The 121,783-nt window shown below is 45.7% G+C and overlaps 2 protein-coding genes and 2 long non-coding RNA genes across 6 annotated transcripts; 3 read left to right on the top strand and 1 right to left on the bottom strand.

Annotated features, from left to right (window-relative positions):
- Positions 1-529: 529 nt before the first annotated feature.
- LOC148054678 (protein mono-ADP-ribosyltransferase PARP12-like) lies at positions 530-10,430 on the top strand. 3 transcript variants are annotated; one of them, XM_087764255.1, is made up of 9 exons: positions 538-649; positions 727-841; positions 3,704-3,839; positions 4,317-4,437; positions 5,477-5,567; positions 6,765-6,840; positions 7,602-7,732; positions 9,530-9,681; positions 10,099-10,430. In XM_087764255.1, exons 1-9 carry the CDS (start codon positions 610-612, stop codon positions 10,377-10,379), a joined length of 1,143 nt encoding a protein of 380 aa, XP_087620381.1. In that variant the 5' UTR covers positions 538-609; the 3' UTR covers positions 10,380-10,430. The 3 variants fall into 3 exon arrangements, with proteins under 3 accessions (XP_087620379.1, XP_087620381.1, XP_087620380.1); XM_087764254.1 differs by adding an exon at positions 2,266-2,308 and having other exon boundaries at positions 541-841; XM_087764253.1 differs by lacking the exons at positions 9,530-9,681; positions 10,099-10,430 and adding an exon at positions 2,266-2,308 and having other exon boundaries at positions 530-841; positions 7,602-8,816.
- Positions 10,431-21,613: 11,183 nt separating this feature from the next.
- On the top strand, positions 21,614-24,756 carry LOC148054677 (uncharacterized). The gene is made up of 3 exons (XR_015706242.1): positions 21,614-22,433; positions 23,567-23,684; positions 24,684-24,756. It is a non-coding gene; the product is annotated as an uncharacterized LOC148054677 (long non-coding RNA).
- Positions 24,757-47,289: 22,533 nt separating this feature from the next.
- On the top strand, positions 47,290-85,812 carry LOC148054676 (uncharacterized). The gene is made up of 3 exons (XR_015706422.1): positions 47,290-47,600; positions 52,980-56,582; positions 84,749-85,812. It is a non-coding gene; the product is annotated as an uncharacterized LOC148054676 (long non-coding RNA).
- On the bottom strand, positions 64,844-100,440 carry AKR1D1 (aldo-keto reductase family 1 member D1). The gene is made up of 9 exons (XM_087765208.1): positions 100,195-100,440; positions 83,602-83,769; positions 78,988-79,104; positions 74,413-74,490; positions 72,041-72,163; positions 70,183-70,292; positions 69,539-69,704; positions 68,676-68,758; positions 64,844-65,010 (listed from the first exon to the last, which is right to left on the bottom strand). Exons 1-9 carry the CDS (start codon positions 100,285-100,287, stop codon positions 64,968-64,970), a joined length of 981 nt encoding a protein of 326 aa, XP_087621334.1. The 5' UTR covers positions 100,288-100,440; the 3' UTR covers positions 64,844-64,967.
- Between the last annotated feature and the right edge of the window lie 21,343 nt (positions 100,441-121,783).

The following is a 121,783-nucleotide window of genomic DNA, read 5'->3' as shown; positions in this document are numbered from 1 at the left end:
GGAAGCCTCTTAACCCTTCTCTGATTTTCACCAGGAAAAACAGAGTGGAGGCTCAGACTCCAAGGTAAAGGAACAGCAATACTCTGGATAGCAGAGAGCTCTGCGTGGGCTGCCTGAGCCTGCCCCACAGGGCTCTCTGCTTGGTTTGCACTGGTTTGGGTCGCTCCGTGCAGTGCTGCGTACTGCAACCCCCCCGAATGATGCGACAACGAACACGGAGCGCGTGTTGAGAGATGCACCCGCTTTCTGCATTGAGATTTGGGGTTCGCTTTGCAAGGCAACGCCAGCTTTTGGCTTTCAAAGAACATGTTCAGCAGAAGCTGCTCCCAGCAGGAATCTTGAAAGGAGAAGGTCCTGAATATCCCCGGCACTGGAAGGATGGGAGGAACTGGGGCAAGGTAAGCGCTGGTGCGCAACGACAGGAACTAGGCGATAGGGATAAACTATGCCGGTTTGTAGGGATGTTGATTTTACTGATGCATCTGCCAAAAACATCAGCTGTGCCTGGCCGCTCTGCTCGTGCCTGGCAGATGCGCGTGCGTATGGCGCAATAACCAGAAGGAAATGATACTCGGCTCCGTTTTTTAAGTGGCTAGCGGAAAGGCATCCATGACATCCCGCGGAGGGAGACTCCGAGGGAGACAGCGAGGTACAGGCGTGCAGTTGGGAGTTCACGATGAGCTGTCACAGGCCAGTTGGGTTTTATTTCTGACGGTATTATTGCAGCCAGGGGACCGTCCCCATGGGAAGCAAGGGTTCAGAGGGCAAGTCCGACTGGCGAGCACATGGTTGATGCCCTCAGCTCCCAGAGGTGGTGGCTGGGCAGCCCGACGGCAGCACTGTGAGTAGGGGAGCCAGGGAGGCGGCGTGTGCCGGGCTCTGACAGCTTTCCTGGGGTGCCGCTGAGCTGGGAAGGAGGGAGACGGAGGAAGCCGGGGATTTCATGGTTTGTGGGCTTGGTTTTAAGGTCTGCTGGAAGGATAACTGCTTGCAGTTAGTCATAAAGGAAACTGTGTTTATATCTTCATTAATTCGCCCTTTTTTCCAGATGAGGAGGAAGGGTGTAAGAGAAAAGGTGGCATAAGGTTGCTTTTTTTATTTATAAAATTTCCTCCGTATAAAGCTGTTCCTGTGAAGGTAGATATAAAAAGCAAATTTACAGGGTATCTCTTAGTTGCACAAGACTAGATAGCGAAATCTTCAGCAAAAGGTGAAGGACACTACCTGTCTTGCCAGTGAAATATTTCTGTCTGCTTTATTAAGTGTTTCACCTCTGTTTCTTTCTAGTGGGGGTTAGTTGGCGAGTGGAAAACCCCGGCAGGGAGCAGAAATGCTGGCAAGTGAAAGTGAAAGTAGGGCATAACCGGACATTTTGGAAAAGCTGAGGGGGTTAGGGCAGACTGGGAGCCCTGGGTCTCAGCAGGGAAGCTGGCAGGGGTGGGGGGAGCAATGGAGAAAAGCTGCCTGGAAACATCATCCCACCCCACTCCCCTGCTTTTCTTTCCATTACCCCTCCACCCCCTCAAATCCCACACCCAGTATCCACAAACTTCAAATACTTCTGCCGCGGCGGCAGCAGCAGCAGCACACTTCTGTGCAGAGAGGAGAGAAGGAGCAGCCACGTCCAAAAAAAGCTCCTGGGAGTGCTGGATCTCGTGAATCTCCTGCAGTGGGATTTGCGAGAAAATGAATTGGGAGCGTTTTTCTAGGAACAGGCCTGGCTGGTGTTACTGCGTACAAAGAGCAACCGTGGTCTGAAGACAGCAGTGGAACAAGCTAAGGCTGCAAGGGAGACTCGGGTCCTTCCTTGTTCTTTGTTCTGGCAGTCCAGGGGCTGCCAAGCCTTTGTGCGTGGACCTTTGTACTGCAACCAGCTCTATAAGGGAGCTCCTCCTATAATGGTTTCCTCTGATTAGCCTGCTCTGAATGCTCGTGATCCCTGCCAAAGCATGAAGGGCATCAGAGCTGGGTAAATGATCATTTCCAGTTTCTGTTTGAATACTGTGTTCAAATTCTTCAAGCAGCTCTGAGTAGCTCAGCCACAGACCCTTGCAAACACCACGGTGGGCAGGTCTCAGCTGTGTGTATGTGCTCCACAATAGGGTAATGTTGTAGGAGCAGCAAAGTGATGAGATCCATAGAAAAATGTTGTCTGGGTCCAAACCTGGGACATTCAAAGGAGGCTGAAGCACAGCAGCAAGCAAAGTAAAATCCTCTGAATTTGAATTATTGGTGGCTACCTGTTTCAGCTTCTTCTCTTTGTAGGTGCTGTGTCTCTGGGGTAGAGCACAGACCAGAGATTTTGCTGGTAAGTAATTTCCCACACCCCTCCTGGAATTTGACCTTGGCTTGCTGCCAGATGCCCACCCAGCCGCTCTCTTACTCCCCCTCCACAGCAGGACAGGGGAGAAAATAAGATGGAAAAGTTCACAGGTTGAGATAAAGACAGAGAGATCACTTACCAATTACTCTCATGGGCGAAACAGGCTTGACTTGGGGAAGGTTAATTTATTGCCAGTTAAAATAGATTTGGATGGTGAGAAACAAAAATTAGAACAACACCTTCCCCCTATCCCCCCTTCTTCCCAGGCTCAACTTGACTCCTTCATTCCTGACTCTTACCTCCCTGCCCCGGCCCCAAGCAACGCAGGGGAGGATGGGGAATGGGCGTTCACCTCAGTCCATAGGAGCTGCCCTCTGCCACTCCATTGTCCTAAAAAATTTCACACGCTCCAGCATGGCTCCTTCCCATGGGCTGCAGTCCTTTAGGATAAGCCTGCTCTGGCATGTGCTCCTCTCCATGGACTGCAGCTTCCTTCAGGGCATGTCCACATGCTGCAGCATGGGGTCCTCCATGGGCTGCAGTGTGGATATCTGCTCCACCATAGCCCTCCACAGGTTGCAGGGGGACAATCTTCTTCACTATGGTCTTCTCTATGGGCTGCAGGGGAATCTCTGCTCCAGTGCCTGGAGCACCTCCTCCTCCTCCTTCTTCACTGACCTGGGTGTCTGCAGGGCTGTTTCTCTCACATTTTTCCTCACTTCTCACTGCTGGGAAGCTTTCTCAGAGGTGCCACCAGCTTGGCTGATGGGCTCAGCTGTGTCCTGCAGTGGACCTGTTGAGCTGCCTGTGTCTGGCACGGGGGACCCCCTGGTCTCTTCTCATAGAGGCCATCCCTGCAGCCCCCCGCTGTCAGCACCTGGGCACCTACACCCAGTTCAGTACCTGTGACCGTACAGTACCTGATAGAGCACACCAGCTTTGCTTTCCTGAACGCTAAAGGAGGGGTGATGCTATCAGTGCCTTCTGAAGGCATTCTGACTTCTGCAGCTGATCACACACTGCCTAGAAGCCAAATCTTACTCCTGTTAGCCAGGTGGCACCACTGGCCTTCACGTAACGAGCTGAGTTTATTGTGTCAAGTTGTATTTTCTTCTCATATGTATTTTAGAAATATATATTTTAGAGAAAAACAGTGTCCTGGGTCCAAGACACAGATGTCAGGGTCATTCCTGTGATGCTCACCATGTCCCATAAACATACAAACATCAGTTCCTCGGTTCTGGGTCAAACCTGCACTTCCCAGCTGGAGGGGTCTCCTCTGAGAACTGATTAGACTTCTGATCAGACCAGGGATGTCATGTAATTTGACAGCTTTGGAAAACACGCATACTTTAATCTGTATTTCTTTTCTGATGTTAGGGCCAAGGAAGCAGCCAGGCGTCGGTCAGCTCTTCTGCATCTGTGGTGTCTTCTGACTCATCTGTCTGCTCCCGAAATGGAGTACACCTGGTATTGGCTCGATGATTCTGGGCAGTGGATTGAGTATGGGGAAGAGGTGAGATCCATCCACTGTTGATGCCAAAAGCTCTTGTTAAGCCATCTTTAGAGAGTTATTTAGGGCACTCTGTTCTGCAGCTGGTGTGTTTCACATGTGCCACTGGTGCCCTTGCAGTGCTGCTCTGATGCTCTGGGGATTTGTCTTCTTAATTGTCCCTCAAAGCAGTACTTCTACTCTGTGGAAGCTTTCAAAGGACTGGCTTTGAAAGCAGGTACATTTTCCAGAGATGACAGATGTCTTTTGGCTGAAGCTGACCACACAGGCTGAAGGCTGCTTTGTTGCTGTTGTTACAAGCAACTGTTCCCCGTGCAGTACTCCTCTGTCGCTGAAGAAAAAAATGCTTGAAGCCTTAGAGACTTAGTTCAAAATGGCACCCTGTGATAGGGGCCTGGCGAAACACTGGTATTTCCCCACAGTGTCACCTAAACCAGAGACTGGTTTCTAACAGGTATAATTTCCCTGTTCTTTCTATAGCATCCGTATCACTGCTCTGCCACGGTAACATCTGCAGATCTGGAGAAGAAATTTCTAGCTGACCACGAAGGCATTGTGTTATTCAGGGCTGGTTCTCAGAAGTATGAGTTAAACTTTGCAGGTGAAATATCTCTTTGTCTTAAGTTCATTACACAGTGTTGATGGCTCTAAGGTAGCCTTCTTCATGCAGAGTTGTCACCCTATGTCTGGATTTCTTTGAACAGGTCTTTTTCCTCCTGTAAGTTTTCTCCAAGGAGAACTTGAGCAGTATGCACATTTCTCTGCAGTTTTGAGATGCCCCGCTCAAGCTTCTAGGCTTGTGCATCTGTAGTCAAAAAAAGCATCTCTGACAATATTGTATATTCAGAAGAAGAGCTAAGAGTAAACACTTCATGGCATCTGGCTTATGCATTTGGGTTTATACAGCTACAGAGGAGAAATCAGAAAGGAAAAAAAATAAGCACTGAAGAGTCAAATGGTGAAGAATTGAGCCCATGGTAGACATCTTGCAAGCTAGTTATGGGGGGAGAAAGCACACAGTGCAGCAAAGGAAAATTTAGAGAGCATGGGAAAATGAGAAAAGCTTTTCTGTTTCTAATTTATTTACCCATCTTAAAATTCCTATTAGCTTTCCAAACTTTAAATCTGTTTCCTGGCATGAATAAAGAGAGTGGTGTTTAAAGGAGGAAACAATGGATAATTAGCCATGTCACACAGCATGTGCCCTGTGATATTGTTACAGGACCAAGAAGAGCGGGCAGACTTTCCTCTTAGCACCACGTAACAATCCTGCACTGCCAGGAAAGCTAGATTTATGGCCTCCATCGTACTGAAAACTCTTCCCTGCTGTAGGCCTGACATCAGATGTGGTTTTCTCTGGCCGACAGCCTGGATGTGAATGCATGTGCAGGTGTAGTTGGTGGTTGGTTGCCTTTGAGCTTCACAACCTATGCTGGCAGGTGGTTGACCTTGCTGATCTCCAAGCAGAAGCAGCACAAGTGGGGATGGTTTTGAAATATGGAGAGAGGTGGGTGTGGTAGAGAGAGCACCACCATGTGGTATTCAGGGCTACCTGCTCTTTTATTTTTTCTAAACACGTAAGAGTGTGTCCCTGGGCACTAAATTCTCTAATTATTGAGTCACTGTGTTTTTCTTTCAAGACATGGTCCAAACAAATTTGATCTATAAAACGCAAAGAAAAGTTGTCCGACTGCCAAAACATCTGTTCTCTCAAGGTGGACAAGACAGAAGGTAATACACTTTCTGCTAAGAAGTTCTTCCTACGTGTCTAGAATTCAATTTTAGATTTCTTAAATTCATTTTTAGATACCTTTTGCTGACTGGTTTAATGGCAAATTTTGTGGTGACAGCATTTGTAAATTATGCAGCACTTCTGTGAAGCGCGCTGGAGGGATGTTTGGTGGCGGTCTCTGGCAGCTGTGAGAGACCCCTAGAGCAGATTTGTTCTCTCTGTGAGAGCAAGGCCACGTAGGGCTGACACAACTGTGCCAGGAATTTTTATTCCTTGATTTAGGCCCCAAAAATACTAAATAAACCGTGCACAGAGTAGGAGCAAGGGACTGCCAGTCCCAAGAACTGTGGAGCAGATAGATGCCATCCCTTGGAAAGCTGAGGATAAAATAAAACACAGAAGCAAATCCCTCTAAATGAAGTGAACTGGATGCACTTATTTGGGATACCCTATCTTACGGCTTTTTCAAAGAAAGTTCAGCTTGACAGAATTTGAGCATGTCTGCTGTAAAAGTTAGTTGTGCTACTGCTTTGTTTTAAAAACAGCCTTCAGAAACTCACCAGCAGATAGTGCATTTGAAGCCAAGGGTTCAATTTAAGGGTTGGTTCAACCAAGGGTGAGTTCATTCAAAAAGAAAACAAACTGTACCTCCTGAATGGATGCTCATGCTCCTGTTGCCTGGGTTAAAACATGCATGCCAGGAGGGCATTAGTGCTGGAAGCTGTTAAGCACTGACTGGTGCAGCAGTGCCTGCAGGGCACAACTGTCCACCCACAGCCTCCTGACAGGCTTGGTCCTGGGGACAGGTAGGGGCAGGCCACCTGTCTGTCCAGCGATTTATAGATGAGTAGCCCCATGGAGGGAGAGGGCTCACGCTCCAGTTTCCTAGAGGTTCAAGCAGCACTTGTGGAGGGCTAGCTGGGAGCAGTTGTATAAACCACCCGGCTAGGAGCATGTTACTTCTCATTTGAAGCTCTCCTGCCAACGTCTTGACCTGCCAAGAGATGCATTAGTGCCACTAGGATGTGTGTGGAAATCTAAACTGGAGAAAGGGATAATGGTTATGTGGAAAGTAAAACAAAAATAAAAATCCAGGGATACCCAAAGGCTGCCGTAGAGCCAGCAGCTGGATCCTCCGGAAGGGGGATTTGGTTAGGAGCATCATGGACTGACTTGCTCCTTTTTCTTTTCTGCAGCCAAAACATGATTCTGTCACATTTTGTCTGTCCTCCACAATGGGACCAATCTGCACTGCCTGATATCGGGTTCAAGGTAGGTCATTCCAGCTCTCCAATGGGTAGGGCCAACTCTGTCCTATACTGATTTTTCTGAGAACATGACCCAAGGCAGTTGAGATGTTCCCAGCTTTTAAACATGTCTTATAAAATAAACAACTGTGAGGTGAAACAAGACTGACAGTTTCACATTCACCTGTGTCTCCTGGGAGGCTCTCTGAGATCCCCTACATATACCATGCAGGATAAGAAAGGCCCCTTTGGCCTTACTGGTCTGACCTCTCCCTTGCACTCTCCCAAGGCACCTGATCCTCTGATAAACTGGATGAATTGCATCTTAAGAAAGAGTGTTAAGTTGTAGTATTTTCTCTGTCAATTTGAGGCAAAATGTTATTTGCCATGGTAAAACTAGGGCTTAGCCCTGTAGGGAAGGAGCTAGAAGGAGCTAGGTTGTCAAATTAAGGTGAAACTGATATTCACTCTTCTCCAGCCTGAATACTGCCGTGCATTTCATCTTTAGGTTACTCTGAAGTAAAAATAGTCTAGATGCAGAGGTGTGTCCACCGAAGCAAGCTTGCGTGGGATTGCATTCATTTCCCTCAGTAATTGCCTGGACTTTCAGCATGGGGAGTGGGGGTGAAGGTGGGGAGAGGATGGTTAACTGGAAAGACAGGAGAAGCTTGTGATTTTAATGGCAGGGCTTTTCCTCTGAAGTGTGGAGGCTGATGAGTCCTTTGGAAGGACTGGGAGTTGTTACTATCAGTAATACCTTATTTTCGGTGTGTTTAAAATTTTCAGTTGGTACAGCTCAGTTACGCTTCCCAAGAATATGGAAAAATTAAGAGCCTGTTTGAGAAGACAATGAAAGATTACTGCATCCTCCAACTACAGAGGATCCAGAACCCAACACTTTGGCAAGTTTTTCAGTGGTTTGTATCTATTTTATTTCATTATCCTGCTGGTAGCAGAAGACTGGTATTTCCTGATCCATTGTCCTCCACAGTCTGCATTAGGAATTGCCAAATCCAGCAGCCCAGCAGAGGTGAGACTGCCACGTACCTGTGTGCCCAGGTCCAGCTGGTAGCGAGGTTCAGCGGTGTTCCCAGTAGGTGCACATGCACAAACACACGCATAGACACAGAATGTATGAATGTGCACGCATCTGACCACAAAAAAACAACACAGACAGCACAACACTCATGCAATCATAAACAGCACCAACGGCCTCATCCTGTTCCCTTCCTCTGGCTGATCGGGATGAAAGCCTGTTACTGGTACGTACAGGTACGGGTCCCTCCAGGAGCTGGTCTTAGACACTCAGCCTACCCATATGCTGGCCCCTGGGTCCTCTTGCATTCTGCATAGACACACACACATGCAAATGGGTCTCTGTAGACTTCATGGTGTCTCCAGCAATTGGCCTGGACCTCCTGGTCCCACTGGTAAGCAAGTTCAGACCTTCTGGTCTCTCCAGCGTCTGGCCCAGACTTATGACTTCCGAAACCTGGTTCGCAGGCCAGCTACCCTCCTCACTGGCTGTCCAGCTTGATATTGGCTAGTGATCACACACTGACACGCACACCTTTGCTTGCTGCAGTTGCTGGTGCTGTGGACATGCGGCTCCTGTGACCCAAGGTCCCACTCCAGTTGCTGCACCCAGACCTCCATACACACACATGCACGCAGACTGGAGACTCCATCACTCGGGTAAGAGTTAGAAATGGAGTTTAATGAGAAGATAGGGCAGACTGCACTGATCAGGCACAGGGCATGGCCAGACAAGCCTACTGATCAGACAGTTGCCTGATAATATGCAACCAGCCCTTTTTACCCCCTTATCCATCCATTTTCCCATGTGTGTTCCTCCTTAGATCATCTTGATCCCTCCCTCCTTCCACCTACAGTTCTTCTATCTCGTAAGTCTTGTGCAATCCCCAAATGCTTTTCCCATCTGTCCCATAACAAGTCCCATACTCTCACAGGCAGTACCCTCCTTAGGTCCGTAAGCTGCTCTGCACCCTTCCCATTGCTCACAGTGCTGAGTGTCCTCCTGGTCCCTGGGGCTGAGGTTCCCTTGGGGCAGCCCTGGGAAGAGCTGGGGCTGGGGCTCCTCTTTCTGTAATTGGGTTATTGGGGTTGTCTCTGCGCTCTTTTGTGTGCATAGAAATGAGCCTTTTATTGCATAACCTAGCAGGTTGTGTGTGGGGTTCTTGCTAGTGTTATTCAAAAAGAAAGTTCTTCTCCTTCACCAAGACTGAGCTGTAGTATCTCAAATTTGTTCTTTTTGTTTTGGTCTCTTCCACATAGGAGTTAAAAAAGATGGGACTTTTTATGTGATAAAGATAGGGGTAGAGATTATACAGTCTTCACTGTGGCTTCATACAGATCAGTTTTATAACCATATTTACGCATTCAGGATTTATATAACCTGGGAACTGACCAATTCCCTGTCAAGAGATGTTTGTCTCCCTACTCTATAATGTGGTATGAAGTTGTGGGTGACACAGTCCATAGCGATGCTGAGAACTTTTTGTTTTGCTGGAAAGAGCCAACTGTGCAGCAGGGTACCAACAGAAGTGCAAAGCAGGCAGTAACCCCACTGAGAGTGGTTTGTGTCACTGTTCCTCCATGACCCAAAAGTAGGAGGAGTTGAGTTGGGAAATTGTCCTCGTTTGAACCAGGGCAACATGTCATTCAGTTTTGTTTGGCTTTTTTTTTGTCCCTAGGCAAAAGGAGCAGATGAAGAAGCTCAATAAATCGAAATGGGTGGATGAGCGGCTCCTGTTCCATGGGACGAGCCTGTCCCACGTCTCTGCCATCTGTGAGCAGAACTTCGACTGGAGGATCTGTGGGACTCATGGGACAATGTATGGAAAAGGTACAAGTGCAGAAGTGTGCATTCAGGGGCCACAGCAGCACAGGCTGCAGACCCTGGCCAGGCTGGTGGGTGGGTGCAAGGTGACTGTCCCTGACCCCTGCACCCCTGCCATTAGGGCACTCTCACCTGTGTGCATCTGCATCACTGTAGGCAGCATCAGCAGCAATCCCCTTTCAGGAGGGGCTAAAAACACCCCTCTGCCTCAGGTACCTGCTGTTCAGCAAAGCTCTTGGACATGTGGGATTGGGAGGTGATGGCAAAATGTGGCTAGAGTTTGTCAATGCTTTAAAATAAGCTGACGTGGAAACACCCGGCAAGGATGTGTATAGAGCTACCTGGGGCTGCCAAAGTGCCGATAGTGGATGTTTGTTCCTCAGTTGATGTATTATCTTACCTGTGGCTTTTTCTGGTCCCTAGGAAGCTACTTTGCCAGAGATGCCAGCTATTCTCATGAGTACTGTTCCTCTCACAATGGTCGCTACAGCATGTTTGTAGCTCACGTTCTTGTTGGAGACTTTGTTCATGGAAACCCCGAATACCTTCGCCCTCCACCCAGAGCCAGCAATTCAAACAGACTTTATGACAGCTGCGTGGATGACCCGACAGACCCTTCCATCTTTGTCATCTTTGAGAAGCACCAGATTTACCCTGCCTATATCTTGGAGTACAGCAGCGAGGCCAGATGTATGATCCTGTAATGAATGGTGGAATCTCCTTTGAATTTACACTGAATAAATTACACTTTAGTACATCTTTTTTTAATGTTTGTTGAATTTTAGTACCAGCTTTAGAACATTTTGTAATGCAGTGAACCAATATCAATCCTCCGAAGGATTTTGGGGCATAGTTTTTTGGTAGGGGTTATTTTTTTGCCAGCTGAAAGTGCTAAACTTTAACCTCCACCTTATCTCTAGCCTGGGATGGGGGCGTACCTGCCTTGCGTACCCTGATGCAGTGGCATCTGCTGCTGAAAGCGGCACTGCTGAGTATACAGTTAACTTGATCCACTGATATAGTCATTTAGGGATTATTCCTGCCTGGGATAGTGCTGATGTGCCAAAGGGAGACAAGGTGGGGAATGCAGAAGGAGGAAAAGTGAAAGTACATACATCATGGTGCACATGAGAGGAATCATGGCCTGTCCTTCCAGTAAATGGCAGGAAGCTCCTGTATCCTGGAGGCTTTGTAATTAATGGTGGCAATGAACTTTGCTTTGTTTCCTGCTCGCACTGCTGACAGCTCTGTTGTTCTATGTCAAGTCTGCCTGTCCCCGTGACACCCTGTCCTTGCTCTGTCCCCACTGGGTTTAGGTCGAGAGAATCAGGGATATTACAGCTGCTGAAGTTAGACCCCACCACGCCATGACACTAACAGCGAGGAAGTCCGTGCTGAGCTGAATAAATATAATAAATAATTATATAAATAATTATAAAATTATTTATAAATTAAAAAAAATAATAAAATAATAATATAATTTAAAAAATAAATAAAAAACAGCACACGGCAGCGTCGCACCGGGGCTGCAGAGCCAGTGCTTCCAGCAGTGAGCGGTGAGGCAAAGGGCCTTTGTGAGGGGTGGCCCCTGGCACGGCCAGCCCCCTTCCCACCCTGCAGACTGAAGTTGGTGGTGGCTATTTTGAATTGCCCTGCTGCTGCCTGGCACTTCTCCAGGCGACTTAGAGGCGCCCTAGAGGTGCGTGCTCCGACTGGGATGGACAGGGGAAGCTTGGATGATGGACATAGTACTTGAAACTTGGTGGATGGTGGGATAACATTCAGGATGAAACAAAAATTAATAGTTTATTTTGAAACGGTCTTTCTGTATAAGCTGTTGTAATTCAGCAAAAAGGAGTCACAAGTGGCACAGTTGTCCGTGCCATGAGCAGGAGGAACCAAGAGTATGGATGTGTGTAGGATCTCATCAGCTTTCCTAAAGCCTGCTATCTTCAGGCACAATCAATGTCCTTAGAAAATGTCAGAAATGCAGATGACTGCTATGAGTCCCTGAGCTGCCGTATTTAGTGCGCTTTCATGCCTCATCTCTTCTTGCAGGAAGCTGGAGCCTAAAGGTTGCTCTTTTGCAAATTGGTGATCTCATCTTGTCAGCCACAGGTGAGCAGAGATCTGTCGGTGCAGTTAGGAAGTAACGGTGAAGTCATTTAAATGGACTTTTTCCTAAATATATAATATTTTTTAAATAAAAGAAACAAAAAACAAATGGCAGCAAGTTATCTGCCACACACCTTTTTCAATAAGGAAAGTGGTGTACAACAGTTAATTGCTTTGCTCTGCTATCAATACCACTGCATTGGAAAACTGCAGTGATTTTGGAGAGCTGTTTGCCTAGGATTCGTCAGCTCTCATAGATCTGCATCCTGTGCTTTGCATAAACACAAAGCTGGGCATTACTTCTACGAGTAATAACAGGAATTCTGGTTTAAGCTGTTGATTTTATAAATAAATGGGATTATATAGAGATCTTTTTCAATTTGTGGACTTGCTGCCTGGCTATGGCACCCAGTGGGTGCTGTGCACGGGCAGCCTGCACCCTGCAATCACCCTCCCCTTGCTGCCTCCAAGCTGCGGGCCCATGAGGATGGGAACGGACAGAATAACAGCCATTGCCTGCTATGAACCTGCCTTGGTCCTTACAACATTGCGTAAATTTGCTCCAGGGCTTCACCAGCTTGTGGGGCGGGGGTTGCATGTGCGGCCTTTGGGCAGGACAGGGGCTGGGAGATGGAGGGTTTGGGAAAAGTTTTGCTTAGAGAAAATGCTCTGTGGAATGATGCCTTTCTACAAACCATCTTCCCTCGTTCTTCCCCGCCATGACAGAAGAAACGATCCAGCATGTGGGAGAAAGCTGTTTCCAGCAAAGTAGGCTTCGGGGTGTGATTGCCAGCCTCCTCAGGGGCAGCAGAAGGTAAGTGAGAACCTGCTGAGGGGCAAGCTGGTCATTGAAAAAGGGACTTTTTTTGGTCTGAAAAAGAGGAAACAAGGCAGAGAGGACAGATGCAAACATGCGGAGTTTGGAAGAAAAGGAGATTTTTCCAATAAGTAAAAACTATTTCTGGCTGCAGAGATAGTTCATACAACCTTCAGCAATTAGGGGCCTGGTATTATATTGAGAAGATCAGGCAGGGGGCTGGTGTGCGCAGCTGCGACGGTGCGCTGTGGTGTGGGACGGCTGAGGTGTAGCTGCTGTTGGCTTCGTAGGTGTGGGGGTACCAGATCTGAAGCCAAAGCACTCCTTGTGGAGCCCGCGCTATTTCAGGGTCAGTCTCTGCAACTCTCAGTTTGTGTCACTGCCAAAAGGAGCAGTCCCACCTCCAGGTGTGTGTCGCTGCTGTTTTCCCTATGCCAGCACCAGTGACGGGACTGGGGTGGGGAGGATCAGATGCAGAGCATTCACCTACTTGAAAAGTGACGTAGCCAAAACCCAAACCTAAAATATGGTGTTCAGCAAGAACAGTACCCTGTTCTGCTTGTGCCAACACTGATAAAGGGGGGGGCGGGAGGGGGGGGGGCTGCAGTATAGATTTTGATTGGCATAAGATGATACTGAGCCTCTAGCCCAAGCAGGGCTTTGAATGGTAAAAGATTTGGCAGTATTTTTGGTCAGTGAGGCGCTGAGAGCAGAAACCACTAGTAGAAGTGAAAAGCAACTTAATCTGTGAATACTTCTTCATGGGAGTTTTGTTCGGTATTACAAATGTGCTAAAATGTCTTCCAGACCTGAACCTCCTGCTACCTCTGGAGTACCTGGGTGCCTCCAAAGTACTGAGCACAAAGCATTCCTCAGCACCCTTTTAGAGGAGAAATGCTTGCAAACCGGCAACAACACGTCCAATTGTTAGCAGGCACTAAGCGTGGATCTGATCTTTCACTTATTTTCTTTTCCCTGAAAAAAGTGTTTGAAGAGGTCCCTACCCTGTTGAGAAAGGGTTAAATGACTTCTGACTCAGAGGCATGGGACTGACAGTTTCAGAGTCGCAGAGATGGTGGTGGAAAAGCTCTGACCTAAGGAAGGCTATGAGTAGCCAAACTGATTTCTGTGGCGTTTGCTGCCTTCCCTGCCAGCCAGGCTGGTGCCAGGCACGCAGGTGTCGGGGTGGGCTTGTCCTGGAGCCTCCATGGTTCACTGAGCTCCTCCTGCCCACGGGCAGGGAGTAAGGCTGCCCTCAACATGAGATTAAATGATCAGTTGGTATCTTGACTAATTATTTCTCCACCTTTTGAATATGTTTCCTGTTAGGTGGGTGTGCAGGAATACTTCATCCGCGCCGGCACGGGGAGGTTTTCTGGGAGCGTGGCAGCTGCAGGAGACCAGAGGGAGAGGGCTCTGCTGAGAGGCCAGCTGCCTCTGCAGGAGTCCCCAGATGCAAAACTGTTAGCTCAAGTGATCTTTGCAATGTAATGCATTTCTAATTGGTTTTCTTGTGGTGCTCTTAGGACTTCACAGTGTCCCTGGTTTTAATGTTGTTGGTTACATATTCATGGACCTGTTCCAGGCTTTTTATTGAAAAAACACCTCAGCAAGTTTTCAGGCTTTCTTTTAATTTACTGGTGCCAAATTTGACTTTTCAGCATTTTTAAGAATCCTTTTTAGCAATTTTGACAGAATTTATTACAGGATGATTAAACTGTAGAAACTTAATGCTTGATTGAACATGCTGAATGGCATGTTATTTTCCAAAACATTTAAACTCCTAAAAATCAGCCTGAGCCCCATAACCTGGCACTGCCACTGTATAGGTGCCAGGTGAAGAAAACACAGATATTGTTCTTGGCATGACATGGTCAAGAACTGCATTATTTAACAAGACTGGTTTTGGGTCGAGGGAATAAAGATCCTGAATCAATGTGTAGCTGTGGTAATGATGGGGGGCTGAGGGCTTGGGGGGAGGGCAGGAGTCCTCAGCTAGGGGCTGCAGGAGACAGGTCTGTAGGAATCAGACTTTCACTGCTCAGCGAACAACTTTTTCTAATTGTTCCTGTTCTTTTGCAGTCCTGTTTCTTTTGATGAAGCCTATTGTCTGGCATGTTGAGTCCTGGACACTATTTCCCAAAACAACTCAAACCGTCTTTCCAAGATTAGTTTTACATCTAGCCTACAAATAGGAGCAATAGGAAAGGCTGAGCTGGTTGTTATCCATCTGTTCTTAATAAGCTTAGAATTTCCTTCCAGATGCTTTGCTGCAATGTCAGAGGACCCATTAATCGGTGTGCCAGTGCTCAACCTGTAAATTCTGGGGGAGTGTCTACACATGATATCCCCACCACTGGAGGAAGCTGTGTCTTTATCCATTCCCAAAGAGAAGCTTTATTTCACTGTGTGTTCTCTGAATCATTTTTCTTGGGCTGTATCTTCAGCTTTGGTCTCCTTATTTTTTTTTTTTTTTCCAGAATGGTTTTCCCTTTACTAAGTCCAAAGGAGATGTTAGAAGTCGCATCGGTCTCTGCTTTCTTTAACACCTTGTACACTACACTCTTTCATTCTTGCTTCTTGGAGACTCTTTCTGACGGCATTTTGCAGATGGTCCCTTGCATCTTCCAGTTTGTTTTCCTTTTGAAAGTTCCTGCAGGTTTATGATTTTTTTACCTATACTCTGCAACATCCGCCTGAAGCTGTGATCTGTTCTTCTGTTCTGAAGGCCAGCTGGCCTTCATTTTGCCTCTCAGCTCGAGCAGGTTCTTCTAAGAGTCTTCTCCACATCCTTTTTCCTCTTGGTTCGTCATACAATCTGACCCTTATTAATGATTAAACAACCTTTCCCTTCACAGAACTCACTTGACTGAAAGTCCTCACATCCATCATCATGTCTTAAAAAATGCCTCCCTTTTTTGGATTTTTTTTTGACTGAGCATCTCAAATTCCTTACTAACAGAATGGCCTCTTTACATTTCTTTAGTGTAGTCTGAGATGTGATTAGTTTCAGTGCATGAAACTGTAGGCTACTAACCAAACCTAAACTTTGTGACAGCGCTATCAAAAATACATTTTTCCCACCAGGACCTCCTCCAGCTGCTGCTATTTCTGTATAGTCTGAGTAACTCCATGATGTGTCCTGCTCACCAGCTTTTCTTTTCCTTCCCAGATCAAGATTTGGATTTGTTTTCTTTTTTTCCCCTCTCAACTTCTAGTTCTACTTGCTCCTGTTAACATGTGGTGTCTAGGCAGTTTCCTGAATCTGAAACGTAACTAACAGGACTCGAAAGGAAAGCAAAAGCTTCATTACGTAGCAGCTGGGAAGGCCATTTGCAGGACTCCTCTCTGTTTAAATGCTGTCCATGGAGATAAGGCTGAACAGAATCCTCTAACGACTCTGAGTTCGGGAGGGTTGTGAAAGCTGTTGCTCACCACAGGAAGCAGCCCACTGCAGTGGGCAGCGTGAGGGACATGGGCTTGGGAGCCAGGAGATCTGTGCCCACATCTGCTGAGGTTTTATTGGGGAACCCAGGGAAATTCAGACGTATTGACTTCTACAGGTGAAACATCAATAACGACCAAATAATACTATTGCTACCTAACCGGGGTCAGGCATCTGCTCAGTGCATGTACCATGGGCTGGCACACTCAGAGGGCAGAAAATGGCACATCTGGGTTCAAGCACAGGCAAAAAAGAAAAACAAAATTCTTCTAAGACTTGTTCTCTTCCCTGAGGATTTGGAAACCAGACAATTTTCTGGGCTGTGAAATGATGACAACAGTCCAGGAATTCCTGCTGAGTTTGGGTTTCCCTTTCAAGACTACTGTTAAGCAACCTGCCAGAAGCTGATCATTTTCCTTTCCTTTCCTTTCCTTTCCTTTCCTTTCCTTTCCTTTCCTTTCCTTTCCTTTCCTTTCCTTTCCTCTCCTCTCCTCTCCTCTCCTCTCCTCTCCTCTCCTCTCCTCTCCTCTCCTCTCCTCTCCTCTCCTCTCCTCTCCTCTCCTCTCCTCTCCTCTCCTCTCCTCTCCTCTCCTCTCCTCTCCTCTCCTCTCCTCTCCTCTCCTCTCCTCTTTTTTCTTTTTCCCCCCCTTTCATCTTTTTTGAGACAGTTCTGCACTTTTGATCATTCCTGATGCTCACTCATTTGGCGGCATGGAACCCCACTGGTACTACCTGGACGATTCCCTGCAGTGGATCGAGTACGGGAAGCAAGTAAACTCCACTGCACCCCTGACACCCAGCTCCAAGTCCCAGTCACTCATGGAGAAGTCCTGCTTTGAATGTCCGGGTTTTTGCGAGGACTGCCTGTCAGGTGGCACACAGGCTTTCTGCATAGTCCCGTAGTGCTGGCCAGCCCTTGGAGTGTCACTGATACTCTCAGGGGAGCTTCTGAATGCCACCTCGAAGCACAGCAGTAGTCTGTCCTAGGAGCAGCTAAAATCTTTGTCAAGGCTGTTTTTTTGCCTGTACACATGCACACACATATATTACATACCCATTATCCAAATTTTGGGGGAGGGCAGGGAATATCATGACCCACTGAAAAGCTGAAAAAGTTGTATTCAGAAAGCTGCTTCTCTAAAGTACAGTGCAGCACTACTTTGACTATTAACTACTTTGGTTTTGATGTTATGCTAAACCTTTACACAGATCCTATAAAGAGCATAAAAAGCCAGTTGCCTATAACAGACACCATCACTACCTTCGTTTCTGTAGCCTTCAACCTAGTCTGCAGCCTTGGTGACACCTGCCCAGGTGGAGAAGGTGTTCCAGGCAGATCAGGAAGGCACTCTGAAATTTTGAGTTCATTCTCAGAAATATGAGATAAACTTGAAAGGAAGAATACTTACTTGTTTAGAATTTATTTAATACATGTGATGTGCTGCTAACTCTGTAGGGCAGCTTCTCTCCTGAATATGCCTCAGGTAGCCCCATGACCAGCAGAAGTGTCTGTCCTAGCCAGGGGGAACATACATCTTTAAAAGCACTTGCTAGAAGATTAATTGTGTAAATTGGAGAAGTAGAGGAGATGCTGTTTGTGTCTGACAGAGCATGAAATTGGGAAATATATAAAATTTCCCATTCTTTTGTCTGATTTTGTGATTTAATTGCTGGAGCTATTGGAGACCCATGCTGTTAAAGGATTAAAAAAATAGTCATGGTATTAAACACACACAAAAAAAAGTATTAGGAGGATGGTTTGAGACTAACACGTAGGTCGTGGTGCATGTGGCACCACGAGCAATGGAGGAGTTGTGAAAGAGGAAGCACTAAGGAGGAGACCTGGATTTGCTGAGGCTGTGTAGGAGGAGAGCTGCGTGAGAGACAGCCTGTGGGTCTCCATCACCCTAGGGTGGCTGCTTGACTGTGGGGCTGTTTGCTGAGAAGGACATTGTTTGGGTGACTGATATTTGTGAGCAAAAAGGATGGGGTGATATTCAAAGAAGAAAAAGAGAAGACCTAAATCATGTATAGGTACTATATGAAGTGCCCACATCCATTTTTGAGGGGTGGGCTTGTGATAGCTCGAAACTGGCGATGTGATGGGATCAAAAGAGGAGCCTTCCAGGTGGACAAGAGGACACATGTCTGCACTGCTCATGCTGCCAGTTCAGGCAGGAGCTGCACTAGACAAAATGACCTCACGCTGTGGGAATAACACAGAGAAGGCATTGCATGGCTATGTTAGCAGTTTTTCATATGCCCTTCTATATGAGTGGCTGAACGGGGACATGCCAAAGCGTGCTAGCCTGGCTCCTGCCTTCAGCAGCGGCAGGCACTGGATCCCTGGCAAAGAGGAGGAGAAGCAGCAGATAGTGATACATCCCTCACTGCCAGCGACGTGCAACTCAAGGACTTCCTAAGCCTGAGGTAACATATTTGTATTTAATGGCCCTCATTGGATTTCTCTTCTTCTGTGGATTTGTTCAGTCTTTCTTGAACTGCTGCAGACTTCTGGCATCTGCATTGTGTTGCAGCAGTGGGATCTGCGGTAGAGCTATGCATTTCTCGAATAGCTGCTCTATTTCTGCCTGCCTTTATGGTTTTTTTTCAAGACATGGTTCAGAGAATCTGAGCATGCAGATGACAAGAAAAATCTGCCGTTGGCCAAACGATGAGTCTGGTGGAGGCAGGAGCCAGCTGGAGGAGAGGTGTGGGGTGCTCAGTTCACATGTGCCATGTCGCTAGCTGGCAGTACCCATCCAGCTTTCCAGGTCTGCTGGGGAGACGACTGTGGGGGCTGGAGAAGTGAGGCCCCCAGGACCATCCTTGCTGCCCCAGTGTTGAACAGCATTGGTCTGTCAGGTGGGGGCAGCAGGTCTGGCCTGGCTTCCAGCCCTGTGGGAGAACTTGATGGCCACCGCAGGCCCTGGACACAGCACTGGGATTGCCCCTGGTGTGCTGTGCACTAGCAGCAGGCAGGGGATTGCGGGGTGCTGAGGCATGTGTTGCACCTTATCTTGGCCACTCCATCTGTCACGAGGTGACAGGACTCAGATGTCCAGCCACACGTCACGCTGTTTGCCATCTCTCCCCTCCTTCATCGTCAGTACCGTGAAGAACAACACCGCTTTCTGGGCCTCTTAAGGTAAGGGGTGGCAAAACTGGAGGTGTCCTCTCACACACGACCTGCCCGGACTGGTGGTGGGAAGGCACTGCAATAGCTGCACTGGCAGGAGGAGGTGGACATAGAGAATGGAAGGGGTTAAAATGGCGTTATTGATTTCCACAGCTACCAGGCACTGATTTGCTTTTTCCTTCCAGCTCCACGTCTTTCCTCTCGGTGTGTCACATGCCCGTGCTTGCCCGTGGTCAGTAGGGTAAACCACTGGTACTGGCTGGATGACTCCAACCAGTGGCAGGGATACGGAGAGGCAGTAAGCACCTCTCCCCTCCCTGCCCGTGTGCCGACCGCCCCTCAGGGGCTGCCTTTTCTTTTGCCCTTCACAAGCAGTGCCTTTTACACACCTCTCAGGTTTTGCCTCAGTGGATCCCCATGGTGCACGTGCATTTTGATGTATTCAGCAGTCTCTCATAACTTTACTTATAATACTCAGGACCCTGTGAGGTTGAGGTCTGAAAGCTGTTTATTTTCTTGGCCAAACCAGAGCCTTCAAAATTGCTTTAATCTAAACAATTTTTATGCTGTGTGTGCATCTGTGAGGAGAGTGCTCTTTTCTTTTGGAAATCCTAATAACTCACTGCAGAAGACAGTGCCAGAAAGCTATCCCACGCACTGACAAGGAACAATAGCAAAACATGACCTTTTCAAGAGCCGTGGTGATGTTCTCCAATCCTACATGGAAGGGCTGAGGAGAAGGCAGTGAGCACCACAGCCTGCAGAGATGGACAGGGCTCTGGGGATATGCTACCCTGCCAGACCTCGTCCGTGCATGTGGTGATGAGGGAGCAGTGGCTGGGAGCAAGTGGGGGCAGAGTCCAGCAAACAGCTTCTGGTGGGAGGTGGGGTAGGGCTGGGGTGGGCCTCTGCACCGGGAAACTCCAAGTCGTGGGAGTCCAGGCTGCTATTGGATGTCTCTTTTGCCTCTTCTCTGTCAGACTAAACAAGCCCAGTTCTCTCAAACTCTCCTCATAAGTCACTTGCCCTGGCCAGTAATAATCTTGGCAGCTCTCTGCAGCACCCCCTCCAATTTCTCCTCTTAAATTACGGAGGTCCAAAACTGTGCCCATCATTCCAGGTGTGGCCTCACTGGGGCTGAGTAAAGGAAGATACTAATTTCGTTTAATTTGCTGTCCTAATGGCACCCATTATGCAGTTTTGCTGTATTCCTGATGCAAATACACTGACTCCTGCTCAGCCTTGTGTCCACAACAACCCCTAGGCCTTTTTCAGCATCTTCCATGGACATTAGTTGAATTCTGCCTGCTGTGGTCATGCCAAAGCTCAATTATTTGATAGCCACCTTTTGGTCCTTTTCAGCTTTTGAGCAGAGTTTTTCATGGCAGCAAAGTCCTTCATAAAACCTGCCAATAGGAAAAGTTTATGCTGAAATGTAAGGTCACTGAATGGGAGGCATCTGATGGGCTGTGGGGACTGGATCTGGTGGCTTTCTCCCCCTGTTACACGGAAACCTGGGGATGATCCAATGGTCAGAGCATCCATGCAGGGTGTGGGCTTGGTTCCTGAACTTGGTTCTTTTGAACTTAGCACCTGCTAGCTTTACTTAATAAAAGTGACGCAGATATTCTCCCAGTGCTTTCTTGGTATTAGCAAATACAATGCTGCTCTCCAGGCCCTTTAAGCCAAAACTTCCTTCTGATGGATATTCCTCCTCCTTTTTCTAGTGTCCCAGCCACTGTGCTGCCACTGTAACCTCTACACAGGTGGAGAAGGCATTTCAGGCTGACCAGAAAGGCACTCTCTAGTTTCAAGCAGGTCCTTGGCAGTATGAGATCAACTTCAAAGGTGAAATATCTGTTTGCTTGATGTCTAATGCAGGTGGGATGCGACTGGCACTGCAATGAAGTGTGTCCTGGGAGAAGGCTTGCAGGCAGGGGCACAAGAGGGGTGGGAAGCATTTTGTGGACCGTAAGCAGTTAGCGCTGTAGCAGCATGAAGGAGAGGATGGGAAGAAGGGGATTCCCCCACTGGGCAGGCTCAAGGACATGTGCAGATGTTGGTGCAAGGAAGGGTACAGCCCCAGCCTATGCAGAGCGAGCGGGACGGGGTGGGAGCTGAGGGTGGATTTGGGAGCCCCTGTGCATGACTGCACCGTGTGATGGGGTGCAGGACCCATGCTGTGCCAGGCTTCTTGATCTTTTAGTCAGGATAACTCCAAGAAAAAAAGTGCTCCTTGAAACGGAGCAGAACCAGGTGACAGTCTGTTCTTCAGCTGTCAGATAAGTTGTCAGACGTGTGCAGAGTCGTTGCAATTGACAGTGACAATGAAAATGGCACAGAATAAAGGGTGGGTGGAATTAGGAGTCCCCCAAAAAGAAGGTTATCCAAACTTTCATGCTTTGCTGCCCGTGCCAGGTGGAGGAGGTGTTGAAGGCACGCTGCAAGACCGCTCCTTTTCTCGCAGCTGAGATACCCCGACGCCAAAATCGGTGCTTCTCATTCCGCCTGCCTTCACGTCTTCTTTCGAGCCGTGCTCCGGAGGAACCTGCGGAGGCAGGCGAGGAGGCAGGGCTGCCGGTGGCCGGCGGCGGGCTGCGCCGGGCTGCCGCAGCCTTCTGCTGCCGGGTCCCTAGGTGGCGGTGCCCGCCCGGCTCCGGGGCCCTGCCGGGAGCCCCCGCTGGCCGGGCAGCCCGGCAAGAGCCAGCCTGGCTCCGGACCCCCGCTGCGGGGGGCTGCTCTAGGGGAGGGCGGTGTAGGGGCATGCAAGGTTGGGGTATGGTGAGAGGACGGTGGGAGAGCTGAGGGTGGTCGTGATGAGGTGCGGGGCTGAGGGAGAGCTGGGCGGTATCGCACAGGTCCAGCCTTAGCCGTCAGCAGCCCGTAGGATCTGCTGGGTCCTGTTCTTCATCAGCATCTGCACCACAACCAGGTCTGTCGTCGTCGTCGCGCCCCTGCAAAGTCACGGTTTAATCGCAGCTGCTGACCACTAAGTGCAGATCAGTGCAGATTTTGACCCACAGGAGGAAGAGCTGTAAGAGACTGGGAGTGCAGAGCACACTGAAGGGCTGCAGACACTGCAAATGCTTTCGGGACTGCCAGAAACTGACCTGCCTTTTTTTTTGCCCATGGTCATCTTTCTGCACTATCTGCCAACAACTGACACCCGCTCCGTGGGCAGGGTGGAAAGCTGCTGGTAATGGCTGGATGGGCACAACCATTGGGTTGAATATGGGAAGCAGGTGAGCATCTCCGTTTCGTGCCCAGCACCCTGTGCCACTCACTCCCTTCCTGCTGGCTCCTTCCCCCATAGTGTAGGAAAGGCCGGAGCATGCCAGGACAAGAGGCGCATCTAGCTCTGGAGACCATCTCCATCGCTGGATGACAGAGATGCCCAAAGGAAATTATACAAGGCAAGCATGTAGCGATACTTTCCCAAAATGCTCTCCCTGCCTCCAGCAGTTTTTGGCTTGGGGATCTCCTGCATCAGAGTTGGTATCCGTATCTGTAATAATCCTGGATATGTTCTTCTTTCAGTAATTATTCCATCACTTTTTAAATCTGTAGAAACTTTTAGCATCCACAACATCCTGTGGCAAGCTGAACTGAATGTTGCTTGAAGTAGGCTCCCCTTTTCCTTGCCTTGAACTTAGCACCTGCTAGCTTTACTTAATAAAAGTGACGCAGATATTCTCCCAGTGCTTTCTTGATCACCTCACACATTTCTGTCATTTTTGCTGATTTTCCTCAATGCTCCCAGGAAATCCGGCCCTGAAAACAGACTGTTTTTACAGGTGCCTGGGGAATTTGTTGAAAACTCATTTTAATTTGAAAGTTCTGTGTATGTGAGAAGGGTTCACTTTCTGCATACTTCTCCTGAAAAACAAATCCCTGAAAACTACCTGCTTTTCCCATCAAAGCCCCTGGGAGGCATCCCCATCTACAAGCTCTCTTGGAAATAACTGCAGAGCCTGGACTCGCAGCTTCTTCTTCCAGGGAGCCTCTATTCCTTCCCCTCAGGGCAGTCAGAGGAGGGTGAAGCGCTGCGGGGAGCGAGGTGAGTGGCACCACGCCAGGGCGGTGAAGGGAGGCGACAGGCACAGGTGATCAGGCTGCACTGCAGCCACCAGTGGTCCTCAGTGGGGGACACAGACAGAAGAGATGGACAGGAGAAAGCCCCTCCGATCTGCAGTGGTGCAGGGACTGGCAAAGACAGCAGAGAGACCCTGCTGTAGCTCAGAGATGAGTCCATGACCTGACTGGTTTAAGTCACTGGCTTTTCCCCATGACTTGTATAGGCGCTAAATCCAACCCTGCAAAGCATGCGACACCACTGTGGCCCAAAGCCCATTGCTAACGTTCCTCTCCTTTGTAGCAGCCACAACAAGGTGCTGGCCCTACAACTTCTGCAGATGTGGAGCCATGGTTTCAAACTCATCAGTGTACTTTTGAATTTCAAGTTGGTTCACAGAAATATGAGATAGATTTCAAAGGTAAAAGATCTGCGTGCTTACCTCTTGCCACACTTACAGGGGAACTAACTGTCATGCAGCTTCTTTTCCAAAATGTCATTGAAAATCCTTTTCTACTTGGATGAGAGAGCAATGAGGGAACATTTCATGGAGCACAAGCAGCTTTTCTTAGCACAGTGAGAAGGGGAAGGCGAAGGAAGGGAAACATAAAATAGGGAAAATGGAAGCGGTTTTTGCAGACTAATCGAAACTGGGGGTGGCTCTGGTCTGAACAGAGAGACATTTTAGAGTAGTGTCTCTGTCTCCTTGATGTTACACCATGCTGAGCTAAGGCTGTAAATATGGGAACCTTTTTTATGTATCTACAATTGGGAAATCAAGGGCTGAAATAAGGATGCAGTATGTTGAAGGGAATGATGGTGACTAATTCATCCCAGATATGTTGTCCCTCTTGTGCATACACAGCGCAGGTGGTTGTTGCATGCATGTAATCTGACTTCCTATATGAATACAGTTTACCATGGTGCACAGTGAGCGTGACATGCTGGTGACTCTGCTTTTCCTTGGGTGTGAATGTGCCATACAGCTAGGGCTTTTCCAAGCAGAACCTCCCCCCTGCCAAACTGCTGTGGCCGTTGCCTTGGGGGAGAGGAATAGGGAAGAAGAAAGGTCAGGGCACCACAGCTTAAGCTAATTGTGAGCTGTATTTGAGTTTCTATGGTGTATATGCATTCTGTGCAGAATCTATGTGAAGGGAAGAAAACATGAAATTGGGTAATGGTGATAATCAGCTCTTCAGTCAGCGGCTACAGCATGAAACATCTGGACAGATCCCTTCTTACTGACAGCAAAATGCCTGAAGCAGAAATGGCAGGGAGCAGAGGAGGGGCTGGGGGCAGGAGAAGCATGAGCGAGGCTAATCCCACTGTGTTGCACAATGACATTTGCTCTCCTGGGCAGCACTCCCAGATGGCAAAAACCTCCATTCTCATTTGTGGTGCATTTGTCTTCTCTTTCAAGAAATGGTCCAGAGAAATCTGAATCCTCAGACTGTGATAAAAATCTGCAGAAGTCCTAGAGCTGCAACGAGTGGCAGTAGGAAACAGGACAAGGAAAGGTATGGGATGTTATGCTCATTATTTTCCTGCCTGTGGAAAATAATGCCTGTTTATTGAGTCCTCTCCTGCTTCAGGATGACTCATTTATCTGCTGATGTAGACTTCGTGCAGGTAGGCTGGGCGGTGGGTTTGACAGCGTTGGCAGGCTGTCATTGTGACAGGCATGCTGCAAGGGGGGTGCACCGAGAAGAAATCCCAGTGGCCTGGAGACTGCCAGGGCAGTTTCCCACTTTCTGCTGATGAGAGGTTACCTGGTTGGGGGTGTTCAAATAAATCTGACAGAGAGAGAAAAACTCTACCATAATGGAGTTTCTAGGGTGGTGTTTTATATTCTTCGATCAAGGCTGATACTGGTGACAATGTGAAACAGTAGATCCAACTCAGGCGTGCATAGCCATATAGCCAGGGGAAAACATACTTTTGGTTTGCCACACAGCCTGCTAGTGAGCTGAAAAGCTCAGGGAATAAGGCTGACATCCTGATTTGTGGATGCTGTAGTCTGGAGCAGAAGGAAGAGTGGGACTGGAAGAGCGCAGACCTCAATTAGGGGAAATTTGCGCAGTGTTGTTGGAATAGCGCTGGGCAGAGTCTTGTAACAGGCAGGGGAAATAAGAGAAAAGGCAACAAAATGAATGTTCTGGTTGGAGCAAAAGGCAGATGTTGATAATCTGATGTGGTTTTGGTGAGCTTTTCCTTCTCTGATTCCTCTCCCAATTGCCCTTCCTAATTGCCATGCAATTCAGGAAAAGGATAGTTTTAATAATTTCTTAGGGTCTCAACAGGCATTGTGTGAACTTTCTGTGCCACTGCATTTTTTTTTCGTAGCTTACTGCCGGAAGAGGCCAATATGGCCTGGTGGTGGTAAGGAGAGGTAATGCAGGGATCGTGCTTGAAGAGCTGTTCGTACTTTCTTTAGACAGGACTAGGTCATGCTGTTATTAGGCATGCTTATAAGCATGTAGCCAAGCAAGGAAAGAAAAGGTAACGCTTTGCTGAAAGCATTGTGTGATGCATCTTGCTGCAGAGCATCACTATAACATACTTTCTCTACTTGTAGCTTGCATTAGTAAGAGAGAAGAGTTTATACAGAATATAAAGACAGAAGGTTTTTTGAGGCAGTCCCTGAAACATGACCAGGAGACTGTCTCGTGGAAATCCCTTGAGTTTGTTCATCTTGGTCAAACTTGGTTTAAACAGGCAATCGGATGCTGTTCACATGCGTCATGTTTCCTTCAGACTGGGACCATTCAGCACTGCCTGAAATAGGATACGAGGTGTATAACTGCTCACATCTGCTCACTACTTTGGGAAAAGTTATCATCTGTAATGACTTGTATTGAGCAAATCTAAAATACATGCCTGAGTCCAGGAACTGGTTTTGTTAGTTTTCATCTTGCAAATGTGTCGCTCCAAAATGTACAGCTACAAGAGGGACAGGGACGGCTGTGAGAAGAGCTTTGCAGGGGACACAAGACTGTCCATTCACACCATGGCATTGTACATCTAAATGGCCAGTGCACAGAAATGTTGGTTTATCCATTGTGCTTTTGGTTTGCCCTAGATGACAGCTGCTGATCTGGAGGTTGAGGCCCAGTGCTCCCTATTCACAGGACAGTTTCTCCTTTAAAACTCAGTCACACTCCAGAATTTCAAATCAAAGCCTGCGCATTAGGGGGACCATCAGCTCATTTAGTATTGCTATAACGAGTTTTAGGTCTTGTGTGGTTTTGAAAAATCAGGCAGCATGATTATAAATAAAGCTGCTTTGATGACTCACTACAGTAACATCAGGGCCTGTCTATAAAGATGAGTTAGTGCGCAAGAAAGATAAGCATACATTTCATATAGAACAACTATTTCACCTTCTCTTTTCCAGCTGGACACCTATTCTGAACCCCTCGGTGTCTTTGCATAGCTTCACTTTAGCTTGCTTAGGACTGTAGATGCGCTCTGGGCAGAAGAAATGTGCTCCACAGAGAGCAATGGCTCCTTTGTATTGCGGACAAGCTCTCGGAGTAGGCGTTTAGAGCACACTAGGAGCAGAGTGAGAGTGAGGAAAGGACCATGAATAAGTGAGAGAGGGCTCTGAAAACTCCCAGGCCACGATCGCACCCGCAGTGAGTGGTGGCTAGGTCCTTTGGGAGGGACCAGGGAGGTGTAACCGAAAGTGCTGTAACACGTTGGTCTGTGTTGTGTTAACTTTTTTCCAGCTAGTAGAAGTCAGCCGCGATGACAGCAAATACAGGGAAATCGAGAACCTATTTCAACAGACAATGAAGGATTACAGCATCCGCAGGCTCCAGAGGACTTGGAGCCTAACACTTTGGCAGCATTTCCAGTTGTTTGTATCCGCTTTACTTCATTCCCCCTGTGGCAGCGGAGCCATTCAGATAATGGCTGGGGGCCCATCCCGTCCTCTGAGCGTGTGGGTGGTTCCCCCTTGGCAAAAGGCAAACCACCTCCCTCTCTGCGCAGCCCCGTATCCCAGCCCTCGTGGGCTCAGGCACATTCCTCGGGAGCAGACTGCTCTGATTCTCTGATTTATGGTGGAAAAATAACCAACTCCAAAAAATGGGAGGTGGGATGACAAAAAGGTTGGGGCCCTGTGGAATTAGACCTGGGGTTTATATGAAATTTATGTTTTGATTAGGAAAACCCAGCAACTTAAAAGATTTTTATTATAAAGATGGCTTTTATAAACCTGGGGTTTAGATTTGGGGTACATACAAATCTTGTTTTGTAAGCCTGGCTTTATAGAAGCCATTTTAAAACGATCAGATTCTATGACCTTTTTTAGGAAAAAAACCAACAAACCCAGGCATTATAAGTTCGAGTTGTACATACCCTCCCTGTTGGTAGAACAACATGATTTGGGGAAATGTTTTCTTTACTGTTTGGCTTCTCACAACTACAATGTTATTCAAAATGGAGAAGGCCAGAATTTTATTTTTTCATGAAATCTGAGAGTTTGATTAACCACAGCCAGAGGAGTGGGTGGACTGTTTCCCCAGGATATGGGAGACCTACATTTAATCCTATACTTGAACTGAACCTAAGGCTCCCTGTTTTGGGTGCCTGCCCCATCATTTCACAAAAGGAGCACGGGATAGGGTCACTTGGGCTCAAGTGTATTAACCAGAGATGCCAGTCTGGGTCTGAAGTTTTCCAAGGTGAAAACAGCAACAAAACTGAATGTTCCTGCAAAAAAAGTGGTTCCAGTCAGGATGAGCATTTTCCACAAACTCAGCAAAAACTTTTAGTCAAAACTCTGGTGAAGTGGTCTCTTTGTTTTGTAGGTGTAATGTGTGGTTTCACACATTTCCTTGTGTCAAAGTTGGCTGTGACTGAAGAGAGCATGAGAAATTAGTAGACAGGTTTGATTTCAAGGCCAGTGAGGGGATGGATATAACTGGTTAAATGAATTTTACTCCTGTGATAGAGGAACTGAAAATGTTTCAATACATCTAAACAAGTGACTACTTCAGTTCTCTGAGAAGAGATATTCTGAATTTGTAGAAAATGTGGTCTGCTTACTGGAGAGTGTTTTATCAGAAAAATTGAGGTTTGAGACCAAAACTTAAAGTGTTAATGCTATTGAGAATTAGAGTTCAGGGCTGCAGAGGGAGCACTAGGAGAGAGCACTGTTTGGCCTGTGATCTATTGTCTTTATCCCTGCATGAGGTGTGAGTAGCAGCTATTTGCTATATATCAGAAATTCAGTTTTCTTGTTTTGGTTCTCTTCTCCCTCATCAAGACAATCTTGTATTTCTGAAATAGCTCCTGTTATACTGGTGAAGTTTCTTTTAAAAATACCTGAAGCACAGTGGGATTTTTTGCATTTGTTATGATACAGGGATTCCTCTTAGCTCTAGCTCAAACTTCCTTTGTTTCTTCTGCTGGTTTTGCAGGGAAGAAGGTCTAGGACATTGTCCTTAGGATGGAGGCCAGGGAATGAAAAAGCATGACTGGGGAAGACCACCTGACACACATTAGTTATCATGGCCTTCCTTGTACTGATATGAACAGAAAAGAAGAAAACTCTTTTTGAAGGCCAGCTAAGGATCAAGCCACCCCTTCAGCCATGCCATCAATTCCAGCCATCTAGCTCAGTATTTCAGTGTCAGGCCATAGTCTGCTGAGATCGGATATAACACCACAAAAGGAAGAGGTTGTTTTTCTTTTTCCCCAGCCACATACCCTCTTTTTCTGTTAAGGGATTTTTGCAAAGGCAATGCTGAACGGCGAGTAGCTGTGGGCACTGGCGTAACTGCCTTCTCATGGCATGCAGGAAACCACCACCAGCCAGTTTGATTTCAGGTGGAAGGCTTTGTCTTGACAAGTGAGAGAGGGGAAGGCTTGTGTCAAGGAAAAAGGGTCTTAGCTCAGCATCTGTGCCTCTTCTGATTTCAAACACCACTGCCTCTGGTTTGGTCAGGCACACAGATTTACTGAGGAGACCAAGGCAATGCTCCAATGTGTGCAGTGTGCGTGTGTTTCGTCACGCATTGGGATACGGGTTGTACAGCTACACCATTTTTTTGTTCCATCTTCCGTATTATTTTGGATCTGGCTGGGACTTGGGTGGAGTTGGCTACCAAAGTGTCAATAGCAGATGTTTGTTACTTCGATTTTCTTTTACCCATGGCTTTTTCTGGTCCCTAGGAAGGTACTTTGCCAGAGATGCCAGTTATTCTCATCAATGCTGTCCATCCATCATAGACCACCACAGCGTGTTTGTAGCTCAAGTTGTTGTTGGAGACTCTGTTTGGGGAAACCAAGTCTACCTTCTCCTTCCAACCAGACCTGGGATTTCAAACAGACTTTTGGACAGCTGTGTAGATAATCGAAAAAATCCTTCCATCTTTGTCATCTTTGAGAAGCACCAGATTTACTCAGCCTATATCTTGGAGTATACACATTCACCCTGATAAGGATGATGTCAGAGGTAACAATATCTTGTTTGAAAATAACACTTTAAGGTTTGACTTTTTTTGACCTCTGTGTTGCATTTAAGAACCTCATATCTAACATTCAGCTATACTGCAGCTCTGTTTCAGTTACAGGAGTGAAACTACAAGTATGGTAACTTATGGAATGGCTGGGTCCTCTGTAAGAGTTGTTTTCCTTCTAAACAGACTGGTGGCAGTTAAATCATAATAAATAATATAACCATGACAATGTGATGATGATTTGGATGCATGTGCAATGTAGATTTAAATGTGCATTATGATTAATTTATAGAACTAATTGCTTCCATGTAAAATATAGTACATAAGTAGATGTTGTTTAGGACATACTTGGGGAAATGAGTACAGAAAATGGGGAAAATGGAGTATAAAAGGCATGTTTGAGGGGTGATTCTTTGGAGTTGTTTTTCCACGGAGTGAAGATCATCAGCATCTTGTCAGTGTAAGAAAAGTAGACAATGGGCTCTGAGCTGTTTTTGTCCTGTGGTTTGGCTGCTTTGAGTTTTGTGGCAAGAAAAGGCTTTTAGATCATATCCTAAAGGACTGTTACATCATGTTCCCTAATTTCTCTGCTGGTCCCATTTGGTTATCTTGCAATAAGAGTCAGAAGGGCTCCAATTCAGATGGAAAAAAAAATATTCCTGGATAACAAAGAAGCAAATGACTCATTGGTCTTTCTCAGTCTGCCTTGACCATTGATCGTGTGCTGAAGCCGGAGCAGACAATACAGTGGACAGCTAGTGAAGGGACCCGCCTTCACATAACCCCTCTGAGAGAACGGGTAGATGCCACAGGCTATACTGCAGTCCAGTCATACCACAAATCAAAACAACAATTTTGTAGCAGTAGTTTCCTGCTCCTCTAGAAAGAGCTAAGTTGTTAGTTATTTTGAGCCGTCTGCACCCTCCCGGACTGCAGGCTGGGCTGGGATCTCACTTTAAGGGAATTACACAACCTCCTTCCCAAACCTTGAAGGGTGAGTGTGAAACATTCCTTGGATTCACACCGGGATATGGTAGTGGATTTCCACCAGTTGTTGCCACACAGGTGCGCAGCAGCCTGCTGTGCGCCCGGCCCTCCCCTGCTGAGGGCAGCTCCGGCACCTTTGGATGTTAAACTGGAGCTGGGGGGGGGAGTGGAGTGGTGGTGTTATTGCAGGCAATTGTTGCTCAGATTTTGCTCTTGGTGAGGGAAGAGCAAGCTCTCCTGTGCTTGTCTGAGGATCAGTCTTGTGCATGGAGCAGCTGGAAGCAGCTCCATTGCGCTCTGCCCTGGTGCCAGCCCTTACACTCAGCCATCCTCCATAAGCGGCCCTGGCCTCTGCAGGACTAGGATTGCTTCAGCAGGCCCATAAAAGGGCTGAGGGTGCAGGGCACCATGGCTGCTCTGAATGATCGCCTCTTCCTTGGGGATGCTGTCTTCTACCATTGCCCAGGGCTGAGTTTGGGGTCATAACATTGGAAACACCTGAGTGCTGGTGGCCGTGTCCTGGGTGGCCACTGGGAAGCATGGTGATGAGTCCTGCAGCCTCTGCCAGCGGGAAACCCTGGGGATGTAGGAAACTGATGCTATAAAACATCCCGGGAGCCCCATAACTAATGCTGGGGATGCAGTTTTCTTTGTTCCCTGATCGCATCACTATCAGCACTTCTTACCCTATTCTTCTATGTTAAGTCTCTCTGTCCCACTGGTGACACCCTGTCCTCGCCCTGTTCCCACTGGATGACTCCCTGCTCCAGAGCAGAGCTTCCCTGGGTTTAGGTCAAGAGAATCAGGGATATTGCAGCTGCTGAAGTTAGATCCCCGCTGCACCATGACATTAACAGCGAGTAAGTTCACGGTGAGCTGAATAACGGCACACGGCAGCATCCCACCAGGGCTGCAGAGCCAGTGCTTCCAGCAGTGAGCTTTGTGAGGGGTGGCCACTGGCAGAGCCACCCCCCTTCCCACCGTGCAGACTGAAGTTGGTGGTGGCTATTTTGAATTGCCCTGCTGCTGCCTGGCACTTCTCCAGGCGATTGAGAAGCACCCCAATGGTGTGTGCTCCGACTGAGATGGACAGGGGATTGTTCTGCCATCTCAACTTTCAGATCGTGTCTGTAGGAAATCCCCTAAGTAAATTGGCCCCCGGAATGAACTGCTGCATTTGGTTTATTTCCACCTTCTTATTCTTCTGTGGAGAGCTGGGGGATTTGACCAGAAACAGAAGGCTTTTCTTAAGCAAACTAGTGAGCTCATCAGGAGCTTTGTGGACTGAGTGGATGTGGATCTCGTTAACCATGGCTAAGCACAGGGCTTTTGATGAAAGCAGGTGGTAAAAGATGCACTGGAAGGGGTGATATTTACTAGACAACACTTCCAGTTGGTGATAAGACTCTTCTTTTAAGTCTCTCTCTCCAATAATCAGCATACCAAATCCAAGTCTGTTCTGGCTCCTCCAAACCACCAGTCCTGCTAGGTGGTGTTGGGGTTTGCTGGGATGTAGGTGCTTTTCATCGCAGGTTTATCGAATCTCATATTCCTACCCCTGAAGTGTTCCTGTCTGTTTGGATAGTGAAACCTGGCTGAATGAATTCCACTGGTAAGACTGAGAGATACATTTCACCTCTGCATAACTATCCGAGGACCCCATTTTACTGAATCGCTGCTTTCTGATTTGGGGCTGGAGGTGCAGATGTGTCAGTGTCTGAGATGGACTCTTGCCATTACTGGGTACGAATATTTCCTCCACAATGCAGAATACCCCCTAAAGGTTTCAAATGAACTGCCTCCCATGACTGATCGCACACATACATGGGAGTCTGCCGCTATGCTTTTTATGGAAGGCACGTTTCAGATTCCCAGTTTAACAAAAACACCCTGCATCGGCAGGCTTGTAACGGAGCAAATGCTGTTAGTTAAATCACATACAGGCAAACAGCTCATTTCCTTCCTGCTCTGTTGTTAAACCTTGGAACTCAAAACCCAGCCATCTCATTTCATGGTTTTTTGAGGGTGAGGAGGGAGATGACTATACTTTAGTCTCACAAAATGCTATTGCTTAGAGTATTTTGTGTTTTCGAATACTCAAAGACTTCTTTGCTAACAAAGTGCTGGAGAACTGAATGTAATATCTTGCTGTTCATTGTGCATCTTCCTCTGCTCTCTGGCAAGCTTTCACATGAGGGGTGCCACAACATTAGAGCACACTGTCTTCGTGTGGTCAAGTCCCAAAGAGAAAGGACCCCAGAGCACTATTATAAATTTACTCTTATATTTTGATTCAATTATTGCATGATAAAGGGAAACAGTGACTTCTGTCCATTGAGGTGCAGGAGGAAATGAAGGAGGTGGACTTTTACCAGTACTGGGGAATACCTACTGGCCATAGCTGGCACAGCCGGCCGCAGTTTATTGACTGGGAAAGGACTTGGTGCCTGCCAAGTAGAGAAGCTATTGTCTAGCCACCTGGAAACCCCCATATGCTTAAACTGATTACTTTTTTACCCACCCCACAAATATACTCACTGTGTCCCTACACATAGGGAGATGAGTGTGATAAATGTAGCTATTTTCACTGCATGGGATTTATAACACTCATGGGAAATAATGGCTTTTGGTTCCTGCAGGCCTAGATAAGGTTCGTAGGAAATGCTCCAGTTGTTTTGTATTGGTAATGGTAGGGTGTTCTGTTAGTAGGAAGCGATGGCTAATCTGAACCAGAAGATGGTTGCAGAACGGTTGCTGGCAGTCACGTCGTTCTTTCGTACATCAGTGTCTGGTCTCTCTGCTTGGACCAAGCTTTCCTATTTCTGCATTAAATCTTGGGATGAGGCTGTCCAAGGGGTTTCTTGCACAAAACGCTACCCAGTGAGGCTTCTAACACAATCATATAGCAAATAGTAACTGTAATATATTTTTCCTCAGAAATCAGCTATTCCAGTGTGATAGGAGGATTTTCTGTGCAAGTGAAAAGTGTTTGAAGGAAATGCTGTTGAGAGGCATGTTAAGAGCTGGCTACTACATCAATATGGAGGACAGGATGATAGCTTTTCCCTGGAAAAGGACCAGGTCTTTGTGGGGGTAACTCACAGATGTCACATGGAAAGGGGGACAGGAGTATTTAAGGAAGGATGAATCTGAGAGTTTGTTTGGGGTTTGAGTTAGAAACCTGAGGAGGAACTGAGCCTGAGGGCATGGCTGAGACTGCAGGTCTGGCCAGGTACTCATCCAGAAAGCCAAACCGTAGTAAAAGGCAGGGAATATCCCTTGGGGCCGCAGAGTGCTCACGGCAGGAAATGCAGCTGAGGTTTTTCCCCAAATCAGGGACTCACAGAACGAACTTCTTGACCATGCCCTTTCCCCTGGCTTCACAGGGTTGCGTTACTTTCTGCAGAGCGGTGCATCTCCTGTAGGTGGAATGCCAGTCTGCCCATCTGCAGGCATTTGATGGCTTGAAAATGAAGGAAAGATTGCTTCACAGCTGAGTACTAAGCACTGGTTCTGGTTTTAAAACTGTTTTGGGGACAGTAGGAAGCTTAATTACCATTACATCCCTTCATTCATTGCCATTTGTGTCCTGTCTTTGGCCTCAAAACTGCAGAAGTCAGTGCCTACCCACAGCTGTAGGCACCCACTGCCTTCCAGTCAGGTCACACACCCAGCAGCTCAGATATTACCCCTGTCTCCTCAAATACTGCTGGCGATGGCTACAAAACCCAATGCTTTCAGCCTACTTCAGTCCATGGGAAGAATCTTCCCAGGTCCACAGACCCTCATGGGCCCCTGTGAATTGAAAGAGCTCTAACTGACTTTTGCAAGCTGGTACACAAAGTGTTAACCTCTAATGTAGACAACTGCCAGATCATTTAGAACCTTCAAAACCAATGCCCACTCACAAAATCACAGGTAGAAAATCTATTGACATGATGACCGGGAAAGACCTCTGTTGATACCTAAACACCATCTCATGAGTCTACTCAGCCCCAGCAACAGAAATGTGGTACATTCAAATCCTTAGGTGAGAAAATGTGACTCAGGAACAGTTGGTTGGCAGCGAAAATTAAAGGCTGCCTACACACCATGGCCAAACCCCAGTGAAGAGGAAGCCTTGTCTGCTCCTGAACCTGAGGATTCCTTTTCTGTTGCCACCCATAGAGCCAGAGCTGGGATTGTGCCACAAAGGTCATAGCATTGTGTCACTTCCCTGGCACCGAGTATAGCTTGGGCGTTCAAAAAATAGCTTAAAATGATTAAAATTCCCTTTGAAACCCTTCTGAAAAAAATAAAAATACTTGAGGCACCAAAAAGCAAGGCAGAAAGAGAAAGAAAACCAGTGGTCCTCCCATGGATTTCAGATTTCACTTTTCATTCTTCAAATCATCTTCATTTCTTTTTGTATAACACACCTCAACCCCAAAGCCAGGCAAACAACAATTCTCCAGTCATCTACTATAGCCAGGTGGCAGCCAGAGCAAGGTCAAGGTAATTTAATATTATCCTTTTCTAGTTTCATTATGATTCATTATCAAATACTCTGTTGCTTAAAACAGAATTACAGCTCCAGTCAATCTTTTTCTCTCAGAGGGAGTTAACTGTTCAGAGTGAAATTAAGCTCCACCAGTTGAGTTTTGTACTTTACATTACAAGACAACTCAAATCCATGAACATTATTCAGGAAGGAGCAACACTAAAACCCCTCTGCCTTCTCAAAACTGCCAGTGGGTTAGAAAGACTCAGTTTGTCTGGGTTTGCCACAGAAAGCTGACTCAGGTGAAACTGTTAAAGGTCAAACACTTTGTCAGGACGCCGTCTGCATGAACAGTACCAATTAGACGTGCTATCTTGTGTGCATTACTCAAGTTCTCATTTGCCACTATTAAAATGTATTTTAATATTATTTTAATGTAATTTAATTTTATTTTAAATGTATTTTAATGTATTTTTACACATTAAAATGTGTTGAGATGGCCATCACTGATACCACCAGTGTGGAACCTTCTTTGAAGAAAAAGGCTGGCTCTGTAAAATTGAAATTTACAGCAGCAAATTTTAGATTTTCAACCCACCCCACCTCCCCAGTTTTCAGGAAATCAGAAATCAAGTTTTTTAAAGCCTAAATGGAATAGAAAAAAAAGTTTTCTGCTTTTATGCCTTGGATCTTAGTATTTACATCTGGTCTCCTTCAAAGGTTCTCGGAGACAACAGCTACCTGAATGTGAGCTGGACTCTGAGGACCGAGGTACATCAAACACATTCATTAATATGCCATTGTGGCTGTTTTGTACAAATTGGCTTTGCCATCAGGTGACTGTTTCTCAAGTGGACATATTATAATATGAAGACAAAACACCACCTGTTTCCCAGGAGGTGCAGAAACTATAAAGGCAAGCACCTAAGATAAGTTAAGCAAAACAATCTAAATGTCAAAATTTAGACTCTGGAAAACGAATCTCCTTCTAACATACCAGACTCCTTCAAGACTTCAGACTTCTTCAGTCTTTGAACTGTACCCCTCAGTCTCTACTGTTGTTCAGATCGGTTCATTGTTCAGAAATCCTTAATTATACCCTGGAGCAGAGGCTGGGATTCAATTGACTATGAAGGAGTGCAAGGTCTATATAAATCTCAAATGCCTTTAATATACCTGGCATCTAATCATGCTTAGTTTTCTAACATGCATTTCTTACATACATTTAATTTTCTTTCTTCTCCTATTGGTTCCAGTAAACCTCTTTGTCCTTATTGTGAAGTTCCTCTGTACCTTGTTTCTTTCTTGTATAGGTTACAAATGTGTCTTCTTTACACAACTTTTACTACATCATCGTTGTTATCAGAAGGAAAGGGAAGGATATTTAAACGCATACTAAAAAAAACAAAACTTTTTTTTTCAAACAGCATTTGAACATATTACAAAAATACTGCAATTTATTAAATTAATTATGAATTAATTCTAAACAAATTTTATTTGAATAAATTCTGAAGTTACTTTAGTTTCATAGTAGCATACATAAGCATGTGAAATTTTTTAATCCTGACTGGATAAAATACCTTTTATCTGAAGAAATCGATCATTTGATCTTCTTTTTTCCCATTTTTGTAAACAAGCATTTAACAACATGCAGACCTTAATAAATGCCATATGCAAACATCTGTCCTTAAATAGCAGCAATTCCATCTGTCAATAAAATTGTTTTTGTTCCCCCACATTGGGCCTTGAGTTCACAACGCACAGGCTGGTCGAGCAGATGACAGCACACAGAAAGACTCCCGTTTATTGAGACTGGGGATTAACGTCTGGTTTTCTGCTCCTGCTACAAACTGAGCCCTAATAATAGCAGAGGGGGGGTGTGTGTGTGCTCAAAACACAGAAACAACACAATGTCCTATCTTCAGCAGAGCAGGTCTTTTCATTTATTTTTTTTTTAAATAGTATTTTCAAATACTCAATTCCTTTTAGGAGGATATCTGTTGTTTGTGTTATTAATTGCTCTTATCTTGCAAAGTTGAGTGAGAACAAGTCCTGTGGCTTAGGTCACACTCAGCTGGATCTTGTTTACTAATCTTCCTGGCAAACAAATTAGAGAGTGCCCCCTTACTGAATGAATTAATGAGGATTCCCAGTTCACTATACATTTATTGAGCTAATGGCTATGTTTGCTTTGGGTTTCTTAATGTGGGCAAGGCTCCCACAAGTGATACTGCTGATCTAAATTCTTCTGTGTGCTATTGAAATGATGCTCTGGCCACTTCACTTACCATTTTTTTCAGCTGCTTAGCAACAGTGACAGTAGTCCATCAGATAGTTGGTATCTCCAAAGGGTATTGAAAACTCAGTAGTTCATGCTTGATGGCCATACCAGACACACTTTAGTACTGGGGCTTCTAGTCGCAATGTCCTTTAAAAATAAACAAGAGATGATCTTCGTGTTTCAAAAAGTCTAAACTGTAGTGCACCTAGGGTATCTTCGAGGGGCGTGTTTTGGATTTTAGCATCTCAGCACAGCACTGTTCCTTTTCTTTTAGCTCCTCTCTCATCCCTCAATCAGACACTTTCTTACTTCTCTCCCTTCCTCCCTCCCACTCACCATGGTTTTACCATGGTTTTAATTTCTCTATTTCCTGACCACCACAAATATTAATTTTACTAGGTTAATTCTAAAATTGTTTATCCAATGGTAGGCACTCCTTTTCCTGAACAGCTTTAAGCAAAGTTGTGTAGAGATATGCACACATATGGTGTGAACATGAGTACATATTAACGCAAACTTTTATTTTATCCAAATGAAATCTGAGCAGTTTCGATTTGCAGTTTCATTAGTGAAAAATGCATTTACTGATACAGTGTTAAGATTTTACATTTCTGTGTGAATGAACCTGAGAGTACACGAGAACTTAGGATAAATCTTGAGATAAGGGGATAAGACAAAACACAGGGGGGAACTTATTTCCTTTAAAACCTAGAAGGGATGAATGAATACCTAAGATGAGTAAGGGGACTGTGACATTTACCTAGCCTGGTTTTGGAAACAGAAAGTTTCTGCTTAGATCTTGGGATCGTCAAAAGCATATTTTCAACCCAATGTCCTCCCTTTGCTCCTTCATCTTTCCCAGACAATTGTGGGAGAAGAAATGTGCATTTGTAACCGTGGAGCAGCTCTCACAACGCAGCCCCGTCACTCCAGCTGATTTTCTCAGTCACAGGCTGAGCCTGATCCATTGCTCTCTTTCACAGTGAAGCAGGAGCTCTGTTTGCTGCCATCCCCATCCATAGCAGTCTGGTGGGAGCAACAGGTTTCTGGAGAAAAGTCAGTGGTGCAAGCAAGGCTGTCCAGGTGAAACCAAGGCTGCCCACCTGCGAGGGTGTGAAGCCACGTGGCAGATGGACCTTGCCTCTCCTGCCTGCCAGGGACAGCGAATGCAACGGCTCCATTCTCTTGGCCAGACTTTATTCTGGAAAATAAACAAAAAAGACTGAGCCACTATCAAACAACCCTCTGCCTTGCTTTAGGCACATTTAAAAGGAAAGCCCCTAGCTGCAAGGGTCAGTTGTACCTTAGCCCCTAGCCAGATCCCTCTCATAGGAAACGTACCCCAAGTGCTTTCTGCTGGGCCATGGTGCTGTTCTCACTGCCTGCAGGAAAGCTATTTTAATGAAATAGCTGAGGAGGGCTGGTCGTTCCCATACACTGTTGTATGGTCCATACCCCTGGTACACATATCAACAGACAGAAATCACCCCCACGGTCCTCCTTCTGTGCAAGTCTCCTGCTCCTCCCCAGGCTCTCTGCAGCCATGGGTTTGCATCCTGGAAGCAGAAGAGAATACACCAAGGGGTTGTCCTGCTGCAGTGTCTGTCACTGAAAAAGAAGACGACGACAAACCAGACAACAAAAATTGCAAAATAGCCTTGCTCTGAAATCAGGCAAACTGCCAGAGAGCTCTTATGCAAAAAAAAAAAGCTCGAGATCCAGCTCTCCCATGTAAACAGCTTCCTTTCAAAGTCAGACTCCAGTGCATACAGGCACACATGCATATACACACTGCTCTTCTTCATCAGGCTTTAGAAATCAAATGCATGCCACCCATTTGGTGTTAGCATCGTCATTGTCATGGTCTCTGGCAGTACCACCAAATAGTGCAAGCCTGAAATTTGGCACTGTGGGAGATCTGTTTAGTTTGGGTCATTAACTCATCTTTCCAGATTCTGTCCTCCCATGTGGGAGGAAAGGAAATGCTATCAGAAGGTGGTGCCTGCTGGAGCACAGAGTGCCCTCTGGCCAGCAGGACCTCATCTCCACCAAACGTCCCCACACCCTCAGAACAGAAAACTCAATGTTCTGTATTCTTATGGCTTGGAGCAAGCAAATATTTCATCACAAGCTGTACATTTCTAAACTGATCTGTCTTGCACAACATCACTATGCGTTCAGAGAGTTCACTCTAATTACCACTTTATAACATTTTGCATCTGCTTCTGTTAAGGCACTGAAGTTGCTAGTATGTTTTCTTGAGTTGTTTTATTTTTAAACAAATTGTTTCAGTGTCTGGCTGTCAACAGCTGCACTCTTCATTTTACACGTTTTATATACACTCGTTTTCTGCAGTGTGTCCTGATACTGCAGCTCAGCTTCAAACCTGAACTCACAGAAATCCTTCAACAGGCTGTCAATTAGGCTTGCAGGTCATCCACAGTTTCAGGTTTTTCCCCAGACTCATGGAATTTGTTCTTGCATAACAAATAATACAATTTAAGCCCTCACAAAAGCATGGCAACTGATAGGGGATCTCCTACCAGGTTTTCTCAAGTGTGCCCAAGAGCTCTCCAGCCTCAGCCAGAAACGGGCTGGTACATGTGGGTGAGATGTTTGACTCCTCAGAGTTAGCTGGTATCATCCACTCCATCATTCACCCCGGCAGCAGCAGAGCCTGCCAGCTCTGGGTGATGCTCCAGATAACCTTGTTAACATCTAACCTCAGCCAGTGCTAGGCTTGGTATTATCAGTAGGTCAAAGTAGGGAACATAAACAATGAGGTGGATTGGGGTTAAAAATCACCAGACAGTGACTGAAGTGCAGGGTTCGATATTTGATCACTTCGGTTCTTCACACAGTGTGAAAACCTGAACAAGTTTATTGTAGATTCCATGCCATTTGGAGTAAAATAATGAAAGACCAAAGAAAACACAGAATAAAAGTATGGTACTTTAAAAAATCGTATTCTTGTAAGTTTATTTTTATAATTCCAAATTAGATGCATTTTCTATGAAATGTTTCAATCATTTTAAAAAATAACAGTGTCAGTATCCAATGAACAAACTGTTGTCTAATATATCTGAACAAACTGTTGTCTAATATATCTCTGTGGCAAGATCTATTGAAAACAGTCTACTGCAAAGTTTCTGACGCTAATGTTCATAGATAGTTTTCTGGTTTGTTTCTTTCTGTGGTTCATCAGCTCATTTTCTTAAGTGTGAATTTGTTATTTCTGGTGTTTTTTTTTTTCTCTCTAAGTTGCACCAATAATAATTTAAGATGGTCCTACACCATGTTGTACATTGCCACAAACCTGGGCTGGCTGGCATCCATTAAGAATGATGAGCAGTGACCCGGCTATTAAATGGATGAGGATGCTTGTATGCTCCGTCATTCTTCTGTTGGTGCTTAACAACATTCAAGACAGTAATTAAGTAATTAGATATCTATCGATATTTGCTTCGTTCAATGTTCCTGAAAAAATACATGGGCAGTATCAGTTTGGACAAAACTCAGAGATCTAAATACCTCAGGTGGAAAAGTTGAATTTTGTGTATATGAAACACTGAAGTTCTCTCACGTTGCTATGTGTGACAGGGTTACTGTTGACAATAACAGCAGTTGTTTGTCAGCAGCCAGCACCGTTACAATGCTCTAAGCAGTAAGGCATAAGCAAACCACTAGTAACATAGGCTGTATTTAATAGTTTTCAGTTCCAAGCAGGACACAGGCACCTCAATTTTAAGATTTGGATGTGATAAAGTATGATTTTAAGACTGGAAAATAACAAAGGCATATGTTGTCACATATAGGTGGGATTCCATGTTTTTCATGACTACGCGGGTGACAAAGCGTGCCCTGTCCCCGACAGGCGTTGTGTCAGGAAGGCTGCGACAGTGCGTGTCTCTGGGGCAGTGAGGGTTAAGCCCTGTAGGCTGCCACTCTGAACAAACGCTCAATTCATGTGTTTTCTTCCTTGAAGGGAGTGAGAGAAAGAAACATAAGTAAAATATAGCAAAAGCTGTTGTGAAACAAGCCCGTTGCTGTTCTCTGAAAAACAAATATGTGAGGATTCATTTTTAGAGGCGTGCTGAAGCAGCAGGGGAACCAGAGGGTGGCCGCAGCCACTCTTCCTCCAGGGGCTGTCACTGCACTGCGAACGCCAAGGACTAAAATCAGCCGGCTTCTTAGAAGAGGACGTGGTGTTGACCGTGTGCCACAAAAAATGTCTGCTGTACAAAACCACAAGCTATTTCCCACTCCAAAGCAAAATCTTTAATAGTAGCTGTTCTTGCAGTAATTGGAAAAGTTATTCTGATTCCCTTTTTTTCTGGAAAAAATATCCCCAGTTGCGACTTATGCTCTTGAAGAGCAGTTTGAAAATCAGTCCAGTTGATCTAGAAAAACTCAAATTCCACTGGAATAAAACTTCTTTATCGATTGCTCAGCTGGGGTCCGAATAACACAGTCTGTTACTGAGTGCTGATTAGTGAAAAATCAAATGAATTCAATTGTTCTCATTTATTGCACTCAGAGATGTTATTGGTGGCTTCTATTCAAAAGGTCTCTCCCTCACAAATGATACCAAGTGAAACACTCAGTCCTGTTAAGGTTGACATGAGGAACATTATAAACTGGTGTGACTAGACAAGAAGCACAGTAAACTATTATATCTGTAGTCACTGTGAATTAAACTATGGGTAGCTCTTAGAAGACTTTGCTTAGAAGACTGCCTACGTACAGCAACAGATTCACTGTCATCTGAAGTCTTACGTAGTCATGCACAGCAGTGGAAAAATAGGTGTGTCTATTAGATAGTCCTGACAAATTATCAGTATTATCAGTAAGCTGTGGTAGCACCTCCACAATCCTCTGGTAAGGTGAGGTCTCGGTTGCACCAGGTCCAAGAGGCATGTAGAGTAAGAGATGTTTTTGGTTGAAACCTTACAGTCTAAAGGAGCATCCCCGTACAACTCTACAGCAGAATGATGTCACTGCTGCAGTGCAACATGTAGGATAGCATTTGGCCAAATCATCCAGTGTCTTTGCACTCCCACTTTCGTGCGTGGTAGGAATGTGAAGTTGGATGTTGGCACTTCCTTTGCCAAGGCGCCAGGGACCACGCCGGAGGGCGGGAAGGATGGGGAGCATTGGCCCAATGTCAGCGCTCGCTGGAGTTTGGACACTGCAGAAGAACCCCAAACCTTAAAGTCTAGGGAGGTGAGTCTTCACAGGCTGCAAAGGTGGCAGGTGAACAAGACAGAAGGTGTAACACAGCAGCCATAGTGTTTTCTGGCAGTATCTGCTGTGAACCTGATAGAAGACAGTCAAGGCTTGATTTGCACTAATGCTCACTCCAGATGTGCACTCACCTTGGAGAAGCTGGGTATATGGACACAAACCGAAGCTACGGGAGTTACACTGACTTGGGGATGACTGTTGTGCAAAGAGGACTCCTTCCTGCTAGCATATCTAGGCTTGCGGGGTCTTGGGGGTGTCTGCAATCTCAGACAGGTGGCTGTCTGCGAAAATGAACATTAATTTCATGGCCAACTGAAAGGTCAATTTTCAGCTGACAGTTTAAAAATAAAAAAGCAAATGCATCTATAGAAAATAACTGATAATATGTTTCTATGGTTCATAGCAGCGCTGACAAATTTTACTGCAATGAGTTTATTGATTTTGGCAGCACTCCTTGACCATCAAGAAAGTAGTTATTACAGAAATTGTTGTCGTTCATTTATTAAGGGGTGATTATTTAATATTTGGGCATTCAGTAATTAAAATACTGAGAAAGCATGGGACTGCACTTCTTGCAACTGGAGGAATGGTATGGGATTGCAGTGTATTGCTCATACCTGCCTACACAGTTTTAATGCATGCATCTTAGCATACAACTCCAGCAGTTTCTTGCAACTGAAGTCAAATGAAGTCAAGAAGCAACAATTACAAATTTCAAATAGCCGTAGGTAAGATCACAAAAAATAATTTGGAACATACAGAGTTGTGGACTTTATGTTTTCTTATATATGCATATGCATGTATACATATATATATGTATGTATCATTGAAAGCTACTAAATGAAATCACACTTCATTAAGCTAAATTCTGTAAGAACACGGAGGAATATGTGTCTTCATATTTTGCAAAAATGTATTTGTGAGACTGCTACATCACAACTTTTAAAATGATTTTTATTCTGAAAGTGCCAAAACCCGTTACCTTTAAATGAGACTTTTCAAAACAGGACTCAACCTTTTCAATCCAATTGCAACATGTTTTACTTGAATACACACACTGAAACATAAAATGATGACAATAATTATTCCTGGAAGGTATTAAAAAGTTGATCCATACGCATAAATTGAATTGGCAAAGGTGCATTACAAGCAAATAGACGCAGTATAAACACTTCATACTCCTCTAGCATCTACTGCCAAGGTCCTCTAATCATATTAAATCAGTTCAGACTGTTGCTGTGAGACAGCATGCCTGTACTCGATTACATACACACAAAAATCAGAAGATTAAAGAAATTGTTGAGAGTACAAAAGTGATTTCTTGAAAAAGTTAGCAAGGGAAGGCCAGAAGTGAAGGTAGTGGAGTCCCAAGGACTGGCTGTTCAAATGCCTGAGTAACCCGGAGAAACCATAGGAGCAGTCAGCTGCCAAGAAGTCTAAAGGCATTTCAACAGCACATTTGTGAAGTGTAATTTTGCAAAGACTTATAAACTGACCAAATTGGGCAGGTTTTCCTGGGATTAGCAAAAGACACGGCCTTGCCATGAAAACTGCTGCTCTGCCAGACTTGGTGTTCTGCTACAAAGCATAGTTTTCCTCATGGAATAAATGTTACAATGTTCCTTGGATATTAATGTTGTTAAATAACAACAATAACCACACGGAAGCAGCTCTCCAACATGGAAAATTTCAATATTTACAAAGAGCAAAGCTAGCTGTGGTGAAAAATCAAGGTGTTAGAATAGGAGGGATGAGGCAACCCAGCAGTAGTCAGTGTTATGTCCTCCACCCACCGCGTGAACATACAAGTGTGTATGTTTTGTTGCTATGCCAGCTACAAGTCAGCACTGAAAACTCACTGCCCATCTACAACTATGTTCTTCAAGTAAATAATGGCAGCTGAAAAAACGAATGGAAAGGTGTATCAGAGCAGAAGTTTCTTGGTTAATACTTCACCGAAAAAGCAGTCAGATATTGTCACCAACAAAAAAGAAGTCTTTCTTTTTTCTTACCCTCCCCATCATCTCTTCCTCTGTAACAAGCAATGAGCACTGCTGCTCTGGTCCCATGCCAGTCTCGGGCTGCTGAACTGTGTGAGCAGGACCTCAGCATGATATGGGGCTCATGTGAAAGTTTACCTGTGGTCATGACAGTGCGAGCTGGGGAAGCCTGCCAGAAATGTGGGGACATACATGTTTGCCCAGGTTGCTCCACCTTTTATTCTCTCCGGGGTTCAGTTCCCAGCCCATAAAGTGGGGTCACTGCTTTGACCCAGATGAATGCTGTGGGACTAAATGCATTCAAGACTGGGAGATACATCCATCTTGCAGTAATGAGGAACCACCAAAACCAGTGAGAATCGCCTGGACTGTCAAAGCCTCCTTGCCTCTGTAAAAGTGACTGTGGCAGATAAAGAATGCTGACCTTGTTGCAGGACTGAAGGACTTGATCAGAAAAGAAGGACACGTGACACATGTTGGATTTAAATAACATGGTCAGTCTGTGAACAAGGTAAATGACCTAATACAACTTTTTACCTTCGGTCTGTATGAGGTTTACCTAGGGTGCATTCAGCTGCTGGCAGCATATGTAGGATGCATTGTGAAGTTCCTGAGCTGGGGAAAAGGCTCTATTTCGTCCAATGTCTTTGGAGTCATTCTCTCTAGGACATCCTCCACAAATCATGTCCAGAGTGCCAACTGCATGAAGAAGAAACAGGACCCTTGGAAACCATATGCAGATGGACTGAACCAACAAGGAAAAAGGGGAGAGAAAGGACAGACAGCCTAGGTAGGTGGTGGAGCATGTGCTCTACAAATCCAGACTGCGTTAAGCTAAAGCAAACAAAGCAAGCTGGGGAAAGTTACAATGGTTCAGACTTTCTAAATACAACATTTTTTGTTTTATTTTGAAACAATTTTCCCTTAAGGAATGTCCTTTCATTTTAATTTGCAGAAGGCTGACAACTCATCCTATTAAAATTTTTTCCTTTTGCTGGAAAGATTTTTTTTTTTTTGGCTAATCCAAAACAAGATTTTTCCCTCTCACATTCATCAACCACCTTTCAGTATAACTCCCTCACCATTTCAAGGCATGACCCAGCCCAGTACCTGATGTCCAATGGAGAGATTTTCCCATAATTGTTCTCTTATTATTTTTGCTAGGTGACCTGATCTGGTCTGGTAATTTGTGTGCTTTGGGAACATAGCTTTCTTAAGTGCCCAGATGACATGAAATGGAAATGGTGTCTAACTCAAGCCACTCAGCTCCAAAACATGGTGCTGGAGATGGGCAAGTCATGGACACCCATCCCCCTTTGCTAGCAAGCTGCAGATGTTTAGTTCAAAACTCTTGGTAGAACATGTACTCCAAGCAGCTCAAAAAGCTTCCCAAGGGCCTCAAGACAACCTGTCAAAATAGTACGGTTTCTTCATCCTGTGGTTGGATGGCCTTCTGTGGTCCTGTCCAGATTCTTTTCCATATTTTTTCTATAGATCACAAAACATGTTAGCTGTTTCTTCCTCCCCTACCGTGATTTATCTACAGAAATCACTTCTGAAACGATTTTCAATCATTTCCTCTGAAACAGAATTCCCTGATTGTTGTACAAGGCACTCTCAGCCTCTAACTGGCGTCAAAAAAGAGCAGCTGGAACATCATCTATCTAAGAACTCATCCACAGGCACAAGAAACCCTCAGAAATTACAGGGACCCTGGGCATCTCCTGAAACTACGGCTTTCAAAGAGTTTAGCTGGATCATTACTTCAGACCTCATCTTTCTAACCACTTCAAACTAGTCTGGGGGCCACCTTACTCATTTCTAGGAGCACGCTTGTCCCACCAATGCTTAAACGTATCTCACTATCCACACACAGATTCTCCAAGACCTTGCATTGATTAGCAATTCTCATAAAGGTGGAAACTCTCTGTGATGTCTGATCCAGGAGTCTCTGCTTGCTAACAGGCATAAGGTTGATGCACAGGGACCCATGAGTGCCAATGACGCAGAAGCAGCTTCAAGAGGACATAGACATCCACGTGGCGGTGGAGGTCGGTGCAGGCAGGGCACTGACATCAGCTGCATCCCTGAGAGCCTTGCAGGAGCATTAGTGTGTGGCTCTTCTGACACCGGTAAAATGAATCACTGGTAAAGTTTGAGATCCATTTGTGTATATAGCTGGGAACAGGAAGAGGAGCTAGTAAATAAGAGTGAATGTGTTATGGCTAGCTGTCTTTTGTTCCATTTGATCACTTGAACAGATAGATGACTGCTTACTTTAGGCTATAGGCATGTTTGATATACATAAGGATTCATGGACTTTCAGTTATGCTTTTTTTTTAACTTGCTAGAATTATACTGACTATTAATTAAAATTCCGGGACTCTGCTTGATGCGGAATTAAGATAGTACTAAGTATGAAGGTGCTGGGTAAATGCGCTGCTCTCTACACTGTGCTAATATAATGCTTCCTTATAACAACACAAACTCACAGAAGAGAAATGTGGATAAATGAAGTGATAAACAGAATGGTAAATCTAAGTATAAGCACATACATAAAGAAATTTTATAACTGTAGTAAGATAAGGGCTGGTGACCAGAAGATCACGCGCTGTACGGAAAGAGTGAAAGGTCGACCCTCCTTTGTCCCCGCCCCTTATAACATGACACGCCTACTGCTGGGAGTATAAAGGTAAACTACTGCGCAATAAACGGGGGAGTTGAACACCCACACTGCGTGTGCTGACTGTTCCTTCCCCAGCCCGGGTCGGCTGGAGATCTGTCGGTATAACCTTGATATGTAACGAACGCTACATAGTGGTGACCCCGACGTGATCGGCTGCAGGTAGCAGCGATGGAGCTCGCAGAACTCGTAAAGGTACTAAAGTCGGTAGCGACGGAGGTGGGCGAGGATGGGGCGATAAGGAAAAGGCCCACGGGCAACCGCATCCAATGGATGCTACGCCGGGGAGTGCTCGGCGCTCCCACAGAAGTTTTTGGACACCCCAAATTGGGGGAAAATATGCAACGAGCTGACAGAAGTGATCATAAGCAATGTTGGAGGAGCCAGTGACCGGCTTCGCGCCTGGGGAACAGTAGAAAGGGTGCTCAAGAAGGGGTTTGCGGCAAAGCGGTGCTGGCTTGCCGCACGTAGCGCGCTGATGGGGCATGAAGTTCCTAGGAACGAAAAGCCAACGGGTTTAGTCTCGGAGGGGACACAGCTGGGAGGGAGCACAGCCAGGGGGGGCTGACCCAGACTGGCCAAAGGGCTATGCCATACCATATGATGTCATGCTCAGCATATAAAGCTGGGGGAAGAAAAAGGAAGGGGGGGACGTTTGGAGTGATGGCGTTTGTCTTCCCAAGTAACCGTTACGCGTGATGGAGCCCTGCTTTCCTGAGGATGGCTGAACACCTGCTTGCCGATGGGAAGTAGTGAATGAATTCCTTGCTTTGCTTTGCTTGCGCGCGCGGCTTCTGCTTTACCCATTAAACTGTCTTTATCTCAACCCATGAGTTTTCTCACTTTTACTCTTCCGATTCTCTCCCCCATCCCACCGGGGGGGAGTGAGCAAGCGGCTGTGTGGTGCTTAGTTGCTAGCTGGGGTTAAACCACGACAGTTTTTTTGGCGCCCAATATAGGGTACAAAGGGTTCGAGATAATGACAGATTTAATTGGAATGTGCTAGATCGAAGTTATAGCAGGTATTGCTGTTTAGCTATTAATCGGCAGGTTTCTGTGCTTGCCACGGGGCTTGCTTGCCTTACTGTATATTAGAGTCTAATGCTCGTTAGTGGCTGCTTTTTGCTTTCGCTGCTTGCTGTACTGCTGAACTGCTTATCAACTTACTCCGCTGTGCCTGGGAACGTTTTGATAACAGCAACGGCTATGTGCCTGGGCTGGCAGATGGCCAGGGCATCTCTGCTGTTTTTCTGTACTGCTGTACTGGACAGGCTGGAACTCCAGTGTGAACTCGAGTTGAAGGGGTGGCCTGTGGGGCACAGACGGGGCCGTCGTTACTGGGGACTGAGCCAATGGAGGAAGGGGAGGCGCAGGGAGGCTATGGCGCAGCGGGAACAAAGGAGTCGGGAAAGGTGTTCCCGTTATGAGTGGGGAGTCTAGAGCAGCCACCCACGGAACCTTCGGCACCTTCTGCACCAGCGGATCCGCCACCTACTCAATACCCCTGGGGCAAGTTGCAACAATGTGTGGAAAGGGAGATGACTGATAGGTTGCTGGATTGGGTCCCGGGGGCCAATGTGGGATCCCAGCGGTATTGCGAACTACGTGAAGGAAGATGGCGGGAAGGAGAAAAGGAGCGCAAGACACCATCACCTTCTGAGGACACCCCATTGCATCCCAGTGATCGACGGGTGCTGGACACACAGAGAGCAGAGCGCAGGAGAGCGCAGGAAAAGATCTGAGGAACAAGGAGAACCGGTGTCACGGCTGACGACATCTAAGGGGGGTGGTAGGGCTCCCCCGGCACTGCCAGTGATACCTGAGCCACCAGAGGGACCCCCTAGCCCTTGGGCAGTGGGAAAGCAAACTGGTATTCCCTCACAGTGGAGGGAGCCTGTACACGATTATCCCATGAGCTCTGATAGCAGTGAGGATGAAAGGGGCAACGAGGAATCCTCGACTGTTGCTCATCCGCCCCCACTTCCAAGATCATTACCAAAGAGGGGCGAATCTTTAAAAAAGGGAGTGGGACTCCAGACTAACGAGGTTTCAAGGGAACTCGAGACATTGATCAGCCGATTGAGAGGGGTGGTGGCGAATGCAGAAAGTCTAATGCCAGGGGAAAAGCCGAAAGAGAAGGCAAACGGGACGGATTGGCGGATGATTGCAAAAAATTGTGTCTTGGAAGGAGTGCGATTCCAGGCCCCTCCGATTCAAGCATTTCCTATCCGAGCAGCCGCAGGCGGGGGATATGAGTGGCAACCGTTAGATACGAAGTTGGTGAAAGAATTGGCCACAACGGTGCAAAGTCATGGATTAAACTCCCCAGAGACCCAAGTCCTACTAGACTGTGTTTTTGCAACGCCGCTTGCACCTTTTGATATTATTCAGTTGATGCGGGCCGTATTGACCCCCTCGATGATGGTATTGTTTAGGGAGGAATGGAGGAATCGGTGCACCCAAATTGTTATCGAGGCACAACAGGCCGGCCATCCCATGGCAGGAGTGACTTTAGAGCAGCTGATGGGTGAAGGGCAGTTCGAAACTCCTCAGGCACAGGCTCAGCGAATGCGGGGGCGCGATTTTGCTGCATCTTCGAATGCTGCCCAAGAAGCGATACGCATCGTCGCGGCTCTTGATAAAAGGGAGCCTCCATGGGTCCAAATACGGCAATTGTTAAGTGAGCCCTTCACAAAGTTTTTAGACCGGCTGCAAGCGGCGCTCAAGGTTGCTCAACTTCCTGAGCAAGCTAAGGAGGCGATATTGCTTGACTGTGCACGTACGCAAGCAAACCCACAAACCGCAGTGTTGCTAAGACAGTTACCCATAGGGACCACGCTTTCACAGATGATTCGTTACGTGCTGGAACAGGAACAGATGCAAAGTATGCAACCGGTAGTGGCTGCGGTCCATGCGGCCTGTCGAGATGCACGACTTACATGCCATAAGTGTGGGGGGCAAGAACACATGGCGCAACAATGCCCTTCAAAAACAAACACCCCTGGAACGGGGGAAGGAGAGAGAGACCTACGATGCTGGCACTGCGGGCGACTAGGCCACAGAGCTCGACAGTGCAAAGTGGGGAGTCAGCAATGGAGACCGGACTGGGGAAACGAGAAGAGTGGATGGCAGGAGGCCGTGCCATCCCCGCCTGCCCCAGCAATCAGCTCAACAGGCCCGACGACAGCGGCGCAATATGTGGTGCAGGGAGTCTTTCCTTCCCCGGGACCAGCACAGTCGCCTGCGGTTCCAATAACGCAGTTTCCAACTCAGCTGCCTTGGGGAGATGGGAGCACGCAATACAGGACGCTGGGAATAGAGCCTCGCCATATGTGGCACTCACCCTAAACATGACCACACGGCCAGAAGTAGATATTGTAGTTACCCCATGGCTCCCAGAGTTGGGGGGACCACCACGCCTTGTATTAAGAGCCCTTTTGGATACAGGGGCGGACGTTACAGTAATCCCATCACATCTATGGCCAGATGATTGGCCACTCGAACCGAGAGGTTCGCTGCAAGGCGTGGGAGGCATGCAGACCTCGCATGAAAGCAGAAGCCCAATGCAAATTATGTTGAAGGATCCGGAATCCGGACAAGCTAGGGTAGCATGGTGTAACCCCGCCATTGCTGAGTTACCCATTGTCATTTTGGGACGATGTTGCTTGCAGAAGATGAATATAGTGCTGCGTACAAATTTATCATAATGGCCACTGCCTGTGTCCGCCCATTAAAACTCACCTGGTTGACAGATAAGCCAGTGTGGGTAGAGCAGTGGCCATTAACAGAGGAAAAGGGGGCGGCTGTTGGACAATTGGTACAACGAGAACTTGACGCAGGACACATCGATCCCTCTACAAGTCCCTGGAACACCCCCATTTTCGTGATAAAGAAAAAATCGGGAGCGTAGCGACTGCTACATGATCTACGCGCAGTTAATGCATGTATACAAGACATGGGCCCGCTACAAGCGGGCCTCCCCTCTCCGGCCATGGTTCCACCTGACTATCAAATAGTGATTATGGATGTTAGAGATTGCTTTTTTAGTGTTCCCTTGCATAAAGAAGATAGAGTACGCTTTGCTTTTACTGTTCCTGAGCCTAACAATCAACACCCGTGCGCCAGACATCAATGGAAGGTGTTACCCCAGGGCATGAAAAACTCACCAGTCTTGTGTCAAATTGCTGTAGCTGCTGAGATACGCCCTATTCGAAAAAATTTCCCTACGGTCATCATTTTCCATTACATGGATGACGTGTTATTGGCGTCCAACCAAGAGGAGTTACTGGAAAAGGTGCGCGTGCAGCTGATAATCAGTTTGGAGCGACATGGGTTACACATTGAGCCTCGGAAAACGCAGGTAGGACGTGCAGTAAAGTATTTAGGTACTCAACTGAGGCCACGAAGCGTGACAGCACAATCATTTGAAATTCGGACTACAGTGACAACACTCCATGAGGCGCAAAAGTTAATTGGACAACTATTATGGCTTAGAAACTTTATTCCAATATCTGATGCAGAAATGAGTACCTTATATCAACTCCTGAAAGGAAGAGATTCCCCCCTAGCTCCAAGAACTCTTTCAAAAAACCATCAGGAGATTCTTAGGACAATTATGGAGCGGGCCCAGCATTGGGGTCTCGCGCGATTTACACCTGAACAACAGGTCGCTGCCCTGATTTACATGACTGACACCGCTGGCCATGGTTTACTAATTCAAAATAGTGGTGAAAAAGGCTGGCCTTTTGCTTGGTTGTATCAAGGCAAACCGAAGACAGCTTTAATTTCTTGGCCAACTTTATTATCCCAGCTTATTCTCCGCTGTCGGAGGCAAACTCAACACTTAACAGGAAAAGACCCGGAGGTCATCGCGTTGCCCTGTTCTTTGGCACAATGGGAGTTGGTACTTCCGCAAGTTGGGTTTCTGCAAGCGGCGATAGCTGAATTTACGGGTCGTATTGAAGGTCTAAGACCACACCCCTGTGGGGAGATAATCCAGGTACTCCATCTTTTGCCAGCTAGTGCCATAGTTGAACAACCCACCGGAGGCCGCACGGTTTTTACCGACGCGTCATCGATTACTGGGAAAGCTGTCGTTACATGGCAGGAGGATGGTCAGTGGACCCACATTAGTTATCAAGATCAAGGGCAATCCGTGCAATATCTTGAGGCCAAGGCGGTATGGATGGCTCTCACTCAATGGCCCGAAGAGGCCTTAGATCTAATCACAGACTCTTGCTATGTATATAAGTTACTAAAGAAATGCCGATGGGCACTTGGGGCAACATCAAAGATTGCAGGAATGTTGCTCACCGCACTGCAAATGAAAACCGCCCCTGTCTGTCCTATCCATGTTAATAGTCATAGTTCCATACCAAGTTTTCTTTCTGCCGGGAATGAAGTAGCGGACAGCTTAGCAAGGAGTGTACTGGCGCTTGAAGAAACTTCTAACCTAAGGCGAGCTTTCCGCTTGCATAATCTGCTCCACTGTGGAGCTCACGGTCTAGCTAAGCTCGCTGGCATTACCTTGCAAGATGCTCGCTCCGTGATTGCTGCTTGTCCTGTTTGTTCCAGAGGTCCCCTCTGGGAAGCAGGGGTAAACCCTCGATGGTTGCAGCCCAACCAAATATGGCAGTCTGATGTTACGATTTATGAACCCTTTAATCCACGTAAGTATCTGCATGTTACAGTTGATACCTGCAGTGGAATTATTTTAGCCACTATGCATGCTAAACAAAATGCTCTCGCAGTTATTTTACATTGGCAGGACTGTATGGCGCAACTTGGCATTCCACAAAAAATTAAAACAGATAATGGAACGGCATATGTTAGCAAGAAGACAAAGGACTTTCGCGCGCGCTGGGACATTCAGTTGAGTCATGGTATTCCCTACAACAGTACGGGCCAAAGCATTGTAGAACGCACGCATCGCACATTAAAAGGGTTACTCGACCAACTAAGGGAGGGGGAGAATATAGGCCCAGAAACAGGGGTTCCCCCTCCCCTTGACCCTCCCTTATTTCGGGCACAGCGTCTGTTGACGACGGCACTAATTACCTTAAATCATACCATTTGAGGGAACGCCTGTAAAACCCAGACTGCAACCCAGGCACATTTCCGGCTCAATGAGAACGAAGGGCCTTACCCTTTGGTTCAAGTACGGGACCTGCAAACCCGTGAATGGAGGGGCCCGTATTCCCTCCGTTGTCTGGGACGTGGGTATGCGTGTGTGCAAACCGAGAAAGGGACGCTAGAATGGGTACCCAGTCAAAATATTCGACCGTATAAACATTAACCAATTTATTGAGTCTTGTCTTGACAGGTTACCATTTCCCTATGCATCCTGATGGTGTGGGGGAGCAATGAGGGAGCCGCGACGAACTGCTGGCTGGATTGGGCAAGGTTCATGAACGTAACGGATGCGTGTCTGTATATGCCGGCTATTGGACAAGCCTCTACCTGTCTATTGTTCACCCCCCCCTACTTCATTAGCGATAAGGGGGACAGTTGCTGCCACATAGATAACTGGTCTCATAATCTTGTTATTTGTTCTTATCCTTGCTATGCTATTATCCTGTCTATTACGCTTAATTAGGTATTCTATGAGTTGTATATTAAGAAGTCTCACCATATATCGATTATTTTACGCGCAGCTTCCCCAGTGAGATACAGAGATACTGGAGCTAAGGGAGGGGGAAATGTAGTAAGATAAGGGCTGGTGACCAGAAGATCACGCGCTGTACGAAAAGAGTGAAAGGTCGACCCTCCTTTGTCCCCGCCCCTTATAACATGACACGCCTACTGCTGGGAGTATAAAGGTAAACTACTGCGCAATAAACGGGGGAGTTGAACACCCACACTGCGTGTGCTGACTGTTCCTTCCCCAGCCCGGGTCGGCTGGAGATCCGTCGGTATAACCTTGATATGTAACAAACACTACATATAACTTCATTATAAGTGTGTTACCAAAGCTGAAGTATTTCCAGAGGAACAATTTTCCATTGGAGGAAAAAATTCTTCTGTGGAGCTGTAACAACATAACAACAACCTCTACACTTTGTTTGGAAGGGGAAAGTTTTATTAAAATACTGAAGGCCAAGTAATTTTATTCCATGAATTACTAGAAATGCAGAAAAGAACTAACTGTGGGCAAGTCCTGAGAACTGGCTCATCTCAGAGCTTGCTCAGAGAAATGATCTGAACTCATTTATTCACAGAAGGTTCACACTGACCATCACGCTCAGTAACTAGCAAAATAGAATTTTTAATGATTACTTAAGGTATAGAAAAAGAAAAAAAAATGAGGTCACTTTGCACATAAATCTCTTCTGCATAGTTCTCTGTCAAGAGCTTTCAACAAGGGGCAGCTTGGAGGGGGGACTGATCCCAGAAGGAAAGCACTCTTCGGGAAATTAGAGCATAGTGTTCCCCAGATGGGTGGAAAGTCCCATCTTAATGCATCATAGTAGTTACAAATAGGCAAGAGCAACTGCTTGTAGGGTCCTGGGAGTGCTCTTTGGGTTTCCTGCCATAAACAGTAGACAAGCAAACTTTAACCCTCCCGATGAACTGAAGTGCTGAATGTGATTGCTTGGAAGGCTGCAAGAGTTCTCCAGCAGAGATCGTCACGAGTTTTCTAAACTCACCACATAACCTGAAAGAGCTGTGGAAACACAGGTTCAGCAGATCTCCCAAAATCTTGCACTAGGGCACTTCCCTCAAAAATGTTAAGGGGAGCAAATCTGTTAGGGTCAAGAAGGGATGAACACTGAGGTCTTCTGTGGCCTTGCTTAATGCTCTGCTTATTGACTGGAGAAGGGAGTTGATTAAAGGGTAGTGAAAATTCCTTCTGTTCTTCTCATTGTGTTTTTGAAAGGCCAAACACCTATCCTCTGGATTTTCAGAAGGAAAACCTCCATGTTTTTCTCCACAGGAGAGGTAAATTGGAAATGGGAGCCTTCCTACAACCAAAACATTAGTGTTTCATTCACTGTGTAAGTAGACTGAGGCTTACATCTCCTCTCTGAACTTTCTTCTGACATTCATGCCCTTGCAGGCCCTCTGAGGTCCTGCTGCCCGCCAGAGCCCCAGCCCCAGCCTTAGAGTGGCAAACATTGCAGGACCAAAAGTCGGTGCTGCAGTGGTCAGCACTATTCAGGCCTATTCAAGGCCCCCATCCTGCAAATCAAGCCAGATTGTAGACAGATCTCCTTCCACCTACTGCTCTCCCATGTTGGGTAGGATGATTCCTAGAATCATAACTAAACAGCCCAGTGCAGAGCATGGATTCAAGCCCCCTGAGCCCATACATAGGAGGAATTTGGAGTGTTAAATGTTACTTATCTTGAGCTTCTCTTTTTCCTTTTCTTACCTGCCTGCTTTAATTTTCAAGATCTAAGGAAAGTGCAAATACAAAGACATCCTGGCCCCCGAAGCAGGGGATGTGTGTGAGATGTGCCTATGCTGTGCTACCCTTACAGGCATGGATTCTCCCTCCATCTCCTGGTGCAAGAGGAGCACATGCAGGCCCCTGGCCAGGCAGTGGGGCTGACGCAGCCCACGAGCACCAGCTGCCCCATGCGCAGGCAGCAGCAGAGCTGTGTGCAGGTTGCTTTCCTGCAAAGCTGCCCGGTGAGACATTCGATGACCAAAGCGCGCTCACTGCGGCTGCTGTAGGCTTTGGCTTCCTCGACTCAGGAAATATAGGAAAGTCAAGGGGGATGGAGTTATTTCACAGCGATGCCTGCAAAGAGCGTGATTCATTTATTTATTCTTCTGTGAACACCCTAGCCGGATGACTAAGACAGATCTGCAGACTGATGACCCAGAAATAGTAGAGATAAATTTCATATGTGGGAGAAAGAAAAAATAAGTTAATAGCCATACACAGACTGTTCTTTTCCCAGGTTCAGTGGTTTACCTCATAGCCTGAGCCCTAGCCAACACCAAGAATATAGCACAGAGACTTTCTCGGGGGCTTTTTTTCTACCTCTTGTCCCTCTCAGGGTGGGGTAACTGAGATTAGCTGCACCTGTGAATTCTTAAATTAGCAGCACATAAGCTTACCATAGCTTCTACATCTCTCAGATGTGAGGGTGGCCTGTTTCTTTTCCTGGTTCTAGTTCAAGCTGCTGAGATGGGGGCTGCTGGTTTTACTGCACTTTTTCCTTTTCTCAGGTAAGATGTCTGCACTTGCAGGGGCACAGGGGTGGAAAGAAGAAGGAAGAAAGTGTCAGGTGAAGCAAGTCTGCTCTGGTAGCTTGGGCTGCTGAGCTCCTACTGGGGAGGCAGGAAGCTGCCTCTTCCCTGATCAAAGGATGGGTCTGCAGTGATTTCTGAGGAATTGAAAAAAGATGGGGTGAGTGTAGGGGGAAACATGCTTCTTGGTTTTGCTTCAGGCCTGTTTATGAGAAACCTTTCTGTGAACAGAAAGTGTCAAGCTACAAAGCAAAATGGGTGTGAAACAATGTACTGTTAAACTGTGGCTAATATCAACCTGGTGCTAAGCTAGTGCAAAGGACTGAAGTATTTTATTTGTTAGACCCCAGTGATATTCCCTGGGAGGCTATATTTGCGGTGCAAGTGTTGGGTTTAGGCTGTTGTGCTGCTCTCAGCCTGTGATTCCTTAGAGCCAGTGAAGTGCTGGATGTGCAGCTGTAGCAGATGAGGTGCTCTGGGTGCCCATGGAAGCTGATGTGCCTCATCCCAGTACCGCCCTGTGGAAAGGTGCAGCAGGACTCTGCAGAGGGCAGAATTCCTAGCCCATGTGTGTGCATGCCTGTGCAAGCCTGCAATCATAAATACACTCAGCCTCCTAGCTGAAAACCTCAAAATAGCTCTGTTTTCTGGCCTTCCTCTTGGAGCACTGGAGTTACTTTTTAAAAAGAGGTTCTTTTATTGAATGTGACTTGAAAGTATTAAACCCTGAGCAGTGTGTGACCCTGGCACCAGACAAACGCCTTTCGAGTCCTTGGTCATATAATCCTGTGTGCAGCATGCAGGGTGAGATGGGAAAGTTCTCCTCTTGCCATCGTGTTCCCATCCAGCTAGCTAGGCAGTATCTGACACAGAGGTATTATGTGCTGGCTGTTATAAAAGCCATTAGTTTCAAACCCCAAAACCCGTGTTTGGCTCTTTAATGGCTGTAGCCATGAATTCCAGAGAGTGGCCCTGCATGGTTAAAAACTCATATCTTAACCAATCTTATGCACTTTGATTTCTTTGAGGTTTTTCCTCATTTCTGTACTGTGATACAGCTGTAAATGTAGAGGTTAATGCATCTCCCTTATTATATGGTTTGCAATAGGAGAATCTTGCTTCTCTCCATACCACTTTAAACAGGCCAGTCTCCATAACCTGTGAGGTGACTTCCTTGGCTTCCCCAGCACCATTTTTACCCTTTTCCAGTCTTGACTCTGCCAGAGGCTGTATTCTGTGGGGCACATCGGGCCTTTATTCCGCGCAAAGTTCATAATCCTTCACAGGGTCAAAATTACTGAAAGGCGTACAATGTTGTTTCCTCGTGCTTTCTCTCTCCTAATTAGTTTTGGTTTGTAATTCTCATGGTCTAGCACGGCGTATCCATGTTTCCATCGTAAATGCTACAGGAAAGACATACTTCATGCCCAATGCTCTTTTTAAATGTTGGGTTTTACCAGAGCCGGGAAATAGCCTAGATGAGTGACCTTTCCCTTGAGGTAGGCCGTGTCAAGGTCTCTTTCCTCAGTGGACAGGAGGAAGCCAGAAGAACGGGGACAAGTGTCCAAGCAATCTTTGCAGGGAGTGACAGCGTGTGAGGGGGGACCCTCACTCAGCAGTCAAGTTTGACAGGATTAGCTGTTCAGGTGTGTGGCAAAATGAAACTTGGGAGAGAGCAGAGAACCTGGATGGATGCGTTTAGCTGCAAAGAAGGTCAAAGAAACAAGGTTTGGAGGAGGTGAAGATAATCACACAAGGTCAATCATTAATGTCTGTGGAGCAATTGGGTGAGAGGGAGGTGCAAATCAATGTCTTAATTCAGTTGGATCTGTAGTGTCTCTGTGCAGCCTGCTGGGGCTGTTTGGTTAAGTGATGCTATAAGGTTTGCTCTCACTGTAGTAATAAACCCTAGAAATGCAGTGAAGTTCGTGTTTACACATATTGTGATGGAAGGGGTATTTACATCATCCTTTCCAACAGAGAGAATCCTCTCTGATAATATAACTTGTGTTGCATCCAAAAGAAACAGCAGAGAGAGCAACTGGCATAGCATAGGAATGAGCCATAGTACAAGGGGGGCAAGTTTTGATCCTTGTTCTGAGGGAGTGTTTTCCAGTCAGCAGTGACCTGAGTGAGGGTTGGATTGCAAGTGCCCTCCTTCCCAAGAAAGTCCAGGATGTTTCTCAGCTACCAAGTCCTTCCCCTGTTCACCCTGATGAATTTCTCACGCAAAATTGAAAAGTTCAGTGGGGATGACGGAGCACTTCTATTGCCTCAAACTCTTGCACACCCAACAGACCAATTCTGGTCTGAACATAGGGGCACGAGCCAAATAACTTGGTGGTCTTGGGCCTGGAAAAGTGTGGATTGCCAAGGGAATTAATGACTGCTGGTGTACTATAAATGCCATGCCTAGAAAAAAAAATGAGTAGAAATTCTAAATCATGTGGGTATTTCTAATATGTTACCTCTAACTTTCCTGCTTTGTTGTTTCTTCTGCTCTGTACTCGGAAGACTGTACCTCACAAGGGGACCAGAGAAATAGCACTGGCTTCTTGAATGAGGGTGTGGGTTTCTGATCCATGACTTAGAAGAACCTTTCTGAATGTTGGGGATTCCTCTTTGAAGTTCCTCAAGTGCAGATCAATGTAGTCAATGAAATGTAAAGGCAATATCCTGCTCATCCTGTAGAAAAGCAATGCAGGACTGCCATTCCACCACTGTGGAAAAGCAGGGAGGAACTAAGCAAAATATGCTGCCGAACAGCTGGTTTGGGCTATTCTGGACTGCCTGGCAACATCCGTACTGAACATGTGGGGTGTGGGGGGGGGTCACCTTGCTGGGAAACCTCCCTATTTCACACGTGAGGAGCTCTGGGTGTTGCCCTGTGGAAGCTGAGACATGATGGCATGAGGAGCAAAGCAGTTTTCCCAAGAGATCACAAAGACAAAATACTCTTTGCAAACTTTCCCCAGGGTCTGCCCCGACCTGGAAGAACAACATTGGTCAGGCTAATTGGGGGAACAGAAAATTTAGGACGAGTTTCCTTGCACTGAGGGTGTGGGGCTTCTGTTTTGTGCATCTATACTGGCATAAACCTTGAGTCAGCGGAGTCACTCCTGATTTTTCCTGCTGGAAAGTTAGCAGGATCCTATCCAGTGTCCTCAGCACCCTGTGCTTGCATGGCCTTTTCCTTGTTATGCATGAGGTTGCTCTAAGACATGTTCTAGGTCTTCACGAGCTCTCCTTTAACTTGTAATTGAGGGTACATTTGTCCCAGTGCAGGATTTTGCCTTCGCTGTGTTCAATGACCTTAGACTGATCTGAGGCCTCCATCCAGGTAGCTTTGCAGTCTACAGAGCAAAAACTGAGCAGCTTCATCGAGTGGTGCCCCTATGTATGCATGTGTATGTGTTTACACATACACGCGTCGTCTTTCTTTCCAGCTCCTTCTGTCCCTCCTCTTTTTCCATTTGGTTCTGCTTTGCATTTTATTTGCAATGTGTTGTCCTGTTGTGAGTATTGCTCATGCATGTTGAGTTAAGGTTCCCTGAGGAGTCCGTCTGGCATTGAAAAATTTAAAATTAACTTTTTTGTTTTTTGCACTCTCAAAGCCCTTTATTATGAGCTAGGGTTTTTGCTCCAGGGTAGTAGGATGTTGGGAAGAGCTGAAATATGGCACTGTTGAGAATCAATTAGTATAAAAACTGCACTAGTACCCAACTGTGTGCTGATTACCCCACCCCCAAAGGCAAATGTTTTTGCAGTTTAGGTCACAAGTGAAATAATTATGTTGAATCTCCTTCTTACATGTCACTCTCTTACGGACTGTCTTCTCCACCTCAGTGCTTTGCTCTAGATGCGTGAATTGTGTCCTCTTGAGAGCTGGGCAAAATATGTCTGGAAACAGCAGCTCCCTCCCTTCCTCTGCCCCAGAAAATACGGGAGTTGTCTTGCAAATACCAAACCTTTTTATTTCAAAGTGTTTCAGTTTGGCAGATGGCAACAAGGGGATATTTGGTGCTACTCACAGTGAGGAAGGTGGTATCTCATCTTAATTCTACAAATCGGGTTTACTGTACATGAGGGATCTGAGTTTGTCCTTTCTGCTCACTGCAGAGATATGAGAGATGTCCTGCACATCCCAGGCATGTGACTTCTTTTCCTCTAAGAGTCACTACAACACCAGCTTTGCTTCCACACTTAAATGATTCACACACTAAATTGAAGAATCAACTCTGATTCTGGTTATGAGGTGATCTTAATTAGTTAAGGAAAACAGCAGCCTCTCTGCTGTTGAATCTTTTCATGTCCCAAGGATATGGTAGTGGTTAGATATCCTGCCAGCTGAGATGACCAGCTTTCAGGGTTTGTTGGATTCAAGAAAGGAATGAAGTGAGAAAGCCTTACCAGGTGACAACCCTGCTGTATGTAACCAAAGACTGTGTTTTGTGGCCTCTGATCCTCTCCTACTGTTTGCAAAACTCACATTCTGTCTTCAGTTATCATTACACTTCGGCCCCGGGAAGAGAGATCTCATTTTTACTGCAGAACACCCAGCTCTGTGGCACCTAGGCCTTAATGGCAGGCAAGGGATGAAAACTATGGGAGGCACTGCCTTCCCTTCCCGCTGTGGCCAGTTCGGTCTACCCAACACTGTGTCCTAGTTCTGCCTGATGGTTTGGTATGGCCACTCGCCCTTTCCTCCACAGGGCACGTTATACACCCTTGTAAAACCTCTTGATAGCTTTGTGGTACAAAAATGTGCGATATAAATCCAAAGGGCATTCTTTAATGTAAGGCTGTAAAAAGTACACAGAGCCCATCCCACTTTGCCTCTTAATATTGTCCCTATTCCTCTAGCGGGCACCTGCACAGCATCAGGGAAAACTGGATGCATGTCCCTTCTGAAACAGAGTCCTATTCTAGATGTTTAGTCTTGGGGAAGATGAAGCTCTGCCTCCCTGCAGGGAAACAAATTCAGCTAACCAAGTAGTACAAGGTGGGGGTAGTGTCAGCACGTTGCACGATAACTGCTCGACAGTGCTTCCTTGTTGCTTCACCTGTTAAACATGAGCGTGCACGTGCCCAAGGAAGGGCCCAGCTTTGGCAGCTGGAAAGCCTTGTTCTCTGCCCCGAGCTTGTTTAACAGCAGGGAATGCCTCTTCCTCTGACAGCCAGGTAAGCCCATGCTCTAATGTACAGCTGTGACAATTGCTTTGCTGCTGGGGATGTGAGTATATCACCTGGTTTTCTGCTGGCCAGCCCAGAGCAGCTCTTGGGCTGCAAAAAGAATCCAAAATGCTGCATCGCTTTGTCTTCTCTCTGCCATAGTCACTTGTGCATAGTTGAAGCAAACTTCTCTGGTCTGGATTTAATTTCATTTTGCAGCTACAGGAAGAGTCACAAACTACTTGTGTTACTTATGATAAAAGTAAGTAAGTTTTCCCAGTACACATTTGGGTCTAAACTTGTCATGTGTGATTGCTATCAGAGCAGGAGGTGCTGGAACCTCCTCTGTCCGAGCCTGGCCCTTCCAGTTGGAACAGGGCTGTACGCGGCACTTCCAAGCAACATGTTTCGTACCAGGCAGTGAGTTCAATAAGCCTCTGAAATTTGATAGATGCGAGCAGATCGTACGTGGGGCCAGGGCTTGGGTGTTTTCTGTCTCTTTATGCAGTTGCTGGTGGAATGAGTTTTCCCAAGCCCCCATCTGCAGGCCTGTTTATTTTCCCTCCTCTAAGCCTTTTCTTTCTAGGGCAAGATGGAGAACAATGGGGAGCAATGGTCTGAAACCGAGCAAAGCGGGGGGGGGAAAACTAGGCTAGACATCAGTAGCAGTTTCATAACTGATGGAAATGAGTATGGGAGCATTTGGCCCTGGGAAGAGGCTGAATCTTTTTTCATCAGATTCAAGTGAGGCAATGCAAAGGAGGAGGATTCTATTAAAATTAAAGGTGGGCAGTGGGAGAAAGGGATTTGCTGGCATGACTTGGGCTGGAGGAACTCTCACAATCTGTCCTGCCTGTTAACTCGGTACAGATTGAAGGCTTGATTATAGGGTATTTCCTGTTAGAGAGGCTTCAGCATATTGTCTTCCTTACTTGCACGTCCAAGGTCACCTGATTTATTAGAACCTCAGGCACTGCCTAACCTCTGAGGGGATGTCTGGAAAGAGCAGATAGCTGTGAAGGGGCTGGTGCAAGCATTTAAGCTAAGCATTAGTTGACATTTGCAGCGTAGAAAACAAGAGCTTTGCCAAACCTAGCCTGAATGTTGGCTGTGGCCAGAGACCTGCACCTGGTCAAGTTACAGTGCAAAAACATGTACAGTTCTACTGTTAAGCTGTTGAGCCCCAATAGCTCTATTTAAGGCTTGTACTTGTGAAGTAACTGGAATAACTCGTTGGGCATGGTGGTAACTGTGCTCCTCTCTGGTGCTTGAATTTAGACTTGGATATTGTTCAGGTTTTTGGTCAGGACCTCAGCTGTTCACAAAGGGGCAAAGCAGGACTGTGATAGTGGTTCTGACTGCCCCTGGGAGCGGAGCTCCACCTGACCTTGGGATTGTCCTTAGATCTACACCAGGAGATTTCTCATGTGTTGTCTTCCTCCCCAGCTATAACTCCCCTGCCTTTTATATTTCCCCTCTGGTCTAAGTGGGTAATAGACTAAAATGGGAATTGCCCTTGGGTAACCTCCAGCAAGCAGAATGCTCCTCTGTTGACATGGATTTATAAATGTTACGTGAAGGCCACGCCCGGTGAAGGTGCCTGACTTCTCTAGTGGTGCCTACTGACCTCATCCAGGGATGCATTGGCACTAGACCCATTTGGGAGCCTTGCCTGCTCCTCCTATGAAGTGGCCACCCTGTACCCCTGTGCCTCAGCTCTGGGGAGCACACCCTGACCCAACAGAAGTGTCTCCATGAACCGTACACTCTGGTGTTTTCCTGTTCCAGTCACTCCAGGGATAATAAATAGCAATGGCAATAAATAAAAGCAGATGCTATAGACCAAAGATTATGTATGATCCATTTTCCAATGGCAGTACGCATGTTTTAGTACATGAAGTACTCTCTCTGTGTATGATTTATTTTCTTCTCCCATACCTCTCTAGTGTACCCCCTCTGTGGCAGGAAACTGGAGTGCTTGGGCATGGGAGGGAGGGAAAGTAGCCTTCTGCAGATGTGGGTTTAGGCTAATGCACCTATAGACTGCAGAACTTGTTGAGCAAACAAGTGGTCTGGAAAAGAAATTAATGCTGAAGGAGTTAGTCTTCCTTACTCTGGTGTCCATGCTTCTGCCCCCATGTTTCAGAGAGCTGAGGACAGATTGAAGGCAATGCCCAGGTTTCAGCCTGACTGCTTCTGCCTGATTCCTACCCTTTCTTGGACCTGCCAGTGTTCTGCAGTCTCAAAGCATGGTGGAAAGTGGTATTTAACAAAATACAACTTTCTTCTCTGTTAAAACTTAGCTTCCTAATTCAGTATTGTCTTGGTCAGGAGTTTATAGAAAAGACTAAGAATTTTGAAGTGAACAGAAATTTTCTTGGCTGAATATCAGTTTGTGGAGCAGGAAAGAAGTTTAAGGGATTTTTAATCTCATGAGATGAGGCTCTCACTAGTGCTAGCTCCAGGATGGCTCCAGGTTGCATATGCAATGCTATGCAATATCATCCTCATATAGCAGCTCAAATATAGATGCAATAGTCATATACTCTCCAGTGTTTTGCTGGGGGCGGGGGGATATGAACATGCTTATAATGCTTTAGGGCTTGAACTAGTTGCATGTGGAGCCAGCTGGGGTGTACCTATGGAATGCAGCTTATGTATGTGGCTGAAGAATACTCTGGTCAGAGTGAAACAGGCTTCACTGCATGAAGCAGTGAATATATCTATATCTATCTATATATCAACATACATATGCGCATATATCTATCTCAAATCCAATTAGTTCCCCACTCCTCTCTCACTTGAGCTATGAAACAAAATGATACTGCTTCACATCTATTGAAGCAGAACTTCTTGTTTCAAATTCAGTGAAGAATGTGCAATTGAGTGAAAATGATTTAGCTTGAACTAGTGAGCCTGTTTTCAAGAGAAATCTTTAATTTTATCAGCTGTCAGTTTTGAAGTTTCAATGCTCAGAGTTAAAGCCTCCTAAGCCACAACCAGGGACTCAATAGGTTAAATAGATTTGCTCTTCAGCAGCAATAAGAGACTGACAAGACAAGAGGAGGTAAATGTCATGTTTTTAATGTTGATTTGAACAGTCTCCCATGAAGTCAAAGCACCAAACGTTGGGTCACTTTCAGCGAAGCCTAATGTCACCGAGTTAGGAACCTGCCCGGACACGCCTTGTTTTCAGTATTCATCGCTGAAGGGATACTCTGGATGGTCACGCCACCTGTGGATAGGTCAGATTGAACAAATGAGCTTCTCAGGTGAGGCAGAATATTGCATCACTGATGCAGTTGTCCTGTGCCTAGCAATCCTCTTCTCTTCCTTGCAATATACAGATGGCCTTCATGGAAGGCTCTTTTGCTTATTCAGAAGCTGCCTGCTCTGAATAATCTTCCCTGCAGAGCTGGAAGAAAACCTGTGCATTTAAGGCGAGGACAGCGAAGGACTATTTTTCAGGTCTACAGGCTACATACCTTAAGGACAGATGGGAAGAACGAACAAAAGTTTGGATGTCAGCTATTCTTGCTATATTTGTGGATTTAACTTAGGTTAGTAGAAGTGTTGTAGGGAAGGGGGATGGCTTCACTATAGTGGAAGGGGAAGACTTCTTCGTTCAGATGTCTAGAAAGATCCTCAGAAATAAGGGCTATATTTGAAGGAGAGGTGGAGACACCAGAGTTGTACTACTTTGGCTTATGCGCTTAGAGCTGGCATGAACAGGTCTGGGTCTGGTATGGTGCTTTCTCCAAGTGGCTGCCATATCCAGACTAGGTCTGGCTGTCCTCTAGCTCAGGCTAGATGTAGGTGCTCTGCTAGGTTAATAGCACCAGTGGCAGAGAATTTACAAAGAATCTTTGGGGTGACCCAGTTCAGGGGAGAAAGGGATGTTCATGGCTGCATACTACCAAAGGCAGAGACACTTCAGGCTTCATTTTAAAAACTGCATGCTTGGGGAAGATGCATGACCCAGGATCATTATGAAAGGCAAGAAGAAAATTCCCAGGCTCAACTGCAGGTGAGAAAATAACACTGTGTTTTTCCATTATTGGCAGACTTGAGAGAGAGGTAGTTGTTTTGTTGTAGGTTTTCTTGTTTGTTTGAGAAGATGATGCTAAACCACAAGTCCTGGCTTGACAAAGACTTTCCATTAGCAAAATCAAAAATTTCTGAAGAGCATTCTCAGGTGCACCATGGCAGCTGGCTGCTTTGCCTTACAGCAGAGCACAACAAATACTGGCATTTATCCCAGCTGTGAATCGTTCCAGTTTGGAAGAATACATTTAACAATATTGAAGTTAACTAACTGGAAGGCATCAAACACTTTGAATTGGTTGTGTCAAAACATTTCATTCCAATATTCAGCCAAGCTGAAGTGTTTACACATTAACAGATTGAATTCGTTCAAAAAAAACCCAAGCCACAATACTTTGGCTTGTTTGGTTTCAGTATAACTTGACAATGTCTGAGTTGCCAGTGTCATAATCTCTCCATCTATGGAGCATGCTTGCTAATCAGATCTCACATGTTCAAAGGTCTGAGTCCTTTGAATGAAAATGATTCACTCAGAGGAGTCAGTGCAGCTGGGAATAACTGGTAAGGAAGATTATCCATAGCAGAGACTGGGAGCACAAGATAAATCAAGCAGAGAGATTAATGTAAAACTCGCCCAGCACAATACTTCTAGATTTCTCCAAAGACAGAAGAAACCATTTCAGACTGAGATTTTCTGGAGTACTCCTATTTTTACAAGGCCTCTATTTTCTGCTCAGGTGCTTAACTTGCTAACTCATTCCACTGATCGCAATATCCTGCTCATATGGGCTTACTCACACCCTCAGAACAACAGATTTGCACACAGTACCCATGGTAGCCGATAACTGGAAGAGCCAGAGGAAAGCTGAATTTTTCCTTTCCTGGCATTTGCATCACAGCAGTCAAAGGTTTTGCACAAAGTTGACTAACCAGAAGTTTTTCTGTGTGATGGTTTGACTTTTTCAGATGCATATTGCTGGATGATGTAAGAAATCTCTTTAGGCTGATAACTCATCTGTTGTGGTGTCAATTCCGGACACTTCACTGTGAGAACACATAGTAGGCAGATATACATTTAGCTGCTCCTTACATGGCAACATTGCTTTTCTAAGAAGGCATTTTTCACAGTTGAGGTCAGACTGTATTTAAGCATTTTCCCCAAACATGGCACTCCTGTGAAAAATAGCTGGCAACGCCCATCCTATGCATCCTGTTTTCCTTGTCCTCAGTGGCCTCCTGTGACCAAATTTAGTCTAATAAAGCAAAGCATTTAGTTTATTATTTTTTTAGATTGGTGCCTCAAAATTCTCTTCCTGTAGGCATCTGCATCCTTTAACTTTGCTTCTGGAAAAGGCTCTTGCATTTGCACCAAGGTTACGTTTCATGTATATAGTCACTAAAAGTTTAAATGTGTTATCGCTCAACTTAGCTATGAAAAAACAATTTCAAATACAAAAACACACATAAGAATCTGCTAGGCCATTTGTAAGAAGCCTTCAGGAACTAAGTACTGCTCATTGATGGAAGGTTATTTTAAGTTTTAAGAAACTAAAGCTTCAGAGCACCTGGCTGAGCTAAAATATGAAAGATTAACTCCATTATGATGCTTTTAACTTAATTCATATTTATGCAGCACAGTAAGTGGTTTACTTGTTCCTTTGCAACATTCCCCCCATCTTTCGAACAATGGTCAATGTTTTAGAGTGCTATTGATGCTGCTATTCTGCTTTTCATTATTTTTACTGCTTGAGCACACTACAGTTTGGCAAGACACAGATAATCCAAGGTAACAAGAGAAATGCATGGAAATGAATCTCTAGTATTCGGCTACACATTGAGTGCCATGAAAAGGGGAAAGCATAAAGTTTGGCCATAAACTGTAGAAGCTCTTGAGCTGAAGGAAAAACAAACAGCCTCATTCTCCAGAAGAGATGACGTTGGGTCAGTCTGAGCCTTCTGGGGTAGTGCAGCCTTCAGGTGAAGCAAAACTACATTGGGTGGTAAGCTTCAGATCACAAGTAGCAAGACATCAAGCCTTGTTAGTTCTCAGAAGGGGTAATTAGGAAGCGGTCTAGCAGTCAAATGACCTGCATGGATTTCTGCTTTCCATATAAGAAGGTATAACTCAACATGACAGTAGGAGAGGGAGATTGCTGAAGAAGACAGCATCAGAGGAAAGGCCAAAACAAAGTTTGTGACCACAAGTGGTCACTAAGATATATCATCTTTTATAAGCAATTTGGGTAGGCAAATTTTGATGTTCTGACCAAAGTATTAAGTGAGAAGGAGCAGAGCTCTCCCTAAACTATCCCTGTGGCTTCATGTAGCAGTGTTATTCTTAGCCTTTCACATGGCAATTTAGGACAAGTTGCCTCTGGAAATGCTAGGTTTACAATCCATAAGCCGTTGTACTTGAGCAGCAACATGGCTTGCTAAGCACTGGAAGTGAAGATGGGAAGGAGGGGAAAGACAAGAAAGTGCTCCTGTTTGAATTTCGGCTCTTATATCCACACTGCTAGACAGGGGCAATGCTACACCTTGTGAGTGGCTGAGACACTCATTGCTGTCATATAGGAGAAAGCATTTAAGGAGATGGAGCAGTGATGGAATAACCAGGTATGGTCACTTTCTACTAGGTGGGCTTTTGACATCTGAGCTCTAAGCAAGTATTGCACACTTGTTTTTGCAATGGGTCCAGGAACATATTCAGGCTGTATTAAAGACCTCCCATATTTGAGCCTTACCTTATTTTAAGGTGGCTTATACAAAAATTAATATTAAAAGGAAGTGATTTTTTTAAATCCTCTGAAAAGACAGGAATGTTCTGTGAGGATCTAGGATTCCTCCTGAACTTACATTAACAGTTCCACGTAACGAACGTTTTTGTTCAGGGATTCAATTTCTTTCATCTCTTTCTCAGTGAGGGAGAAGTCAAAGATCTAATGGAGGGAGATGTTACAAATAAGTTAGCATTTCTTGTCACAATCAACATTCGTATGTTCCACATTTCAGAAGTACAATCCCCCCTCCTCCCTGCTGTGTCCCCCACAAATCCATACTTGCTTGCATTTATAGGAAAGTCTTGAGGACATGAATAAGTCCAGTCACATTTGCTTACACCCTTTTGCAAGAAGAGAAAGGTAGTCTGGCAAGTACTGGGCCACCAGCTTTGAAAGCAACACATTGGCAGGGAAAGCAGGGAGCAGTGTGAGTACTGAGTGCTGCAAGGGACACAGGAACAAATTCTTCATCTTATTTGGGTGTGGTGGTCAAGCCCAATGCTTTCTGGTGGTGTGGTTATGAGCCTTCCTGGCACACCTGTATGCAGCAACCTTTCCCTAACAAAGCTGCCCCATACCTCAAGACTGGGCAGAACAAGTCAGTCATTCCAGAACACCTACAGCCAGCACCCTTGGGCTGACCTACTGAATTACTTCATCTCGCTTGTGCTGCTCACTGCAGTAACTGGTGCTCTGGGACACACCACCAGCTGGAACTTTAGCTACTCCAGAGGGTTAAAAGACATCAAAATTTCCTCTGTGCTCTATTATTGTCATATCACGGTACTGTTAAGTGATGGGGACAAAAAGCATCAAATGTGGCAAAGCTTGATATTGGTCAAACCTTATGTCTAAAGAAAGAAATGGGAAAATCGCCTTCTGTAGGAGCTAAGCCAATGTAAGTGGATTCATCCATGCACCACTGGAGTACAAATTTACCTGGAAATTCTCTCTGATGCGTTGTGGATTGAAGCTCTTTGGGATGACCACCACCCCTCGCTGGATGCTGAAACGCAAAGCAACCTGTGCCGCTGTCTTGTTGTACTTCTTGCCAATGGCATTCAGCACAGGATCCTTCAGTAAAGGAGGGGAGGACACATTTACCCTGGAAGAAAATTGGAAAAAAAGAAAACAAAAAAAACCTCCTTATTTTTAGTGTCAAAATATAGAGGCGGCATCTACTTGTTTGTGGATGGAATACTGCACCTTTTTGACAAGTATTGTGAAAGATGGGAGAAGAGCTTTGGTGTTTAGGTTAGCAGGCTGCAAAAGCAATTTCCTATGTGATGTCCTAACATTGACTTAGTTTCTAACTTTTCAACATTCCCAGTTACAGACACTTCCTTTCTGTTAGAGGAGACCTAAGGTGACCTCCTATATAGACACCTGGCATTTTTTTGATGACAGCATGCAGCAGGAGTGTTGCAAGTTTACATTCACAACAGTAATATTTAGACACTGAAGTTCAAAACTACTCTGAAAAATGGGGACAAAGGTATTTTGCAGAGAGACCCAGCAACAGAGAACTATTCCTCTTTTCCTGGATAGTGACCCTGCTATTAGAGAGTAACATGGAAACTTACCATGTTTCATCCCTTGAGGTTCCCAGTGGGCTGTACCCAACAATAACAATGTCATGTTGTCTGCAAAATTCTAAGAGTTTGGGTTGGGTGAAATAGGGATGGCATTCGACCTACAAGAGTAACATAGAAAGGACGATTAATCAACAGGACTAGATGCAGAAGCAGATGGTGTCCCAATATTTGTGAGAGCTGCAGACCAGATGATGCTTTCAGGAAAGGATACATGTAAGTTAAGGAATAGGGGAACACAACCTGTGGTTACTGTTCTAATCGCACATTGTTGCGTGATGGATTTTTTTTTTTTTGGTGGACAGCAGATCAACATCTGTGATTATAATATGGCTGCAGGGAATGTTTATTGGCCCCTAGTGGAAAAGTGGCAATAAGTGGGGGGATGGAGGTGAGGGAAGCTCACTAAAGAAGTAGGCTGAGAAGGCAACCCATCTCATGTGGGTCAGATCTTTGTTTCTCTGCCTCTTGCATTCAGGATGACTAATCTGATGACGTTTTTAGGGGAAGTGTTGGCATAAAGTGTGCCAGATTGAAAAGTGAGGGGGGATATGTAAAAGATGAGATATCTCCATAATGGTTATGACCTTGTTAGTAGCTCTGCCCTCCCACATTGCAAATACTATGCATCATTCCCTTACAGGCAGGGATTTTTCTGGCTGCATTCTCAGTCTCTGGGAAAGGGATGTCTACAAGGTGACAGAGCAACCACTGTTTGCAGGCAGTCTGAAGATATCTGGCACATCTATGCTTGCTGGCTAGCTGCCCTAAGCTGTGCTTAATCTTTTGCCCAGTTGTCCTCAACCCTAGGAAGCAGCAGCAATGCTCAGTGCAGCCTTAGGGCCACGCCAGAAACAGCAATTGCATTTTGCACCCGCTGGGCATGTTAATACCAGCGAAGGGTGCTGGGATTTCCTCCTCTTGCAGGCTGCTTTTCCACACAGGACAAAGACAGAAATGAAGGCTATAGCCAGCCTCCCTGCCCTGCCCTGTGCCAATCCTAGCCCTTCAGGCCACACACTGAGGGTGGGAAGTTGGTCTCAGTTGGTCTCTGGCCTCTTCTCTGATACCGCTAATGTGAATATTTGCTTGTGCCAAATAAGTCAGAAGAGGTTCCTAGTGATTTCTAGGAAATGCAGTGAGCTGCCAAATTCCAGAGTCAAAGGTATTAGGCATTCAGATGGGTCACTGCCATTTACTGCCTGCTCTGAGCCTCGCTACTGTAATTTAACTTGGACATGCCTAGCATCTTCATGGTCTTTTTCAGCTCAAGTCAGTTGCTTAATGGGGTTTCCTCTTTAATTTAGGTTTTTCTCTAACTCTTACTGACATCTTCTAGGAAAGGCACAAGAGAGCAAGTTAGAAGTAACTCCTAGATTTCCTGTACAACTTTTAAACTTGGGAAGCTTAGAGTGACTCAGGATCCCTGATACTTAGGGTTATTTTGGTTTGGTGTCAGCTGAGGTAGACATGGCTTCATTGAGGACTGGTTAGCCCTGAATGGTTTATCTTGGGAATTTTTTGGACTTGAAGTAAGGTACGTGGCAGAGATTTAAGATCTGCATTGACTCAGCATTCAACCTTGTTACAGAGCTTGGCACAGAGGCACTAGTTTTATAGTCCTGGAGCAGGAACTGAGGAGAGCCATCGTTCCAGCATCTTCAAATATTTATCTTTAGCCTAGATAGGATGAGTAATATTTTCAAGCTAGAAATGGAAGTGTGACAATATGAAGGGCAGCATCTGTGGCAAAGCATACATCACCCTTGGCTTGGGCCAGGTGTTGCCCCTGCGTTCCCCACAGGGCAGAGGCACCATGGCAGGCACGGCCCTTGGCTTGCAGTCATACCTGGTTGCTGACAGGTTTGTACTTAAGTCCTGGCTTGTTCAGGATCATCTCCAGCTGCCTGCGGTTGAAATTGGATACTCCAATAGACTTTGCCAAGCCTGCATCTTTACATGCTTCCATAGCCTGCAAAGAAAGCAAAGACCAGTGGAGTCCCACATGTTGGCTTGATTCCTTGGAGCATGCATTTTAGAGATAGGTGGAAGATAGTTCTGCTGTAGCAAAGGTTTTTCTGCAGTCTCAAGAATGGACTAACAGCTCTACTAGCATGAGGGCTGGTGCTGTCCCGCTATTCTGAACTCCGTTCCCATGTAGACCTGCTTTCCAGGCCAAACCCTAATGGTTTATACCTCCTGCGAAGGCAGAATTTGTCTGGAGAGCAGAAAGATTAATCTGAGATATAGATACGTAAGTGCCAGACATCTGCTTTCAAAGAGTTCTGCTTTCAAAGAGTTTTGCTTACTTTATGCTGCTTTAGCACTGCCTTGAAGCTGGAGAAGGGAGAGTGAACAAAACAGATTGCTTTCCTGATAAGTCAATTTATTCCTTCTGATTATATGGGAGTTTTTCATATGAAATCTCTATCCAGTGAAATCCTCTAAATACCTGGCAAGGCACATCACAAAACCAGCACAGAAAACTTCAGTACAGTATAAAGTAGGGGAAAAAAAAAAAAAAAAAAAAAAGCTGGGAGAGAGGAATTCTAGATATTCTGCACTTCAGACAAATCCTAATAGCTGAGAAAGCCTTATGAATACTGGGTATGAATACATGCCCTGGTCTTCATTAGCTTCATCTGCCGGGTTGTTAAGGGGAAAGAGAGCCCCTTCCTACAGTCTTCCCCTTTACTCCCAGAAACTCTGCACACAAATGATTCGGTGACTGAGGCAGAGCAGACCCCAGTGTGGAGCTGGGTGCCCCTTCTGTCAGTTTTGTTATTCCTTTTTGTCTCACAGGAGCTGAAAGCAGGGAGGTGAGAGGCACCATGTATTTGATGACCTCTAGTTGGCCTCATATGCTTTGTATCACTCAGTGACAAGTCAGCAAATACAGTCATCTGGAGCCATTTTTGCCTGCTAGCACCATACTGAGAGAATGAAATTATCTGGATTGAGTTTAGCCAGTTTTATTTAGATTGATGCTATTATTTGCCGGCACTCACCATCACCTATTTTTCTTTTGGCTGCTTAGCTGAAGAGCTACAATATATCCTTTACAATAAGCTCCAGCTTAAAGATAAAAACATAACAGTGTTCGGACAGCTGTTGCTTTCAACATTTAAGGAACTAGCCAGTGAAAGAGGAACAAACTGCATCAGGCAAAGACAAGGGTAACGTAAACAGCTAACATGGAAGTCCCCGTTCGCCCTGAGGCCCAGCCTGGATGGCTCAGCTGCCAGGGGAAAGCCCAAGCCTGCCCCAGGCTTTCTCCCACCCTGAACTTTCACTCAGAATTCCACCCGTTCTCCATCTTTATCTGCTGCACCTCGAGTAGAGCTAAATTGGGACATGACTATCCAGCTCTGGACACTGCAAGCTGAAGTTGAGCATGTAGTAGCCCATGTTAGCTCTCTTGGTGTGAACTGGGCTGAATTACTCATGTTTTTGCAGCAGAGCTGACCAGCTTTGGCCATGAATTGAAGAGTGTCCAAGGCTTCAAAAGGCAGGAACATGAGGAGATTGCTAATCTCGCTTTCTACCTCACCTGATATCCTGAAGCCAAGTGGCTGTAGGCTTAAGGAGACCTCTGGCTACAGGACTAGAGCAAATCACAAACAAATTTAGGATGCAATCTTTCAGGCAAATGCTACTTCCTTCCAAGTTTTGTAGCAGAAAAACCTTGCGTTCTCATCTGTTAATTAAATTTAGAAGTGAGTGAACTTGTTCTGATGGCAAGGGTTTGGGGTTTTTTTGGTGGTGGTGGTTTTTTGTGATTTTTTGTGGTTTTTTTTTTTTTTTATGGTGAGCTTTAGGGCAAATTCTGTTTTTTCTTGAAGCTGAAAAGCTTCTTTGTTTTTGAGGAGGATCCAGTTACTTCTTAGGGCTCCAACATTCTCCTCCTGTAAGGATCTGATAAAGAGGGGAGATTGGTTAAAAATCTACAGATACCTCAACTAGCAAATGTAGACTGCACTCTGAATGAAGGAATGTGGATGTCAGATATTTCAACAACATTTTATTGTTTTATAAAAATAATTAAGTGATGGCAAGAAGCAACATCCTTAGGGACAGAAGTAAAATTTATCTATGGATCTAGTTGAATTTGATCCATTTGCCCTGTCAATATGCCTCAGCTCTGTCTATGAAGGCCACAAAACTGAAAATGAGGATCTGTGTCTTTTAAAGCATATATGGATGGATGTTGTGTTTGCTTACCTCCCAAGTGGCACATAAGTCTGTCTCATGGTAGATAATTTTTCCATTTTCATCTTTTGGGTAGATTGCATCTCCAGGCTGAAAAGTAAAACCACACTTTTGTGCCTTAAAGAAAAAATTTCACTCCTCAGAGCAAAGATTTTTCCACAGACTCTGTTTCTACTAGCAAACAAAAAAATTCAAAAGCTTTCTGAAACACCCTAAGTTCAACAGGTCATTCATGCTGGGCTTACCACATCCTCCATGGCTAGATCGTCCTTGGATACACTTCTGAACTGTCACATGAGTGCACTCTCAGGAGTTCCTGGATGGCCTTGTTTTTCAATAAACTTTTGACCTTTATGTTATGACATCCAAAGGACTAGTCTCCTTCCAAAGGGCTGGGTTAGAGTACCAACCTGTATTCTCTTCCACCTCTTCCCTCCTTTCTTCCCAGCCCTTCCCCTGATCCTGCTTGTGTCCTAGGCACCTGGGAAGACTACCAGCTCAGTCCAGCTCCCAAAAGTTGGAGGGACCATTTCCAAGAGCTACTTACTAGTAGTAAAGGGCTACGTGCATAGCTATAGTACAGGCCATGAACCTCTTAAGTATATTATGCACTTTCCTTTGGGTGCTAGGAACTCTTTCTTTGTATCTCTATACCCTATAAACAAGACTTCAGAGATGAGTTATGAGCTGATATCTCACAAGCACAGCTTTCTCTTATTTGCTGGTCATTTCACTGCTGTTGCAGGCAATGCATTAACACCTCCCTCCCTTTTGTCTGATCGTAATTTCACTTTTTTTTTTTTTTAATGAAAACCCTTCAGTGATGTTTGACATTTGATCTGACTGCAATCTGCTACATTTCAAAGGCCTGGGTACAAGATGTTGACATGGTAACTCCTTGGGAACATGCAGCTGTGACTAATGTGATCAGTAACTGGCGCCTCCCAATTCAGCCAAGAAGTTCAAATTCTAGGCACTTCATGGGAAAAGTGAGCCTAGGGAAAACACAGCCTCAGATTTCAGAGGCCAAGGTCTAAGTTACAGGCATAAGCCTGTCTCCTCCAAATGTGCTGGTTTTTCTCAATGAATTCCACAAAGACAACTTGTTTCCTTTGTTGCTGTGTCTTGCTGAAAAAAAAAGTCTTTATTAGAAGAAGGTAGGTGGCTGTTGGGTACATTTTTTTTTTTTTTTTTTTTTTATTAGAAGGCAAACTGTTTGCTGTCATAACTTGAGGTGGAGAAGCCCTATTTACAAAACCACCCCATGGCATTTTGGAAAACAACATTCATCTCCATGATATCCCAGCAGACTCTCCAAGGACTGCATGCTCAACACATAGCAGTCGGACTTCTTTGAGTTCAGGGGATGAGTCTGAATTCAAGACCTTTTTACTCTGTTCCACTTCTAATTCATTAACTTTTGTTCAACATTAGTTTTTTATAGTAGTTAATAGACAGTTAATAATTACATTAGCTAATTTATCATCCCCCCATTTTCCTCTATTTCTACCACTTTTGTTCTAAAAAGTGAACAAAGTCAGGATGAATGGCACTTGAAAATGAACTTATCTTGACTGAGATAAGTGGTGCCAGCTATTGTGGATTTCCACAAGGATCAGTCCTTCTTCCTGCCTCCAGGGAACTGCACAAGGTATTGAAGTACAGTTGTCTCTGCTCAATAGTCTCCAGGCAATACTTTCTCTGCCAAGCTATCTTTTTATACAAGGGAGTTTCTGAACCAAAGAACTGTCTGCAGATGGATAAAGAGGGATAAAATGCTGAAAGTCAGTGTTTTGATGGTGACAGGATGGTGGTTACTGGGTGTCTGAAAAGGTCTTTCAGAAGTTGGTCACTTTTCTCAGCTTTGGGTTCTCATGGACTACACTGCACCAGTCATTCCCACAAATGCTATTGTCTTCTCTTGCAGTTTTCTTGATACAGCCATGCACCTTACACTGAATGTAAGGTGGCTTCCTACCATGCTGCCGTATGAGCACTGAAATGAGTGGGACAACACCGTACAGTCACTGCTACTATGCAAGGGTCACATCATATCATGTCATGTTCAAAGTCTGGAGGCACTCCAAAAGCTACCAGACAACTTAACTTGCATATTTAAAACACAGCAGTTAGTAACCACTGAGAGGAAAAGCCCTGCTCCCATTAATTTCCTCACCAAAACAGATGCAGGAAGACAGGTCTGTGCATCCCATTGCTTTCACAAAATGGTCTTTGACAAGTGGGCTTTCTCAAAAGAGCGATTTTAACAACTTGTGAATGCCTATTGTATAAACAGAAGGTAATAGGAAGTCAAATAGTGAGGCCATTGGTCTGTTTTGATTTATTCTCTTAAAATGACATGAAGATACTTGGATGAGCCTTGTTCAATGTAAGGCTAAAATACCTGCTTTCCTGCTAGATCACAGAATAATTTAGTTGGGAGGGATTTGGAGATCATTTAGTGAACAGGTACCTGCTTACTGATGAATCAGTCATCTGAGCAGAGTCCCCTAGAAAACCTGCCACTGGGTATGAGCTCCCCAGGCAGGGGGCATGGGGTGGCCTGGAGGAGACCTGTTCCTGCTGGTCATCTGCCTTGCTAGGGTAGAGGGGCTGAGCACTACCACTGGGCTGAAGGGAGGAAGGACAAAAGTCCCGAATGGGGAATCTACGTGAAGGAAAAATACAGGGAGGTGCGGGCTAATGTTGGTAGGTCAGTGAATAATGTCACCCCAGATGTCAGCCATTCTTGATCCACCCAAAAGTGATGGTGTGGTGGGGCTTTCTTCCTCTGAGTGGTGCTTTCCAAAAACAGATTATTCTTACTCTGCCTAAAAGCCTCTAACATCTTGCACTGCTGGGCTCTGCAGGGGCATGTTTCTTATGACTGGAAGCGTAAGTGTTGTCTCAAGTACTTCGCTGGTTTTAAGCAGAGACTGCTTTTGCTAGAAGGCTTTTGGGGAGACAGGAAAGCACCAACATGTGCAGACTAGGGCAGAATAGGAGTTTGTTAGCGTTACACCTGCACACTCCTCACCAAAGGCAAGCATCGCATGTGAGATGGGTGTATTTGTGAGAGAGGGAGCAAAGAAAGGAAACCTGTTGCCATTGCAAAAGGGTGGGGTTTTTTCTTTTTGTATTTGGTACAGAAAAATGTATATTTTTCAGGCAGAAGGCAACTTCTTTTTTTCTCTCCTCTCACGGGGGACATGAATGAAACTCTAGGACTGCTACTCCTTTAACAACTCAGACTGTTGATACAGGCCTCAGGGAGTCAGATGTACATTACTTTAAAGCCAGCTGTCTATATCTTTATATTGTGAGACAATGACCTTCACTATGTGGGAGAATGAACTACTAGAGAATACAAACACAAGCAAAGGGAAACAGGAAATTGCAAGCGGTGGGAAATTTTTAAAAATGTACCCAAAAGGATTCCATATGTGGGACCGTATAAATAAAGTTTTAATATCTGAGTCCAGTTACTCTTATACAGGTCTTAATGGGATATGGCTTCCTTGGGGAAAAAAGAATTGCAGGTCTAAGGTGATTGCTTCATTGGTAAATTGCTTCCTATCTGATGCTTCTGGCAGCTTGGAGTCCGTAGTAAAATGTAATTCTAAGAATCAGAGAACTACCTTCTGTGCAAAAAGAGGCCAGTTTAGAGCTTAAACATCCCACAGAAACAATTAGTCAGCTAATTGCCTGACCCTATTCTCTCTAAGAAAAAGGATTTAATTGGTTCAAAACCACTTAAATACATTTTGAATCTCATTCTTCTAATTTCACTATTATTTAATTTGCCTTTTTATCATGTACTTGCAGGGGCAAATTGTAGAGCAAGGTACAAATGCCTGTGAAACCAGAAAGTTTGGGGACTTGCAAGAGCTCATTGCAAGGGAGGCATGCAACCCTGATGTGAGCTCCTTGCATTCAAAGGTTTTGACTACAAGGTTCCCAGAGCCAGTAGTATGAAGGAATATCAGGCTTTAACTTTCTAGCCATTTGAGAGTGAGAGATGGACAACCCATGTTTGGGACCAGCTGTGATCTACTGAAGCTGTCCAAGAGGAGCACTGGAATTAAGGAAATTAAGATCATAACCATGATTTGCCCAGTCGCTTTAATACTACTGAGGCTATTTGTTTTTTGGGACCGAGTAAGGAAATCAACTGATGACTTTTTCCCCTTTCCCTCTCCTTCTCCAAACTTTGCCCCTAGCCCTTTGCCACTTTGTATAACCACTTTCCTGTAGTGATTCCCTCCTCATGGCTCAGAGAGGATTAAGACATGTGTGCTGCTTCAGCTACAGTGTCTTAACTGAAGATGAACTGCTTCAACACCAGTTAGGACACCTGTCCTTCCAGTGGAGAGACCCCATGCTACAGCTGTCAGTAACTGTTCCCACACCACCTATAAGCCTCTCTTTGTGTGGGTAGTGTACAGAAATGTACACGTGCAGGATATATCAAACGTTATTGGGCAAAAGTGTTATTTTCAACATGGACTGGGAGCTGCAAGGAGGATGCTAGATGAAGACCTTGGTTCAAGCCAACCATACACTTTTTAGTGCAGTTTTTCATTTTACCTTGAAAGCCATTGGTAGCTCAATAATGTAGAGGTCAACGTAGTCCAGCTGCAGGATCTTCAGGGTCTTCTCCAACGTGGGGCGCACCAGCTCTGGGGGGTGGCAGGTATTCCACAGCTGGGGAGGCAAGCACAGACTCATTTTTGGGTGCCAGGAGGAAGTGAACATCCCCCCACCTTGTCCTTCTGACAGAGCCCGTTATGCACAGGAGAAAGACGTTGTGGTCTACATCACTGCAAGACAAAGGTGAGGGGCCTTATCCTGTCCTCTGCCAGAGGCAGATGTAGAGGTTACATCTGACCCAGTAAAGCCATTACATATTTTTTTAATACAAGACAGGTTCTTCTGAGTTGAGTATATTGCAAACTCTTGCTCAATGAACTTGGGCAGATTCCTTTTGTTTTCTGAGCTTCCCAAGCATATGCTTTCACTGGAAAACTTTACTCCCACAAGAAATCTGTGGTCAGTTTTATGCTTGAAGGCAGAAGTTCGGATCATGGGAGTTAGCTATTGAACAGCCAAGCACCCGGCACAAAGAGAATCTTTTGGTTTTCTCCTGTGGTCATGGAGTCTGAGTGAATGCCTGACCTAGGGAAGTTTTATTTTACTCCCCAGTCCTCACTGAAAGATGTATTATTGTTTAGTTACTGTAACACAGGTGTGACTAGTTAAAGCACAGCCTTTTCAGTCTCTTTAATCACAACTGCTTCCTTGCGGGGTTATGCCCTGAGGTTGCTATGGAGTGTGCTTAGTTGATTAGCTTTCAGTACTATCTCTAATTGAACTCTGCTGATGCAAATCTCTTGCAAGAATAAAACCATAGCATGGTAATTAGTAACCAAGAGCTCTTTGTAAACTGATTGCTGCAGTTAAAATTGACAAAAAACAGAATTAACACACAATAGAAGGTTTAAAGTGCCATTTGCTTGCACACAATAAGCTGGGCTATTGTATCTTCTTTTTTTGATGCACAAAACTGACGTGGAGTCATGTTGAGGTTTTTGGCACCTTTATTTGCTGGAAAAACCTGCTGTTTGTTGATATGATTATCACTGCCACCAAAGCTGGCAGTCACTGTATGTCCAAGGTATAGAATGTATTCATTCTTGAGACACAAAACACTTAAATTGCCATTTTCAGGAGAAGATAGTGATTATAGGTGTCAAAGGACATAGCCTGGGTAAGTTTTAAAGTATTTCAGATGTTTGGGTTTTTTTAAACCAGATTAGTTATTCCCTGGGAAAACAATATCTATTCAGTTCTGCCAACAGAGGCAAGGAAAGGTTATCTTGAAGTTCAGTTGTACTGAGAGCAGCACATCTGACCCTGCCCTAAGCTGACAAACCAAAGTAGGGTTTGGCACCTGGAAATTCATACTAGGTGTTCCCCAGCTGTACGTTGCAAGGCCTGAAAAGTTGATGATCACTAGACAGTGGTTACACAGGCTGAGGTGTACTACAGCAAAAGTCCAAGGTCCTGCTCTCAGAGTTTTAAGCTCTTCCACTGGATTTCCTGAAAGCCTTTGGTCTGGGTGTTTTTTCAGTATTTTACAACTAAAATGAGATGTTGTTTTGGACTATATATATATTTAAGTATTTTACAACTAAAATGAGATGTTATTTTGGACTATATATATATTTGGACTATATATATATTTTAGGTAAGGAAATGAGTCTGTATACCCTTCATGTTTAGTTTGTTTTGTTACTGTGTTTTAGAAATTTAGTAACCTGGGGTGTGTTGATAGTTTAGAAGCAGTTTTTCCGAGCGCCCTTTCTAGCCCCGTGCTATTGAGCTCAGTACTTGCCAGTGAATATACTTCCCTTTAAAAAACTGCAGAGGTTCTAAAGAAACAGCCTTTAGAAATGGCAAACATTTGTACTATGTTAATACATAGATGCCATGGAAACTTAAGAGTTTCATAACTGTTTTCATGATTTGTACAAGTTATTGTATTATCTACCTAAGTAGAACCCATGTAGATGTTTGAGCAGTCAAAGCTGCCAGCTGGCTTTGGCATTTCAGGACACCACATTTCCTGGAAATGTTACTTCTAGTTTAATGAAAGAAATATCCTGGGATGAAAGAGGAGACCAAAAAGGTCTTGCTGTATAAGCCAAGTGAGATGTTGGCAGTTGATATAAAACCTCTAAAATTTCTGGATGCTGAGCTGCTCTGCCTGATTGGCCAGCCAGCAGCAAGAGCCAAGTGCAAGTGCTGATGATTTCAACTGGCAGATGCAGCCCGATTGCACCAAGTCACTATTCCAGTAACGCTACCACTCAGTGGGGCTGTTCTCGTTAGTCCCTGCTGACAGACCAGCCTTCAATTTGCATCATCTTTGTTTAAGGAAAGATCTGCATGAGGGGCTTGAGTCTAAAGGGTCTTGGGAATTTCCAGTACTTCTGATGTCAGTAAGGCTGAAAATAAAACCAGATTTTGTTGTGCAGACTACTTTCAAGAATGGTCTACTGTATCTACCATGTTTCCCAGAAGATGCAACAGTTCATATTGGTCTGTTACCAATCAATGGCTGCTGTATCAACCAGTGGCTTGATATTTGTCTGTAGTTCATAAGATACATAAGTTCATAAGGTACATAAAGCTGAAGATACATAAGCTCATAAGACAAGGGACATCCAGTCCCACTCCTCCTGGGAAGTTCAGAGCTGCTGTGATAACGTTCAGTGAAACCTATGACAATCCTGGATTGTGATGGGTTGAATTGGTTGCAGATTATTTTCCACTTCTGTCTTTGAACTCTTTAAACACTACAGAGATGCTCTAATGAATTATCACCCTGAGCACCTGAAGTTTTGTCAAGCACAAACAGGACACAACAGAAAGATAAATCCACATGTGTCCCAGTGACAAGACAGGCTGGAACCACAGGCATTGACTATCGTGATACTATGAGTTGCAGCCCTGTGGCTTGCAGGATCTGCAGTTTAGGGAACAACTGAACTTACAATCAAGAAATCAAATACACTTTCGCAGGTGGCTCAATGTTTAGGTAGTAATCATCAACTAGGAAAATCATGTAGTTATTAGATCAGACAACTGAATATAGAAAGGCTTAATAAATAAAGTAAGTTTGGAATCCTGATAAAGTTTTACCAAGAGGTGCACTTTCACAGAACCTAAATGTTTATATGATAAAATAAACTGCAGGGGAAGCAGTTGGGAAAGTTAAAGACTCAAAATTGTTAGGACATCTGGTTCTAACCTTTTGGCACAACGTTGTGTTTATTTGAAATATTATTGGTAATTTGCAGTAATGAAACTATAAAACAGTTGAAACAAAATATTTTGACTGATCCAAATCAACATATTTGGCATATGAGGGACTGAGAGACTACCCTGATAAAGGTGGAAAATTTGAGGATGTGAAGCTTTCTCAGGATGGCAAGGTTGTTACCAGTAGAACTTGGAAAAGAGTTGCATACTTTACAGATTGGAAATTCCTGTACTTGGAAATTGGTCTATAGCTGCTGAAAATCCACTTGGTCTGCAAACTGCCCAATCCAAAGCTTAGTTTTGCAGATCATAGAGCTTAACTAAATTGCTCAGAGTAAAATGGGCCTTTTATCCCATGGGATCTTTCACTCTAGGAACCGTGGTATCTATTTCCAAGTCTGTTGAGTAACTTTTGTGGATTACGTCTTATTTGGGAAAGGAGAAAGGGAAAATATTATGCTGATATATCCAAAGAAGCACTGCAGGAAGGGGAACTTGAGGCCATAAACTCTATTAGAAACTGAACAGGCACCATGAATTTTCTGGGGCCATCTTTATTCTTTATTCTGCGATATGCAATGAGGTCTCTCTCTTATACCTGGGATCTAGTCATTGTAGTTGTAACAGCTTTTGTCAGACACTTCGTCAGACAAGGGATTTCATTCTTCTGGGAGAGAATCAACTCCTATGGCTAAGACTTTAAAGCATTAACTAGCTCATGAGTTACTACGGCCTCATTGCTCTAGAGCAGAAGTGTGATGACATTTTCTCTCCAAGTAAGTTGATTCATCATCCTAGAACTTTTTAATGACAGGTAATACAGCAACTAAGGGTGTAGCTTGATGAGTAATTTTCTGGCAGTAGTACCAATGTAAGCACTTGCTGTTCTCCCATACGCAGACACTTGCATGCATGTGCTTGCTCCCACCCCTTGCATTGTGCAATCTCACAGCAAACCTGTACGGGGAATTGCCCCAACAGAAAATAAGTCATTTGCAGGTTCATTGTCCAGATTGGGCTCAGTGTGTGACTATACAAATGTGCGTGCCAGCACAACACGTGGGACAGTAACAGCTTAGGCAGCACTGCCGAGTGTAGCAATGGTCTAACCTTGCAGGTACTTACAGTACTAGGAAGAATGGATGTTGCATGGTTCCTGCTGCTAACTGGGCTTTAAACTGAGAACAACAGTGATTCCTGTGCTTTACAGCAAATCTAGTGCTCATAAAGCTCTGAGGCATTATGGTAAAGCTAGGGAAGGAAAATAAAGGATGGTGGGTCTGGAAGCATGCCAGATGTTGACCACCGGCATTCTTAAGAAAGCCCATTCACAGAAATCCTGGATTTGGTGCAAATAATCTGAGTGCAGCTTCTCACCTTGCCACAGTAAAAAATGTCTTCTCGCTTGATCCTTCCTTCAGCAATCTTCTCCCGGATGGCTTGTCCCACTTCATGCTCATTGTAGTAGACAAAGGCACCGTCAATGTGGCGGTAACCAGTATCAATGGCAATCTTCACCGACTCCAAACAGGAACCTTTGGGAGTCTAGTGGGAGAAAAAAAAAAAAAAAAACAAAACATAGTTCCAGCCTCCTGCTCACCTCTCTTGCAATGCTGTAGAGTCCCTGAGATACGCACAAGGTTCATGCTGGAGTTCATCCAGTCTAACCATCCCTTACCTCCCCAGACACCTGTGTTTCAACTTCTGAATAAAAACATGCTGTGCACTTTTCTTCAAAACTGTTGCGAATGTGGAATTAGACTGGAAAAAGGAGCAAAGCAAAAAGTTCTCTATGTGTCTGGGAATGAGAGAGTACTAGAGTCCTCAGAAAGTAGAATTGAATGTATTTGATATGAAAATTATTTCAGAATTTCTTATCTAGAGAGCAAGGGCTTTCCTACAACAGACGTTTGATAAAATCCCTTACTCAAGTGGAAGAGGGCTTTTTGGTTGAGCAGAGCTGGTCAACCACCTGCCTGATCGGAGGCTGTTTGAATACCTTATGGCCCAGCAGGGCTTTCAGCAGAGCAGGAATTTGGATTTGACTTCTTTCTCCTCAAATCAACTTACCATTGGTGGTATCACAATCCGAAAGGTGATAGTTCAGGACCATCTACTGGTATTCCCAGTTCTGGACAGTTGCTTTACTGTGTGGCTAAGAACTAATATATGCTTTAGTGTACATTTATATACATCTTACTGCTTCCACTTAAGATGAGCCCAAGAAACCTCTTAATAAGTCCAAGTGGCATTTTTGTACTGTGTGCTGCACTTATGTTTACTCATCTTTGCCGAAATTCAGAGTAAGCTTGTTTTTTCAGAACAGTCATATTTTCCATTAGCCAATGTGGCAAGCAAAATACACATAGGCCAAACCAAGCAAAAAAGCATAAGACTGGTCACTGAAATTATACTGAAAACATCTTATTGTTGCCACATTTTGTATGAGAGGGCAGCATTAAGTGGTGGCGGTCAAGGGCTCTCAGCGACATGTGGCAACAGTGCTCTCCCACCCTTTTCACAGGCATTGATCTGCTGCGACAGGGACGTCTGATTCACTTAAAGGAAAACTGAAATAGGGTGAGTCAACCTGCTCTGCTGCACTGCTGTCTGCCAGCAGCAAATGCCAAGTGGCGAATTTTGCTGCCTCCAAGTGAAGGGCCAAGACCATGCTGCGTCTCCTATGAAAAAAACAGATGCCAGAGACATCTGAAAATGAGACAGGGTATGAAGAGAGGATGTCAAATTTGTTGGTTTTGCAGATGCCAAGGAAAGACAAGAAGCAGGACTGGTAATAGGTGCTGTTGGGAAGGACCACTTTTCACCACAGTGATCAGTCTCCCTCCTCTCCCTCCAAGCCGCCCTTTGACAGCAGCCACTGGCTTGGCTGTCCGGGTGTTTGCCATAAAATAAGCAGCTGCTCTTCCACCACCTGCTGAACTAGAAGGTGTGAAACTTATAGCTGCCACAGATGCTGCAGAGACTAAGGACACCAGTCTGCTCTTCCATGTCCATGGAAGAAAGATCTATGAAGGACTGCTGAAGACACATGGGGATCAACTTCTCCGTCTTGCAGTCCCAGAGCTGTAGGCTGGTGGCAGATTATTCTGGGGTAATGGGACCGTATCCCTGCCTGCTCGCTCTGCTCTTCAGTGTCCCATCCAGGCTGGTCAATATCAGACACAACTGGACTGACTTCTGTTCAGACTCGGGACTTTCCGCTCCAGGATGCAGTGCTTAAAGGTTACTTAAAATGCAAAGCTGCTTATGCTTGCCCTTATTTATTACAGACATGAGTGAGGGCTGAGAGGCAAAACAGCACGATTTGGCATGCTAAAATATTTACAGCAGTGATGACGCAATATTGTCTGCTTAATTGAGAGAGACAACGAAACACTTGTTTGAATGCTTTGCTGCTTTCGCTGTGGGAGCCTTCCAAAGGCACGCTTGGCTCCTGCCAGGGCCCTTTCCTCATTGTTAGTAGGATGTAATGAAGACCACAGCAGCTAAAAGACTTTCAGGAGCAGTCAATGGCTAGTTTTCACTTGGGGCATGTTGAGCAGCGTTACAGAAGCGCAAGGCATGAAGCAGTGACAACCTCCAACATGTTCGCTGCTTTGTCCCTGCCTGAGCCTGCAAGGAAGGATTTGAGGAAGGCAGCAGGCAAAAAGCTCTGATACGAGTACTAGAAGCCTGCAGTTACTAATGACAGTAACCTCAGACTTCTGTCTCAGCAATGAGCTGCACGAGGCTGTAGCTGCAGGTGCAAAGCTCAGGCTGACTAGCACAGAGCAACGGGGCTCAGCTTAAAGGTCTTGTCAGCTCAAGGCTAAGTGATGACTAGTTATCCAAAAAAGAAATACATTTTTACAAGTGCAACCAGTGTTTTCTCTATGATATCTGATTTTTCAAACAGTGTGACTTTTAGATTGCTTCAGCCTGTTTGACTTCTGCCATTCAAGTGTATGAAAGCAGAATATTTAGAGTACAGTGACACATTACCTTAAAGCAGATTTAAAAAAAAATTGTTTTCTTTTTTAACTTTTTCCCTTTTGTTGAAGAGCCTGAGAATGGGGTGTGGGCCTGATCCTAGAATTTCCTCTCTCATCTCTTTGCACTCTTGAGAGATTGCACGAACACGGCTCCCAGTAGTTTCCTGAAGCTGTAAAACTAAACTCCACCAAGCAAGGAAATGTTGATTATTGAGTTGTATCTTTTCTCAAACACCAGGGCCGGTTTGGTCAGTAACAAAAGCAGAAGGAATAGGTGAAGAAGGGTAGAGTCTCACGTATAGGGGAATGGCATAATTGCAGACTTAGGAAGAGGGTGTAACAGAGGAAAATGAGAAAAGCTTGCAGTTACTGTAATTGCCTTTGGCTGAATCAGTTAACTTATGCTATTCTATGTATTTCTTAATCTTTTGCATGGGACTTACACACATCTGTACAAATAATCTTGTGAAAGACTCCTCCATCTCAAGTATTAATCTTACCCTTTAGGGGCTTGAGGAGGCTTTTTTTGGATCAGGCCTTGATTACCAATGGCTGGAGATGGGTTTACATTAAATATAAATGTTTTCATTGCACTAGTTCATTTCATCTGATGTGGTATATTAGTTCTGACAGATGCTGGTCTAAGGTGCTTCATATAAAAATGCAAGGCAACCTAGGGAACAGTTTTTGGAAAATCCTGCCTCTATTGAACCATCCCAGCTGAAGGCCTGGGACATCTGTGAGTCTGGAAACTTTATACCATATGTTTATTTTCATTCTAGTGGAGAAACTATCATTTCTAGCATTTCACATATCTAATCCTTCCAAATCTTGCAGTAATGGGCTGTGGTAAACTGTGCTGATGAGTTGCACAGGCTAGTCACATTGTGGTTTTGCCACTTTTTAGAAGTGTTGCCTTAAGTGTCGTATCTTATTCCATTGTTTCCTGACAGACCATATTAAAGCTGGATGACTCAGATCACCACTGCTCATCCATCTTTCCATCAGAGAAGGCACAAACCTGGATCTTTCCTCTCCACCCTGCTGCTCAGCCTGAGGTGGTTTAATCCGTCTAGCATGGAAATAAAGTCTTTAACTAGTAGTGACCAGATCAGAGATTACCAACTGAAAACCAACTTTTACTTTAAGCACAGATAAAAGTTTGTGATATGACTGCTCTTACGTCTCACGGTGTTGTATAAGGGTCAGCGTTTCAATCACAGCAGCTGATGGAGCAATGCCTGCCAGGCTGCCTGGCCACGGAGCAGCCACCTTTACTGTACGAGACCTCCTCCTCCTTACTGCAGGTTATACTCCCTAGCGTACATTATCTAAAATGTGGTTGCCTGTGCTGTCTCCTCATCTCAGGTAGGCCTTTATTCTTGCACCATTCCCAAATAAGCAGGGCTCACGTTCAGAGCAACACAAATGCCAGATGAGGTACTGAAATGTCTCCGTGCTATAAACCTTTGTGCTTTATCAGTAGTAATTCAGTATGCTTTGGCCTTAGGACAAATCTTTGCTTCTTTATTACTTTTTATTTAAGTGTAAATAAAAGGTATGCTTGATCCTTAGCTGTAATTAATGTTTCAGCTTCTAATCAGTGTGCCCTGCAACTATGCTACTTTGATCAACGACCGTTGTTTTAGAACTGGAATTTTAAAACCACTTTTACAGTGTAAGTCAGATTTTTATCTTCAGTGCTCCTACAGTCAGTCACTAATTTGTGCCAAAAAAGGTATTAAATTTATTACATGTTTTATGATAAAAGAAAAACTGCTTGGTAGACTAGAACCATTTGCTCAATCACTAATAACTCCTTCAACAGTGTCTAGGTTATTTTTAAGATCATAGAGTTCAAGGAAACAACACATGCAATTATTCTCTCTATCAATCAATAGCTTGTAAACCTGCTGATTTACCACCACACATGACAGATTAAACCAGTATCCTTTTCCTTCAGGTTCCATGGTAAATAAATCTGGCAGAAGCACAGGGGGAGCAGACTCAGATTTGCACCTTCACTGAAAAAATGGAAGAGGCAATTTGGCCCTTCCCCATAGATGAAGTAGCCAACTGGCCAGTTACCATGTTTTATGAGTCTGAAAAAGCAATGTGCTTCATTAGTTCTGCCTGTCTGAAAGGGTCTGCTCTCTTTTTCCTCTGAGACCATGAACTTCTTTATTTTTTAATGTTTATTCCAGACACCTTCCATCACATCCCATTTTGTCAAAAACTATTCTCCCTACCATAGAAAACTTACAGCTTCAGTTTTGCTCATGATTACATGTGGTCAAGCCACAGGAGAATATTTTTTTTGTGCCGGCATACCCATGAATCTTACTGTTCCCGCTCAAGTAGAAGAGTATTTGCTTAGCAGTGTCAGTGGTTGTCCTACTCATTACTGTTATTTAGTATTGCATTTCAGCTGCCGTCCAATTCTTTTGCTTTTTCTATAGTATCCTTTTCTGGTTAGCAATTTCCATCAGCTTTCCAGCTGATAAAGAGGGATTCTGGTTACCTCCAAAGACAAAGCTAACAGGACACATTAGCAGCAGATCGTAATCTTGCAAAACCATGTGAACAGCTACCATAGGCGCTGCTTTTATAAATTTATTAACATCGCTATTGTCATTTATTCTTTATTAGCACACACAGTAAAGGAAAACAGTCTGACTTAGGCTCCCATATTCTGCTCCGCCTCATTTCACATGTGCAGCTTTACAGAGTTGCGCCAGTCTTGGCAGCATGGGAGAGCTGAGGAAGCAGCACTTCAGGGAAGGAGCTGTCTACCTTAGTCCTGAGCACCTCACCTCGGTAGCGCAATGGTACCCAGTTCCTCAGCTGGGAATAAGGATCCTGGGAGGAAGAGCTTGAGGTGTTGGGAGAGACGGGGCCATCTCCTGGAAAAATCTGAATGTAGCTGCAGCTGAATTACACAAGAGATCCAAACTGTGGGCTAAGCGCTCCAGTCCTAACCTATAATTTAAGATGTGGAGCTGCTGTTTAGGAATCTTAGTCAGCTAAATACAGGAAGGAGAAAGTAGGTACATTCCTGGGCTCAGAGCCTCCTTTGCCAGAGCTCGGCACTCGCACACAGATGCTTATGTAAGTTTCTAGAAACCCAATTGCTTATTTCCATTTGCCTGTTTTCCGGACAAACTGGCAAAGAGGACTGGCTTAAGATGTTAGGAACAGAGCACAGAAAACGTGTACTGAAGGCATTACAGGAAAGCACAGGTTGAGTTTACAAAGCCAGAGGATATGAGCCACGCAAGGGTACATTCTTAGAATTGTTTAATCTTGTAAGGGAGAAGCTGTACTGTACACCTCTTTCTTGGAAAATGCAACTGCCAGCACATCCCTCTCTCTCGTACACAGGAAAATCTGGCTTCCCTCCCCCGGAAGCACTGGCAGCCACCATCCGGGAAGCAAAACCCAGGGAAGGGATCTCTGTAAAAGCAGGTAGAGCTGAGAGCGGAAGCAGAGAGCACAGCTGAGAGCCATGAGTTGCTACACTGGCCCAGAGCTTTGCTCTGTGTCACGCAGTGTGTTGCCTTAGAAAGTATAGGATAGCAAACATGCCCAGAGAAGATGGGGGGAATGGTGATGTCTCGTGTCACGCTGTGAATGAGCGTGGACAAGGGGTGTCTTTCTTCTCTAGCCTGATGTCCTGTTAGTGGCCTGAAGAGTGAGGTTTGATTGCCTGTACAACAGAAATTAAATTGCATAACTGCAGATTTAGCATTTCTAGAATTCTAGTGACATTGTTATTCTAGGATTTAGCCAAAGCTGTGTTCAGGAAAGCCTTATTATTGTAGCTGGCAGAGGCTGCTGGAGTTATTTTTACCACTTGATTGCAGAATCCTCAGTTTTAGGTTTGCCGCAACTTTTCACTTGATGCAAATTCACTTAATGCAACCCTACTAAAGGGCTGCCATGCCTCTCCGTCAGCAGCTGGAGGATTAAAGCAAACCAAGCAAATGATGTGCATACCCAGGTCCCATGCTTGCAGTGCCAGTGGGGTGGACTGGGACAGTTTCCTGAAGAGTGGGAGGACGCAATAGCCAGCCGGCCAGCCCTGGAAAGCACGGATCTAACTGGAAGGGTGGATGCTATCAAAACACCCTTCAGACAAGAAATGCGATCCCAGGGATGTGTGAGGTACAAGGGAGAGATAAAGCACCAGCTTGTGCAACAACAGAGGAGAAAGAAAAGGTTGCCAGTAGTGCTTCTACTTCGTTCCCTAGAGTTAAAGGGGAGAGGTTTCTGGCGCCAGTTTGAAGAAGTGTTTGTAAAGGCAGATGTAAAACTTGGGGAATTCCACCACCTAGTTAGCTGAACCAACAAAAGTTGGCTTTGATGAAGCCTAGAGAGGCATTTTCTGCACAGTGTTTTCCAGTTTTGACAAATGCGGCCTCCTAGGTCAACCGAAGACACAACCCAGATGTTAGCTTCCCGCATGAGCTGTAAGAACATGCTTACGCTGTTCTTCAGAGAGCTGTGGGGAATCAGGGACACATGGGTGTGCACAGCCATATTTAACGTATGGAGTCAGTCAGGGACATTTTAGAAAATGGAGTTTTGTCTGGAAAATTGGGCTCTAAATGTTCTTGCCAAAAAGCATATCTTTCAGTTGTGTTAATTCAGATTACTCACTCGTAGGGTTTCAATTCTTCCCCTCTTCAACAATGCCAGTGATTTCCTGTCTGTAAAATAACCTTCATGGCATTTATTTACATAGGAGGGCTGCGCCTGTGGCTTTTGAGCAGGGTTAAAAATCCAGTATGTTTAAAAAGCCAGAGGATAAGAGAAAAAATTAATTTTTTTTTTTTGGTGTCAATATTTGGCTTTGATATTATTGTATTGGTAACAGCTAGCTTTGTAGTTTTTGTAAGAGGGGTATATTGAAACAGCTAGTGTTTGTCACTGCAGTACACAGTTATGGAATGGAAAAGGTCTGCTTTCTGTTTGGTTACTTTTCAAACAAGAGTCCCTACAACTGGTTTTGGGTATTGCTACTGTCCTAAAAGCTTATCTGGATTAACCTTCTAGTAGTTTTGGATCTGGGCCGATTAAACGCAATTCTACCCTATGTCATAGCCAGACATGTAGCTCAGTGGGTGATGTTGGCATCTGACATCCACCATCCGAAAGCTGTACTGACTCCCAGACAAAGTTGTCATCTCCTAAATGTCACTTTGCTCTGGGAACGTTTTCCTCTGGAGCGCTCTTGCGGTGTTCAAGTCCACATGTGTCGGTACCGTGCTCAGGAGCCAAGTGACGCGGTGCCAGGTTGGCTGTAAGAGCCAACCCCTCTGCTTGGATTAGGCAGGCATCGCTGCACTGGGGCCAGGCGATTATCTTGGCTGTCAACGGTTTCATGAGTAGAAGTCCTCTGCTCTGCGGGGGGATACAGTTCTTGGTCCTGGAGTAGTCTGAAAGCGTTTTCACATAGCAGCTGAGATGTCAGCATAGGTTAGAGGCACTACCTTTTTAAGAAAAGTTTATACAGTTCCTTGTATAGTTTAAGGCATTCTCAGGTTTCAGAGGGAGTCACTCTGAGCATAGTCTGCTCCTTAGAGCAAACTAAAAAATCCACCATTTTCCAGGACTAGCATTTTTGTGGCCATTTGGCTCAGAAGTCCTCCATAGGTTGACGAGCTTTGTAGTTAGAAAGTTAGTCTTTCAGTCACCCTCATCTACAAGGCTGGGCCCATCCCCATCAGGAATTTTACTTGTTGACTATTTCAGTAAATACAGTTTTTAATCTGCCACATATGATTAGACACTAATCGTGTTCATAGCTGGAAAGACCACAGAAGCTGTTGGCACGAAGTAGCGATTAGTCATACTATCAATTTGTTTTCTATTAAGCTTCAGGATTCATAGAAATGAAGAACCACAGAGATTTCAGCAGAGAAGATACATGGAGGTAAACGAGCATTTCTGCAAATTCAACAGCGTCTTAAAGACATGGGTTTTGTGCAAAGCAAAGTCATAAGAACACAACTTGTGTCCTCAAGAAAGCTGCATGCAAGAATCTTTCCTCCAGCTTGACAGAGAGTGATAAGTCATTTTGTCAAATCCAACTTTAAAGTCCGACTTTAACGGCTAAAGTACAGCTCTTACACGAAAACTAGTTTTTGAGCTTGCCACATTTCAGAAAAAAAGCAGCTACCTTTTCTGATTACCTGCTTTTTTCTAATTAGATGACTTACTTACTTTTCCTTTCTTAATGAGATAAAGACGCAATCTTGCATTTATGCAAGCCAAAAATGTTCCATTGTATAACATGAGATTACAGGGAGGTAGCAGGAATTGAGGCGTCAAGAGGTGCTTGCAGGCAGGGGAGGAGAGGTCATGGCTGAACACCAAGAAGACAAAGTGTTGAAGGCACAGAAATGTAGAAAGACTGTTCCAGTGGCAGAACAGAAAAGTTGTATGGCAGAAGAAAAAAGGCAAATACAAGATAAACAAACTCTGCTTTTTGTAGGTGGTAAATATGACATTAAAGCATATATGAAAGGGAACTGTAAAATGCATCATGCAACTTTCAGTTTTTAGCAAAAGTCATTGATGAAAGCAGAATTTGTGCAAGACCCTTTAGATTTAGTGCATTCTGCTACTCTGTACCCTCACCTATTTGCTATGAGAAGTCTGATCTGTGAAAGCAGTATCTCAAGTGTTCATCACTCATCCTCTGGCGTATTTGCCATCTCTGTAGCAAACAGCAGGGACGGATTAAGACAATAATACAGCCCAGAGCTGCTGCAGTCTCTTGAGTCCTCACGCAGACTCCTTCTCCTGTATCTTCTTACGGTGCTTTAGATCGTGTTTCCAGTGAGCAGCCGTGCTCCTGCCAGAGACCCCCGTTTTTTTCTGCTGCCTGCTAAAAGCTGACACCTGCTACTGCACCTCCTCGAGGCATCTGGGGACCAAATACCAAGAAATCCTACCTTTATCCGCTCTTGGCAACTGGGTCTTGCCAGTAACTGTGACTTAGTCAAGGAATAAGGAGTAAAATCTAAGAGATTAGGCAATGAGGGCATCGATCAACACCAAGATACCAGCCACCAAAGGAAAGGTGTCCCATCTGCAGTCTGTGCAAACCAAATTCTCTGAGTATGGTTTAGACCTCCAAGTGTGAAACCGAGTCACGACTTTGTCAGTGAGTGATCTGGCTACAGATATATGGTTTCGGGATAAATATCATTCAGCGTGAAGGCTAGGTTAAAAGTTTACTAACAGGCAGGCAAGGAGCCCTCTAGGATGCGCAGCAGATCAGGCACAGTTCTCTTCCTGGGATGCAGTAACGCATCTCCTTCCTTTCTGCCCTTGCCTCAAGTGTACAGATCTTGGTTTGGGAGTATGGTTTTAGGATATCCTTAGAGACCAAGGGAACATAAGGCCACCCTCTGAAACATCTCAGAAATCCCAACCCTGAAAGTCCGCATGTTGCTATGTGTCGGTCAGCCGTGGCTCCGCTGCTCCAAAGCGCTCCCTTAAGACGAGAAGAATTAGTACTGCATGAGGTAATACTGCTGCTAAAAAAGCAAATGTCTTGAGAAAGCCTGTGGTTGTTGCTGAAAGGGACCATAAAGGGGCACAATGTCATTTGGAAATGCTGGTCAGGGGATATGGCCCAACAACGTTAAAAAAACAATTTCGGTTTGGGAACTTTCTTCACTTCTTAAGTTCGGGGCATAAACATGAAGCTTTGTAGCCAAATATCCCAGCTGACTCCCCCCAGCTCTGTTCAAATTGGGTTCCCAATAGCCTCTTTAGGGAAGAAAAAGACAATATCTCCCTGGCCTACATCTGTGGTGGTTTCATGTAGGTTCATAAAGATGACTTCATTACAGAGCTAACTTCAGACTCAGTACTTGCTGAGTTCAAACACATATTCGTGTGTAATTGTTCATGTTAAAAGGACTGTGGTATTTTCTTTATATATTTATTTTAATAGCATGTCATGGGAAATAAGCTAAGGCTGTAAGAACACTTGCATGTTAGGGCAGTTCCTGCTCCTGCCATTGCCTCTCTTATCTCTTTCAAGAAAAAATCTAGAAGCCAAGTGGGAGGTTTACCGAAGGAGGAAGACAGTTGTCTGAGTCAGAGAAGGAGAAATTTGTAGGAAAGAGATTAAGAAGTGGAAGCCTTTAAGCCTCAACCAGAGCTCTCAGGTGTCACTCCTGCCTGGGACTTTCAATACACAACCAATTTCGTAGCTTTGGGTCAGGCGAGGTGACTTTCTCTACAAGTCACCTGAAATCATTGCCGTCTCCAGCCGATCATGTTTCAGAAGCCAGTGACGGCCAGGAGGAAAACAGAGGGAATTAAATTGTGTGTAATCCCCCTCCTTACTGCAGCTCAGAGATCAGATCGCATCACAGGGACAAGTCACTTATTATCTCTTTTGACTTAAAGGTAGCTTACGGCAGGTCCAAAGGCAGGCAGCCTGTGGTGTGAAGAGCGATTGAAATAGTTTGTGTGTCCACATCCTTGTGCAAGGAACTCTTTGGCATAAAAGGTCCTACAAGAGCACTAGGGGCTATTAGGCCCGTACAACGAAAAGTTACCCTGTTCAGCTTCTAGCTTGGGTGTAAAAAGTAATAGAGAGTGCCAAAACAGTGTTTTTACTTATCCAAAACAGATTTTTTTTTCACTTGGTCACTCAGACTGGATACAGGAGCCCTGGATGAACTTTTCCTCTCCCTGATTCAAACCAGCAATTTCTTCTTAAACAAAACCCAGACTGTCTGGGCACTCACAAGGGTTACTTTGTGGTAGTTAAGGATTTGGGGAAACGGGTCTCGCTCCCTCCTGGCTGGATGCCATACTGAGTTTTTCAGTATCCAAAGCTGTGGGGCTGGTGGGCAGCTTTCCTGTGGTGAGGGTGCTCTTCCCGCTCCAGCCTGTACGTGTTTCTTCTTGCCTCTCTCTAGCTATTGCATAGCCCCACAATCACATTATTTCCCTGGGCTGTGTGATACGAATTTAATTCCCGGAGGCAGAGAGGAGAACTGAATCCGGTTTCCCACCGCCCGTGTGGATTCCCTCATCAGCAGGCTATTCAGGGAAAAGCAACTGCTACCTCTAACTGCTTTAATAATCCTTTGATTCTTCAGCTTGTACTGCCAGTGCCCAAAATGAAATGCTTTGCCATTTGTTTTGCCTGAAAATATTCCACAAAACTGCTTCCAATTTATGAATGGATTTGGCTACCTCAGAACCTCATTTTTAGCAAAGTTGCAACTTGCCAAAAACCCTCACCCAGTGCTATTCTTGAGCACTTTGCCCAATCTTATGTTTCAGAAGCAGCGCCTGTGTACAGTGCGGTTGCTACAACCTTCCCTCCAAGCCCTCTCCTCCCTCAGTCAAAACAGGAAGGCAGGAGAGGAGCTGCGGCCAAGGCCCCTTGACCTTCCAGGGAGACAGCGAGTATTTATGTGGAGGCTCTGGGCTGATGATCTTAGCTATGTTGACAGGGATGAGTTATAAAGTGAAGCGGGCATTAAGTGCAGTTTTAACGAGGCATAGGATTTCCAGGGTTTAGGAGTGTTTTTAGCACCTTTCGCCTCTAAGCCTGCTCGTCCCCGCATCCCATCCGCTTCCAGATGGGTACCAGCACCACTCGCTGGGCCGTGCTGGGAACCGAGCATCGATGCAGGGAGGTGGCGGGAGCCTGGGAGGCTGATCCGGCTCTGCTGCGGCACATGCCAGGGGCTCATCAAGGGGGCCGTCCGCTCCCTCCTCCCCCTCATCCATTTAATACCCCAGAGAATTGGGTCAACAGCTCGGGGGCCCTCGGGGAAGGAAAGCTGGACACGGTGCATCTGCTGAAGCCTTGGCAGAGCTGCTCCTGCATGTGCGGGGCTTTGCCAGAAGGATCCGCAGAGCCAGCCAGAGGCAGAATTGACCTCGAATTTTAAAGCCGTCTGGAAGGCCTTGATAGTCCAGATTCACGGCTCCCGCTGTGGTTCCCTCCCAGACCCACAAGGAGAAGGGATATTTGGGGAAGGGAAGAAAGAATAGGGGAAGGAGTCAGTGACTGAGATTTTCAGTGTTTCGCTTGAGCCCATCCTTGCTAGGACAAACAGCCTAGTTTACATAGGCAAGACTCTGATACAACTTACACGTTTCCTCCCCTGTGTGAAGGAGAACGCAAAACCAACTTCAACACATTGAAATCTGCACCAAAAAGCAAACTAAGCTTTTTTAATATACAATTATTAATTTTCCTCAAAAATAAGGATAGGAAACAGCAATTAAGGCAGCAAAAATTATTTCTAAGTTTTTTTTTTGATAAACAGCACAAATTTATCACTAATTCCACGACCCAGTGAAGACTCCTTTCTTTCTGCTAGCAGACAAGCTGATAGCAAATGGATTCATTGCACTTGCCTGCTGTGCTAGGAGAATAAAGCAAAAAGAAACCCCTAACATTGCACTATCAGTGTTTTCAGTCTCAAAGAATTAGCTGAATTCTTGTCATCCTGACCTGTATCCAGTCACAAGAAAAGCTCTCTTACACCTAGAGGGAAAAGAGCATTTGATAAAATTATTCCTATTATGAAATAAACCTTTTCCACTGTGGTCCAGCTCTGCTCCAGTTGAGTGATGTGCGTCGTTGAGTCAGTAGACTTGTATGCAGGACCAAATTTCAGTCAACAGTTTTATTTTTTTGTTCGGTGTTCCACAACTGGAGAAGCATGACTTATCTCCCGAAGTTGTCTTTGCAAGAACAATTAAGTTATTTAAGATGAGCAAGGCAAGCTCCCGATATGTTTCAGTTCTGAAGGCACTGCTGTGCAGTTTATCCAGACAAAGCCCAAAACATGAAAGCTGGCCTCCTGCCTCCGTTTTCTTGTAACTGACCATTGGAGAAGCAGATTTCCCTGCTCTGTGGCTAACTAGATCTGCCTGGTTTGCTTAACCAGCGAGCGCATTCCTGCACTTCAGAAAGAACGCTCTGGGCTCATTACGAGCTACTGGGCTATAGCACAAGATTGAGAAAACAGATTTGTTTTTGACAAGCTGGTCTGACATGGATGTGCCAGGGTGAATAAACTTTGGGGGGGGAAAAAAAAAAAAATCTACCTCCAAGAGCAGGATGAATAATCTGACAAATGAATGGCTCTGTATTTTATATCAAAGCACAAAACGACTAGAAGTCGCAGACATGTGACTCATGAGCAGAAATAGTGTGCAGGGGATGGCTGGCTCCGTTGCTGCCACCAGCTGCCAGCCCCTACTGCTGGAGAAGGGGTGGCTCAGATGCTGCTTCTTAAGCAATTCAGCCACAAAAGGCTACAGCTAAGCATTTTAAGGGAAACGTGTCAGTGCTAGTTTATAGCCTCGCTTGTTAAGATAAAGCTTGAAACGGTCCCGAGTTGTCACAAAGGCTTTCAGCTCTCTAGGTGGGAGGAACAGGACAGAAGCCTCGCCAGGCATCCCGCTGGAAGTTGCGCCAGGCACAAGTCGGCACTCGGCAGAGCAGCTTGTCCCAGCTAAGCGGCACTTTGCTGCCATGGCAAGGTGTTGACAGAAGCCCCCCCTTCCTCTTATCAGCAAAGCATCCTTTTTGAGATGGGCAAGCTTTAAGCTGTGACCTGTTTAAACGTCCTGCCCCATCACTGACCAGTAGCTGCGAAAAATTCTGCAACAAATCCCGTAGTGCCCTGCTACCGCGTTTACCCAGCTGCCCTCTGCGACAAGCTCCCCAACTCAAATACGCAGTCCTAATCCTAGCATAAAGCTTCAGCCCAGCTCCTCCAGATAAACATACGGTGTTTCACCTGGTCTTCTGCAAAAATGAGACTTTTGCAAGTGCCTTATCAGTGCTTCTTTCTCTACCTCCTCTCAGCTGCTGCTCCCACCCATAACTTTCTAACACGTTTATCACGTAGAAAGAGAAAGACAGCTCAGAAAAATCAAACTCCTACAAGCGCGGGGGGAGGAAGAATGGGTGGTTGGGTATGTGCACCCATCCCCGCTGAGGGTGCAGTTACACAGCAGCTTCAATTGCTCTAAATTGGAGTTGCTATAGCAATGCCCTGCCTGCATCGTCCTGTCGTCCCCCCACTTCTGTGAGCAGAAAACAAAGGAGGTACATGCAAAAAGCAAAAAGCCCAGGGCTGATTCAGCTGAAAACCAACCCTACCTAAAAATGATTCATTTTTGCTGGATGAGCTTCATGTAAAGTCTCACCGTCCACCTCGACCCACGGGAGGGCAAAGGAGGCAGCAGGATTTTGCAGGGCTGGGGGAGGAGGAGCAGGACCGTTGCCGTGCTGATTTTGGGACATCGGAACTTCTGCCAAACGAACTCTTAGCAGGGTTATAGCATTGCCAAGAAGCTGCCTCCGAAAGGGGCATCCCATCTGCCTCCCGTCTCAGCTCCGGCAGGTTACTTGCTGCTCTGAGCTCCCTGCCTGAGCCTGGCTAATGCCACAGCATCGGCCGTGGCTCATCCGGGCTGCAGGCGGGAAGCGCCAGGGAGCACCCCTTCTGCTGGCAGCCTCCTTGTTCTCAACTTAAAACTACTGTAAAATTGCAACTCGAGGGTTGGGGGGCATGATATACAAGTCTGGAGGGAGACGCTTCAAGTTTGCTCAGAGCTATTTTGTCACTGAATTATGCAACGTTCTGCTTTGCTACATTAAAACTCCTGTTAGAGAGCTTAATGTTGTTTCACTAACCATTATTCAAAGAACACGCTAGCTGAAAATATCTCCAGAAACTCTAGTGATGTGGGGGACGGTGCCCAGCCTCTGAAATTGCAGATTCCCACTAATTCTTCCCATGTAAGCCAGCATTGTTAACCAGGGAGATCTGCAGCCCTGGGGATTTCTTACACCCGTTCTGCATCGCTCATGCGCTGCCTGCAGCGGTGTTTATTGAAGAAGATCTCCATCGACACTGTTATTAGTATACCGTAGTACAATTACCAGTTGTTAAATGGCCTTAATCAAGAGTTTTCTTTTAAAAAGGCATTTTTAAATACCTTGCGGTACGTGGAGTCATACACACAATATTGCCTCCCAGCTCTGATACTATTACACAAGAAGGGTTCTGGCCACGATACCTCTTTCACCACTCTTCAAACAAACAGAAAAAGAACTGCTGAAAGATCAGGCAGGTTGGGAAAGCGAACGGCAGCCGCTAGCGCGTTGCCTTTGTGCTCCCAGGTGCGCGGAGGGAAGAAGCATCAGGTGTGCTTCCACAGCCTCCCTACAGCCGACGCAGCGACAGCGCGATGGGATGCCTGCCCGAGCCGCGCAAAGCCGAAGGATGCAGGGTATTTGAGCGCGGTCTGGCCGCTGGCAGTCAGCTGCGGGAGCCGCAGGAATCAGGATGCAGGAATTTGGGTCTTTGTTTCAGGAACATTCCTTGGAAAGTGTCGGGGCCAGCTGCGAGACGGTCCGAAATCCCTCTATCTTATCTGCGCTCGGCGCGGGGCGGGCGGCGGGGCCGGCCCGGCCCGGCCCGGGGGACCCCCGGCCCCGTCCCCCCGGCTCCGGGCTTCTCGGGACCGAGGGCTCCGGGACGCCCTGCTCGGGAGCCGGCGCTCGCTGGGTGCCGCATCCCGGACCCGGGGCTGCACCGCCCCGACCCCCCCAGCCCCCGGGGCAGCGGCGGAGGCGCTCCGCGGCCCCCCGCGCCCCCTTCCCGTGCGCCCACCACCGCGGAGCCGGGCGGCGGTGCGGGGCCGTCAGCGCGGGGATTTTTTAATTTTATTTTATTTTATTTATTTTATTTTCCCCACCTTTTCCTCCTCTGCGCGCCCCGCACTGCTCCTACTGCGCACGGGAGAGCTGGGGCTTTAACTTTGCACGGGGAAAGGAGCAAAAAGAGAAATAGCCGGGCAAGGAGGGGGAAATAGGCGGGCAGCCCCGGCTCGGGGGTCTGCAGCGAGGGCGGCCGCCACCTGCCCCCGCCGGCGGAGCGGGGCGTCCCGGCGCCCCCGGACTTACTTTCTGGGGGTCGGCGTAGGTGCCCAGCCCCAAGAGCGGGATGCTGTTCCCGTCGCTCAGCGGGACGCGGTGGCTCTCGGCTGTCAGGTTCATCGTGCCGGCAGGTAGGGCCGCCCCGAGCCCGGGGCTGCCTCCGCAGGGGCGGGAGCCGCCGCTCCGCAGCCAACCGAGGCCCCGACGCACCGGCACCCACCGCCCGCCCGGACCGACGGCGGCTCCGCAGGGGCCGAGGTACGAAGTGCCCGCTCCCGCCGGCGGGGCTGCCTTTTTGGGGGGCCGAGCCACGTGTGCCCGTGCCGGCCCCGCACCGCGCCCCGCCCCGCCCCGCCCCGCCGCGCCCACCCGCGGCCCCCACGCACCGCCCCGCGCCGCGGGGCCCCGCCGCGACCCCCGCGGGGCCGCTCCGGCGGAGGCTGCTTCGGGCGAAAGTCAGGGCGGGCCGGGGGGCGTCCTGCGGGCCGGGGGCCGGGGGGGCCCTGCCCGCTGCTGGGGAGCCCCTCGGGGCCGGCCTGCCCCGAGCTGCCGGCGGGGGGTCCCTCGCCTGCCCGCCGGGGCGTCGGCCGTGGCCTCCCGCCTCCCCCAGCCGCAGGGCACGGGCTTCCCAGGCTTTGGGGTGGCAGATCTTGGAAGTTTTCCCACAGAGGTGTAAAGCCCTTTTTTAAAACCCCAAATTCAGGGTTACCAAGGACACTTCGTGTCCTCCGGGGACAGTTTCCACCTCTCCTTTCCAAAGGCTACAGGCCACAGGTTGAAAACCGCTGCCGTAGGGGCAAGGAAGGAATGAAGAAAATCCCAGACAGGAGACTGGTGAATAGTTCCTCTGCCTCAGCATGAGTCCCAAATTACAGTGAATGAGCTCAAGTTCCTCACAGTCTGGTTCTGCTCCGCTGTGGAAAAAATGTATGTATTTCCTATCGCTGATATCCCCGAAGGGGACAATGCCCGTTACAAAATTCAACCCACGGCTCTTACTGTCCTTTCTGGTCCTCCTAAAACACTCAGGGCTATGCCTTTATACTACTCTGCAGAGATGTACCCTGTCCTGAGCCAGCTACTTTGTGTCCTGCAACTCTCTGTGCTGTTCTCCCCATTTGATTTTGAAGTGTATGGTCTTACACATCTTCCTAGATCAACATGAAGTTAAGCCCTCAGAGAGCATTATTCCTCAGCCATAACAAAGTATTTTGCCTGGCAGATTATTTTATCTCTAATACCCCTATTGGCTTTCTGTGCATGGTAATAGTTCAGCAGGTTATGCAATTCCAAGAGGGGTTAATAGATCCATCGTGATAAGTTATCTTTGCAGGGTTCTTGAAATCAATAGGTATGCACTAGTTTGCATTTGGGGAAAGGCTTAGTGGCTGTTAAGGCTGGGGACCTACCTGGAGAACACCCTACAAGAGATCCTTGTAGCGTTACAGGTTAGACACCCGCAAGTGTCTCCAGTGAAGATGGAAAAATTGGCACTTTTACTGGTAGGAACGTGCCAAGCAGCTCACGACTAAGTGCAAGCCCACTTGATCCCTGCCCAGAAATTCCTAGATAGCCAGGACATCCTGCAGGACAAAGGTAGCATGCTGTGGTGTAAAATGCCCCTTGGGAGGTGGGCTGTGTGCGGCTGAAGCTTTCCCCACAGCCTGTGCTTTACCTGGGCGACACAATGCGAAGAACTAGCTGTAAGGTGACTGGGTTCTCATCTGAGGGGGGGAAGCTGGGGCAAACTACACCCTGGCTGTAGTTACTGTGGCCAGCCTGGACCTGCTAGACCCCGTCCACATGTTATTGTAAGCTGTGGGTACCTGCGGGTGCAGGTATTTACATGTGACGTGGAGGAAGGGAACCCAGTGACCTCCTCCATGCCTCCCTGTTGTTCCCATGTAACTGGCTACCACTTTCTTGCTCCAGGAGAAGCTCTTACCTCCTCTCTCCATGCCAACCATGCCTAAGCACGCTCTGTGTGTTTGTAGGAGGACAAGTTGATGCCAGCATGTGGAACAGACTGCCGCATCACTGAGCTATAGCCCTTGTTCTGCAGTATTTCCAACAGAGGAGCAAAAGCATGGAGAGGGATGGAAATGGGGTGAGTAGAGGAGTCTGATGTGGCAGAGGGCATTCAGAGACCTCCCCATTTCCAGCCCCGTACTAGTATCCCATGAAGAGGCCCCCCTGAGCTCCCATGCTCCAAGTCCACCCCAGAACCCACTTTTCCATCATTCCTCCTGATCCAGCAGCTTACAGGGGTCGACCCAGCAGCTTGAGGGGGGCACAGCTTGCTCATTTGCTTCAGACTCAGAGCACACCCAGCTTGCTCATGTGCTCTGGCATCAGAGCAATGCGTGCCCTGAGCTGCGCATGATCCCGAGCTAAGCAAAGCACGACTGTGTCTGCAGTGCCGTCCTGGGCAAGTGAGCAAGTGTAAGGAGCCTCTCTGGCAGGAGTACCCTAGGCTGATACATGATAGCCCTCAACGACAACTGGGAAAGAAGGATTGACGGACTTGCCATAATTCACAGAAAAGGGAGCTTGGGCAGGAGAACAACTCCTGCTTCTAGGAACAGTCAGGCAAAGCTGTCTGTCACCAGGCGCGGCAAGCCAGGCAGCCTCAGGCACCCCTGCCCTCCTACAGGCACGAGCCCCCTGCACTCGACGGGGTTGGGGTTACAGACAGGCGTGAGGTAACAGGCAAAAGTCACCTCTCTCCTCGATTTGCTGCTAGACCGGTCCTTATAAAGTTCAGCCAATGTTCTTGTCAGAGAAACTGGAGAGAGGCAGAGGGTTTTACAAGTCCTTCCCCCCACCCCCATGCCTTCACCGACAGCAAATAGCGCGAACGCTTTTTACACATGCGACTTTTTAATTCCCATAGCAGCTCTAGCTCCCTACCCTACTGCTTTAATGCCTTTGCAGATTTTACATTAAACCCCAGAAAACAGATAGGAAATGCATTTTTTTCCATTTACATCTGAGTTATTAACTTGAAATAGCCTTATTTCATAGAAGTTAGAAATACTAGCGAGTTTTGAGCTGCTGCTGAATATCCTTTAAAGAACAAAGGAAGCCGAATAATGCAGCCCAGAGCCTGTTGCATATAATTCTTGTTAGTAACAATTTCTGCTAGCCGTTCAGGGGAGTACATTTCTTGGTTTCAAAGCTTAAATGACTTAACCAGACTTTTTACGAGGACACAGTATCTAGCAAACTCCAACTGCAAAACAATGCAAGTTTCTAGAAGCAAAGCTTTGGCTGCTGGTTGTTGTTGATCAGCAACTATTCAGGAGCTTTTATAAAATGCAGATGTGATCTCAGTTCCTTCTCTAGGAAACAAAAACACTGAGGTTTCAGCCTGGCCTTACGAGCAAGTAATGAGAATTACCATCCTATCGACACAAGTTCGCCGGCTCTAGCAAAGCTTGTAAAGCACACAAACACCTTCAAAAGCAGCTAAGGTAGGTTCACAATTCCTGGATCAATGGTGCAGAGTTTTATAGCTACATTAGTCATCTCAGACAAATAAGGAGTAGGGTTTTGAAAAGCAGCATCGTATAGTCAAATGTGGGTTTCCCCCGCCCCGTAAACACACGCACAAAAAAAATAGATTAAAAAATATAAACAAAAATTAGATATAAGTTTTTACAGGAAAAGTAGATCAGACATTTGAGGTTTCTTACTGTTAAAAAACTGCAGAAATCTCAGGTAAAGAAAGTACTTAATGGCCTCCTTACCTGAACAAAACTTGTCAGCAATCTTTTAAAGAGGTCACCCTCTTACTCATTTTACCTCAAATTGCTGGGTATCCTGGGAACAGGAGAAAACATGTGAGGCTTTTAAATATAGCCTTCCTGGTTCTTGGAAGATAAAAGATGGGAATGAGAAGTTGTTGTTGATTGGGAAGGACTGGCCTTGTCATCTTCTAGGTTTCATGTTTTCTCTGAGATTTGTAGGTTGCCCCTGTTGCCGCCCCCCCCCCCCTTTTTTTTTTTAGCAAGCTGTTGTTTTGGACAAGGGAAGATGTTAAAAATAGCATTCTCCTGGATCTTGTAAATTTGGGTGTGTTTACACACTGTAGATTAGATTAGAGAGATTCTAGAGGTAGGTGACCTGTAGTGCCTAAAAATTAGCTTTTTCAAATAGGAAAATAGGAAGTACTTTTATAATACAGGTATTTCTCTGTTAGACAAAAAGTGCGTATTTCTACACTGTTTCTATTTTCTGTATGAGCCGTGCTCTACTCTATGTGTAATTATCTGCTAGAATGCATACTCTGCATGTGTTTTTAGTTAAAATTTCTTAAAACACGGTCTTAAAGTCTCCATATTTTCAGCCTAGTCCTTTAATAACGCACATAAACTAGCATGTGTCTGTTGTGCATGTGGAATAGCTATTTATAATGTATAGTTTCAACGACTTAGCTTAGAAATTTTGGTAGCATGGGTCATGACTAATATTTCTTTTCCTTTTTTACCGTTAAATATGATAAACTAATACATATCAAGAAAAACTTCTAGTTCCACTTTTTATCTCTAAGAAATAAAGTCTGTGTAGCATTTTGCAGGGGGACTGTAAATGAAGTGAGGTTTTTTTTCTTCTTGCTGCTTCTTTCAGTGTGGAAACAAATGGTATAAACTGAACTGGAGAACACTTCTCTGGAAAAAAAAATGTGGTAGCATCTTCTTACTCTTTATTCTCAGATTCCAATTATCATCATGTATGTCATGGTATAGTTCTCAAGGACACCAAGTGAGATGAGTGGTACCTTACACCGCCTCCGTGATTCCCTCCCTTAGTGGCCAAGGGGTTTCTCATATGGAAACGTTTGTGGTCTGTCTTTTCCCTTTGATCCTGTTTGTTGCACAATCAGGCTGATCACAGCCAGGATAACAGCCGGCTTTGTTGGGAAGTGCAATATATTAGACCTTCTTAGCAGTTTCTATGCAAACGCTTTTCTTCTAGCTCCCACTGGTGCAAAAACTACTTTGCAAACAATAAAACACTTAAGTGACATGCTCTTGCTTATTTAAATAATTTTATGTCTGCTAAGGACTTCTTCTTTGTAAGTCCTTCTTTGAAGGCCCAAAGTTTGCTTTCAAATTGTATCTGACTTACAGCTTGGTAGTAATGGGAGTATATTATTTGTGCACTTTTAGTGAAACTCTTCACTGAAAGACCCACAAAGCAGTACCTGAACTCCAAAGACCTCATCTGGCCCCATTTTTCCAGCACTGGTACAGCATTTCTGCTGGAGTCTTAAGGAGAGCATGAGGACAGGGAGAAAATGTGCCTACCACTTGTGCCTGCAGAGAGAATTAGGAAAATACTTGATGACTGGGTCACTTATCCCTTCTGCTTCATATAAATGCTCTGTGGCTACAGCTGCGATAAAAGGGAAATTTCTAGGTATCCTTGACGCTGTTCCATTGCTCCTAGTAACACTGGAAAAGTCAGGACACTTCTGGGCTTTGATTGCTCCTAGGGTACAGGAGGAATGCCAGCAGCTGCTCCGGATTATCCTCCTGCTGCTTCCAGCAGCCATGGAGCTGCGCTTGCACTGCGGCGAGGCGTGGGGGCTTCCCCGCGGGCCGTCCTGGTGATGGCCATCCTGGTCCATCCCTGTCGCCGTGCCCCCTGGGAGCAGGCGCAGAGCCCGGGGCTGCGGTGTCACCTCGAACGCTACGCCAGGTGCGGTGGGGTACCATAGGGAGCTCTGCCAGGGCGGGTGGTTGTACAAATAGCGAGCACCCGCTCAGCAGTTTCACCCCCCTCTTGTTTGCATTGTAGTAGCCAAATGCATCTGTGGTGGATGCTGTACCGGAGGCAGCAGCCACGCGGGACAGCTTGCTGTCTCCGCAGCCGAGGGAGAGGAGAAGCAGCAAAATCTCACAACAGGAGAGCCAAAAGTAGCTGGGCTGTTTATACACTGCCACCGTGTTTCCTACGGCACAAGAGGAGGGCAGCCAGAACTAGCAGTACGGCCTCTAAAATGTGCCCTTTTTCCCTTTGGGGTCCATTTCAGGTGCTGAGTCTCTCTGTTAGCCTCCAGGGAGGGCTACTGATGGGCTGAAAAGCCCTGTGGAGGACCAGGAGCTCTTGGGAGAGGGAAAGAGAGGCTCTGTTTGAAAAGGTAATCCTCCTAATCATTTGCAAAGGTAATCCTCTGGTCCTTTACCAGTGTCATTTACATATGGACTGTCTCATGAGCCTGTCGTCTTTTGGGCACTGTCCTCATGCTCGAGTTCAGTGTTAGCAGGGCTTGCAACAAATCAAGCCAGAAGCCTGCTTATTTTTGACTCCGGTCTGTTTACTGATGTTATCACTTTCTTCTAGCAACAGTATCTCAGCTTCTGCTCCAGACTGTCTCTGCTATGGCACATGCACAACTCTGGAGCTGGTGAGCACTGTCTCTCAGATCCCCTGGCAAAGGTCAGTAACTGCATAGTGGCCTCTGGATTTCTCAGATACCAGTCTTTGTCATGTGGGAGGCATTAACCTTTGGCCCTGAGTAAGTGTCCTCATATCTCACCTCATTTAGTCCGGCCTGCTATTTGATCCTGTCCAACATAAAGCCCTTTCCTTTGGCATCCTGCAAATCCAAGCCCCGTCTTGATGATTTCCAGTATGCCATCCACCTGATGCCGGTGGAAAATACCCCATGCCTGGCACCCAGGTCTGAGTAAGCGGTGGCAGAAGGGGCAGCCCGAGAAGAGGTGGCCGTGCCTCCGCAGCCCCTCTCTCTTACAGAGGCAAGGGGGACAGAGGAGCCGTGGTGGCTCCCGCCGTGTCAGCTCTGTTCCTCACACAAAAAAGGGATAGCCACCGTGGGAAGATGTTGACACAGCCTGCGTCATGCGATTAAGGTGTTTTGGGGGTTTGAGGGTTGGGGTTTTTTTGGTTTTCCTCCTGATTTGGTGCGAGTGACTCACTGAGAGGGCCATCCCCCTGTGTGAGTCCTTTACTTCAAATCAGGCTCCTGGGACAGAGTAAGAACCATCACCAGATCTCAGCATGTTCCAAAAACGTGAGATTTCTCTTGTCTTCTTTTAATACAGAGCTCGGCCAAGCTTGCCTTACGTCAGTACACCACCGCTCTTGCAGCCGTCTCCCATGTTTACCTGGCACATAATCTCACAGGGCTCCCTTGGGTCCACCTCAGGGCTGTGCAGGAGGTCTTCTTAGTTCAGCTCTGATGAAGGATCATTTTACTTCCTTGCGCTGGATAAACAGCTGTTCTCTGTGTTACCTGCTTTAAGAGCCTTGCTGACACGTTGTTTCTTTCCTCGCCTCCAGCAACAAGCAGACACATCTGACTAATTGCAACAGAGCCGCGCTGGCACCTTCTTGCCGTCGGGACAGTGTGCAAAATGCACAACATTTTTCCTCAGCACACCACCTAGCAAATCGCTGTGAGATAAAACAGCGGGGAACAGGCACTTGCAGTTTCTTTCAGCTATCTTGTACTATTCAAAAGGGTGAAAGCAGCACAGGCTTGGAGATGAGGGTCCCAAAGCGGTCAGTCTCTGCTGATCACAGCACTTCCAGCTTCAAGTCCCTGCCGGGGAGGCTCTTCCTTTGAAGTATGTCTCACTTGGGCCAGAGCCAACGTTAGTAGGAGGAAATTATTAGCTTGTAAAGAGAGTCCCGCAGGTAAAGTCTAACAGCCTGCTGGTTTCTTTGCTTGTGGGTATTTCCTGTGGATGCTTTAAAAACAGAAGGTATTGGGGGTTTTGCTGGTGCCGCCTGCTAGTGGGCAATGCTCTCTGTATGCAGGAACAGGGCATTTAGAAGAATAGGCTTTAAAGCATCCCATTGATGCATTTTAGCCTACCTGCATGCTTTTTAAAGTGTGCCAGAGTGCTTGAAAAGGCCAGATACGCTCATCTTTGCGTGGGTTAGTCTTTTTCCTGGAGCTGGCGTGCCAGCAGGGGAGCTCCTCGGCAGCCAGGGAGGAGGGCAGGGCTGGGGAGGGCGCAGCGGCACTGCCAAAGGACGCGAAGTCCCACTTGCGTGTCTGTGCTTTATGAACAGAGGTTTTATTGGGGCTGGTGGGACTTACAGCTGCGTTTGACTCTTCATTCCACATTTAGCACCAAGATGCTGCACACTGACCACAAGGTGGTTTTTTTCCTCTCAGTACCCTCTCAATTTGCAATGGCCATTCTTTTTGTCTGCTTTGCAGTGGAGGTAAAAAATTTCTTTTTTCATCATCCGCTTTTCTTTTCCCACATTGCCACTGAATTTTTGATGTTCACATGTACGTTGGCAGATTGGGAAATCTGAGGTATTGTGAAACATGCTTATATTCTGCCAAGCTCTACCAGCCTGTCGCTTGTCTTCCATACCACCTTGCCCATTTGAACTTCATTGTCAGGTTTGTTCAAGCGTATGCCCAAATAGCTGCCTGTCCGTCTACCCTACCACTTTTCTGTGCCTCATGTCACCTTGCGCAGTGAGGCAGCACGATGTCAGACCTCCTCTCTGCAAGGAGTTGTGTAGCATCTCTGCAAATCAAATGGTAGCGATCCAATTTGGGATTAGGAAATGGAGGCAGAGGAACAATTCTTCATTTGCATAAGACTGGAAAAACTGTTGGGGCAGAGCTGGGGCTAGAACCCAGAATAAGTCATGGGGCTGCCTGTCATAACAAGAACGGGGAGCTTGCAACAACTTCTTTTTCTGAGATGATTTATTAAATCTTCTGTAATTAGTTTAGTAAACAGTAATAGGTGGGAAACAAAGGACAAAATGTTCTCTTCCAGCTTCCATAGGTTACTTGGTATCTCTCATAGCCATAAGGGATTAATGGTGGACCTAGGGTAGGATTGTACCATAAAACTTTCATTAAATGTTTTAAAACCAATTAAACAGACATTGCCAATTTGAACTTTCTAAAATTTTGCAACGTAAATTTTTTCCATTGTTGTCAAAGCACCTTTGAAGTGCTAGATCCTGGAATTTTTAATCATTTCGAAAAAATAGCTACATGAGCTCTGCTGATGCTAACCCTATACTGTGATGGCAATTCAACTAGTTACGCACAGTACTGTTGTGGGCAGACAACTAATAAAATGCTCCAAAGTGGAAAATAATTTTTCCCAGCTTCCTTCGTTTACAGAAGTATTTTAAATCTTACTTGTAGCCTCAGTAAGTGACATTTTAGAGAGGAAGGTTTGGGTTCTCCTACCAATTTGTTGATGTCTTTTTCAGATAGGCTTTCCTGAAAACAATCAAGTCTCCAAACTGAGAAATGAGAAAATCCTTTTGTGAGTGTAATAATAATTATTAGATAGTCCATATGTCTGAATTTCATGAAAATGGGCTTTCAGGAAAAAACAAGCTGCCATTTCAGGTATATGGTTCTGCTTATCATAGACACGGGTGTAAAATGTCCTTTTTTTTTCCATGGAGAGCATTCAGCCTGGATTTTCAAGTAACAAGCAGCCCTGTGAAAGGAAAAGGCTCTGCAGGGCTCCGTGTTTAGGGTAGAAAGGAGACAAGTGGATGTAGATGCAGTCACAGTTGGCTTTTGTAGGTAACGACGTACTTGCAGCATTATGAGAAATATGCAGAGGAACTACAGGGAATCATTGATGCTGGGCATAGGATTTGCCTTGAGTTTCTTGCAGCACGGGCCAAAAGGCAGAGCGGGAATAAAAGGTTGTAGGCTGCCAGAGCCCTGTGCTCTCCTTACCTTCATAAGGTGCAAACCTATGCCTTGGGATATAAACTTGGAAATAAAATAAGTACCCCTGAGGTTACAGCGTCCGCTCAGTGTGGAATAAGATAAGGTAAGGAACAGCTTTGTAGACTAGATAACTTTGTTGTGACATTTTCCTTCTCTTCTTGATTTTGAAACAGAAATTAACTTTTGTTGGGATCCATCAAAACGAAAAGTGTGCATGCTCTTTTAACTGTCTCCTCTCTTTCCAGGAAGCAGTTGATTTAATCCAGTTTTTATTCCCTGCTTATGCTTCTTCCTTGCCAGGTCCACACATATCTCTTTCTTTACTTCTAAATTCCTTTCCAGTTGTTACTGTGATTAAGACTCTAGGATCCTTGCTGTTTAGAAAGGAGCCTGTCAGGGCACCTCTCGGGCTGCTGTAGCATCCTCTGAAGGACAAAAGCATCTCCTTGGTAGCCAGAGTCCCATAAACGTGCTCTACCTCTGTCTGTGAAAGGACAGCAAAGGCTGGGACAGCAATACCTTGCCCCTCCTGCCCAGTCCATTTACAAGACAGTCTCGGTGCCCATCCTCAGCTCTGCACGTTGCAGAAGGTGGACACATCCCTGCAACGCACTTGGTGATCTCTTGCACGCTTGCAGGGCTGATGTGTGCCTCGGGGAGCCCAGCAAGGCTGGGGGAGAGCGAGCCTTGGCACGCCGTCACCGCCTGGTCTCACAGCTCGTTGTTCGCCTGCAGCTGGAACCCGACAGGCCTTTTTTTCGGCTCTGTTTTGTATAAATCCTCGTCGCCGTAGCACTTCATCTGATGTGACTAACACGCATGGTTTTTCTCTGCTCTTTCCCCTGAGGAAGGCGGGGGGAGACTAGTGTGGGCAGTGCAGTATTTCTGCTTCGGTCTGGTTATTTTAGAAACAAACTTAAAAACATATGTTCATTTCAGTTCATTTATGTGACAGAGACAAGGTCAAAGAGATAGACCTAGAAAGTGGAGCTGAAACCTCCTTCAGAGCTGGGCTGTGTTCAGGGATCCTGTTACACGGAATTTATTGCAGGCTGGTATTTAAATTCACTATTGCCTGAGCCATCATTGTATTTTTAAAGGTCTCTTTCTTTTAGAAATCTCTTCATTTGGTCTCCTTCTCCTTTGTTCACTTTCTTCATTTGTTGTTCCCTTCAGGACAATTTCATTTTTGGAAATACCCTCTGTTCCGCAGAAATCATCATATGTACTATAGAAACACATTTGTACCAATATTGATAGTCCCAATTTTCTCCTTATCTACATCCTTGTAGTGTTGAATGTTGCGCCCTTGCTCCACAATTCCTACCTAAATTTCCACTATTGTCGAGGCAGTCTGTGCCCCTGAAGTACATACGTGTTAATAAGGCAGCAGTTGGGGTTGGCAGGAAATGGTGACGGAAGATTTCCTCATGAAAAAGTCAGGATTGGCATGTCTGGTTTTCATTCTTCATCAAAGCAAAAGGAGAGCTTTACAAATGATGGTGGGAGGAAACCTGAGGAGGGGAGATTTCAGGAGATAAAGCCCTGTCTGGTGGGGAAGGAGGTGAAGGGGCAACTGGCTTCAAGCCACAGCTCGGGTGGACCTGGGTGTAGACCTGAAGCCCCTGCCTCTGTGAGCTTGCTGGCTGGGGCTGCCCCCCTCTTGACCAATGTTTAAAGATTGAGAAAGTGAGAAGAAAAGTGAGAAAACAAATGGCAGTTAAGTTAATCGTGAGAGGAGAGCACCTGGGTGCGACGTAGGAAACTGAAGTTCAAGCCTTTCCTGAAGTCTGTTGCAACGAGGAATTAAACTTCCTCTTTCATGTTCTCCTCCAGCGCCGTAACCCCTGTAGCTGCGGGGGCTCATCCTGCTTCTCACCACCTTCCCTGGGGCTGGGAACTTGTAGCAACTCAAGTGTTTCCTGGGAAAAAGTTGCTATAAAGTGCTTCCTGTCACTTGTAGGAATGCAAATGGAATTTGATGAAGACAGCTGTCATTTGGTTATACCTCTATGCAACATCTTATGGTCTTCTGTGCAACTATAATTAGAAACTTGAATTAAAAAAAAAAAAAAAAAGGCAAATTGGGATTTTCCGAGGGGTTTTGGTAAACTCTTGCACTTTGTTCCTGTGGTGATGCTATGGAAATGTGATTAGTGGGGCCAGGGAGAGCCTAAGCTGGCCATGTTTGTGAAAAAAGCTATTTTTGATAGGAGCACATGGCTTTGAGCATTCCTTTTTGGTCTTCCTCCTAGTGATATTGGTGGGGATTTAGTTGTTAATTTTAATGGGAACAGGATCCAATGTATAAACCATGATCAGCCCTCCACTAAATGAAAACAGGAAAACATCTACTCAACCACTTCTAAAATGTCTGGATGCAAGTAAAAGTGATCAGAGGCCCGTTTGTTGCTCAGAGAATGTATTTGCCACAGTGGACTAATAAACTTCCCCAGATTTCATTCCTTAAAAAGTTAATTAAATACGAGGTCAGTCCCATTTGTAAACAAAGCTGTCTGAATTTAATGTTAACGAAAAGCCATCAGGGACTTTCACAGGTTTTTTTCCCCTGTGGCTGAGGGCCGGTACAGTTGCTTTTTAGAAAACTTAGTGCATACGATTCTTTTTTATTAGAAAATAAACAGAAAACACATGCCAAGCAGCAGCTTCAAAAGGTCCTTGCTGCAATATCAGTGCTAGAGCTGTACAAGAGCCTCCTAATGAAACGGGAAAGCAGACAAGTTGTTTTCAGGCACTTTGGTAGAAAGCCGAAGCTCTGGCCAGCTTAATGAAAGGTTTATAAACCTTTTGGGGAGCCTCCGCTACATTTAATGAACCTACACTGATTTTTTGCTGCTTCAGGTGAAAATCAATAGTTTGAGGATTCAAACCAAACAGAAAAGAGGAGAAAGGGACACTCCTAGGATGGGAAATCTTGTACAGACACCTGTAAAAATCAAAGCAGCTGCTTTTTTTCTTGCACTGGCAGGGACGCTGTGCAGAGGGCGGGGGGAGCAGTCGCCTCCCAACCTTTTGGGTAATGACATCCTACTCACTCTCCCCCTACCCTGTGCCTGATGTTGGCTGGGCTGCGTAGTGCTGTTCACATTATCTGCCCAAACTAGAGGTTGATCAGGTGTGCGAGCCCCCTGCAACACAGCGGGAGGGACCAGCACTGCGCAGGGACCGAGGCTGCAGGAGCTCGGCAGCTGCAGGCAATGGGGTTGCCTCTTTCAGCTACCCCTAATTGTTTTGCCGTGGCAGTGCCACATTTCGCATGGGCTAGTATCCTGCTTTTTGGATAGCAGGATACCCCCAACCTGTAGCTGGGGTATCATCATTTTAGGCTAGCGTGGATACCTCTGTGTCTGGAGTGCTTCATATCCCGCGCCCTGTGCCTCCTTCACTTTTTATACAGTGTGGCTCCTACATGGTATCATTTTACTAGAACAACGCTTCTTAGATGCTGCTGTAACTAGAGATACCCTGACCTTACAGTCACATGCTGGCTACTTCTTGTGCCAAAACAAAAAGGTAAGAAAATAGAAACTAAAAGGATAGAGCAATCACTGGGTATGTATTTGCATTTCTTTCTCCTGAGCTTGTAAATAATCTAGTGGCAATGTTTCTGTTTGGGGTTTCTGCTTTGTTTCTGCTTGGTAACTGCTTTGAAGAGGCTTGGGGGTTTTATTCGCTTTTTCAAGGGAGAGAGAAGAAAGATAAGAGGAGGTTAATTGAGGCTGTCGTGAGGCCAGTGAAGCTGCAGCACGCGAAGGACCGGCTGGAAGCATGGCTCGCTCTTCACGTGTGCTTAGGGAGGCAGCGTGATTCCCGGGCAGGATGGGCAGCTAGCAGGGAGGAAAAGGAAAGCACAAAAAATACTCTGCAGTCACGTGGCCAGGTTTTCCTTGGGCTGGCCTTCAGCCCCCTACCCCCATCACCTTTCCTAGGCAAGGCTGTCTCTCTAGGCTTGTGTAAAAAAGAGCTACACCTTTTAATTAAAGCTGTGTGTTTAAGCAGGTTTCCAGTAAACTAGTGCAAGTGCCTGGACTCTTATTTCAGCATGAAGGTGGATTTTTTTTTTTTTTTTAAATAATATATGTTTGAGTTATTTTAGCTTAAGTAAATCAGTTAAGAGCAGACTGAAATTAATACACCGTTTTCACACCTCCTCAAAAAAGTTTGCGATATGGTGTTTAGACGTGTAGAAAATCATGCCTGGACAAAGCTTGACAAACTGTGGTTCCTTTCTAGAAAGGTGAAGAGGAACAGATTTCCCTTGAACCAGGTCTTCTGGACCTGGTTTTGCAGGGCGATCCCCAGGCAATCTCTGCTGTGTCTCACTGTACCCAGGCTCCTTCCTATTATATCAGTGTTGTGGTCCCTTATAGCAGCTCCCAAGATTTTAGCTTGTGACCTCTTAAAGAGCAAATGCATCCTTCTCTGCAGAGAAATGCAAGGATGGGAGCATGGAAATTTTTGACATTTGAAATTTCATTTCAGTGGTCAAATTTTAGAAATGTGTTTCTATTAAGTAGCTAAGAGACTGTCCAGGCTAAATGAAAATCACTGGATCATTATCTTGTATGGGAGGGTGGCTTCTTCCATGTCCCACCAGATGAGAAGGCCTCGTGATAGCCCAAAAGCTCTTCTGGAATCCCCTGCCGAAGGGACACAGCTTTTGTAACGGCTGCGGCTGCCTCTTGGCTATAAGAGACCTTATTTCTCTGAGAAGCACAGCCCTCTTCTTGCCCACTCTGTCTTTGAACCAAACAGCATGAAACATAAATGATGCCATATGACTTCCCAAGTTTTGTGATACGCATGGATGATTTTGCCAGCATTGTTCACGCAAAGCGGTCAGATAAGTGGAGGGACTTTGCATGCGGCTCGTCCCCTCTGAATTGTCCCACAACAGCCCATCCCACCCGACCACCCCGGCGGGTGAATGAACAGCAGCCATTCATTAATGCGGAACAGAGATCCGGAGCTGGCCATAGGAAGTACAAGCCCTAAAGCACACTGCAGTAGCCTTGTTCTCCTTTTACAAAGCTACTCTCTGTTAAACTACGGTATCGACCCGTGCTGGCGTACAAATGCCTTTCGTTAGGGTTTGCACACTGTGTTATATGAAGCTGCAGTTAAAAAGCAAACAAACAAAACCTGCTTGTGGTAATTTACGGTTTAATGGTATTGGAAGTGAGTTTAATCAGGGGGGAAAAAAAAAATGATTGGGGTGATTATGTCTAACTGTAGCGCTGGAAGGAGCGGGATGCTCGGGTGCTGAGGTGGTGACTTCAACAGTGACTCCAGAGGAGATGGATTATTTGCAAAATCTTAGCCTGACGTGGCTCTCCCAGAACACAGCCCACTCCTAAATCACAGATCCTTATATGTTTAATAAGGTGTTAAAGCAGAACTTGAAATGCTCATTCACATTCCCCTGTTCTGGATCATTTCATTGACCATCTGGTGCCTTTTGCTTTTTTTAAAGACGCTTTTGCGTCCTGCACATGACTTTCTGCTTACCCTTTGGGCCCCAGTTTGGCAGGGTGCCTGGGAATGTGCTTGGTGTCCTGTCCCTTCCTAACTCGGCAAAACACTGAAGACGGTGTGTAACGATAAGCTGTCGTGTTTCCGCTCCCAGCTCACCAGGAGAGCCTCATCCTACCAGCTGCTAGAGTAGCCTTTGGGTGGAAGGTGGGAGAAGGATGCGAGAGTTTATACAAACAGTGCTTTTATTCCCAGGGAGGTTTTTAACACTTGCTTTGGTGGCTTGCTCAGATTTGCATACTTGAGTAGCAATAGCAGCCTGGCATCAAAGTGGTAGGAGAGAGAACTGTTCAAAGAAAAAAAAAAATTCTTTCTTGGGTCCAAGCAGAATTACTCTCTGTCACTGAGAGCGGAAAGATTTCCCAGGTGAGCCTCCGTTTCCCCTGTGTGTTAGTGCTACAGTTACGAATGTAGCTGTGTTTTGCAGTGTGAAAATTCAGTTCATCTGCTTAGCTGGAGGAAAAGCAAAAGCTCTACCCTTTCTGAACTGACCGGAGTGAAAGGGCATATTTAAAGCTGAAGAAGAGCTAGCAGCCGCGAAAAGCGTCTGCTGGAAAGTGAAACCCAAGAAATTACACTGACCAAACACTGAATCGCATATATTTTTAGTATGTCTGTGTGCGCATGGATGTGATAGAGAGAGGGAGAGGAAGGACGGATCTGATGCTGACCATATTCAGTTTAGGAGTGAATGCAGAGGAGGCCGTAGTTACAGACTGATTTAGGAGTGAGTGTAAGTAAGTCCGTCGAAGGAAACCGGTGTAAATGGCTGTGGGTGCACGTTTTTCACATGGGGCAGCAGCCCTGCTGCCACCGCCGCCACCGTGCTGGGGACCCATTTGGCCAGCAAAGCTGGCATAAGACAGCAGAGCCCATTTCCACCAGCACCACTGCATCTCCCATCTGACTTTTGCCAGGAGAGAGATTTTGGTGAGGAGATGTAGCTGGGTTGATTCCCATGCTCTGAGCAGGCCTTGCTGTGCTCACACAACACTGCTGTATAAATTAACTAATAAGCTAAACCAGCTAAACTGTTTTAAGTTTAGTTAGTTTAAATGGCCTTTTATGGTGGTGTGAGTATACCTTGCTCTTAAACAGAATCTTTTAATTGTACTTCTCTGCATGTCTTTTGCTTTGTCACATTGATGAAGTTCTTATTTGATTTATTTAGCCAACGTATTTTGGCTAACGCTACATTGTCCTATGCTCCGGGAGGCCTCTGTGGTTCACATGCTACCACAGCTTTTCTAGGATGCAAGCCAGGATTTTTCTGGTCATCAGAGTGCATTTGCATTTGTTCACTGGTGTTCTTCTTCCCTTATCTCTGTTTGTATTACATTACCATCCAGGGCATTCCTGCGCTCGTCCTGTGTTTGGTGTTTGTATGGTGAGATGACACCTCTGTGAGCTTGTGGTCTGTGTGTGGGACAAAAAAATCCAGAGAGAGTGGCCAGAGATTGCTATAAAGATCTCAATGTTGTATTTTGTTCTCCTAAACGAAATTCCTGCTGTAGGTCTTCCTACACGCTGAAGTAAGGAATCCATGTGAAAGTGTGTTCACTCCATGTGTGTTTATTATCAAAGTCCTTCAGGTTTTGTTTGACTGTTTTGATATGTCCAGTTTCTTATCTGATGCCTTCTGGTTACCTTTCTAATTCAGGGACAAAGTCCAAAGAAAGATTGGCATCTACTTATGGAGGGTGGAGTTGGCAGAGAAATGGGTTAGCTCTGCCTCCTTTTTGATCAGAAAGTTGTCCTTCTAAAATAACCCCAGCTGAGGTCTGAGAGGGAAAGGGTTCCCGCATCTCCTGCAAATTCTATTGTCACCAGAAGGAATATATCTCATTTTAAATTAGAGGGGCTAGACTGCTCCTGCTGTGGAGCTGTGGTACCACAGGTGATGGGGCTGCGGGCATGTTCAGAAGGCGAATCAACTGCAGGCAAATGCCTCTTGGGGCTGCTTTCATGACCTGTCATCAAGGACGTCCAAGGTTCGAGGTCCCACACCATCCCCAGGTACTCCACTCCACTGTTTCATTACCCCTACTGCTGGAAAACAGGCCCTCACGCTTCACCTGAATCCCCCTTCCTGTGATTTAAAGACTATTATTTCTTGCCCCAACCCACCAAAACCCCCATGGTGTATACTTTACGTATGCTCTGCCTGCTTTAATGTAGAGTGTTTGTATTTCTGAGAGAGCGCAGAAGACAAGAAAGTCAACTCACGCCTCGGAAGGTAGCTTATAAGCCTTTCTGGCTGAGCAAGGGCTTGACGGGAAGACAGAAAACACTGCTCTTACCACACCAGTATAGTTTTAAAGCACCTAAGGGTGTCCTGGCTGCTTGTATTTAATCAGTGGCAATGCTTGGATACTGTGAAAGGAATATAACATGATTTATTACAAGAAGCTTGTGTTTTCTTAATACGCACTTGCGATCTGCCACCTGGCAGGACCAGGAACAACAGTAATTCTGCGGCCTTGTTTGGGTTAGGGTGAGCAACCACAGGTGTGTACCAGAGTCAACAGTGAAATACCTGAGCGCAGCAAGGCAGCAGGTGATCCTGTGGTGATTATTAATGTGATATTTATAATTATGTCCAGGTCATTAGCACGATGAGTTATTCACAATATTCCCTGTTGGTAGAATGTTGCACTTATGTTAATGAGGGGGGAAAATGAATAGGGAGAAGTTTAATGGTGGTTGCTTTAACTGGAGACCAGAAAGAAAATCCTCTCCGGGGTCATTTGCTCTATTCTCCTGACACTCTGCCAGAGCAGAATTTACCTCGGCTCTCAACTGCTCTTTCTGTTCCAGCTTGAAATGCCTGAAGTGATGGTGATGATGTCATTGTTGTGAGCTATGACATAAGGTGCAAGTAAGTGTCAATCTCGAAAGATGAACACAGCTTGCAAACAGGCAAGTCTCCTTGAGAACCAGGTTAACAGCTTTTCAAGTACCTAAACAACCCACCTCAAGTGGCCATGCAACAGGCAATTTTTCTATGTTTCGCCAAACCTGGAGGAAAAGCAGTGCTTTCAGACAGCATTCCACAGCCATTGCTTTGATTTTGGAAAATTCATTTTAAAAAATATATAATTCTAGTGAGCTGAATAAAGCTGAATTAGCAAATCACAGATACCCAGAAGGAACAGTGTCCTATTTATAAGGAAAGAGTGCGGTTACTGTGGTCAGACAGCTGGGCCACAGGCCAGGTCATGCCTCCTAAACATATTTTATCTAACCTCATGTCACAGGCAGGATGTGGGGAATGTAAGATTTTCTCTTCTGAAAGGTAAGGGACATTCACAGAGAGCATAGACTGGCATCATTCCCTTGACAGTTGCTTTGCTTTACACCAGCTGAACCTTGGCTTCTTAATTAGGGTATCAGAGGAAATTTCCAGACCTGCTGGGATCAGGATTGGTGCAGATCCATCTCAGTGGCTTTCCCTAGGCAGCTGAGAAGGTGAAGGCAGGCTGCGACCAGGCCTGAATGGACCCATTCTTCTCAGCTAAGTGCTAACACTTAAGGTATGCCTCTGCTTGGCAAACATGGGGTGTGACTGTAGCATGGAAATCATGCGTGCAGCTAACACGGTCTAGAAACCACGAGGCTGTAGGTAAGAGCCCCTGGAGAGTCCTTGCTCCTGCTGCTTGCACTTATACACCCATGCTGCTCTGCCCTGGCTGCTGGTATTGCATGGAGTGGCTCGAAGAAGCCGTCAGGGCTACAGAAGCACCTCTGCTTTGTTGGCTGGAGCTAAGGGGACGTCTAGTGGTGGTATTTTAAGATCCAGATTTCCATGTAACTAGTAGAGGCATCTAGTTTTTCCACTGTTGCTGCAGCTTCCTTGAAAGTGATTTCATGAAGGGCAGAGGCAGCAGTGAGATTAAAGGTGTCTTGTGTCGTGTTTCCCTTGTGAAAGAAATTCCCAACTTAATTACTGGATACAGGCAAAGTTCAGCTTTTAGTCTCTGTGTGGGAATCCTTGCGATGGTAGTTGGGCTTCCAAGTGCAAAATGGGCATAACTGGTGCAAAACCGATTCTGTCTTCCTGACTTGGCCTGATGGGTTTTATATAGCCTCTGTCTCTGCACATGGAGACCTCAGACCATAATCAAAAGTAATTTAAACTTTGTAATTTGAATTTTTTATGTGAATACAGAGAATACGTAAGACATTCATGACTTAGGCAGCGCAGTGAGACCCCGCTGTATGACACAGACACTGAGAAATTGGTTGCTGATTTCTCAATACTGTGCATTGATTTTTTCAGTCATATATCACCTCCCCTTGGACAATAGTTGGGGCCTTACCATGGGGTAAAACTAAAAGAGACAGCACTGTATCCCCCTTATCCACATGCTTATATACTGCTGTGACTAAAGCGAATGTATGTAACCACAGGTAGCAATGCAAGACAACACAGTGAATAAATATTGAAGGGAGATTATAAGAGGATCGCTAATATCATCCTATTTTCTTTTAGGATTTACAAAGAATTTCCTTGGCAGATATTATGCAGTTGGTGGTAGGTTTGCTCTGAGGGAATGTGCTCGCAGAAAGACAGCTCTTTGACAAAACGATCTTTGAGGCTGTGCCCATAACCAGTAGAGAACCTCAGGTGCAGCTCCCAAAGGGATGGTCCTCCCTGATGAGGATCATTGCAACAGGCAGATGTGGTAATGTATTGCTAAACTGCCTCTTCTTTCTCCCCAGTCTAAGAAATGCATCATTTCCTCAATGTACAGGAACTAATTACTTATTTTTCAGGCTATTAAACCAAATGCAATGTATACGTGTGTGTGTGTGTGTGTGTGTCCCGATGTGTTCTGGAATTGCTGCTGCTGCTGCAATCACAGCAGGGAAGGATTTTGCTGCTGCTGTTGCCACGTCTTTCTTGTGGCACGTTATTAGACAGAGCTGTCTCTTGTTCTTGAGGTTTTTTAATGCACAGGGAAACTTCTGCTCTAGCTCCTTGACCAGTTTTCTTTTCTGAACCCCAGAATCCATTTCTTTGAATGCGTCTTTGCTATTTGAATCTCTCACCCTCTACCATCTAATTTATTTAGTCCAGACTTTTCTCTGTCTTTCTGGCTCATATGTGCTCAAGACCAGTCATTACCTTGATTACAGAACAGCCCTCAATGATGAAATAGTTCTGGTGCTGAGCAGGGAGCGCAGGCAGGGATCAGACAGGTACCCTTCCTTCAGACAAGCTTTCGTGCTCCTGTACTTGGAGATGGATAAAATTCCCCATGTGATGTACTGAAGTGGTTTCGTTTTCCATGGATTCACAATGAAACGTGGTTTGGGTGTTTTTTAAATTCCTTCCTTCTCACCTCCCAGATGTTTTGAATTGCTTATCTTTTGATTTTTGAAAATTTAACTTGTTCTCATTTAATTCTTTCTCACTTACATTTTTGCCAAGACATGTACTAAAATCCATGAAGAGCAGATTTGTGGGCAGCGGTAGTATTTTTTTTTCCCCAGTGAGACTCTCCCTGCCCCTGCTGCACAAGTGTAAGTTGTTTTAAATTCATCAGTTTCTGAAGAATAAACGGTAGTTGTAAAGTCACAGGATTTCACTTTACCTTTTGCTGTGCTGTGATATTTCCAAGGCTTGTGAGATACTGAGGGGCTCTGCGATGGGAAAAGATAACGAACACCTTTTTCTTTGTATCAGCAAGTTCTGCAAGGCTGCCTTTCCGTTGTGCTATCCCCTCTTCTGGCCTTGCCTCACTCATCTACACCAGCTATTGCTACTGCAGGCTGCGCTGCAAACAGCAAACCCATGAAGGAGAGGAGGGTCCCTCTCATTTGGAAGAAAGCTTCCATTTTCTAGATACTCTTAGAGCGAATTTTGAAGCATCTTGTTGCTTTTGTGAAGGATTTTGTCATGTGCTTTGTGACACGCTGCATACCAATTTGAATTTCCCAATTCTTTTGCAGCGTGTCACTCTATTTTCCATGTGTCTCATAAGTTGCAGGGTCTAAGTGAGGCTGGTAACGCGTATGCACGACGGAAATCTTTTTCCTTTCTCATGCCATGTCTGGACGGAGTGTGTATTTAGCATGGGCGTGCTCATGTGCAGGCAATGTCTATCATTATGACTGTGTTTGCAGGTGATGCTGAGAAGAGCTGTCTGTGGGCTTGCAATTTAACTGCCTGCTGCTGCTGCTGCTGCATCCCTGGCTGGTGCTGCCCGGCGCTGCTCCCGTGGAGCAACACTGCCAGCTGCTGGCTGCTGAGCCTGGCCTGCCAGGGACCGCCTTTGCGTTGGGCCTTGCTCCTGCAGGCTAATTCTGAGGGCATCGGTTCCTAAAACACAGCATCCCTTTGCTGATGGTTTGGGC

Source organism: Nipponia nippon, unplaced genomic scaffold, assembly GCF_047370975.1.
Source record: "Nipponia nippon isolate SJK-2023a ecotype South Korea unplaced genomic scaffold, ASM4737097v1 scaffold_3, whole genome shotgun sequence".
In the NCBI taxonomy this organism is placed as follows: domain Eukaryota; kingdom Metazoa; phylum Chordata; class Aves; order Pelecaniformes; family Threskiornithidae; genus Nipponia; species Nipponia nippon.
This window is presented reverse-complemented; position numbering and strand designations above follow the sequence as displayed.

Bases quoted from the DNA above. Each gene is read 5' to 3' on its own strand.
- LOC148054678 (XM_087764255.1), top strand. From the start codon at position 610: ATGACATCCCGCGGAGGGAGACTCCGAGGGAGACAGCGAG. The intron at 650-726 runs GTACAGGCGTGC...GTATTATTGCAG, and splicing joins ACTCCGAGGGAGACAGCGAG to CCAGGGGACCGTCCCCATGG. The intron at 3,840-4,316 runs GTGAGATCCATC...TTCTTTCTATAG, and splicing joins GGATTGAGTATGGGGAAGAG to CATCCGTATCACTGCTCTGC.
- AKR1D1 (XM_087765208.1), bottom strand. From the start codon at position 100,287: ATGAACCTGACAGCCGAGAGCCACCGCGTCCCGCTGAGCGACGGGAAC. The intron at 74,491-78,987 runs GTAAAATGAAAA...TTTACTTTTCAG, and splicing joins AGCTACCAATGGCTTTCAAG to CCTGGAGATGCAATCTACCC. The intron at 70,293-72,040 runs GTATGACTGCAA...TTACTCTTGTAG, and splicing joins ACAAACCTGTCAGCAACCAG to GTCGAATGCCATCCCTATTT.